At 39.3% G+C, this 144,179-nt stretch overlaps 3 long non-coding RNA genes across 5 annotated transcripts; 1 reads left to right on the forward strand and 2 right to left on the reverse strand.

Moving 5' to 3' along the window:
- Positions 1 to 318: 318 nt before the first annotated feature.
- On the reverse strand, positions 319 to 3,452 carry LOC139827394 (uncharacterized). The gene is made up of 2 exons (XR_011737924.1): positions 3,250 to 3,452; positions 319 to 507 (listed from the first exon to the last, which is right to left on the reverse strand). It is a non-coding gene; the product is annotated as an uncharacterized lncRNA (long non-coding RNA).
- A 623-nt stretch (positions 3,453 to 4,075) lies between these two features.
- Positions 4,076 to 55,371, forward strand: LOC139827396 (uncharacterized). 3 transcript variants are annotated; one of them, XR_011737928.1, is made up of 5 exons: positions 4,076 to 4,490; positions 23,357 to 23,552; positions 27,927 to 28,134; positions 32,156 to 32,216; positions 54,602 to 55,371. It is a non-coding gene; the product is annotated as an uncharacterized lncRNA (long non-coding RNA). The 3 variants fall into 3 exon arrangements; XR_011737927.1 differs by lacking the exon at positions 54,602 to 55,371 and adding an exon at positions 18,948 to 19,092 and having other exon boundaries at positions 32,156 to 32,616; XR_011737926.1 differs by lacking the exon at positions 54,602 to 55,371 and having other exon boundaries at positions 32,156 to 32,616.
- A 4,559-nt stretch (positions 55,372 to 59,930) lies between these two features.
- LOC139827395 (uncharacterized) lies at positions 59,931 to 76,599 on the reverse strand. Its single transcript, XR_011737925.1, has 4 exons — positions 76,338 to 76,599; positions 72,928 to 73,014; positions 68,085 to 68,201; positions 59,931 to 62,282 (listed from the first exon to the last, which is right to left on the reverse strand). It is a non-coding gene; the product is annotated as an uncharacterized lncRNA (long non-coding RNA).
- Positions 76,600 to 144,179: the final 67,580 nt, after the last annotated feature.

Consider the following 144,179-nt stretch of genomic DNA (forward strand, 5'->3'; position numbering starts at 1 on the left):
CTCTACCTTGACAGCAACATCTTGGCACAAGGCAGAAATCTGGATGGGTTTACACCTACACTGCCTGTTGATGTATTTTTATTGCTGTAGCTACCCCTATAACCATTTTCCACCATCCAAGAGTCAGTATAAACATAGAGAGTACTGGCCATTTTTTCTCATTCAGCAACATATGGAGACAACTGGGCGGCTTTCAATTCTGCAAACTGACTTGATTTGCCTTTTCCTTCAGCAGTTTGAGATGTGTCATCTGGGACTCTAAAGCAGCTTTCTGCTTCTGATGTTTTTCCAAAATATGACAGGACACATCAAAGCATGTTGATCCCAATTTCCTGGTAATTTATTATACAGTGAGGCCTTTTTGTCATTAGTCAACTCCTCAGGTTGTGCTCCAAAATCTCTGCCTTCTGATCAGTCCATTCTGTGATTTCTGGGTGGTTGAGGTTCCCCAGTCAAGCTCATTGCATGATCAGTGCTACCCACTTATTGTGTGTAGCATCAGTCACACTGTAAAAGTCAAAAGCAGGCATTAATGAGTCCTGAAATTTGGTGTACAGAAAGAAAAGGAGCTGGTAAGGGAACAAACAAACCAGTGTTGAGAACAAGAACATCAACATTGTGAACAGCAACAGCTAAACAGGTATAACAACTGTAAATTCAGCCTAGCACATTCTGATCAAATCTATAGTTATCTTCAGCCTCAGACTGGGTGCAAAAAAGGACTGTTTTGTGTTGACCCCAACTGACAGGTCCCTAACCAGTTGCTGGCCATCCCCCAGCTCAGCTTCCCTGCAGCAGGGTATGAATTGGAAAGGCACAAGTGAGGGTAAAAATCCCCCCATGGGTTCAAAATAAAAATACTTTAATATGTGGGGAGGGAGGGGAGAACGAAATAAACAAGTGATGTAAAAACAGTCACTCACCACCAGCAGACCAATACCTAGCTGGTCTTCAAGCAAGTGCAATTTAGGACCTACCCATTAGCTGAGCATGATGGAATATCTTGTTGGGGTCAGCTGTCCTGACTGCATCCCCTCCCAGCTGCTTGCCTACCCCCAACCTACTTGCCAAGGTGGGCAGAATGGGAAACAGATGAAGTCTTGATGCTGTGCAAGAGCTGTTGAGTAATAGCTAAGGCACTGTTATTTTATCTATGTTGAGCAATTGCTAAAGCACTGGTGTTTTATCAATTCCAAAACACAGGACCATAAAGGCTGATATGAGGAAGATAAATTACATCCCAGACAGACATATTGCAGACTAGTAATGTCTTGTACATATCTTGGAAAATAACTGCTCCTTATCCTAAAAACTTGTTCACATCCCTTCTCAAAATACCACCACCTCTTATGACCACCTGTCCTTTATTTTTCAAACCGTGGAAATGTCCATGGCAAAACTAAACTCCTGTAGAGATGATTTTTTTCCTGTTTTGCAATAAATGATTGGAAGCTGAGGTGCACTCATTACACCACAAGAAGTCAATCACATCCTTAGGAACAACTTCTTCCCTCTCCACAAGCATATTCAGGATCAAGGCAGCCATCTCTTGACCGTTGAGCAAAGCTGAGCTCTCCATCCATGCTCCAGCATACATGCAGAGAACAAAATCCCACTCTCTATAGTTAAATCCACCCTTTTGCAAGAAAGAGGCAGCACATTTGTGACACATGCATAAGAAATTTAAATTAAACATATGCACTTATTGTATGACATATGGCTAGAGGCTCCAGTTGCAGACCATGACTATTGTGTAAGGTGCTGTGAAAACATGGGATCAAAACATTTCCATACTAGAGTTGATCACACAGCTATCAGTTTGAATCCAAGCAAACAGTGAGACAATATCGGTTTGATAAGCAGCAGTTCCATCACACCAGAAGCTGAACTGCTATTAATACGCATTCCTCCAAAAATAGGGTGGATTTAACTACAGAGAGCAGGATTTTGTTCTCTGCATGTGTGCTGGAGCATGAATGGAGAACTCAGCTTTGCTTAGTGGTCAAGAGATGGCTGCCTTGATCCTGAATATGCTTGTGGAGAGGAGAGAAGCTGGTCCTAAGGACGTGACTGACTTCTTGTGGTGTAATGAGTGCACCTCAGCTTCCAGTCATTTCTCCATGCAAGTGAGAACAAAGACTCTTCGCATTTTTCAAAAAGTCCTTAGATGTGGCAGAATTTGGGTCCTTCCAAAAAGTTTAAAGTCTGTGATTGGTGTGGTAAAAGTCTGAATTTCCCCTGTAGCCAAATTCTATTCCTAGTTTAGCAAAATGAAAATCCTGATATACTGATAACATATGTGGTCTACTTTATCTTTAGACCAAATTTACAAATTGCTATATGGGGTTTTAAGTCCCTAATGATCACTTTAGAGGCAAATATCTTAATACAACACTGGAACAGAAATCACAGCCTTGTGGGAGGGGCTTGTCTTGTACTGCTAAGTGCCTATTTGTTTTTCTGCAGAATTATCTATTGCCTTTAAATTGAAACATTTGAAATCCGAGAATGACTTGAAGAAGCAAAAGACTAAAATGTTGGGAAACACCGTGTCAGCAGATCTAATACCTTCTAACCAAATAATTTCAAGGTGTTTTTCTGCCTTGAATTCCTCTGATATTTTGGCTGATTTTTAATATATTTTTAAACGAGATATAAATATTATCTCTCTGAACTTGACTGCAAAGTCTTATTCCCAGCTAAAAAAGATGAGAAAAACAAGTGGGTTTTGATGGACATTAAAAGCTTGGTTGTTCTTTCTCTTCTGAAGTATTATGACATTCTCATAAAACCCGTTTTCCCTTTAAAGCCAAAGCAATGCTCCAGTTAATAATGTAACACTCATGGCACCAGCCACCTCTAATCATGAGAGAAACAAGCTGGCCCAAGCAAAATCCTGCTTGAGGGATTTGTTCAAGCAAATGTGCCCCTCACCCCTCCACACTAGAAGCTGCTGAAGATAAGAAACGTGATGATACCTTAATATGATGCAGTGCTGTCACTTTTTTTTTTTTGTTTTAATTCTGTGGGTGAAACAAAGGAATTTTATGTGTGCTATTTTAACGTACACCTGGAATAGTGCTATGTAGATGTAGGAAAGGCTACTTTGGCAGAAGCAGGATATTTATTAGAAGGGTTTCCGACACTACTACCTCTTAAAAAAGGAGGAGGTGGTTAGAAGTATGTGCAGCAATAAATATGTGATAGACTCCTCTTGACTGGAAATTTTTGTAGGTTAAAGAAACTTACTGTCTAGATCTCTTCCTTGTGTGTCGGTCTTGGTGGGATGATGTTCTAAGATGCCTTTCCACTCTTTGTTTCTGTCCCCATGTATTAGCGTGAGTGTTCCCAGACACATTTTACCGTGACAAAAGTAGCTGTTCCTCTTCTATGCATCACATTGAAAATATGTGTAACTTGTCTTTAAATGCTACTGTAACCCCACAGTGAGCTATGGAGATGAGGCCACAATGCTGAGTTGGAAAGAATCTGGACTGTAAATGATCCGTTACTTCTCTTAGACAGTCTGCTTTTAACCTTACATTTGGGGTCAGGAATGAGGGTGCTGCTTAGCATTTGCAATTCACGAAATGCTAATAGAGGGTAAATAGGTGGAAGTGCCCTTCTGCGGCCCTAGTTGCTGGGACAAATTTCTGCTCCACTAGCTGACTTCAGCACTCATCACTGCAGTGTGTTCTACCAGGTGTGTGGAAACAGGATCCCTGTGCAACATGAGTTGAGGCCGGTTCTGTAGAAGATCCAAAACCAGTTACATAGGCTCGTTTTCTGGTAACTGAGGAGACCTGGATAGAGGGTGGGCACTATAGATACATAGTTTTTTTTTTAAAGCAAAGGCCTCACTTAAACATAATGATCCTTACGACACTGACTACTTAACCCCATTTCTGAAGCTTGAAACTGATTATTTTTGCTGTCATCTGCGTAAATGAGTTTCCTGCCTGTTATGGAATAACTTTAGCAAGTGAATGCTGAGCTAGCTTGTTCATGTTTTACTGACAGGGCACTTCCTTCCACTCCCCAGAAGAACTAGTAATGAATGATCCGACAGGTTTATTTCATGTGGCTATATGTTTATTTCCAGGTATTTCTAAATAACACTGCTTGTCAGTGTAAGAGCTGCATAGTGCTCTGTGCTTTTGGGGGTTGAAGAGGCAACAGAAGCCTTGTTCAGGGTAGCTGAATATGGCTTAGGCCTTATTTGCATGGCAGCAGTGAGAGCTGGAAGCTGAGTAAGTGTGGTGGGACAGGAAGATCAGTTGAGAGTTTCACTTGTGGGATGTATCCAGCCTTAAGCGAGAACTACCTGAGCTGCTGCCTGAGCTCATAGATTAAAGAATGTCTGAAGAGCTGGTGTGAGTAGGGAACAAGAGGGAATACACATGTCACTGGGAAACTTTCATAAGGGGAAGAAGTTCTGCTGCATGATCTTGCTCTTGGATACAAGGACAGCAAACAGAAAGCAGAGAAAGGTAGAGACTAATATGAGAAAGACTTGTGTGGAGTGTGCTGGATGGGAAATGAGATGTTCTGTGTGTTAGTTTGCTTGTGTAATGTTCAGCACAGGTGTCTTACAACTGTGTGTTGATGAGAGAAAGACTTCTCAACTGTGCCATTTCACAAGGAACCATTAACATTCAGTGGTGTGAAGTGTACAATGGTCTGTGGTTTTAATGACAAATTTATGATAATTGTACTTTACTGATCCTCCAGGGAAACAAATATAGACCTGTGGTGATTTCATATTTGTTAATGCAAATTTAGCTAACATACAGTAGTGCTGAAAATTGTTGGTCTATTGAATTCAATGGCAGAAATCCTTGGGCAGCTCCATGTCAGCACCTTATTCTCTGAGGGACCTTTGTAAAAAACCTCAACAGCAGGTACTCCGTCTGCTAGGTTTTCCTTTGTAGCATACAGGAGTGGACTGAAGCATCTTCATGGGAAAATCTGATTAAGAATATGGTCACATGTGGAGTGAATGATCTATTCTTTTTGTCACTGCCCTAACTGTGCTGGTTAATTTTCACTGCTAAGACTAACCTGCCAAGTGCAAGAGTACTGGGCAAATGGGGGCATTCTGAGAGAATGATTAAGACTCAGTCTTGAATCACTGAATTAGAAGAACATTTTACCATTTAACTTCAATCAGATCAGGATCAGAAGCCCTTTGTCAGAATGTGAGGGTCCGAACAAGGGCATCCTGAAAATGAAACTTTCATTCTGTGACTGAGGCTGTTGGTATGACAGTCAGGAGAAACAGTAAGAGTTCTTCTGCAGCATTACATATTGATATCAATAGCTTAATGAAAAAAAGATCAGAGATATTTGAAAGGAAGTTCAAAACCTTTTTCTTAGAAAATGAGAAAAAGGGCAACATATGTTTTTGTTTGCTGATATTGAATGGGAGCAGTTGCTGGTAGCTGTGATAAATTCAGAAGCAGAAGCCTGTTTTGCTAATAAATATTTGATTTTTTCAGCACCCAGAGAAACGCATTGGATGGGACACTGTACGAACATATCATGGAATATTCCCTTGCCCTGTACAATTCTCAGCTAAAAAAAAGCCCCAGCCAGTTTAGGAAATAGAAATCTAAACATACTCCGAGGCTTTCTGCCCTTGTTTCAAATGCCTGGATTATTAAAGAGATGCAGTTCCTTTATAGGCGTTGCGTGGTGTGATGAGGACTGCCCAGTACATCTGACCTTGTCCTACTCTTTAAGGAGGAAGGAATGAGGGAATAGGAGAGAGAAGGGACAAAGTCCTTATAAGCTTTGAAGAACAGAAATGTTTCTTCATTTAAATAAAGGCAAACCACACATTCTGTCTATGAACACTGTCTGCCCTGTTTGTGCTGCCCATGTTCTCCAGCTGGAAAGCTTGAAATCATTTCTCCCAAGTAACAAGTGATAGGACAAGAGGAAATGACCTCAAGTTGTGCCAGGAAAGTTTCAGATGGGATATTGTGAAAAACTTCATGGAAAGGGTTGTCAGGCATTGGAACAGGCTGCCCATGGAAGTGGTGGAGTCACTGTCCCTGAAGGGGTTTAAAAGATGTAGAGATGAGGTTCTTAGGGACATGGTTTGGTGCTAGAGTTAAGTTAATGGTTGGACTCAGTCTTGAGGGTCTTTTCCAACCTAAATGATTCTATGATTTCATATGTGGTCCTCTACGTTACTTTTTAGAGACATTACATTGTTTCGATGATTAGAGGCAAAGACTTTGGTGGAATTCAAAAATATGACATGAACGGCTCTGTGTTCATGGGTGTGGTTAAAGCACTATACTGAGGTATGAATATGTCCTCAAGAGTTTGCACTATTCACCTATATTGCATTCTTAAAATGGATGTTACACCACAGATTTTGGGGAAAGTAACATCAGAGGCAATGTAGGCCCACTGATGAAGGGTGTGGGTGCCGTGGTGACAGAAGATACAGAGAAGGCAGAGATACTGAATGCCACCTATGTATCTGTCTACTCTGCTGGAGGCTGTCCTGAGGAGCCCTGTACTCCTGAGGCCTCAGAGAAAGTCAGGACAACGGAGGAGTTTGACTTACTTGATGAGGACAGGGTTAGGGAGCAATTAAGAAATCTGGACATCCATAAATCCATGAGTTCAGAGGGGATGCACCCACGGGTGCTGAGGGAGCTGACTGAAGTCATTGCTAGGCTACTCTTCATCATCTTTGCCAAGTCTTGGGAAATGGGAGAGGTGCCTGAGGACTGGAGGAAAGCAAATGTCACTCCAGTCTTCAAAAAGGGCAAGAAGGAAGACCTGGGTAACCACAGACTGGTCAGCCTCACCTCCATCCCTGGGAAACTGGTGGAACAACTTATCTTTAGTGTCATCTCAAGGCATATCAAGGATAAGAGGGTCATTAGGGGCAGTCAACATGGCTTCACCAAGGGGAAGTCATGCTTGACTAACCTCGAAGCCTTTTATGAGGACATAAGGTGGACAGATGATGGCAAGGCGCTGGGTGTGATCTACCTTGACTTCATTAAAACATTTGGCACAGTCTCCCACAGCATCCTCACAGCTAAACTGAGGGAGTGCGGTCTGCATGATCGGGTAATGAGGTAGACTGCAAACCCTCTAAAGGAAAGAAGCCACAGAGTCGTGGTCAATGGGGCAGAGTCTAGTTTGAGGCCTGTATCTAGTGGAGTGCCTCAAGGGTCAGTACTGGGGTCAGTATTATTCAATATATTCATCAACGATTTGGATGAGGGAATAGAGTGTACTGTCAGCAAGTTTGCTGATGACACCAAGCTGGGAGGAGTGACTGACACGCCAGAAGGCTGTGCTGCCATCCAGCGAAACCTGGACAGGCTGGAGAGTTGAGCAGGGAAAAATTTAATAAAATATAACAAGGGCAAGTGTAGAGTATTGCATCTGGGTAGGAACAATCCCAGGTTTCAATATCAGTTGGGGAATGACCTATTAGAGAGTGGTGTAGGGAAGAGGGACCTGGGGGTCCTGGTGGAAAACAGTATGACCATGAGCCAGGGCTGTGCCCTTGTGGTCAGGAAGGCCAATGGCATCCCGGGGTGTATTAGAAAGGGGATGGTTAGTAGGTCGAGAGAGGTTCTCCCTCCCCTCTACTCTGCCCTGGTGAGACCATGTCTAGAGTATTGTGTGCAGTTCTGGGCCCCTCAGTTCAAGAAGGACAGAGAACTGCTGGAGAGAGTTCAATGCAGGGCAACAAAGATGATTAAGGAAGTGGAGCACCAGGAGGTGAGGTATGAGGAAAGGTTGAGGGAGCTGGGTCTCTTTAGCCTGGAGAAGAGGAGACTGAGGGGTGACCTTATAAATGTTTATAAAAAGGGTGAGTGTCACGAGGATGGAGCCAGGTTCTTCTCGTTGACAGTCAACGGTAGGACAAAGGGTAATGGGTTCAAACTGGAACACAAGAGGTTCCACTTAAATTTGAGAAGAAACTTCTTCTCAGTGAGGGTAACAAAGCACTGGAACAGGCTGCCCAGGGGAGTTGTGGAGTCTCCTGCTCTGGAGACATTCAATATCCTCCTGAACACATTCCTGTGTAGCCTCATCTACGTGTTCCTGCTCTGGCAGAGGGATTGGAGTAGATGATCTTTTGAGGTCCCTTCCAATCCCTATCATTCTGTGATCCTGTGATTCTGTGAAAGTAGGACTTCAGCCCAAGATTATTAACTGTAGGTAGAATCAGTTCAGAGATAACTGCTGTATTATTACTGAAATAACAGATGTAAAACTAAGCAAAGAAAATGAGTGGGAACTTAACACTGTATTTAGTGAAGAGTAGCAGGATCAGGTAGGGATTTGACAATATTGCTGGATGATATTAAATTTGTAACGAGAAGTCTTAGAAAAATGTATTAACTGACACAGCCAAGGACAGTCTCTACTGAACTTGAAAGCAGAGGAAGGATCTTGGTGATTCTTGGAGCAGTCAACATCAGTGTAGAGTTAGGGGACTGGGAAATGCTTTTTTTTTAAATTAGGAAGGCCTGTAGGAAGGCCATAAAATCATGCAGGTTTTTAATTATCGAGATATAGATTAAGATAATAACTATGCACAAATTAAGAAGGGTACATAGTGCAGGACTGCTTTAACTGGTTTTGAGCCTGCGCAGTCACAGGCACTCTTGGATCCAGCCCTGGGGAATGGAGCCAACTATGACAAATGAGGTGAAGAGAAACTATGGAGCACACTGGTGTCAGGCTGGGAGCAATGACAAGTGCCTAAGGAAGAAGCATAGAATGTTTTTTTTTTTCCTTTGAGGTTAGTAAAGGCTAATGTTGGGAAAATGCACCTGAGGAATTCCATTCGATTATGGCAATCTCCATCTGTACAACTGACAAATATCTGTGATTTCCTTAGAGGGACTGTGTGCTGGTTAAGTCTACACAGGTTAAAGGTTGATAGGGGTGAAGTCAGTAGGAAATTAGCATAAAGTATTAAGCAGGTATTTTCTGAAGCTACTGTGTAATCGGTGCAGTAAGGAGAAGGATAGGATGATATACAGAAATGAAAAAAGACTATGAAATTTAATGCTTTTTCAATAGATAAAAATTATTTTTGCATGCTATTTGTCACTCCTGTTTCTATATCACTCTTTTAGAGCTAGGACTGTTTTGTCTGCTCAACAGGGTAGGTGAAGCTGACTACACCAGGATATGTTGAGGATTTGTAACAGGATATTATAGGTTGTGCTGTGTAGTCTATAGATATATCTTTTATTATGAAAAACACTTTGCTCTCTTATCTGACTTTTGCAATGGTCCAGAGTGGTGTTGGAGGAGTGAGGTGAATTATAGAGAAATAAGACACAGCCTTGGTTTTACCACTAACAATAATGACTAGCCAGGCTTGAAGTGAGGAAGCAAGACACGGCCTTCTAGAAGATAAACTATCCTACTTCATACAGAGAATTCCTACTCACAACAGCTCCTGAAGGAAAGAAGCTGCATTCTCAGGCACAAGGGAATTGTCATCTTATTAGAGGCATTTATTTTTTGAGAGAGAAAAAAAAATGAAAACATTACCACATTTTTTTTTCCTGCTATATGCATAGTATAGAAAGGGCCAGAGAAAGTAGTTCCAAGAAAACTGAAGAAGATTAGAAAAAGGACTAGGACAAATCTGTTCAGTAATGGTTTTATTATCTATTTTCCATAATGTAAGAATGGAAATGAGCTTTATTTAGAAAATCTTAAGTTGCTGGAATAATCAGATAATTTGCAGGAAAGCATGAAATGGTCTGGCCTGATTCAAATAAGCAAACCACTGCTATTCGATATAACCACAATAAAAACCTATGTTTTGTAAGAAAGAAACTTTAAGTTATTGATGTCTTTGTTATAGTGGTTATTTTTGGTCTTTTTCTTTTTTTGTTTCTTTGTTTGTTTGTTTGTTTTGGTTTTTTATAAATGCATTAGGTCTTCTGATCAGTGAAATGTGATGGATGTGGAGATGTAAGACAGGAGCCATGTATTGAATTTTAAAAATACCATGTAGCTTAAAGTTTACTTTTGAGGAAAATGAAATGGAGCTTTTTATATAACAGTCATTTTTGTGGCCAAACTTCAATATAAATTTAATTTCTTTTTAAAGCATATACTTTGGTTGTATTTACCAAATAACTTGGTCAATGTAAAAATGATCTCCCAAATGATAGCTGTAGGGTGAGGTGGGGATCAGGGAGCAAGGTTTTCCTCAGAAGTGCTGTGAAAGATGATGTTTTAGTTCCGTCATCTGCTGAATGGGTTTGAACATGCTTTATCCATTCATTTGATTGCTTCCTGAATCCTGAGAATGTTAGCTCCTGTGAGGGTACCCAGGTGCTCTGGATATCCATATGTTTAAACTCTTTGTGCTTTTCTCCTGTGCACAGACATGTGGACAGAATACCTTGTCCTCATACTGCATGACACAAATTTCTGGGTTAATCCAGTCTCATGCACCCCCAGCACAGAAAAGGAGAGCAATGAATTGTGTTCTTGCAAATCCATCCAGTCTTTCCTTCCAAGACTGGACACATTAGGCTGGGTCACCTGCCTTGGAAAGACAGAGCTTTGAAGAAAGTTGCAGAGGAGCAGAAGAAGGTACTATACCCTAATGCCTTTCTCTGCCTTCTTTGGCTGGCAGTGACCTGCACCCTGTTTTCCTGAGGTCTTTGTCAGGTACTTGCTCCTGCAGCAACCTGATACCTCACACTGTGTGTGAGGTCGGAGTGCCAAATGGATCACCCTTGCCTTTTGTTGCCCAAGTGACACAACCACAAAACTTAATGGCAAGATATTATAATTTCTTAGTGATCCTGAAATGGTCCTTCTTCCTCCATACGTCTTCTGATTTCATAACATGCTGGAGTTTCCCCTCTATCTTTCTAGCTTCCTTTCCCCATAATTGCCAGTCTGTAATGTCATGCCTTGCCTTTCAGCTCCTGGTGAAGGACAGCTATGCTGGAACTACCTATCCATGATGTGGGGCTACCTTCACTTACAGCTCCAGTACTAACTCTTCATTTCCTAAATCTGTGTTGTTGCTGCTGAGGTCTACCTTGACTTCAGTAAAGCATTTGACACAGTCTCCCACAGCATCCTCACAGCTAAACTGAGGGAGTACGGTCTGCATGATCGGGTAATGAGGTAGACTGCAAACCCTCTAAAGGAAAGAAGCCACAGAGTCGTGGTCAACGGGGCAGAGTCTAGTTGGAGGAAGTGGAGCACCTCCTGTATGAGGAAAGGCTGAGGGAGCTGGGTCTCTTTAGCCTGGAGAAGAGGAGACTGAGGGGTGACCTTATAAATGTTTATAAAAAGGGTGAGTGTCACGAGAATGGAGCCAGGTTCTTCTCGTTGACAATCAACGGTAGGACAAGGGGACAAGAGTCTCCTACTCGTCCGCCTGGGCACATTCCTTTGTAGCCTCATCTAAGTGTTCCTGCCCCAGCAGAGGAATTGGACTAGATGATCTTTTGAGGTCTCTTCCAATCCCTAACATTCTGTGATTCTGTGATTCTGTGACTGGTTCTGTATTTCATCTCTCAGTCCTATGATGCCAGGGAAAGCTTTTGAGTCTTTCAGTCTAGGAAATTGTAAATAAACAGGGAAAATTGCTTTAAGGAAATGGACAGATATTCAGGGCAGGAATACTGAAATGAAATAGACAAAAAAAAAAAAATTCCTGTGGATATGGGTCATCTTTTTGCTATGTGAGCTTATTCCTTCCCATCAATTTTTTCTGTTGCACAGTGAGTATAAATCTGAATTAGTATTTTGAAGTTAGGGTAGGGCTGGCAGTTTAAACAAGTTGACGATCTGCTCTATATTTTCAACCAACAAAATGTTAATTTGGTGCAGATTTGCTAAACCCCTCAGCTTGCAATGTGAAGTTCTTGCTGTGGCAGATAATGGCTCAAAGGTTTTGCTGGCTGTTGTATGTGAACAGGAGCTCTTCTCCTGATCTTTTAAACTTAACAGAGATTCACAAAGGCAGCAGGATTCAAAGTTATGAAATTTTTCTAATATCCAGCAGCCATGTAATTTTTTCCTTATTAAAGACCTTTACCTAATTTTTATGTAAATAACTACAGACTGGTGGCCACTCTAATCCAACAGCATTACTGCTGGCAAACAAGGGATTGAGAAGAAAATGCTGTATTGAAATTAAAGCTGCAGGGCCCCATAGAGTCAGGTTACTATTAAATTCTATAGATACTGTATGCTTCTTTCCAGTTCCATTGCTCTTTAATCCATTGCTCAGGGTTTTCTATAACTAAAAAGTATTTATTTAATCCTCTTTTCACACACTGTAATGCAAACCTTGATGCTGAATAATCCACCGAGGTTTGCATATTTATTGTAATAGATCTCTGATTCATTAAATTACTAAATTTTACTGACAGCAGAGCAGGGTGGAAAAATGTCAACATGGTCTTGCAAATCCAGCAGTTGCTCATTTCTGAAGATCAATGTGATCGCTATTATTGCCTGTTTACTACTCTTTAGCATTAACCTTTATAAAGTGATGGAAGGATGGGAGGAACTCCAGGCCAGGCTTTCAAACTGCAGTAACATGTATTTTTTCTCAATCAACATTTGACTGAACTGAGAAACCAGGGGATAAGGGTTTACAAGGGTATTGGATCGGAACTCCATTGCTAGACATTTTGGGTTTTGTTTGGTTTGAACTGTGTTAGTGGTATCATATGGTCTTTGAACATTCATCAGTATTGTGGCATTTGATATTGCAAACACATGCCAAGAAAACCAGAAGCCCAACATGAAACAGTGGGATCAAAGATGCATATGTTCTCTAGCGGCTGATAAAATGTCTCCCCCCAGCCATCTGAGTGTCTGATCTGCAGACACTAATCTCTGGAATTTGTGGTGATGTTCCTGGTCCCTAATCAGTGTTATATTTCATGTGTGTTTTGCTGGGACTTTCTTGGGTTAAGGAGGAAGGGAAATATTACTTAGCGTAACATGATGTCAGTAGCAGTGTTGAGGATCCTGATATGTATTTAAGTTTAGCCCTGAGGGGCACTGGTGTAATTCTAACATTGGATGTAGATCATCTGAATTCTTGATTCAAAGCATTTGTATCTGTTTATATATATGTGTGTGTATATATATATATATATTTTTTTTTTTTTTTTTTTAACTGAAATTCCTCACAGTTCATGCCCACTCTTTCAGTGAGAGGCTCTTGGTCATGTGAACAAGACTTCTGATTGAGAAAGGAAAATAGACTTTTGTTTTTAGGTGAAACAGCCCCCACAGTGCATTCTACTAAATAAAACTGTGCTGGGAAGTACAAAAGAGAAGCATTATTAAGGTATTCATTAACTGTGCTTGAGAGGTACTGGAGACAAGAATTTAGTCACGCTTCATTTGGATTCCTCGGGAATGTCTTTGTTTAAATTAATACAACTGATTTCAGTTATGAAGAGGCAGAACCCATATCTGAATGGGACAAAAGAAGTCTCAACAGAAATTTGAAACAGGCTTTACATTTTATGATTTTTGACTTTCTGGTTCCTAGGAGGAATGAATCATGCTCCTGTGAGGAATGACCTAACCTGATCTCTTCTTTGGTTGGAACTGAAGAAGTGGAAGGGAATCTAGCAGATGCAAAACAGTCTTTGCAAGTATAGGGGTTTTTTTGTTGGTTTTGTTGGTTTTCTTTTGTTTTATCATATACATGTATAGTTTTCTTTAAGTTTGTTTCTTGAACAATTCATATCCTTTTACCAGCACACCAGTACTGTTGCTTGGTGAGAGCTACTAAACTGACCTAACATTCTCAACTGCCGGTCTGTAAGTAAAGAGCAACACATAGAGCTGGAGAAATACACAGAAAACTGCTTGGCAAATTTGGATCAGCTGTGCTGAGATATTTAAGATAAGTTCTGTAAACTCTGTGTTGGTGGGATAAACACCAGCAATGTGAACAACTATGTGGGGGTTAAGAAAGAGTTTCTGCTAGCAGGAAAACTGGGTGAACAGAAGCTCTCAATCTTAAGATTATTATTTTTCATAGTGTAAGAATGATAGACTATAGCTACTTAGTGACTTAGACTGTATAAAACATGACACAGAAGGCACTGAGCTGGCTGGATTTTTGGTGTGATATGACTCTGACCATTTTCAGTTATGTTCTTCATGTTGCAAACATACCAGGTTACAAAGAAAAACAGTGGTTGGTTCAGCAGTAGCATTTCCCAGCTGTAGTGATCTGCACTAGACAATTTTTTGTTAATGGATTTCTAAAATCTCAAAGACAATTTCACATTATGTTTGTGGCTGTAGGAGATGCTCCCCACTTTCAGGGGGAGAGGGAAATACATGGGGCCTTATCTTGGTTTCTCTTGTGCTGATGTGGACTGAGAAGAAAATTTTGTACACAAATCTTAAGTAAGGTTTTGACCACAGGAAGGAAATTATGCATGTTTACTGCTGTCCAGGTTTAAACTGATGGTTTCATTTGTGTATATAAGAATAAATACATACACTACTGCCAAAGTCTAAATTTACTCCACTTTATATGTATGTAGGAATAATATATATATATATATATACACATTTGTATGTGTATGGTCTTTCAAATAGAGAGATAGTATGTGTTATCTATACTGTATGTATGTTTATATGTGTGTGTATACATTTCTACAATCACATATACACACCCTCTGTATGCATGTATGTGCAAAGTAATAATTTGTCATTGCCAAGCATATGCACTACTTAAAAACATATCCATCAATACAGGTATTTGATGTTTTTATCAGACCTGCCACAAAACCTCTTTTCTGGGTGGGAGGAATAATGAGGGAGAAAAAGGTACTATTCATAGAAAATGGATCACTGAAATGAAATTTCATAAAACATTTTTCCCACCTTTCATTAAACTTCTACCATTTTTAAATATACATTTTTTTTTTTACTATAAAAAGGTGTATATTTCTAAAAGTCCTTTCCAAGCTTCTTAAATGCTACTCTTCCTTGTTCCACTCTTCAAAGAGCAGCAGCCACACTATCCCTCTTTTCAACTTCAAACTGTGCTCTTCTGTTGGTCCAGCACAGCAAGGGTGCTTTGAACCTGAGAGGAGAATCTAACTTCTTTTTTTCAGAACCTCAAGAACAACTTTTTGAATCTGCTGCAATTAGTATTTCACTTTCACCCATATGACCTTTCTTGACTTTTGCAGAACTAAACCAAATAAAAATAAACATATATTTACACATGTGTAGTTCCCTAGGGTCTGGCAGAGGTTCCCTTTGTTCATACTTTCCAGGATTTTTTGAGTTCTGTTTAGGCCTTTAGACATAAGTTGTGATATCTGTGAAACTTTGCACAGACCACTGATTTTGTGTGGGGCAAGCATGAATTGCCTTTGGTTTCCTCTCAGGGGTAACTTTTTCTCTGCACAGACTGAAAAGATTATGTGAACGTCTAAAGAAAGACTCACAAGCAATTGATCTTGTTTGCTAGACAACCAGCCCCTCAGCGGCTTTTATTCTTGGTGGCCCACCTTGGCTGCAACTATGTGAACTCTGAATGCCAACAATGCACCATGTGAATTCAAGTAAAGTCGAGCTCTGCAGCTGCTCTCTGCTCTGTATTTGCACTTTGCCCCAGGTGATTTGATGGCAAGGGATCAATCTGGATACATTCCTAAATGAGGCCTTAAAAGATACATGTGTTGGAGTGGAAAGCTGAGAAAGTGTGTTGCTCCTTTTTGTCCAACTATAAATAGCCAGGTCGCCAGTACAAACGTGGCTGTCTAACATCAGCATTTTTAACTGATTGGTGGAACACCACTGAAGGCTCTTAAGAGCACTCTTTATTGCTCTTTCGTGCCAGAAAGTCACCCATACCAGCTCCATGCGAAATGTGGGACACATTACAGGTAGCTTCAGCGACAGTGTATTAATTTGAAGTATTTGAAGTATTTGGTGGTCAGAGTGTTAGCCCACAGATAAACCCTTGCACTACCCCACTGAGAGGAGATCCCTGGGAGCTACAGTGAGTGTTTGGGGGGAGGGAAACCACTGCTGAGGTTGCATGTGTGTCCTGTAGGAGGCCTAAACTCTGAACCACTGGGACAGCAGAAGGAATGAAGTGCTGCTTTTTGTGAGGATACCTGAAACCAACCTGCCTAAATGGGATGAGAATGTGGCATGATATTGCAGTGCCCCTGTGACTTGAGAAAACACCTGTCAGAAAGAAAGGTACTTAAAATGACCCCATGCAGAAGATGTCTATAAATGGAAATACCTTCAAAAATAGAGAATTGAAAAGTAAACAGTACCTTCATTTTCCTTGAAACTGTATATTTTTATCTTTTTTTTTTTTTTTTTTTTTTTTCTTCCAGCAATTAAGTATTTCCTGGTCTCTAAACACCTACATGTTTACAACACACGTTTTAGGCAGAGTAACTTGTCGAAACACCCTGTTGTTAGAGAAAAGCCTTCAAGTGTAAAGGGTTTGTTCATGGAAATTGGTTCAATAAAGCTTCACTTTCCACCCTTGTCCCTCCGCCCCCCCGCACGTGTTCAGACTAAGTAGAGGCTTGCTGTTTCTCTGTAGTAATGTGGATTTTGAGTTGTTGATAAATACAAGCATGTTAACAACTAACATCTAAGGTTTACCAGATTCAAGTCAAAAGAAGATGAGATTTTCAAGGGCTTGGGTAAACAAAAAGGTCAAGATTCTCAATTATCTTTAAAAGCTCTTTAATACAAGCCTCAATAGGCTTAAATGAACAGAGGAACAACCATGTTCATTCTGTGTGCCAACCACAATGTTGCTGAAGTTGCTTACTGTAACTCAGTTAAAGGCTACATAAGGAATGAGAGATGAGGCAAATAAGTTTGACTGTAGAACGAGGTCATTAAGAAAAGGTGACTTGGGTGTTTGACGTAGTGGAGGGAAAACTAACTATATCTTAATGGGTGTAGCAGATTCTGAGACATATATGGCAATTATTAGTCATACTATTTGAATCCAAAAGGGCACCAGTTCAAAAGACTGCTTAGAAAAGATCAGGTTGCGAAGAGGAAGCTATTAAATCAGCTGTGCTCCACTGAATGTGTGTGGGTTTGGTTTTTTTCTTCCTTTCCTGAAAGTGTCAGAATACTTGAGGAAGATGATGGAATTTCACAAATGTTACAAGAAGGATAAGATTTGTATGTGCTATTGTTATAGAGATTTTTAGTCTTCTCTCAAAAACCAAAGGTACCTGATGTCAGTATGGTCAGATTGACAATAGGATAAATGTACCACCTGCTTCTATGAGATTAAAATTCAAACAAAACCACACAGAATGTGTCATAGATATTTATGAAGTGCAAGATTTCTAATCTTCTATCCACTGTTGAACTGTCTCTGAGTAATACAAAGAGTAGCCATAAGAGATTAAAGATGAAATTTTCTATAAAAAGTCCAAGCCCTGAACTTAACCCAACACCACATATTGCTCATACTTGAGTTGAAAACACAAAGAAGGAAAATTGTCATTTCTTTTGTAACTATCTGTGAGATGTAAAAAGTATACGTCTATAAAAATAATACAACAAATAATAAAAAAACCCCAACCTACTTCAGTTCAAGTTCTGAGTCCTTCATCTGGTTTCTATAACTGAAAAGGTAACTAGGAATTTATTTTTTTTTTTATGAATCCTTTATACTTCATGTGTTGAGAATAGCCAAGGACATATTTTATTTCTGTGTTTATAGAGTAAGTGCATGATAGGTGTTAGTTTAGTATGTTTATTCATACAAAATTTAAGAAGTGTTTGAAGTCACATACCATTCAAGGCATTATGTTCTATTCTTATAGAATACTTACAGGTAAATGGGTGTGAGCACCTAATGTTGACTGTGTTATCACAAACCATAATGAAGTTATTTTAGTAAGATAAAATGGCTTTCAGTGGTGCTGTCTTGACTGTATGTAAAGTTAGTGAAATTTGGTATAAATTGAATGTGGAATGATGCAAATTTCAGGTATAAAACAATTTCCATGAAGCAAAAATCTGAAGTTTTTCCATTTCCAAGTGTCTCACATGTTACTAAGATATTTCACTTACTTGCTTATAGTTGTATTTAGTTTGCTGTACAACATTGTATTTATTTTTGTAGTTTCATTCTCTTATTTCTTAGAGATTTGCTTTGGTCATCACATTGCTGCTTGTCTTCCTGGTTAGTTGAACATGATGAGGGATCTCATACCACTGTGATGAAACTTATTGGATAGGTTCAGTGACTTGACATTTTGTATTACTTTGTAATACAATCTTATCACTATTATTTGTGTTTAATGTTATCTTCTTTCAACAGTTTCAGTGGTTTTGAAATGTTACATTGAGGCATAAAATTTTACAAAAAAAATAGTATTTGGTTACAGAGGGGAAAAAAAAAAGTTTTGCAGGGCTGAGACAGAGAGGGTAAAATATTCTGACGACTAAATATTTAAGGCGACAGCCTAGTACCATTCAAGTGTATGGACTCACAAACTGGAATTTCTTCCAGATTTTATATTCACTTTGTTCAAGTGATGTAAACAGGGTTCCAGAATTATGTCCATGTAAGAATGCAAAACCTCAGAGACAGAAGTACACTGTGCAAAATAGAGCATGCAGGTGAATGTAACAAAGCATGCCATCTTCTGAGACTTTATAGAGGCTTAGCTGTTGACTAGCTTCTATTGTGTACTGCTGTCCTGCATATTACTATGAAATCAGCTTTTCCATAGCTTTGTTCTCATTCATATAGCAATTTTGTTTGTTTGCTTTTTTTTGTTGTTTATGATCTTCATAGTTTCTACCCTATAGTAACTGTTTACTATGAGCTCTGTTACATAGGTTTCTGGCTGCTTTTGGAGATAATAAGCATTTTTTTTTTCCCCCCTTGATTCACTATTTTACATCTTAAGAAAACACAGGTCTCTGCAGTTCATTGATCTTAGAACAGACCGCAGTACTATTACCAGTTGGGATGTTGAAATACTGAAGTTTTTGCATGGAGGGCAACTGTAGCACTCATGAAAGTTACAAGAACATGCTGTGTGCTTCTCATAGGTAGGTAGAGAACACTATTGCACACAACATCTTCTTGCCTTTTGTCTTGTCTTAATCTTGCACTGACCACTAGCAAAGCTCTGTGTGCAACAATTGTAGAATATAAGCTATTGTCTGCTTCATCTACTTTCCCAACACTCACTTTACCAGGCTGTTCTCACTCCTTTGTTATTATATTGTTGTTGCTATGGTGAATTAGGAAAATGCTGGTTGTTAATTTGATACTGAATGAGGCATACTCTTATCTCAATTGGTGGGGATTTACTCACAGTATTTCTAGTATTGTGGAGGTGTAGACTCTTTTTTTTTTTTTCATACAAAAACCTCTGTAGTTTCCAGCAGCCTTTGAAAGAGCTGTTGAGAGATCCTGTGTCACTGTCATGCCAAGCAAGTGGAAGGTTTTTTACTTAATGAGGAGATACAACTCGTAGACCTGCCCATCTGGAAGAAGAGTGAAAAATAACTCACACTGTATTTTCATGGTGATTAGGGTTCCATACAATTACCCATCAGAAATGAACTAAAATTACAAAATAAGCAGGTAAACTGGCTGCAATTTTGTTTCCATATGAGCTTATTCCCTTAGGATTTCTGTTGGCTAATCGGTAAAATAAGGGAAAAAACGAAACAAAACAAAACACTAGCATTTTTTCTACTTCTCAAGGACCAGTCTTGAAAGTACTGAGAATTTCATGTCAGTCATGTGTTAATGAGTGCAGCACACAAGCAGTGAGCAAATATGAAGACTCTTTCACAATTTATGCAGAAAAAGAATCCTTCCACATGTGCCCCTCTATTTTGTGGAAGAGCAGCTCAGTTATTTCTGCAGCTCTGTACTTTGTTTACTGTTGATCACAGGACTCTGGGCATGCAGAGGAGACAATCAGATAGATGGAGAAGGATGAGTGCTATGCCCTCCTGGAAGTAGGATATCATGAAGAGATGATGTAGCCCAAGATCATTGCCATCGAGGCACCCCAAAAGTCAATTCAGGCAGGCAACAAGATCCAAACAGACTTTATTCTAACCAGAACTGTTTAGCAAAGAAAACCAACTAGAAAAGGGGTTTATCCAAATTATTCAGCACTCCAACAACATTATAAAATGCAGTTGAGGATATTATTACTGTACAACCACACAAGAATAATGAAGCTCCACTCACAAAAACAGGAGGTCTCTTTCACTCAAGGGTATCCAGAAGAAATAACCACTTTCCAAGGTTGGGCGAGGGTTCGCTCAAGGATATCCAGAAGGAAATCACTAGCTGAAGAGAATGTGAGCACACTCAATCCAGGCAAGTCATCTTAGGTGGTGGCCCTGATCTAAGGGGAAGGCTGCTCAGAGATGCACTACTCCAAGAAGATCACAAAAAGGGGGTCTTCGATGGAAACCTCATTTTATAGCATGGTTAGATCTGTCTGTGATCATTATGAGCACAGTCCAGAAGTTTCTCAGCTTCTCTGGGCCTGAGCAACTCCTTGGCTGAGTGCCATGTCTATAGACTGAGGGGTCCGCTCTTCCTGCCCCTCTCATTTGTGGGGGATGTGAACCCGACGAGCCACCATTCCATGGAGTGGGGGGACGTGACTGTCGGCACCTTGGCACCAACCTGTGTGTATGTGAGGACAGGCACAGTGGGGCACAAAATGTGCTTCAGAGCCATCAGCTGCCCTGTTGAAGGCTGTGGATCTCATCGGGGGATGTGCAACTGTCACAATCATATAATATTTTCAGTGAAGTCCTGCTTACAAGGGGCAGAATATGACTGGGACCATGGAGCCCAGCTATGATGGAAATGGGTTTTGGGACACTCTTGGGAAACCAGGCTACACAGAAGGGGCAGCTTTTTGTCCATTTTCTTTCTTTTAAATTGGGTCAATGCAATGGCAGCATCTACCTTCAGCAGTTCTGTCCCAGCTGACATGATTGTCTACTAGACTTCTGAGTGCACATCTCCGTGGAGGGACAATCACAGCAATCCTCTCATTTTTCAAGAGAAAGAGATGAGCTGTCTTGAAATAAAACCAAACCAACTTTTCTCTGTTGCAGTCATTACAATGTTTGTTATGAACTACACACTTCAAATGAGATCTGTGATAAACTCTGTCTAACAATAATGACCAACAATATTTGGAAGGAAGCTACCAAGAAACAAAGTTAAACCAGAAAAGGAGATGGTGTCTGTTACTACACCAGTCCAGTGAGTAAACTGTGAATCTTAATTACCTCTTGCAACATGACTGTAGCGCAAGTTAACAGGAGGTGTGCAGAGCATCTACCTACCTTTTTCTAACTGACACAATGGATATCTTACATTGCAAAAAAGGCAGTGCAGATGCTTTCAGATACAGAGCAGAGTCTATCACTCAGACAGTTGTCACCCTTCAGGAAAAGAAAAACTCCAGACAGGCTTTTTCTTATAATTGAAAAGCATTGTCAGCTTGACAGGTTCTGGGACACTGCCTGTTTAAATGACAAATACTCATACTAGTTGAAAATGAACCCTGCACAGCAGACATTGGCAATGTTTGTTTTTTTTTTTTTTTTTTTTTTTTTTTCCTCTTTCTAATTTCTAAAAGGCTACTAGATCATTTCTGTTCATTAGACTTGATAGGAATTAGGCAAGGAAAATAAATTCCCTCAGCCTCTTTTGATCTCAGAGCTGTCCCAGGTATTCTGCCTTAATAATGCCGACTGCAGTATGTCAATGTAGTGTCGAAAGGCGAAAGCAAAAAAGACAAATTTTACCATAGGAATGCAAGCACCATATTTGCCCATTTCCCTCGCTGACATTTTATTCTTTTTTGTGTGTCTGTCCAGCACATGGGAGCATTCACAGTAATCCAGACAAAATGGAAGTAGAGCAGCCCTTAAAACTTAATCTATTCAAACTCTACTTCTTTCTAGTAGAGTGTGCACTACAGAGGAATGTGCACAGTTACAATCACCTGTCTTTCATGAGGCAATAACCTGTAAGTTTCTTTCTTTGTGGCATCACAAAGCAAAGAAATACCTTCTCTCACTCTGTTTCCACTTTTACCTATCTATCACATCATCAGGTAGATTTCTCTTACCATTATGCATGGCTTCACGGATAAAGCTTTAGTGCTACAGTCTCCTCAATGAGGAATCAGTGCAAAGTATTATCTTGCTAATATGTGTAGTTCAGGATATGCTTTCATACCAGCACGAAAGTTTGTTTCAGTTTTGAGTCCCTTGCTCTCTCAAGAGGCAGGATCCTGCATGATGGTTGTCTGATGAATTGTGCTGTGTGGAAATGTAAAATGAGAAAAAACATTTTTTGTCATATGAATTTGAATTTTTTTCCTGTTCTGGAATGTGTAGATCTGAAGTTCATGGAGATGAATTTGAATCTTTACAGCATTTGGAAAGCTATTTTTTTTTCACGTGTTGTCTGAACATTAAGGAGAAAATAATACAGATTTGCTGTCTGTGTTTTTACTTGACAGCAAACAATATAGCAAAGGGATGCAGCAGGTCTTTATTACTTCAGGATCATCATGTAAATTTAGTAAAAGCATTGGAAAGATAAGCTTCTCATTTTAGTTGTGTAATTTAATTACATCAATGATATTAAAGAACTCTAGAGCAAATCCCAAAGACTCTAAAGCCAGAACACTGTCTTCTTGCATGTCTATGTACATTCAGAAGAGATCAAATATGCACGTATTTATGGCATCAGAACAAAGCTGTTACTAGGGTGTCTTTTTTCAAGGCTGTCTTGGTTTTGGCTGAGATAGAGTTAATTTTCTTCCTTGTAGTTGATATAGTGCTGTGTTTTGGATTTACTATGACACTAATGTTGATAACACACTGATGTTTTAGTCATTGCGAAGCAATCAAGGACATTTCAGCTTCTCATACTGGCCTACCAGCAAGAAGGTAAGGAGTGCACAAGGGGCTATGGTGAAGCACAGCTGGGACAGTTGACCTCAGCTTACCCAAGAGATATTCCATGCCATAATGTTATGCTCTGTATATAAACCTTGGGGGTGGGGAGAAAAAGGAAGTGGGAGAACATTCAGAGTGATGGCGCTTGTCTTCCCAAGTAACGGTTGTGTGTGATAGAGCTCAGCTTTCCTGGAGTTGGCTGAATACCTGCCTGTCCATGGGCAGCAGTTAATGAATCCCTTGTTTTGCTTTGTTTGCATGACTGGCTTTTGCTTTATTTATTAAGCTGTCTTTATCTCCACCTGTGAGTTTTCTAACTTTTACTCTTCTGATTCTCTCCCACATTCCACAGGGTCGAGAAGGAGCAAGCAGCCACATGGTGCTTGGTTGCTGGCTGGGATTAGACCACAGCAAGGGCTTATCCTGCTCAGATTCCTGAGAATGATGTCTTTTTCATCTCACAGTTTAGCAAGTTTTGAACTAGTTTGCACAGGATGTTATACCGCATTCTATTCCACCAAATTGCATTAAATATGAAGAAATTGTAGGTAGGAGTCTTTTATTTTTGTCTTGAGAAAACAGGTGCAGAGAAAAATGTGTGCACTATGGAAAGGCCATTTTAACAGCTAAACAGTGTTTGTCTTTAGTACCCAACCACATAGAAGGGATCATGCTATTGTCTAAAGGTGTAGCTGCATCATTACTGATAAGTGGAAAATTGAAGCTGGTCACAGGTTAAGTGCAGCTAGAATCTGAGAACAGTGAGACCTGAAAGAAGACACCCTAAGAACCATCAGGTCTGAAGTTAAGGCATTTGGTTTGTGTTTTATGTGATTGTTTCTAGAAAATCATTTTCATAACAAAATTGGCATCAGGAAAGGTATTCTTCTAACTCTGAGAGTTTTGTTGAGAACAGGATGAGGACAACAATTTTGGTACAAGTTATGGCAGTGTGAATGTGTTCATTGCCAATCTTAAGCTTCAAAAAGTGTGAGCCAAGCATCATAAAATCCTGACACTACTTCAAATATTCTTAGCTTTTTAAAAAATTCACACATGTTCTGTTATTAACACTTAATTTCTACTGAAAGTTTTCACTTGACTCTGGGATATGACTTCAGAAAAGATACCAAGAAAGATTACTAATATTCATGTGGGAACTGGTTGAGTTGTCTGTAATAAAACAGCAGTGACTGTAGCTAAATAAATTAGGTGATTTTTCCTTTATTTTGGCTTTAGCTATTATATTAGGTCTGAAGCTATCATAAGGGAAGGTACCGTTGCAGAAGGCTTTTAATTCTGAAAAGTTCCTGTAAACTGTGTAGTATTACAAGATAAAAAGTAGAAACAGAAAGTGTTAGGACTAGAACTATTATTATTTCCAGCTTCTGAAAGAGAGAAGTTCATTTAGTCTGGAAATAAACTCTGAGAAAACACAGTTCTGATTTTTGTCATTTAGAATCACAGGCTCTGGTTGGCACCAGTCCTCAGTTTCCACCTGCAGAACTCAATCAAAGGATTCTGCAAATCACAGTAACTGTTGAATTTCTAGGTCTTCTTGAACAATTTTCTTTAAACTCCAACCTTTGGAAACAATTGTGATAGGGAGAATGATGAAAAAGTGCCAGTTCTTAATATATTAAAGTATCCTGCTGTTCACATTTAAATTTTCAGATTCACAAGAATTTTTTTTAAAGTCAAGGCAGATTATTTCGAAAGACATTGGCTAAATATATTGTTTTAGTATATGAAGGTCTCTGTTTTAGCTAGTTTGGTGTCATCATAGTTCCCTTGTACTAAATAATTGTTCTTAACAATAATCCCAGTTAGCTAAATGAGATATAGCAGGAAGCAAAACATTTCCTAGATGAACATCTTTGCAATTCAAAGACTGGAATTCAGACATTCCTAGGTGAAAGATGAACTTTCAACGGGGAACTTGAGTGTAACCTGTGTTTATCATAAACGCTATCTGTGTTTATAATTAATGTAAATGAATTCAAAGGGATTTTTCACTTTTAACAAAATTTAAACATGGGACAGGATGTAGCCTTTAGAATTTACACTACTTTTTGAACATTGTAATATTACTGGTGCAGGGAGTAAAAGATAAAATCCTGACTCTAGAAAGATTCATAAGAGTTTTACTTCTGGCTGTAGTGAAATCAAGATTTTTCTCAAAAATTTCTGAAAAATCTCAGTATCCCTTCTCCACTTTCCAGCCCTGCAAGTAGTTCATAATAATTTAAAATGTGTCATTTCATTTCTTTGATTTTTTTTTTTTGCAGACATATATTTTGTAGCTCAAAATACAGAGTGTGGGAAAGGTAGGTTGTCCACAGCCATATTGATTGTGAGACTTGTTACAAGTTTTCCTGCAGACCAAGCTTTAAACAGAGGCTCCTACTGAGCTTGTAGAAAGAAGGGCGAGGTTCACCTTATTCATTACATAGTAATGCTATTAAAGTTGCCTTACAAAGGTAGCCAGAGAAGGAATTTACATCCAGATCTATGGCCTGTAGATAGTTATTATTATCATGTAGGGCTGTATCCTGTTATTATCCTCTATGATCTGAAGATAAGTATAGTATCTATTACTACTGTTATTATTATGACTTTCAACAACAACCGGGGTTGCAGTGAACATACAATTGTAGAGTTTAACATCTTAAGAGTCAGAAGAAGGTAATTGGCAGAATAAAGACCTCTATGTGAGTAGATTTCAACATGACTCATGAAGCTGTTAGGAAGGATCCCAGAAGAGTCGGCTTTGGAGGTCAAAGGATTTGGAGGGTGTTAGAAGACTTTCAGAGACTGCCTTCAGCATACATCAAGAGAAAAAAGAGGGCTCCTATACATATGTTAGTAGCAACCAGAAGCATGAGGAAGATGCAGGCCTACTGCTGAATGGGGTTGACAAGCTGGGTCCCAAATGACACAGAAAAGGCTAGCAGGTTTAGCTAAAGTTAGCCCCAAGTCCCTATGTCAGGAAGCAACAGCAAAGCAAATGGCAAATCACTAATAACACAGCAGGATCAAATTAGGGACCTTCTGTAAAAACTGGACATATACAAGTCCAAGATGTGACAGAATACATGAAATGGTATCAAGTTTGTTGGCATCTTTGCAGAGCTTTCTGTCTTTTCAGAAAGGTCCTGGAGATTCTGGGAGTCACAGATGATGAGAAAAGAGCAAATATTACAGCCATCTACAAAACAGACAAAAAATATGATTTATGAAAAGACAGACCAGTCAGCCTCATTTCAGTTCCTGGGAAAAAATATGGGTGCTCATAGAAGCTCTTTCTGGGCTCATAAAGGACAAGAAGGTGACTAGGAAAAGCCAACAGAGTTTTATCAAGGGTAAACTGTGCCCTATTGTCTTGTATTATGAAACAGCTTGGTTGATGAAGGACAGTAGTATTCTGGACATCATCTACCTTAAATTTAGCAAGGCATTTGGCATGGTCTCCCACAACATCCTTGTTGACAGCTTGGTAAGACATGGATCAGACAAGGGCCGCAAGTTGCAAGAACTGGCTAGACTGCTGAGCTCCAAGTTGGTGGTTAATGGCTCAAATTAATTTTGCAACTGGCCATGTGTGGAGTTCTTCAGAGTCTGACACTGGGTTTGATACTATTCAATATTTTCATAAAAAATCTAGATGAAAGGCTAGAAGGCATCTGCGCCAAGCTTGCAGATGATGTAAGACTGGAAGGAAAGGTAAAATGTGAGAAGGAAAAGTCACTGTATGGATACCTTGACAGGCTAAAAGTCTAGACCAATAAGGTTTTATAAAAGATAAACGTGAAGTTCTGCAGCTGGTATGAAATAATCCCAAGCAACAATGCAGACTGGGCTCTGGCTAGTTGGAGTGTAGTGCAGCTGAGAAAGACCTGAGAGCCTCAGTTAGACAGTAAGCTGGACATGACCCAGCAGTATAGCTTTGCAACAATGAAAGCCAACTGTTTATTGGGCTAAGGCACAGCCAGGAAATCAAGGAGTGTGATTATTTCATGTTACTTGGCACTTGATAGGCTACAACTGGAATACTGTGTCCAGTTTTGATCCTCTAGTTCAGGAGAGATTGTAAAATTTAAGAGGGTTCAGTGGAGGTATCACCAAGATGATTAGAGCATTAGAGAACTTGATATATGAAGGGAAGATGAAGAAATTTGATTTGATCAACCTAGAGAAATGAAGGTTTTGTAGAGCACTACTCAGTTTTCCAGTCTCTAAAAGATAATTATAGATAAGATGGAAGTGCTCTCTTCATGAGTATGTGGTAGCAGTACAAAGGCAACAGGCACGAACAGCTTCAGGGAACCTCCATCTGAGTGTGAGGGGAGGGGGGAAATCCGAACCAGGAGAACCAAATGAGATGTGTTGCACGAAGAAGTAGTAAAATCCTGTTTACTGGAAATGTTAGAAACTCTGATCGAGAGATACCTGCATAACCTGATATAAGGTCCTGGTATCAACAGAAGTTTGGATCAGATGAACTGCAGATATCTCTCCCTACCTAGACTTTCCTGTGTTTCTGTAACTCTACCAAAAAAAACCCCAACAGTTTAACTAACTCCTGGAAAAATATCTGTGATCCAAATTTAAGCAGGCTCAGCATCACTCAAATCCTAGGAGTTGTGCATATACATACATACATACCCAAGCAAGAACTGAATTTAATCTTAAGACTTTGGAACTGTAATCAAAGTAAATGCATAATAAGGGTGTATCATAGTGGAAGCCATGCAATACTGATTCTAAAGCTTCTGAAAAGCTGGCTCAGGCCATTTATAAGCTGGGTTGGTAAAGTGCTTTATAACACCCAGCATAGCAGCCACTGTTTTTGTACTGCTTTTTATCTTTAATGATATTTGAGGCTGTAATAAAAAGTAATGAAAATAATCCCTCTTATCCAGCATTTTACAGGAAATTGAGGATTGTGGGATTTGAACTTGTTGGATTCCCTTGATGTCACTATCAGAAAGACCCACCTTGTCATTATTGGAAGAGAAGACACTGGTGAGAGATAAAATCCATGGTGTTGATATCCATTTATGAAACAGGTTTAGACATCCAGTGTAGAAAAGACTTCAAGGGATACAAAAGTTGTCCTGACCCCAAGAGGTGAGTGGATCAATGGTTGTCAGAGACGGCTATGACCTAAAAGGGTGGTCACCTATTTCTAACATTGTGACAGGCATTGTTTGTTGCAGTGGCTTTATCTTTTTCTTTGGACATTCAGAAACAGTGAAAATAAACTCTTTTTTTGCATAGCTGTTTTTATATACTATGGAAACATTTTCTTTGACTTGTTTGCAGCACTTCATAACCTGCGAAGAAAGTAAACTTTTGGGTGGAAATTGTTTCACCTAGTATAATAGTTCAGTAGGCGTGTCATGGGAGCAGTGTCATGGGTTTTTTAAAGCTTACAGTTGAAACATTTATCTCTGCACAAGGGTGCAGAGTGTATATCTTTAAGTATGGTATCAATATGTCCTGACCCAGATGGAAGCTTCTTAAGTAATTTTTTTCCTCAATCCTGTTACCACACATTAACTGTGAACAGGATTATTCTTTAGTCTGCCAGTCAAGCTGTTCAGAGAAAGCAAAAAAAAAAAAAAAAAAAAAGGAGAAGGGAGAGAAGAAAGGAAAAAAAAAAAAGAGAAGGGAGAGAACAGATTCTGAATTTGTCTGTCTGTCTGTCTGCCATGGGACCAGCAGGCCAATGACCCAAAATTCCCACATCATTAAGAACTACAACTGCTTCTGATATGTATCACGGAACAGCCAGTAGACATACTAGGAAACAGGAAAAACACATTTTGGATAATTTTTTCCCCTTTCAGGTGAATCAAAACGCCTGTAAGGACATAATGCAGCACAATATTGAAGGTGATTTCTAGAGAAACACTAGCACACAAGTCAATTACCCTAATCCTGCTTCCTGGGGAGGATGCCTGGTAGACTAGTGTGAAAGGGCTTTCCTAACTCTGCTTGTAAGTACCTGGGCTGTGAGAACAGTATCTCCCAATCATCCTGGAACTTGTACAGGATTTGCTACTCCAGCTCAATCCCTACAAGTCAATGGGACCTGATGGGTTTAAACCAAGGGTACTTAAAGTGCTGGATGACATCATAGCAAGACCTCTCTCTGTGATTTTTCAATGCTCCTGCAAATTTGGAGAGGTCCTGGATGACTGGAAGCTGGCAAACATCGTCCCAATCTACAAGAAGGACAACAGGGATGATCCTGGGAACTACAGACCTGTCAGTCTCACTTCTATTCCTGGCAAAATCATGGAGAAGGTTGTTGTGGGAGTTACTGAAAAATCTCTGAAGGACAATGCAGTCGTTGATCCCAGCCAGCACAGGTTCATGAGGGGAAAGTCTTGCCTGACAAACTTAACTTCGTTCTATGATGAGTTTACCCACCTAGTTGACCAAGGGAAGCCTGTCAATGTGTTATTTTGGGATTTCAGTAAAGCCTTTGATACTGTGTCTCACAGTATACTCCTGAACAAGATGTCTAGCACACAGCTGGATAAACACACAATACAGTGGGTGAGCAATTGGCTGTCAGGCTGGCCTCAAAGGGTTTTGGTAAATGAGGTTATGCTGGCCTGGCAACCAGTCACTAGTGGGGTTCTGCAGGGGTCCATCTTAGGGCTAGCACTCTTCAATGTCTTCAGAAATTACTTAGACACAGGACTAGAGGGATTACTTAGTAAGTTTGTTGATGGCACAAAATTGGGAGGAGCTGTTCACATTCTCTAGGGCAGAGAGGCCCTGCAGAGGGATCTGGACAAATTGGAGAACTGGGCAATCACCAACTGCATGAAGTTCAACAAGGGCAAGTGCTGGATTTTGCACTTGGGACATGGCAACCCTGGCAAGTACATCCAAACTGGGGGATGAGAGGCTGGAAAACAGCTCCATGGAGAGGGATCTGGGGGTTCTGGTTGAGAGCAAGTTGAACATGAGCTAACAGTGTGCTCTAGCAGCCAAAAGGGCCAACCGTGTCCTGGGTGCATCAAGGACAGCATTGCCTGCCAGGCGAGGGAGGTGATTGTCCTGGTCTACTCTGCACTGGTGTGGCCTCACCTGGAGCATTGTGTGCAGTTCTGGGTGCCATAGTATAAAAAAGATGTAAAGGTACTAGAGAGTGTCCAGAAGAGGGCTACGAAGTTGGTGAAGGGTTTGGAGAGGAAGCTGTATGAGGAATGACTAAAGTCACTTGGTTTGTTCAGCCTGGAGAAACGGAGACTAAGAAGACACCTCATCACAGTCTACATCTTCCTCACAACGGGAGGCGGAAGGGCAGGTGCTGAACTCTCCTCTTTAGTGGTCAATGACAGAACTTGAGGGAATGGCAGGAAGATGTGCCAGGGGAGGTTTAAACTAGACATTAGAAAAGGTTTTTCACCTAGAGGGTGGTGGAGCACTAGAACAGGCTCCCCAGGGAGGTAGTCATGGCCCCAAGACTGACAGTATTCAAGGAGAGACTGGACGATGCCCTCAGAGATAGTGTGGACTGCGGGACTGTCATATGCAGGGACAGGAGTTGTACTCAATGATTCTTGTGGGTCCCTCACAACTCATACATTCTATGACTCAAGGCTGTTCCAGTAAGGGAGAATTTACTGCTGTTGTGAAACCATGGATTAGTAACTTAGGAAAACAGAAACAAGCCTCTGTTTATCCCCAGGATGTATTTAGTGTTGGCCCTGGCAGGTCAGATTTCCACCTGATGTGTCAGTATGGACTTGTAGTGAGTGAGAATTAGAGCCAGTTGAGGCAATCACTTTTATGCTGGTAGTAGTAATTTCAGGCTCAACTCTGCTCTACAGCTGATGCACTGAAGATACAAGATGGACTTTTGGGAACATACTGTACCTGTCATAACATGATACAAACTGAGGTACATTCAGGAGGAAGGGGAAAGGCTATAGTTTGGCCTCTGTTTCATTGTTAGTGGTTGAATCTGGTTCACTCTGTGGAAAAACATAACACAGACATTTAATGGCAGGGCTTTACCTGAAGACCAATGTGAAGCCACAGAGATCAGACTATCCCAGCCTGGTACAAAACTACTTTCTCATGCCTTGCAATGATGTCAAATGCATTTTTACTCTGGAAATAGAGTTTATTGTTTTCTACTCAGGTCTTCAAAATCTGAAGAGCAGCAGAGCCTAGTCATAAATCTCAGTTGACCTCACTTATCATGTATTGGCCTCTTAGTACAGGCCTGCATAGTAGTTTGCTGGTTTCGTTTCCTACCCACAACCCTGCATTCAAGTTCTGTGATGAAAAATATCAAGATAGTTTGTTCTTCTAAATGATGTGGCCTGTTCTGGCTTAGAAATGATTAGCGGAGATCTCTGTGCCTGCTGAAATGAACCTGCCAGCAAGTAGCTCTGTCTTGAGCGTCTAGTGCAGCCAATGCCAAGCAGAGGAACTGTGTGACTCAGCACTGCGAGTGCTGGATGGAGGTTTATGTCCTTTGAGCACTGTGAAATCACATGCTGCCAGATCACTCCCCTCTCTGGGATGCACGGAGGTTCAAGTTATGAGTCCCTTGAAGGCTGCATTATAAATGCGTATTTTGTCTACTGGTTATCCAACAGGAGTCACTTAGGGCTGGTGGCAAGGAGGCAGAAACCCGTTGCTGTTTGATAAGTTGGGTCTCTGTAGAAAATCAAAAGTCTGCTGGTGGAGTTCAGGAATTTAAGTTATGAATGTTCAGAAATGAAATAAACATGACTAATGTCCCAGCAACATTAAAGCTCCAGTAAATATGGCTGAACACTGACATAAGTATATATAGTGTATATATATATATGTATATGTATATGTATATAAAAGCCCTTTTAAACACCCTCACTTCTTTTCTGCCATGAATTTCTTCAACTCCTTTATCTCTATTACCCATTTATTTTCAGTTGCTACAGTTTCCTGTTTAGCTGGATAATTTCTGCTTATCTGTTGTCTGCCTTTACGAGTAATATCATGTGCAACCTGTAATATCATTTTCATCTTATTTTTCTCCTTGCTGACATGTATGTTGCAATTAAATCTCTTGCTGTCATTTGCAATCAGAATTTTATTTGGAAATTAACTCAATGTAAATGTATTACTGTTTCAACAGTTAGAAGAATAACATGAAGAAGTGGAAAATGATATGGGAGAACACTGGCAAGTGGATACAGGTTTGAAGTTTTAAACAGCTTTAGTATTTGTCTAAAAATGAACATAACTCCACTTGCTGACATAAAGTGCCTCCAGCTGAGACCATGAGTGTCCCAAAGTATTTCGAAATCTACCCTCTTACTGCTAGACAGACCCTTTAAGTATCTATCAGCCATATGCACGTTGTCGTAGGAGGAACTTCTACCACTTAAGAATAATCAGGTCTATCTGCTAATCCATCCTACACAATATCCTTTCAAAGAGTATTTTTCCTTTTGCATTGAATTTAGTATCTCTGATATCAGCCGTTTATCAGTGCTGTATTTCACTTGCCCTGCAGTGTTTTGAGGGTGTTTGTCAGTGTTGACACATGTTACTGTGTTGGTTCTGCAAACACAACCTCCTGTGTGGTTTTTGTTTGTTTGTGGTTTTTTGTTTGCTTTGTTTTGTTTTATTTGTTTGTTTTTATCTTATCTTAAAAATAAAAATAATCAAGTATATCTGACTCTGGGAAAATTAATGTTCTGACAAAAAGAACAGAACACTGAATTGTCTTCAGCAGACTCTGGAGTTTCCCCATCTCATTTTTTCTCACTGCAGAGAGTTTATTTTATTCTTCTGCTGTCTCCAGCACTGATCTCTTTCATCCTGATACACAGGATAGAAGTATGCATCCTGATTTGTTCTGCTGAAATAGCAGGGGAATTCAGCATCCCCATTCTGAAACTTATTAAACCCACCTTTTTTTTGGATTTGCGGAAAAGAATGTTGCACAAGGGCCCTCTTCCCACCAGGATATTCCATAAGGGGCTTGGTGTAATTGCAGTTCTTACATTTCCCTGAGAACAAAGGCTTTCAGCTTCTTTCCCAAATATTGTGTGAAAAGATAAATTTAGGGCAAATTTTCTCACTGCAGCAACTGAAAGTATTGCTTAGCTGTGATAAGAGCTTTGCACAGCACTCCTGAAGATATATATATATTTTTATATATATTCCTATATATATATATATATACTTATATAGAGAGATATATATTGAAGACGTATTGTTATTGTAGCCCTGTTCTAGGTGGATTTCCTTTGAATATCTGGATGAACTGAAGCAATTCTTTGTTCTTTCAACTCAGATCAGAATTTCATGGACTGGATTAATATTAAGCATAGGAAATTCTGAATTATTCTGACATTACATGAAGTAATTAAGCATGGTCATTCAGGTTGGCGTATCTTCATAGCTTTAATTTCCCATACAGAAGTAACAGTAATATCAGTTTCTTTTCCCCTCATTTATCTTGCAGTATGGAAAACACATTTGTTCTAAAAGAATTCAAATTATTTACCTCAAAATGTAGAAACAAAACTTTGAATTTTGGAAGTTTTCAGAGATTTAAGTTGAAAAAACCTCACCCCCCAAAGAATTCTGTGACCTTATATTTTCAGTGAATCAACTTCTTCCCATTAAAACACTTACTGAAAGATTTATGGACTGTTCTAGAAATGATGTTTCCAAGTAACTGATTCTAGATTTCTACGTTATTGCGGTAAAAGCAGAATATTCTCTATTATTTCAGCAGAAGAAAAAATTAGTTTTGCATCAAGGTCTACGAACAACTTGAATACAATACAGAATAATTTATATATAGGATCTTGTAGGGAATTGAAATCCCACCACATCCTGGTATTTAGACTTTCTTTTGTTCATCTAACCACTGTCTAATTTTGGCAAAATTTCAAAGCATTGCATGAGCACTTAGTGACAACCTTTCAGTCAAATTCCCTTCCAGCAATTTGGAATCTTTTCATCATAGGTCAGAAGAATCTTGTCCAACAGCAACAGATCTAGTAAAAAAGGCAGAAAGAACATTAATGTCTTTTGCTTTCGCCAAGAAAGTTATATGATGGGGAATCAGGCTGCAGAGGTGAGCTGGAAAGTTACATAAAAGAAGACCAGACACCAAGATCCTAACTCAATATAAATAGTGTAATTTGAAGCTGATTTTGGGAAACTTTGAGCATCTGCAGAGCTGTTAGATTTCAGCTGGCATTTTGCTTGTTACTTTTCAAAAATGCAGAAAGTTTGCTAGGTCGCAGAAATATAAAGCTAGTTACTAAAGATCAGTCTGTAAGGTCATGATTTCAGGAGTGCTCACCGGTAAATCCCAGCATCCAAATCTTCTTTATTATGTCAATAATCAATAAGTAAGCCTATGTTTAGCATAATGTGACACAAATCCAGAACATTAGCTCTGTAGGTGGTAGAGGAATGCAAAATCCGTAAATGAGACTTACTTTAAAGTATAGAATCATAGAATGTCCTGAATTGGAAGAGACCTACAAGGTTCATCGAGTACAACTCCTGTCCCTGCATATGACAACTCCACAGTTCACACCATGTGTCTGAGGGTATTGTCTAGTCTCTTCTTGAATACTGTCAGGGTTGGGGCCATGACTACCTTCCTGGGGAGCTTGTTCCAGTGCTCCACCATCCTCTGGGTGAAGAAACTTTTCTTAATGTCCAACCTAAACCTCCCTTGGCACATCTTCTTGCCATACCCTTGGGTTCTCCTATTGATCACTAGGGAGAACAGTGCCTACCCCTCCTCCTTCCCTTGTGAGGAAGCTGTAGGCCACAATGCGGTCTCCCCTCAGTCTTCTCCAGGTTGAACAAAGCAAGTGACTTTGGCTGCTTCTTGTATGGCTTTGCCTCCAAACCCTCCACCAACTCCATAGACCTCTCCTGAGCATTCTCCAGTGGCTCTATATTCTTTTTTATACTATGGCACCCAGAACTGCACACAATGCTCCGGGTGAGGCCACACCAGTGCAGAGTAGAGTGGGACAATCACCCCCCTTGACCAGCTGGTATTGCTGTGCTTGATGCACCCCAGGACATGGTTGACCCTCTTGGCTGCCAGGGCACACTGTTGGTTCATGTTCAACTTGCCATTGACCAGAACCACCAAGGTCCCTTTCCACAGGGCTGCTCTCCAGCCTCTTGTTACTCAGTCTGTACATACCTGCCAGGGTTGCTGTGTTCTAGGTGTAAAATCTGGCATTACCCTTGATAAACTTCATACGATTGGTGTTTCTATAGCTGAAAAGAAACCAACCAACCAAACAGCAAAAAAGACAAAACAAGAAAACCAAGCAACCAACCAAAAAAACCACGCAACCCCCAAAACAAACAACCAAAAACCCACAGCTTTTTCATGGCATTTATGTCACAGGCATTGCAACTCAGTATTAAGTGGTGGTACATGGTCTGACATCCTTCTTTTATTAACTTGTTCTTCAATAGTGTAAACTGTCAACTAGATTTTTTTTTTTTTCCAAAATGTATCAAATTATTTCAGCCCTGACTCAGTACAAAATGGTACAGTTATCATTGAGATAAAGGGCAAAACTCCAACACAAATGTTCGGGAAATTGCAAAATGACAGAAAATATGTCAGTTCTGAGGAAATATGGGAACCTGTCAGAACACACACAATCTTCACTGTTTATATCCCTGTCATGCTTTTTTCTGTATTTGTGCCTGACGAAACTAGTACGTAGCTGTTTCATAAAGTTCCAATACAAGGAAGGATGAGGGGTGAAAAGCAAGTCTTGCCTTCAAAACTCCTTGCTTTTCTGCATCTATGTTGGGCTTTTAACTTTATTATACAGTCATTATAGTTTATCATGCCAACAGCTGTATAGGGAGAGTTAACCACAGAACGTTGACAGAATAAACCATGTGTTCACAGTAATAGACACAGTAAAAACACCTATGAAAAACTCAGCAAATATGTGAAGTATTTGCTTCTTTAAGCAACAATTCTTGCTTCTTCAGGTTTCTATACCCAAAGGCACACGTGCATGTACACACTAGGCTGAATACATTCAAATTACCTTATAACCATGCTGGAAAAGGAAAACTATAGAAAGCAGTTACAAACAAAGCTCCAAAGTGATTCTCTTAGTTTATTTTGACAGATGAGAGTGATCAAAGTAAGATTAAATTAGAGAAAGGATAAGTTCATGTTAGCAAGTGAATCTGCAGACCAAAACCCTGTGGCCACCCTCTAAGTGTTTGCGAGGAGGTTCCTTCACACCAGCTCTGCATTATGTCTCCTGGCTTAATTTCATCCAGAAGTGATACAGGTCACTTGCTCTGAGGCTGTCCTGCAAAGCAAACCCAAATAAACAAGGAAGGATTGAGAGGTTCACTTCTTAAGTGCATACTGATCCACACAGTATCGCTGATGCAGACTTGCTTAAACTGCACCTGATCCAAAGACCTGCATTCAAAACAGTAATCCAATGTAATAATTTATTAATTTCAAAAGTTAAGACTCCTTAGAATGATACCGACAGAAGTTAAGGTTAGTGTGAATATAACACAGCCTTGTGGGACTGATTTGCAAGACAGATGAGTTAGGTTAAAGCAGCTGATGTTGTATTTGCTAAATGCAATGTCCACAGTGGCATGGACATAGCTTTGCTGCAATTCCACGGTACATCCCCTGGTGTGATTAAAGTCTTGTCCAGTGAAAAGTGGTTTCCCAGGAAATTGCCATACATTTAGCACACAGTTATTGTGGTGTCTTCCAAGAGGCAATGAAAGAAATTGCCATGCATTGCATTTAGCACACGGTTAATATGGTGTCTTGCAAAATGCAATGGAAATGAAGCTAAATAACTGGTCTGTAGAACTACTTCTGAAACATTTAGCTTTTTATAGAGACTGAAATGTTTTCTACAGAAAGATGGGACCTGCTGTATTGTGTAGGGCAATTAGTATGTCTCCTATAATCTTTATAACATGTCCTTCAGAAGATTAGTTACTGTAATTGTAACTTTTTTTTTTTTTTTGATTGCTCTTGGAACTAGAGCCTTAGCTGCTGTAACATGATAGAGTACTATTGAAGTCTTTGGAGCATCTTCTATTTAAACATGCTGATTATCATAGAAACTGAGAATCATTTCAGCTGGAAGAAACACTCAAGATCATAGAGTCCAGCCATAACCTAACACTGTCACTAAACCAGGTCCCTAAGAATCTCATCTATACATCTTTTAAACACCTCCAGGGATGGTGACTCCACCACTTCCCTGGGAAGCCTGTTCCAATGCCTGACAACCCTTTCTGTGAAGAATTTTTTTCCTAATATCCAGTCTGGACCTCCCCTGCCACAACTTGAGGCCATCTTCTTTCATTCTATCACTTTCTACTTGGGAGAAGAGACCAACACCGTCCATGCTACAGACTCCTTTGAGTTATAATAGTTGTAGAGAATGATAAGGTCTGTCCTTAGACTCCTTTTCTCCATGCTAAACAGACCTAGTTCCCTCAGCCATTCCTCATAAGACTTGTGCTGCAAACACACTAATGTCTTATTAGTCAGCTAAGTGCATTCAGAATTTTTCACTCTCCACAAAGTCAGTGGTGCACTCTGAGTTTCAAACACATGACACAGCACAAATTTAGGACCAGAAAGTAGAATAGCGCTTTTTTTTGACCTTCATTCATATTTTTACTAGAGTTAGGATTTAAACCAAATTAAGGAATTGGAATATTTTCTATTAGCCCTCCAAACTATTTGCAATGTTTCTTTCTTTTCTCTCAGTCACTTAATCCCATGCTTACATGGAGTCACATAACTTTCCTCATGGTGTGCACTGCAAAGTGTGTGAATTCACAGTGTAAGCCACAGAGTAATCAACTGTAACACAGCAGCATGCACCAGGACATAAAAATGTTAGATGCATTCCAAAGTTCATGTGCTTTCACTGAATAACAGTATTTTTTTTCTTCCAGGGTACATGTTCATAATTAGAAAGACTCAACTTCTGTAAAATATTAATGCTGCATTGGTGTGAAAATATAACAAACTAAAGAAACTGTTAGAACAGAAATCAGATTTTATTGGTATTAAACCACATCTATCTTCTATAAATAAATAAATAAATAAATAAATAAATAAATAAATAAATAAATATGAAAGAAACCCCACCACACACACTTGTGTGCCATATAGACATAAAACTAGGATCCAAACCGCATGTCCTTTTCTTTGAGAAGAGTTATATCCAAAACCTATATTTACCTTCTTCACCCCTGTCCTTTAAGTAGCTTTTGTCCAGCCATGACCATGAAGAGCTCCTGGATATATCCTAGCAGTAGTGACACATCTTGATCATCACAGCACAATCTCTGTGGTGAGGCAGGGGTGAGCATGCAGCACATGGGTTTATTAGTAGTTGCTGGCTGGGGGTTGGAGCTGGAGCTAAACTACAAGTACAAAAGCAGCAATGTCAGCCCAGTCAACTCCTTACAGCACTTCAACTACCTCTAGTGATCCCAGACTTCTCACTGGTGTCCAGCAATAAGGAAAGCAGGTCATCTCAACACCTTTTGATCCCTGGAACTTCAGGCAAGGTTGCAGAAAGGCTCTGCCAGGCACAGCAATGTCCATTGTGACATTCTTGTGCACGAGGAGTGAGCAGATACATAATGCAGCAGATTTCGGTCTTGACAGTGACGTTCAGTTGTACCTTCTTCAGCTTTTGGGCTAGCATGCTGTTGGCAAGTGTGAGTGGAAGTACTGGAGTGTCCTTGAGAATTGTGGAGCACTTTCTGAGCTGTGTGGGCACACGTGCCCTGGCTGAACTGCTTCTGGGTGCATGAATGGATACCAAAGGCAATTGTACAAGTGTTGGACAAGACTCTTGGCCAGGCTGGCAAGAATCATGGGACCAGGAGCATGACAAGCAGTTGCCATGAAGTCCAGAGGCAAGCAGGAGCTTGCCATGTGTCTAGTTTCCAATTTTGTCTCTAGAGAAAAGAATGGCCACAGAGCGAGGCAGCACAAGTCAGCATGCTAGAAACCTGGTTAGAGCTGCTCTTGATGGGATGCTAAGGATCTCAATCCTATGGGCCTACAACTGAAAAAAAAAACAAAAAAATCCCCAAACAAACAAAAAAAAACCAAACAAAAAACCAACAAAACACAAAACCAAAACAAAAACCCACAAATAAGAAAGAAAAGCATGCAGGAAAAAGAAACAAACCACAAAACTAGGAAGCAAAACAACACAGGGAGCCTGCTGTCATTAGCAAGTCCCACAAATGCTCGTTATGATGCCAAACCAGGAGTACCCTGTGAACTAGATTCTAGGACCTCCCCCTGCCTCAACCCTCAATGCTGCCCTGCCAGAACCCTGTGCTAGGCTGGGAACTCACTCTAGAATCAACAAGCAAACTAGAACCCACTCTAGAACAAAAGTACCCACCAGTACCCCCCTAACCTCCAAACCACTAGCCACAGAATTCATACCTGCTCTAAACACAACTGCAGCAACAGCACCCTAGGTGTACAAACAAACAACTCCCAACACCCAACCTCTGGAACCCAACCACACTCTAGGGACAACCCTGGCTATAGGGCCCCACCTCTGTTGTCTGCAAGAAAGTCACCAGCACCATCTCAACATTACCACAGTCCACAACTCACTTTCTGCTTTGTTCACTGTCTTGAAGAATTGAGAAATTATAGGATCATAGGACAATTCAGTTTGGGAGAGTGCTTTGGAGGTTTAACCTCCTGCTATTTTAGGAGTAATTTTTATAGTGTGGTTTAAAAACAAAGATGGAAGTGACATGCTTTTTCTGTGAAACTCTACCTAGCTGTTTCATGATGTTTGAGAGTTCTATGAAGCAAAATCTTTTATCTTCTAAAGAAAACCATGATCTTCCAGTGTGGGATTTTAAGAAAATCAGTCTACCTAGCCTATCAAAGATAAGGTCATTGGATAGTGATCTGAAAATACCTATGTGAAGAAAACCATAATACTTTAATCCTAAAAGAAGAAGGTAAAATGAGGTCAAGTGTCCAGAGATGGAAACCAAATTAATTTAGATTTAAAAAAATTTAATTCTTGGCATATTTATTCACTAAAGCCACTTACCAAAGGATACTTCTAATACTATATCAATTGAAGTGTGTATATAAAAAATTAATGTCCTCCGAAAAATATATATTCTAATTCAGATGTTGTGGGTTGATGTACACATTTCTGTACTAAAAATCTATGGCTTGTGTTAAGAGGTTGGACTGGATAGTCGAAGTCATCTCTTCAGTGGTGTTGCACATGCTCTTATTTGTGACATTTCTGTTTAAAGTTCATATTGTTCCTTAGCTGCAAGCCTATTTTAATATCCTGACAATCATTGCAGAACAATTGCAAACACAGTTGAAGTGGTGGGTGTGATAAACAAGGCTAAATGAACCACCAGAGATGTAAAACATACTTTGCTACTTTTTGTGAACTTCAGCAGAGTAGAAGGTTCTGAGCAGAGTCTTGATGATCATCATAGTATTTTCAGTGTTGGACTGGATAGTTTCCTTGCATTTCTACCACTGGAGCTGACAATGTACACCTGGACTAGCCTCAACAAAACACGAGAGTGTGTTTTCACAAAGACTGTAGCAGTGCAGAACAACTGTTTTAAATAGCATGGGCTTAGCAAGACACAGACTTTGTTTTTTTCTTTTTGCATAAGTAGAGGGTGATAGAAGGCTGCTGAGGAGAGAACTAGGCTTACGATGCATAGTGGGGCATTTTGGAAATGGTGGGAGGACTCAGGGATCTACCCAGTCATGTTTTCTGCTTTGTGAAATAAAAGCAGTCAGAGCTGGAACGGTAACAACTTATTCAAGCCTCTCTGTCTGAGGAAGGATTCTCTGGTCAATTCTACGAATCCTAGGTCAGCTTTTGTGTATAACCCTAAGTATGTTCATCCAGCACTGTAATGGTGCAAGTGTTTATGTGTTCAGGTGATTCGTACACCAGACTGATTTTCACGTCCATAGCATGCAGGAAGGTGTGAGTAAGAATGAAGTCTGGTGGCTATAGCCAACTATGCCATGGTTGCTAGTAGAACAAATAAGAGATGCCTTTAAGTCATAATTCTTCAGAAGTTTCCGATATTCACTCAGACCATAGTATGGCCTTTGTCCTGCCAATATTTCTCTTGTGATGTGCTGCTGTCCAATCAATAGAGCTATACGGGAAAATAATGGATTCTTCAGTTTTGTGTCAGTACCCTTTCCCTGTCAAAACAGGAAAAGAACCTAACTTCTGGTTATCTGACAAAGTGAAAAAATCAGAAATTCTTATCTTAGGGTAATAGTATTAGATCAGAGAAAGGATATGTCTGCATACACAAGTGGCATGGCACACTAGAAATGAATCTGCAGAGTAAAACCCTGTGTCTACCTTGCTAGAGTTTGCAGGGAGGTTCATTCATATCAGCTTTGTTGGAGTGCATTGGTTCTCCTTTTGAAGTTATTTAACTGAAATAGATTTTATTGCTGATGTAATAAATTACTGCTTCATGTGAGCCTGAATGGGACCATGTGGCTGTGAAAGGTTGTTGTGCCAAGGGGTAGAGTTTTTTGTGGTGATGTCTGCCAAGCCCTTGAGCTAAATTCTGATCTGAGCAGGGGTCACTTCTATAATTCTAGGGGCTGGATTAGAAATGGGATTAGTGATATGTTGTGTGCTGCTCATGTTAGACCAAGCAGTCAAGATAGATTCCATGTTGTCATCAAGAGTTGTCATGAATGTTTCCTTAAATCTGTGTTTGGAAGGGGTTTCATGTAGCTGTAGAGACAGTTTAATGATTATGCTTAAAATTCGAGGTCAAGTCAACATTAGACCAGAACGAACGGTGGTGGAATGGGCCTTAGAACTAGGTTTGACTCCATTATTGTAAGAAATTCTATTTTATTTCTGTGCAGAAAAGCTATACTTCAGTGGTTTTAGTGTCTGTTTAATAAATCAAATCCAAACCAGAAGTTATGTATGTCTTTGGAGGGACCAAAGGAAGGGAGGAAATAAATGGTATTTTTCTCATGAGACTGATAATGACTCGTGCTTGTCATTGCTTTTCCCTGTTTATCTGACCTATTAATGGAGGGCAAAATTCCAAAGAAATGTTTAATTAACATTTGCAATTAGTATTACAAAAGACCCTGCTTTTACAGAACAGGCAGCCCAGAGAGGAGGGCCAGGAAAAGACAAGCTCTTCACCCTGTAATTATTGCAGCTCTCCGTAGGGCTCTCATTCATCTCATTAACATCACAGTGGGATGGTGCCACTGCAGGCTACTGGCAGGTGTCTAACTGCCTTCCTCCTGGGGAGACTTTTACAAAAGAGGTCCTGATCTGCAAATAAATTTGAAAGCTTGCCAATGGAGTACCTCATTCAAACTTTGCAGTCTCCTGCTTCCAAAATACTGAAAAAGCTTTCAGTTTCAATAGATAGTGATGCTCTGGGGATGTGGTTGCTTTTTAATTGTGAGAAGGAGAGGAAGAGAAAGGGGAGAAATCAAGATCTGGCTAACAAAATATGCTACTTCATTAATGTGTTGCATTAAAAAATAAAATAAGCTAACTAGAAGGGAATGGTGGATGGATAAACAAAAGCAAAACCTGAGTCATCACTTGAAAAACACCAAAATGCAATCAACCCATAAAAAAGGCATGTTAATTTTCTGTATGTAGGCAAAGCTTTTCTTTTGGATTGTCTTTCTTCTTCAAATTAAATTAAAACAACTAGTCTAATTCAGCAATTGGTAGTAGACCTTCTATGGAAGAAAAAAAAGTTGTGTGCTTTTTTTTTTCCTTATGAAATGTATAAAAGCATGACACTATACTTGTACAGTCCTGTGAGTGGATATATTTAGATTTTTCTTAAATCCCCAATTCATGTATTCACACGAGACCTTTCCCTTTAAATGAAATATAATTAGTGAGTTTCTAGCCATAAAAACATAAAATAAATACCAATATTATGTAAAGTAAGAGAAAAAGACCCATAAACATTTTTTTTTTTTATGTTAAGATAATAAATGAATTAAAGTCAATCTCAGGGGGATTGAATTTTTTTTAATTTTTTTTTAATATGGTGGAACTGAGCTTCTTTATTATAGCTCCAAGTAATGAGGCAATAAACATTTACAATACATGGCATGAATGGAGTCAGCAAGTACTCAGTGCTTGGAAAAGTTCTAAATCAGGTGCACATTCCACTGATTTTACTGGGATTGCTATTGTAACAGAGTTTGTCAACCTTGATGTACTGTTTAAAATAATGGAGGACCATTATAAATATGCGTAAGAGCTAAAGTAATCCTACCTCTAACAAAGCGATTGTATATAAAAAGACACTGAAGGTGACGTTCAGAAAAGCAGTGCAAGAGTCAGAAAATGTTCATTCGAATCTTGCTGACTAGATTACCTGTAGTGAATCAGCAAAATAAGATGACCTCTGATTTTAAGAACACATTGTTCAGTTTAGTGAAAGGAATCAATGCTGCATTTATTTATTGCTGATGGAGCATGTAGTGCTGTATTTTTAAGAGCTCTAATCACAGCCAAGTAGATTTTGCAGGAATCTGTTTAAATATTGAACAGAAAGGTGGTCTCTGCCTCAAAGCAGCTAAGAAAGGAGGCAGTGGACAGACCTGGATGGAAAAAAATGAGCGGGCGTAAGTTTGTAAAAAAATAAGAAAAATACATATGAACTGGTGTTATACCTTAGGAACATTTTAAAGACCTCTATGAAATAGAATAATTGGGATAGTTTTGCAGATATTTACTGATATTTCTTTTTAAAGCAAAACTGTTGGATGATGAAAATTAACATCATGGATTGACTGAAGGCACTTGTCAGCTTTCTGGTAGTGAATAAGAGATGATAATGGAAACGAACATAGTAGAGACTGTGATACTGTGATGTATATTTAAGAAGACAAAACATAGTACTTCGGCTAACAATGTGGACATTTAAGGGCTACTTGATTTACTATTCAGAGTTTGAATTTGAATCCCTTTAAGTGAAGGAGCTTGAGCTCAGCAGTGAATGCTGTAATAATAGGCATATCCATGAAATTCTGCTCTAGACTGTAAATAATTAAAAGGCCTGTTTTATAGTGAGATACACACTGAGCATACAGCTCCTAAACTAGCCATCTGACCTCTGTCCTTTTACAGATCTGCCTACAGAGAACTGCTCTCCCAGTGTGAAAAATATGTTACACAGATTATATAGTTGCAGTCCAATGTTTTCTTTTGGGCAAGAACAGGGAAAATGAGGGGAAATGTCTCATGTGTTTGTGTGAAATACATTTTACATTTGTCTAAAAGTCCTGAAAAGACCAGATGCATAATTCTAACCCTATTTCTCACTGAGTACAGGGCAACACACTTTACAAGTATGGATCAGAGCATTATATATTCTATAGAATTTCTATTAATTATGTTTTATTTTTAAAGAACTCATGACCTTTTCCTCAAATGACTCTTAGCTTTTATGTCCAGCTTGGCTTACAGCTTGGCTTACAGCTTGGTTTAATTTTCCTTACCTTCCAAGGCTTTTATCAGAAAAAGGAACCCTTTTGGATGTGCATGTTCTTAGATTTATTTTTCTACCTTTCCTTCAGGTGTTTTATATATATATATACACACATATATATGTGTGTATGTATACATATATATACACACACATATATATATTTACGCATAATATACATATATATGACTTGAATTCCGCCAGCCACAGGCAAAAGCAGAGGAGAAGAAAAAGGGAAAAAAAAGTTGTAATTCTCTACTTTAAAACTGTGGGCAAAGGAGGAAGAAACCCACATTCATGTATGACTATGTGAGAAGATTATTTTAACAAGGTGCTTTGAAAGGGTTTTGAATAGAGGAGGATTTTAAAGAAGGGATAGATGATTTTTCTTGATTTTTGTCTGTAAACCAACTACGCTTATTCCAGTACTCTTGATCATGGTAGGATTTATTGTTGTTTTCTGTGCACATGGATTAATTACTTCTCTTGAACAACAAACCTGAGTTATTTTTCTCATGTTCTCTTTTTTTTTTTTTTTTTCCTTTTCTCATCGGGTGTTTGATTTTTCTTTCTCTAAGTCACTAGGGATGCAGCGAAGTGCCCTGGTCACTAGACCCAGTGTTGTAACAGTAAACCTTGTAATCAATCCTGGCAGAATAGAAGGATGAGCCCAAAAGTTCAGAGCAAACATGCACGGTGCCTTGGCAATGCGCAGGAGCTGAAAGCTGACCTGGAAACAGTAAGATATGTGGTACAGCTGTAACAGCTTTTCTACAGCTGATCGGAGCCAGCGCAGCGAGAGCCAGAGCCGGCGAGGATCAGTCGACTACGAGGTTTAGCCGAGATTAGAAAGCCCAGAGGGAAACGTACAGGGACAGCGTGACTCCCGGCTGTCTCGATCCCCCCGAAGCCCCGGTAGCCGTTGCGAGAGAGCGGCTGACGTGGCGGGGGGCGTTCCCACGGTGACGGCGACCACACCTCCTCCCCTTGCCTTGAAAAAACCTTTGGGAGGGCAGCGACTATTTGCTGCCCACCAGGTGCAGAGAGGAGCAACTAGCTAGCGCAGCGGGTGTGGCAGCTAGCGCAGCGGGGTGCAGAGGGCACTTGTTGTTTGTCATTCCCACCGACTTATTGCCAGCGTCCCAGACTGCTGATGACCGTGGTCGCCTCCAGAAGGAGAGCATGTCTCAAAAAGACTGTGGCAACGTACACTGAGGTTCTGTCCCAAACGGTGGCTGTTCAGGTTTCTGGCTGCAAGGAGTGCCAGAGCCTGCTGCTGCCGGAGGAGGGAGGCCAGCACTCTACTTGTGTGAGGTGTGAGGAGGTGCAAGATCTGCTCGACATGGTTGTGAAGCTTAAGGAGGAGGTTGAGATGCTGAGGTCCATCAGGGAGTGCGAAAGGGAGATCGACTGGTGGAGTAACACCCTTACGTGCGGGTCGGAAAGGCCCCAGGGAGGTACCCTCGAAAAGGAGATGGACCTCCTGCCCTCCCGGACAGAGGCGGAGGTCCTGAGACAGCCCCACCCTTGTCGCTGTTGGGCAGAGGTAAATGACCTAAAAGAAGATGAGAGTTGGAGGTTTATTCCAGTTCGGCATCACAGGCAGCCCCCCTCCCTGCCTGATTTGCCTCCCCAGGTGCCCCTCCATAATAGGTTTGAGGCCCTGGATCTTGAAGAAGAGGTAGGTGAGGAGGTGGTGCCAAGCCTGCCTACCAGATCACATAGGAAGAGGCGGTTGACTACACAACTGAAGACTACCTCTGATAAGAAAGACAGAAGGGTGATTGTAATAGGAAATTCCCTTCTGAAAGGAACAGAGGGCCCAATATGCAGGGTTGACCCTCATCTTAGGGAAGTCTGTAGTCTACCTGGAGCCCGGATCAAGGATATTGCTAGAGAGCTCCCCAGACTGGTGCACCCGACAGACTACTACCCGCTGCTGGTCTTCCAGACAGATGGGGAGGAAGTTGCTTCCCATAGTCTGAGGGGAATGAAGAATGACTTCAAGGTCTTGGGAAGGATGGTGAAAGATTGAGGGGCTCAAGTGATCTTCTCTTCACTCCTTCCCTCTTCAAGTGACGATGTGGGGTGGAATGGGAAAATTCAATCTCTAAATGGTTGGCTCCAAGACTGGTGCTACAGGCAGGGCTTTGGTTTTTTTGATAATGGCTGGTTTTATAAGACTCCAGTCCGGACAGTGTTATGCAGGAAAGGCTTATCTCGCAGGGGCAGAAGGATGCTGGGGCAGGAATTAGCTGGGCTCATTTGGAGAGCTTTAAACTAGGCTCGAAGCGGGATGGGGTTGTAGTTGGGCTTGCCCCAGTGGGGCAGCATTCTAAAACAGATGAGGACCGGGTGGCCTCCTGTGTCCCTAGGGAGAAATTGGTGTGCTCTGCTCGCTCCCTGAAATGCCTGTACACCAATGCGCGCAGCATAGGGAATAAGCAGGAGGAGTTAGAATCCTATGTTCGGTCGGGAGACTATGATCTGGTGGCAATTACAGAAACGTGGTGGGACAGTTCACATGACTGGAATGTGGTCATGGATGGCTACGCCCTTTTCAGGAAAGACAGGCCAGCCAGGCGTGGTGGTGGAGTTGCTCTCTATGTGAGAGAGCAACTGCAATGTACTAAATTCTGCCCAGGAGCGGATGAGGAACGAGTTGAGAGTGTATGGGTCAGGATCAAGGGACAGGCTGGCAGGGGTGATACTGTTGTAGGTGTCTATTACAGGCCATCAGATCAGACTGAGGAAGTTGATGAGGCCTTCTATGCGCAGCTGAGAGTGGCCTCACAGTCACAGGCCCTGGTTGTTGTGGGTGATTTTAACTTCCCTGATGTTTGCTGGAAGGACCATTCAGCCAGCCAGCCACAGTCCAGGAGGTTCCTCCAGTGCATTGATGATAACTTCCTCATGCAGATGGTGGAGGAGCCCACCAGGAGAGGTACACTGCTGGATCTCATCCTCACTAACAAGAGGGTCTGGTTGAAGCAGTAAAGGTCGAGGGCTGCCTGGGTTGCAGTGACCACGAGATGGTGGAGTTCAGCATCTCATGTGGCAGGAACAGAATAGCAAGTAGAATTGCAACCCTGGACTTTGGCAGGGCTAATTTCGGCCTTTTCAAGCAATTGCTGGGGGACATCCCATGGGCAAGACTGCTTGAAGGAAAAGGGGCCCAAGAGAGCTGGATTGCATTCAGAGATTGCTTCTTCCATGCTCAGGATCAGAGCATCCCCACACGTAGGAAGTCGAGGAAGGGAGCCAGGAGGCCTGTGTGGTTGAACAGGGATCTGTTGGGTATGCTCAAGCAGAAGAGGCGAGTTTACAGGTCATGGAAGCAGGGACTGGCCACTTGGGAGGAATATAAGGCTGCTGTTAGAGGATGCAGGAAGGCAGCTAGGGTAGCCAAGTTCTCCTTAGAATTACAGCTGGCGAGAGGGGTCAAGGACAGCAAGAAGAACTTTTTCAAATACATAGCAGATAAAACTAATACCAGAGGCAATGTAGGCCCACTGATGAATGAGGTGGGTGCCCTGGTGGCAGAAGACACAGAGAAGGCAGAATTGCTGAATGCCTTCTTTGTCTCTGTCTACTCCTCTGGAGGCTGTCCTGGGGAACCCTGTACCCCTGAGACCCCGGATGAAGCCAGGTTAATGGAGGAGTTTGCTTTAGTCAATGAGGACTGAGTTAGGGAACAATTAAATAGTCTGGACGTCCATAAATCCATGGGTCCAGATGGGATGCATCCGCAGGTGCTGAGGGAGCTGGCTGAAGTCATTGCTAGACCGCTCTCCATCATTTTTGCCAAGTCTTGGGAAACGGGAGAGGTGCCTGAGGACTGGAGGAAAGCAAATGTCACTCCAGTCTTCAAAAAGTGCAAGAAGGAGGACCCGGGTAATTATAGACCGGTCAGCCTCACCTCTGTCCCTGGGAAAGTAATGGAACAGCTTATCCTTGGTGTCATCTCAAGGCACATCAGGGATAAGAGGGTCATTAGGGGCAGTCAGCATGGCTTTACCAAGGGTAAGTCATGCTTGACCAACCTCATGGCCTTTTATGAGAATGTAACAATGTGGATGGATGATGGCAGAGCGGTGGATGTGGTCTACCTTGACTTCAGTAAAGCCTTTGACACAGTCCCTCACAGCATCCTCACAGCTAAATTGAGGAGGTGTGGTCTAGACAATAGAGTAGTGAGGTGGGTTGCAAACTGGCTTAAAGAGAGAAGCCAGAGAGTGGTGGTCAATGGTGCGGAGTCCGGTTGGAGGCCAGTATCTAGTGGAGTGCCTCAGGGGTCAGTACTGGGGCCAATATTATTCAATATATTCATTAATGATTTAGACGAGGGAATTGAGTGTACTATCAGCAAGTTTGCTGATGACACTAAGCTGGGAGGAGTGGCTGACACGCCAGAAGGCTGTGCTGCCATCCAGCGGGACGTGGACAGGCTGGAGAGTTGGGCGGGGGATAACCTGATGGAATTTAACAAGGGAAAGTGTAGAGTCCTGCATCTGGGCAGGAACAACCCCAGGTTCCAGTATAGGTTGGGTAATGACCTATTAGAGAGCAGTGTAGGGGAAAGGGACCTGGGGGTCCTGGTGGACAACAGGATGACCATGAGCCAGCACTGTGCCCTTGTGGCCAGGAAGGCCAATGGCATCCTTGGGTGTATTACAAGGGGGGTGGTCAGTAGATCGAGAGAGGTCCTCCTTCCCCTCTACTCTGCCCTGGTGAGACCCCATCTGGAATATTGTGTCCAGTTCTGGGCCCCTCAGTTCAAGAAGGACAGGGAACTGCTGGAGAGGGTCCAGCGCAGGGCAACAAAGGTGATTAAGGGAGTGGAGCATCTCCCTTATGAAGAAAGGCTGAGGGAGCTAGGGCTCTTTAGTTTGGAGAAGAGGAGACTGAGGGGTGACCTTATTAATGTTTATAAATATATAAAGGGTGAGTGCCATGAGGATGGAGTCAGGCTCTTCTCAGTGGCTAACAATGATAGGACGAGGGGCAATGGGATCAAGCTGGAACACAAGAGGTTCCACTTAAATTTGAGAAAGAACTTCTTCTCAGTGAGGGTAACAGAGCACTGGAACAGGCTACCCAGGGAGGTTGTGGAGTCTCCTTCCCTGGAGACATTCAAAGCCCGCCTGGACACATTCCTGTGCGACCTCACCTAGGTGTTCCTGCTCCAGCAGGGGGATTGGACTAGATGATCTTTTGAGGTCCCTTCCAATCCCAAACATACTGTGATACTGTGTGATACTGTGTGATACAGTCTACACCTAGAAGCCATTCATACACATGGAAAGAGAGCAGAAGTACCAAGATGTTTAAACAGAAAAAAAAAAAAAATAATCATAAAAAACATTAATGATGATAGTAAAATATGGAATATAGGCTGGAATGAGCTTGCTATTTTGAACTTTTCAGAATGTCTTCATTGGGCTTATGTAAAAGTATACATGTTCCTATAATATGTGTTATTTTCAGATATGGTAACAATATAATTAGTTTTGAACTTAAGCCCAATACATAGCTGAGTGGAAAATCAAACATCCCTGTCTCAAGCCCTCCTAAACCACAATAGCAATCAGGTACCTCAAATGACAAATGCACATTAGTGCATTAGCTCCTTATCTCTGAAGGCTAGAGCTGAAATCCTTTGTTATGACCCTAGTAAAAATGAATTTGGTGATCTATTGCATGTTGTAAAAGTATAATATAATATTCAGTTTCTGCTAGCTGAAAGCTCCATCAGGGAAAGGCTTTTTTCTTTCTATTTTCTATCTGAGAGTTCTTGAACCAAATACATGTAGTGTATAAATAAATGTAACCAACTGACCCTCTGTCCCACACTGTGTCCTATATATTTGAGTTTTGCTGTGTTGAAAGGAAGGAAACATTCCCAGAGGGATGAGCGGGAAGATTGCTGCCTCTTTTTTTTTTTTCTAATTTCTTTTGTCCTTCATAAGATAACATGGCATTGGCTTTTGAAGGATCCTCCTTCATTGTGCCTTAGCGTAATCTCATGCATAGTCTAATTATTGACTATCCCCAGTGGTAATTTGACTATTAGCTGAGCTGATTGTACTGCAGTGCAGCTGGATATGCATCACAGGTAGGTGTACCTGAACAAGATTTCAAGTGGCTAACATGGGTTTCAGTAGGAACATAGTCATGAAAGCATAAGTTCTCCTTCAGTTTTTGTAAGCCATGAGTTACTGTTTCAGTAACCAAACCTTACATTGATAACACTGTGCTGCTGTTTAATTCCAATTTAATGCTAGCTTGAGTTTACTTAACAAGGTGCAAGCAGACTTCTGGCTCTCAAAGCGGTGACAATGCTAAGTGAGATGTATCACATTTTGGTAGTATCTGGTTATGAGGGACTGGAAAGGTAAAAACTTGCTTTGAGTGAGAGACACACTGTCCCCAGGCTCAAAGTGATCTCTTCTCCCAACCTTCCCTTAAGGGTTGAAAGTTTATAACTGCCAGCCTGGGCAAGCTGTGCTTTCGCTGAGCATATCTCCAGGATCTTAATTTGATGTACGAAATTTGCCAGTCGCAGGGTTTTAATGTCTGCATTTTTCACATACTTGAAAAATAGAGAGTGAAAAGCACTCAGCTGAACTTGTTGCCAAATGATAGTTGGTCTCAGTTTGGATCAGTGCCCCATCTTACAGCTGTCATGATCTTCAGGGGAAATATCATGGAAATAGACTGACCTTATAGCACACCTGGAAAGCCAAGAGACTGTCTTTGCCAAGCTGTACATAGTCAGGACGGTTAAGTTACACAGCCAGGTAAATGGTAATGCTAGCTGTTGTCACACTTTATTTGGCTGAATGTGGCTGTTAAGGTAGTCCTTTAGGGACATTGCTTAGAAGCTGGCAACCTTTGCATCTTAAAAATAATCAGTGCTGAACAAGAATCAGTGACCAAGAGAAACAGTAGTCTCCAGACTTTAAAGCCTCATATCTTCAAGATTTAACTCCTGTGGTTACAGCTAGACCTGTCAAAATCTATGAGAGATGTATGCCTGGTGGGTGATCTCTCCTAGAAAGGTAGGATTTCCATGTTTGTTGTGTGTTTTTTTTTTTTCCCTCCTCTATGCAATCACTCAAAATGTAGGGCTCTGCATTATAAAGCTGGTGATTCACTAGAAGCAATACAGAAAGTAGTTGCCAATCAGTCATTCCTTACAGACATCCCCTCCAGCAAACACATGCTGGCCCTTTCAGGAGGTAAACGTCATTAACCTTTCTTTTTTTAGTTTAGATTCCAATTTTTTTTTAATTGAAATTCAGTTCACACTTGCATAATGCTCTCCTTTTGGACTATAAATGCTTTGCAGTATGCAGATCACTCCATCTTCTTCTGCTCCCTGTTGCTCACTGCCGCAGAGCCAGAACTTCGCAGTCAGCAGCTACTGCAGTGGTTTGCCTCAGAGGGCTCTGATGGAAAAAGCCATCAGTGAGGATAGTTCTTGCTGGAGAGGGACATGAATGTATCGTTCAAGGAGAAATGCCTAGTGATACTCCCGAGTGCAATATCAGGCAAAATGCCTTTCTGCCTGCTGCACCTGAAGTAGGAAATGTGTGATGTGCTTTAGACTGAGGCCAGGCTTTAAATGTAATTAGAGTCCCTGTATTTTCTACTTAGTTTAATAGTACAGAGAGAGCTACTATTTGGCCCTTGATGTAGGTATGCTCTCTTCCTAGCAGTGAATTAGGTGACACTATGTTTCAGTTAAACACTGTGGGAAGGTTGGAGATCTGTTTAACCCCCTTTCTCATGGGTCATCACTTCCAGTTCACTGGTTAACGGACTGGGAGTACAAATTAAAAAAAAAAAAACATAGTGACCACAGATAAGTAGGGATTATGGGTAAAAAGTAAGGTTTAATAGAAATTTGAACCTTATTTCTCTCTGTAAGCAGTTTGCAAAAATTCTGCTGTGGAAGGGGAGAATTATTCCACAAAAAACTACCAAAATTGCTAATGTGTCTACAGACTCAAGGTGACTCTTCAACTTGAAATTTAATAGAAGTCAACCTCAGTTTGTTGATGATTGGGTATTCAGCATTTCTTTTACCAGATTAAGTCCTCAAGCTCCCATGACCATCAGCTTGGACAGGACTGAGCTTGAGGGTTAAAAATCACATTCCTAAATAATAAGGAAATTAGACTATGTATGAAGTATATGAAACTGAGATAGATCTGGTGGAATCCCAGTGAGGCTACTGCCAACTGTTGTACCAGGGACTATTCTCACTAATATTTCTGGTTGTTACTTTTTGGATTGCTGTTTCCTGGCACAGTAGTAAGATCCCCATAGAAAACACTAGCATCCATGACTTCATTAGGTTGCTAATTGGAATTTACCAGTCACAAGGGAAACCTTGAAGCTTTCCTTGGCTATATCTCCTGCAATGAGCAGAAACACTTCTGTGAGAGGCTCTTTTTGTGGTGTTTCACCCAAATTGCTTCTCTCTGAGAGCAGAGAGTGAAGTTCACTACCCTAGAGAGTTTTCTTCTAATCCCTTGCTCCATCAAGGGTCCCTTATGAACTGACATTAAGTGTAAGAGAGAAAGCAGTCCCTGAAGGGACTCTAAGCTGTCTCTTTGCCAAATAAAACCAGGTTTTCAAGCTCTTAGGATAATTTGACAACCCACCCTTCTTTAAAGTACAGTTTCTCTCGGATATTTATACCATAAATCAGAAACAAAGCCACATACTGTAGAGATGAATTATGATAACAGTTAGAACATCACTTCCCCCATGAAATCATATGACCTTTCCTTAGAAAACCTCATAGATGTGGACTGTGTGGGCGAGAAGAAAGTGTCTATAATTTTATTAAGATTCTCTACAAAATTCTTTGCCCTTGAGTTCTATTAGCCTCCCAAATCCTGTTCCCTAAAGGATTGTGAGGTTGTATTCGCTGTTTTGATTGTATCTATTTTTATGTCCCTTTTGAAATTTTTCTTTACCTCCTTCTCTGCCTACGACATTTAAGTACTTACATACATTAACATAAAAGCAACCACTTCTACATTTTCAGTTAGCTAGCTACGGGCAATTCTTCAGATAACAGGCTTGCTGCTTCCCCTCAAGATATTTTTTCCCAAGTGGGATTGAAGCATCACCGAAGTTTTGATATCATCTGAAAAAGACCTTGTGTATTAGTTGGATGACACCAGAGGAGTGTCTCAAATGCAGGAGGTCTGAGTACCCATTGGTGAGCTACTATGCTGGTGTTACTACAATTCAGGACCATGATGGCCTGAATCATTCACTGGCCTTTCTGTCCTGGAAGACAGCTGAAGCACATGATAACCTCTCATTTCTGCTGAAAAGGTCAGCTGCAAGAAAGAATGATAACTCTCTAAACAATGAACGGTCATTTGTTTTATAAGTTGTATGCTCCAGTTTCTTGTCAAGCTGCCAGAGATTTCTTTCTGCTCATTGATCCTTGAATTGTTCTACAATGTTGATGTGACTTGCAAGGTCTGGGTTCTGAGTAGATTCACTGAAATTGCTTGTAAATATATACTGATCACTGATTTTTTTCAATTATTAATAAATAATAATACAAAAATGATAATAATTGTGAGTGAACCTGACTTACCACTTGATTGCTTTCACTTTTCTTTTGGAACATTAAGAATGGGAGTTAATTTAAATTGTATGTATTATTCAGGGCATGTCTTTTAAGAATCTGATGGCATCATTAATATACATGTAGAGGGCAATTTTATAGACACATGTTTGATATATAATGATTTGGAACATGCAACAAGTAATGATTCCTTCTTTTGTGAAGTTGTAATTAAGTTATTAAAAATTCATCCTTCAAAATATGAAAATACATTTGCTCATGCATCAATTTCTTTTAAACATGATGCACATTTTAAAATTTGCATTAAAAATACTATGACTTGCCTTATGGTTCCTACTAGTCACTTTGTTGATATGGTGAACAAGAGAGCCATGTTTTGTTTTTCAGGAACTAGATACCATTGCCAAGGATTATTTGATGTTCTGCCTCTCTCTGACTCTGGCAATGCTGTGGCTGAGCTGACATATTTCATAAAATGGTAAGGGTATATCAGCCCCCAGCAAAGGTGTAGACTCTGATGTCTCTGGTACTTGTTCCTATCCTATTGAACTGCTAAACACTGAAGAGGATGCGGCTGATCTGGACAAAGGAGTAGCAATTAATTAATGGGAAGAGACTTTTCTTACACTGTTGTTCAGTGTACTGTGTGATGATGCAATATATGTTGTCTTTCCAGAAAGTTCAACCCCTGGAGGGCTTTTAGCATTATACTTAGAGTATATGGGAAAGATAAAATGAAGCTGATGGACCTGATGCAAACTGTGGCTTCTCTCATTGCCATCTGGGATTTTCCAGACAGGCAGATAGTCACTGGTGTTGAGCAAGGTCCCTGCATTAACAGAGATTTGTTTTCTAGTGACTCATGGGAACAGTTTTGGTTGACTTGTTTGATTTGCATGGCTTCACATTTGTTGAGTTTTGTTTTGAATTCTGGACTTAAGTTTATTTAAATTCTCCAAAGTGATGTTCATTGAAGTTGCCAAGTTTCACTTGGCTTTGTGTTGAAAGTGATGGTATTCTGGCAATTTTTCTGGATTAGTAAAAGGATTAAGGTCTGTTAATTCATCAGTATTAGAGACAAGCGCTTCATACTGTTAGAAAGCTGCATAGACAACTTTTTCCTCTGTCCCATAGGAGGGGGCTTCTGTTTCTAGACATTATAGGTCCTGTGACATAAAGCATTAATCCTGGAATATTATTCAATATAGAAAAGTTATTTCTGGAAGTCTTTAGATCTTTCCAAAATGCATAAGCTTTTATCTTTCCTTTTAAGAATTTTAAAATGGGACTTACTAAGAAAACCCTGTATCTTTGTGAGGGATATATGATATGCAACACCAATAAAATTTCACATATTTCAAATGCTGCTAAGAGACTATGTCTGTGATGTGTGGTCTTTCACTTTACAGAAATATACTCTGGCATGACATAAAGCTTTTACCTAGTCTGTATGAAATAATTTGCCTAATGTGATTGTGGTTTTGCTGTTCATGGGTAATACAGCTATCTTAAACTCATGTTTGAGAAAGACTTACTTATTTTCCATCATTGAAGTGGGGTGGCTGAACAGCGGAAATCTCTGTGGAAATTCTTCCTGGCTCATCTAACTCCAGAGGAGATTTCTGCTGGAGAAGATTCCCGCATGATCTTTGTTGAATAGGATGCAGCTGGGAAGGAAAATTTCTGGACTGTTAAAAACCAACTTCACAGTGAGTATTAATGTTTAGTAAATGCATCTGCTAGAATCCTATTGCTGAAAAAATGGTAAATAATAATAAGGTGACAGTTGGAACAAATTTGTTTAAAATTACAAGTGAATTTGCGTAGGGAGGGAAATATTTACCTCCTCTCTTTCTCACTTCTCCATTTCTACTAGGACTACTTCTGACGTCATTGGTCTTTGAGCATTGATGGTGAATGCCTTTAATAAAAATAAGTCAGCACCTACAAATGCTTTGCATTTACCCTTTTACGAGAACAGTTCCCTGACAAAATTGCCTGTCAGTCTGCTGTCTAGCACTGAACAAAAAGGTATGTCCAATAATCTGTGAAAGCATTGGAGTTATAGATACTTGTTTTGTAAGCAGAAATTTCCCACAGTTTCTGTTGGTCCCATTATTTTATGAGACCACAAGTTATAATAAAGTACCTTTTTTTTCTTTATAAAAATAAAAGTGTTTACTCAGTTTAATTTCCACTAAATTCAAGCACTTCCTATAAAATAATACACTATAGCATTTTAGACTTTTATAAAATGAGGCATTTATAATTTTCAACCTCAAAGAAATTGAAAATGTTTCTGTAAGGCCTTTACTTTTAAGACAGGAAGATGAATGGTTGCTGTGCTGGAAGCGACACAGACAACAGATAAAGCTGACGTGACAGAAGTCAATTGTTACATGACATAAGTGGTTTATCAATGCATTTCATTGCATTGATAATATCTGAAAGGGTTATTAATTTGATTGAGATCATCTCTACAACACACACACACAAATGATTTGTCACCAAAGAGTAGTCCAGACATTTGAAAACCATGTTTGCAACACATACCCCTTTCATATCATGTCAGAAAACATTCTTCCTACTTTTGAGATCTTCCTCCCCTAAGACACAGCATCATTAACTGCTCCAGGTTAGTTTCTGATGGCCTCTTTCAATTAAGCAGCACATGTGTGCTGCTTATATGTTCCCAGCTGTAGAACTCATGACATGGGAAATTTGCATTCAATATAACTAAAGCTACTAAAAGCTGTTTTCAAGTAGAGAATATATTTGAGATTTTACTTTTTTTAAAATACAAATTCGGAGGTGTTTTGTGTGTTCACAGCAAGGAGTCTTTGTTTAATAACAGTTTATACTGAATGTAATTTGTAACACAGAATTATGAATATTTCAGTGAGGTCTGCAGTCAAATATCCTAAAACATGTTCCATGACCCAATATGTAAATCAGCTCTGGGATGTGAGAGGGCTTTTGGGGCTTATTCTACATAGATTTAGACTCTTTTAGCAGAGTTTATTTATTAAACATTATGACATTGATTTTTTCACCACTTTTGAAATTCAGGAGGGTATTTTATTTTCTTTAGGGAAACAGTTAAGAAGTAGGTCAGAAACTATGACTGCAAAGAGGCCACTCCAGGGAAAGGAAAGGTTACATTTAGCTCTCATAAGTAAAATACAAAGGGTTGGGAGATTGATGTCATTTGTGAAAGAAGAACCTCTTCTGAGTTGATGTTTTACATTGAGCTATTCAATATGTCTCAGTTGTTGTTCTTTGACAATATTAAGGTTAAAGAATGGAATTCTGACTATTACATGATTAAGGCAGTTAAATTGGAGGCTATTGGAGGAATTATAATTTATATTGCATAGACAAGTCCAGAAGCATATTCTAGGGATAAAAAATGTCATGTAACAGGATCAATATTTCCAAAATTGTATGATGCAAATTTGGTGGCTCTGTGAAATCACAAAATCCACATAATACAACAAATAATTTTGGCAATTGCCACAATAAAAATTGATACAGATTACTGGGCTATATTCTGCTTTGCAGCTTGTGAAATTCTTGCTGGAAATAGGAAATAGATTAGATTAAAATTGAACCAAATCATATTGCAAACCTAAACAGGAATAAATCTGTTTAAAATTGCAAGTGAAGGCTTACGCTTCTCCAGGTAGCAGCTTGTATTCATGAAAAGTATATGTAAACATGTGCCAGTTTGTCAGGTGAGAACAGCTGAGTTTGGGGCATTTTTATTTTTATCTTTCTCCCTCAAATATCTTTGAACTCCAAAAGAAACAGGGAGATCCCCACTGACTTCAAATAGAGAAATGGACAAATTAAGCAACTGCAAACACACACATACAAAGTAGTGACATTGTTTATTTAAGTCTTTAGCCAGCGGGCTCTGTAAGAACCTGGGAGCTGCTGGTACTTGTGACTGAGGGCAGAGACCACAAGATACCATGGTTGCAGCATGTTGTCTTACACAGTCAGTGTGTGTGGGAAGATGATAGCTTGGAAAACCTTTTTTTTTCTTCACAAGAAAGAGGGACTAATGAAGCCAGAGTGCTCCCTCCATTTTTAGGGTTGTCTCTGCTCTGCAGGGCCATGAGCTGTGGCTGTGTGTGTGGAGGGAATGTGCTCTCAGGAAGGGCAGAAGTCAGCATGTTCCTTCTGCAAAAGCTGGAGAATTGCAGAGGAACGGTTTGGGCCAATAAAGCAGTGTCATTTTACATCAGTGGAAAATTGGCACCTCTCTTTCTTTCTCTGAAATGCAGCACTTCAGTGCTGACCTCTGCTCAAAATAAAGCATGGTGAACCTATAATTAGGAGAAGTTCAAGTGACTTGCACAACAGAAAAAGAAGAGTTGTGGGTTCACTTACACAGTATTCTCTTAGGCTGCCGTTGAAGCCTTCTGGCATTTCTGTCTTGTTCTGTCTTCCTGCCTGTCTCCACCTTTTGCCCTTAAAGTCCTGGAGCTCAAAGTCATAGTGTTTTTTATGACTTTCAGTTTTTACTAAGAAAAATAAAGTTATTTTCTTGTCCTAAAAGCTGCAGAGATGAGCTTGGAAATGTGCTTTTTGAAGTCTCAGGAATAAGGAGTCACACAATCTTAAAATATTTGGGAATACCAGTATTACTCCAAATAAGAAGTCACCAGATGCCTGTATCAGTATGCTTCTGAATTAGACAGTAAGCCTGGACTCAAAATATAACCGTTTCACAATAGTATTAAATGTGCTTCCTCTGTTGGTACCTTACTCTTTTCTGTATAAACAACTTCTAAGAGCTTCTTTTCCATCCTTATTAAAACAAACACTAGCTTTTGTAGTCAAAAAGAAAATGAGTAGCAAGTGAAGACTTATTTTTACTGATGCAGAGAACGAATGATTATTTAACTAAAGACCTCAGAAATTGTTTTCTACTAATCCCTATAATTCCTCACAAATATTAACAGTAGTTTATGAAAAATAGAATTTTGAAATTCTAAGTTTTCTGAAAAAATGACCTTTTGTCATCTTTCTTATTAATACCTTTGTACATGTACATGTGAGTCTGGGAAACATATGCATCAAAGTGCACATGCAAGTATACCTGCGTGTATTAATTACCAGATCATACCTGTTACCCATTTAAGACATGTTATGTGATACATAAAGCAGACAAATTCATGTTTGAATATACATTAAGATTATAAGGGACAGTCTGGTCACTCAGATGACACAGCATAACTAATTTAATTTTCTCAGAAATCTCTGCAGCTAAGCCTTGTAACATATATATGAAACGAAGCATCTCTTTCAAAAGAGACACAGGCAACTCTATAGCACTGAGTTTGGGTGTTTCAAGCTATACCCATTAACTTCCTCTAAGAATCACGGTGAGATGATGTGTTGTAAAAAAGGTGTTGGTACCTGTTCTGTCAGCAGTTCTTGGAATGAGGTCCCAGTTTGGGACAGATGTTAAATTTGCAACACCTTGTTCTGTAACTATTGTTGTTCAGATATTTATTTCTGCAGATGCCTTCTTGCTTCTTCAGTTCTGTGTTTTTTCTATATAATCTTTTAACTTTATTACCACAAAGCTTTCAAACACAAATCATTCAGTAGTGTGGCTTCATCCATTTCCTGGAAGCCATTGCAAACAATATGCTTTTCAAGCATTCAACATTTTCACAAATGTTTTGTTTTATTCTTGTCTGTTTTCACAATTAAATCAGACTGACAGGGTCAAGAATACCCATGATACAAACCACTCTCTGTAATAAGCAGGCCCTCCCAAAGGAAATCTGAAGTCTGGTGAATGCCAACAAGAGAGAATACCAATGGGTTTAACTCTGTTCAGCTAAATGGCCAAATCTGTGGTGAGATCAGAGCTGGTTGAGGTATGAGTGAAGTCATCTCCCTTCTCCTAGATTAAAGCACAGCAGTTACATATGTCACACCTCTTTGCCCTGACTGCTGTGCAACTTTGTAAAGCTTTGACTTTGTGGAGTACCCGAAGACAAACACCGACACTTGGCGGACTTGGAGCTGTGGAGGTTGCTGTGGTCATGGTCGGAGGCAGGATATGGGAACAGTAGGAGAAGGCACTTCAATAGGGAAGCCACATTTATTTTTCCTATGAGTTGAATCTAGGGCTTTTTTTTAATCTAACTTGAAAACAGATATTAGGTATTTCTGTATAAAACAAATTAATTTTCATTATTTTGCATCTACCACCATGTAATTTTGTATCTTAATTTTGGTATTAGAAGAAGCAGAGGGTTATCTTCAACTCATCTTCTCTGTATCTTTCCTCATTTCATAATTCTGTATTTTTTAACCTTTTCTTCAGTCTCTTATTTATGTTATTTGTTAGTTGTTTGGGTTTTTCTTCCTTTATCAGCTTGTCCTGAATTAAAGCCAAAACTGGATCCTCCTGAGATTTACATAACCAGATGGTACTACGTTTGGCATCTTCCATTCCTCTGATATCAAGGCTAATCACACGCTATGTTTAGTAGTTCATCAATTTCAGATCTGAACAGTGTTCTTTAGAAATCCTGAGTGAATATCACTCTGTCCTTGTAGTTTGTTATTGCTCATTTATCAATTTATTCTAAAAGCTTTCCTGTCAACATTTCTGTTAGAGGCACTTCTAGGATTTTCTTCTGTAAATAAGGAGTCTGGTATGAAAATATCCTTTCCTCCAGTGTTAGCTCTATGGAAAACATGTGTTTAGTTCTTCTGCTATTACCACTCCAAAGGAGATCCCGGTCTTTTTCATCTCTCGCTTGGGAGCATGTTATCTCTGCACTCTTCAAGTCTCTCTCAAGAAATTTCACATGCTCTGGTTCCAGAATGGACACAAATGTAACTCATCAGTGTATGAAAGATGGTTCAGGGAGTGTACAGACTGTTTTTACTGGGAAGTTGTCTATTTGGGAAATATCACATTCAGTACAGGATGTACAGGATATCACAAAACTCTGTGCTCTTTCCCTGAGTGCAAAACGTAGTACTTGTTAATGATACATTTGTGTGGCATGGTTAACTCTGCTTTGAGTGAGTCTTGTCTGAAAATACTTGCAGTACATGAGGCCTTGTTTATAATAATTACACATCAGCGAAAGACCATGTTTTATTTCAAACACAGAACTTGGAGTAGGACAGGCTACAAAAATCCCTTCTCAGTATTTGGTAAGAATATCCATGAGGAAGTTTGAGATACAGTAAATTGTGAGCTGTGAAGTTCTCTGCTAGTTTGAAGTGTATTGAATTTACTAGTTAAACAAGGTTGGAAGAGTCTGGAGCTGATAGAAAGTTAGACATTAGTAGCATTTAAAAAACTTGATATGAGTGAAAATGTTGGAAAATGCCTTGTAGGAGATAAGTAATACAAACATATGGGGGTGGGGGAAAAACTATTAACCTCAGGATGGTTTGTAAACATGCCATTTATATATCTCTCAGTAATGCTGATTCTGGGATGTTATTTCACAGTTTTTCTGCTGGCTGCATCAGCAAGGCATTGGGATGCTTACAATGAAAGTGTTTCAGCATATTTCTTCAGCTAGAATCTCCTTTTTATTCCAGTCAGGACAGAATAAAACTCATCTGAAAAATCCAAGAGGGGGACGGAAATGCTGACACTTTAAATGCCCAGTTAAAAAAAATTGATGCCCATGCTACTTTTCATTCCCACAGCTCCAGAATACATTAAGTATGTTCTCTTTAAGGACAGCTTGTGTCATTGTCAGCTACGTTCTTGATGTCTAGTTGCCTTGTGTCTGTTTCTGTGTAGGGTTTTAATCATTGAGAGTATACCTGAGCATTCGTTGCTTTCTTGTTATTTCTCATGGTTACTTCTTTTTCTATTGCTATTGTTCAATATGTTTTAAATGGTTTCTGCTGTGGCCATATTTGCTCTTGAATCAAAAGGGAATAGTTGATGAAAATATAATTGAGGGAAAGTTTTTTGAATTTTTTTCAGTTAAGCTCAACATGTTTTGCAGGATTTTTATCCAGTAGAGAAGAGCTACTGCTGAGTAGATTATCACATTCCATTGTCATCCTGGAAAGAGAAAACACAGTCTATGAATAAAGGAATGAATTAAAGTGCCACAAAATGCAATAAATTTTATTTTAATTCTAAATGAAATTGTTGTCATTTGACCCAGTATATGATTTGTATTCAGAGGTGGTACCATTGCTCCAGTAAGTCTATTAATACTGTAGCAGTATGGTTTTCACTCCTTTCATCTCTCTGAGTCTTTTACCAATTCTTTGTTTCTTTTCTCTATTTTTTCTTAATTTTTGCTTGGGATAGGAACAGCAACAGATCTCCTCTTCTAGTGACTTATCTTTTCCTTTTTCAAAAACTATCATCCTGCAATGTATGACTCTTTGAAATTACCAAGTTTCGAAGCAAATAATGCAATCCCTTGGAGAAATTTGAGTCTTCCTTTCCTAGTGCTATAAACCTCCCTGTTCTCCTGGCTAGAAAATGAGAAACCAGTCTGTGAAACCTGATCTGTTTATTTTCCTGAGCCCTCTGTTAATTTACTAGCAAGTTGCACATTCAGGAAAACTGTACAGAGACTGATGGTTATTCAAAGTTGCTCAAAATTTTAGAGCATTAGGAAATAACCTACCTGGCGTAGAGTTAGTGGGTAGGGGTTTAGAGAAGGCAACTTACCTTTTTACTATCCAGCTACACTAAATGTGTTAATATTTCAACGGTCCTGAAAGACAAGATGTACATCTGGCGGTCTATCAGAGTACACTAGAGAAATACTCATAATGTAAATATGAAGCATTTAAGAATGTCTTTCCTTCAAAATATACGCCTGTCTCATTCACATAATTAATTCAGATAGAGAGCTACTTGCAGAGGATTTAATAAAACATTAACTAGTCTTTTTGAAGGGTTAACTTTCAACCAATTTAATTTTTATTTTGATGAAAAAAATTCTCTTCAACCAGTAATTCTGAAAAAACACTGTGCAGATGGAAACCTTAGAACTGGGCTGGCTGACAGTGAAAAGACAGTCACTAGGAGTATTCAGCAAGAGTCAAGTGGAAAGTAGTCTTTATCTTGTCTAAAGTAGATGTTTGGCCCCTTCTCTGTTATTTCTTAATGTTAATCCTGAAGACTAAATAGTTGCTGCTCATGAAAAGAAATGAAGACCTACAAGCTCAGCTGGATGCAAAATGACAAAGAGCTGTTAGAGTCAGTACAGCAGTACTGATTTAGACCACTGGAGGAAATGTAACTGAACTAAATTACCTAAATGAAATCAGCTGCTTACAAAATCTTGCAACTACATGTCTCAATAATTTTCAGAGCTGATGGTAGTCATAAGTTCTTATGCTATCTCAAGCCTCGTTAAGTTTTCAGATTTGCGGATTCAAGACCTAATTGATTAAAGAAATGTCAGTGGCCGATGTGTAGAGGGAAAGATTGTGGAGGCATAGGGAACAGGTTAAGGAAGTCTCCAAAAGGAATTTTCAGTGTTGTTACTAAATATAATTTCTTTTCTTATATTTTTGTCATTAAAAATCATGTGTTAGAAGAGAAGAAAGAGGCAGAGAAACTGTTTAACTAAGCTGCTTTCACAAGTGAGACTTGTGAAAGGGCCAGACCTCTGCAGTTTGTCGTCTCACACAAATATCGCTGTCAGAGGCTGGAGCATCATTTTCCATTGAAGTGACTACAGCAGGCAGGATGGAGCATCTTCTGTGAAATGTTTTTATGGCCTCTTTCCCTTGTATTTGTTTTTTATGGAAATTCAGAACATCTCATGCACTTTTTCATATTAACAGAATATAACTTCAGGACAGCACGTAAACCCAAACTCATTTATTCTTGTTTCAAAATCTTTCTCACTCCCCTCCCCCTTGTTTGTTTGTTTGTTTGTTTGTTTGTTTTTCCTGAGCAAGATGCAAAACGGTCTCAGAAACACAACGCTAAAACAGCCTGTTAAATTCTGATGTATCCCGGCACGTGTAATTTCCTCCTCCTTCACTTTAAAGATAATTTTGGAGGTTAATGAACTTAAATGTAATACTTTAAAATAATCACTAGAGATAACAGGAAAAAATCAAGCAGCTCCCAAGACTGGAAGGAAATGTTTGATCCTAGACTCACAGGCTCATTTAAATTCACTACTGTAAGTCCATCACTTTCAACTATTGATCTATGATAAGACATTTTGATTAATTTTTCCTTAGAAAAATTCACTAGCATTGGAGAAGATTCAGCATGCAGCACAGAAGAGCTTCTTAATTTGACTGATTAGACCAATTTACTTAGGCTTTCCTAAAAAAATGAGAGGATGCACTGTAAATCTTTGACTTCATCTCTGAAATGTTTAGTCAGACCCTGGCAATTAATACATACACTGCTTTCTCAGAATGACATATATCGTGCAGTGCTCTTTACAAGAAACATTTGTATCTGTATATTTTTGTTTTCTCATCCAGCTGTGACAAATTCAGTTAGCTAATGTCTCCCTTACTTCCTTGCCACAGCTACGCATACTGTACTCATGGATTGGTAGAAGAAGCAATTCCTATCTATCTCTTACCCTCTGGGGTGTCAGTGAGATGAGACAAAGTCTGTGTGGAGTTTGACCTGAGGAGGTTTCCTGTCACTTGTTGTCCTCCTGTGCAGTCTATTAGGATGGCAGTATTTACATACTGCTTGACATCTAGAAATATGTCCTAGAAAAGTAAGGGCTGAGGAAACAAACTTTTGCTTCTTGAGGAAAGACCTGTATTCTTGTTTTTTTTTTTTTTTTTTTTTTTTTTTTAGCTGGACATACAGGGATCATATGGAAATGCCAAGATTTAGCAATTTCTATGTCATCTTTGTGATCACAGCTTTAAAAAAAAATACTTTTTGTATCCTTTCTCAATGACCTTAGATGGGAAAGAGAGTCTTGCTTGAAAAAATGTTTCAAGATCAGCCAGGATGAGCTTGATTATGACTCTCAAGATATTGGGACACAGGGATACGCCGGGTTTTCTCCCCTCAAGACAAAATTGAAAATAGTCTGCTGTTTTAATTAATCAATTAGTTCAGTTTTTGAAATGTTGGCTTGTTAGGGTTCAGATTTTTGAACTCTGGGTTTTCCTTAGGTCCCAGAACATCAAATAACTTTCCTGAAATTCTTGAAACTTGCTTGAGATCGGTTGGCCATGTCACATATGTATTCTCTTAACTTATTAACTATCAAAATTACTTTAAAATAATCGATGAAAGTACCACATGAGTGGTATGATTTGAAGTGATTGTGTCCCTCTGACTGTTCTTGAGCAACAGGATAAAACACCTGTTCTTGCAAGTAGACAAGTAAAATAATATGTTTCAATAGAGTTCCTACTTCTTCTCTCTGTTGCCACTGGTGACCCAAATGTGGAAGGTTTCAAGGCATAGTACATACTTATTACAGGAGGTTTCTTCACTGCTTCTGAATTTAGTTAGACAGAAAGAGGGGAAATAATTTGTTTAGATTTGCAGATTCAGTTGTTGTGCCCTGAATATTTCTTTAAAGCTTCGTATAACAGTGTTTTATTGCAATTTTGCTTATTGATGTTCATTGACTGCTGTAACTGAGATGCATTTGAAATGCAGGAGATTAATTTCAGTATATCTGAATTCTGCTTTTCTTGCTGTGACTTTTTTAGAAATCAAACTTTATGTGCCACCCTAGTCACTACTCCCAGCCCTGATATTGTCCTGGTGATTCAAACCTTAGGCTTTTACTCATATCAGAGATGTCTACAAATCTCACAGGTTTCCCACTATTGAAGCATAATATAGCCTCCAACAGTTAGTAAAGGTGGGAAAAAAAGAAGGAGTTAGGAAGATGCTAGTTGCACTTATATTTTATTTGTTCTTTTAATCTTTTCAGAATATACCTAGTAGGTTGTTGAATGGCTTTACAAATTGCTTGCCCAGCTGCATAAATTGTGGAGAAAATAATAAGAATTAAGAACATTGAATAATTTATCATAAAAAGTGAAATTTGTCAAATAAATTATTCAGTGATACTATCTGACAGCTGTGACTGTGGGGCTTAATTAATGAATGTATGCAAAACACTTTAATCTTCAGTTTATGATAGAGACTGGTTGACAAAGATGCACACAGGAACAGGGGCCTGAATCTATGGGGTCTAAGAAGTCTACGAGATCTCTTGCAGTAGAGTAAAAAAAAAAAAAAGAAAAGTATTGTCCACAACGTATTGTAGTAAGTGTCAGCTCTTGCCAGCTCATTGGATATGTTGATCTTCTATTATTCAAATTACAAATATAAACCTTAAAACTTTTAGATACCATTGACTGTACTGTTCTTGGTGGGCATGAGTTTTTCGTGGTATCTACCAAATAGACATAATCTGGTCAGAAAAGTTTTGCATTTTACTTGAGTGTCTAAGGAGGGGGTTCCTTTATCCCCCAGCCTTGATTTTGTGTACACTGATCACATCCTTGAAAAGACTGCAATTGACCACATTTGTTCACATCCAGCTTCCCTCTAGCTGGTGCAGATATCTCACAATTTGTGTATATCTTCTTCCAAACAAATCTTGTAGTGGCTATTCCCTTGAAAAAGCACAAGAGAAATCATCTCCATAATCTACTGAATTAAACTGACAATCTCTTGAAAGCTTTATAGTGCTTTTAGACCAAACTCTAAAGTAGTTTTCCCTTCATGAGGAATTCTGTTCCTTGTCCACTCTGGTATTAATGGTTCCTTTTGGTGGAAGCCCCAGGGGAGAGGCCAAAGCCTGAACTACTATAGATTGTAGTTTATTTTTCTGACTTGTATTCAGTACAAAATTCTTACCAGTTCAGAATCAGTGCACAATCCTAGACTTAGGCTGTTTACCATTGCATATTACTTAGATAAAACTTGGAAACTTCTATCTTAATCCTTGTGGCGTCCTCATAAGTGTTCTGTCCACCTAGAAACTCTAAAATAAGTTGTTTCTATGAATTTACTGGCAATATTTTGTTTTACGTTTTTTTTTTTTCTTGAAAAATGTGTCACTTGCTTCTGAAGCTGCATCCATATGCGATGCAAAAATTACTCTGGCAATCCCAGATTTTAATTAAAAGAAGAATAAGCAGGTGCATTAGAACTCTAAAACACCTTCATCCATTAGCAACTATTGTTCTGATCACATCAATAACTTTCATACTGTTTTGAAAGTCTAGAACACTTTTTGCTAAAGTTACCTTTTTTTTTTTTTTTTTTTACATTCATTATGCCAACATCATAGCAGTCCCAGAGAAATGATCAACTTTTTACCTGTTTATTTCCTCCAAGCTTCTTCCTTGAACTAAGTTCCTTGGAGAACAGAGAGGTTGTAGTAATATCAATTGCACAGAAGACTGCTTTATGCAGAAGCATTATTCTTGCTAAACAAGCTAACATTTACGTTGAAATGGTTCCCAGTTAATTATGAATATGTATGACCACCAAATGGTCATTTGGCTTAAATGCAAAAAAATATTCCTATGGTCCAGAAAAGAAGCCTGATATCTGTTTTTCTTATAAAGTATGGGCTTATAGCTTTTGGAAATTGCTAGAGCCCATATATGTGCTCAAAATAGTGTGAATGTACTTCCATGTGTGTTTTCAACTTGCAGCAATTAGATAGGCAGACAAAGTAGCACTTCTTCTCCTTATTGAGTTTATCTCAATTTTAAACTTTATTTGAAGAAAATAAAACCTCCTGGGACAGACCTCTTCCCTGCCCTCCTTCCCCTTCCCCTCCAAAGACAATAAAAGTGCAGCCTGAGGTCAGGAAAACCTTAATTCTCAGTGACCATGTCCAGTCAAAGTATACTGGCACCAATAACTTACTGCATAAAAAAGATGCTGGAGAAGTCTACAGCTTTTGGTATTCAGTAGTGTTCAGCCAGTCACACAACCTTAGGAGAGTCTATTCACTTTACTGGTGAAATAGCATGGTGATTTTTTCTGCAGTGCAATAGAAAAAGAGACAAACCCCACACAATCATTTAACAACAGAAAACAGAAAACATGGCAAGTTAGAAAAAAGTGTATTGATTAATCTCAATAAGGAGAAGTCGGCTGAAGCCCCTTTTCTTCCCTTTTCTTCTTCTTTCTTTTGCTTCCATTTTTTTTTTCTTGTCCTTTTCACTGATTTCCTTTAGATTTATTCTACTTCTGGAGTAATTTTTGAAGACTATTGGCAGCACAGAGACTGTACCATTTAGAAGTCATGTGCAGCTTTATCTGTAATAATATATGATTGATTAAGTGATAATGTACAATATGTCTTAAGCATGGCAAAATGAGACCTTTGAAAAATTTGAAAACTTAGCAAGATAGATAGCCTTTCTTGAATTACACAAAATAACTGGTTAATTCTTAATCAAAAATTTGATGACTGATGCATTAAAATTTGAAATGTTTTAAACCCATGAGTTTCTAACAGGAGAAAGACTTTGCTGTATCACTAAAGAATGATATTCAAGTCCTTCTTAGCTCTTGCTTACCTAGGATGAGGTTTATTCTAAGAAGAAATACTTTTTATTTTTATATTAAGTCCATTTATCATAACTGATAGTGTTTGGCTTGCTTTCTTTCTTTCATATGTAAAATGCTACATAAGACATTAAGACCAGACCTCACTGATTCCTTATTTGTTTGTGTGAGGCAGAGAGTAAAATTACATATTTAGAAGTAATTCCATAAATGTAAATTTTAACTGACACAAATCAACAGGAACTAGATTATCTAATCAGTTCTCAGCTCATAACCTCCCTCTAAATTTAACTGAAGTGGTAGGGACTATTTTTTTCTGGAGTCTGACCGAGGTGTCATTTTCAATCCACACTTCTTTTTGTTTATGTATTTTTGAGTGTCTGATATCATCTCCTCTTCTGTCGGTGCTGAACTGTAAGTTGGTGTTAAAGGTCTAGCAAACTGTTCTGGGTAATCTGATCATTGACCAATATGTTAACAGTGCCGTAGCTTGTCCATTTTGATGGTCATTTTCAGTTGCAGGTCCGCATAGGAAATAGAGTGAGACACATGATATATTTTATACCAGCTGTGAAAGAATGAAGACTACTTAGCTTCAGCTTAGGAGAGAATTTCAGCAACTGCATATTAATGAAGCCATACAACATAATCATGTGCTTAGTCTTACGCCAAACGTGGTGAATTGAGGCCTCAGTTTACTTGACCTCCACAGGAAATAATCCGGTCAGCCAGAGGTGAAAGTGTCCATAATCAAATCACAAAAACCTTAATAATTCCAACCCCCTTGTAGTCACTTCGCTAATTTCAATTAGCAATCCATCAACCCTGAAAAGTAAGGCAGGGAAAGAGATGTGTTTAGCTCCTTCCTGCTCCTGGGAAGCTAGTCGCTGAATATGTTACTTTAATAAAACCCATGGGAAACTTGGAAGGCTTGGATTTGTTCTATTGTTATTAAAAGAACATTTTAGTAGAGTGCATAATCTGATTTTGTTCTGCTTGTCATTTGATCAAGTAAACTTGATTTCCACATATGCAATTGCCTTTGCCTGCAAAGCTGCTTCACTCCTTTAAATAATAATTTCATTTTCGTTCAGTTTTTACAGAGAACATTGGATTCCTTTTTGTGTTTCAAAATCATGGACTAAGCAAAATGCAGGGCTTGTGTTGCTGGGCCTAATTTCCATTGACATTATGGCCTACTGGCATGAATCAAATTCTATAACAGGACCATGTAGTTGATGTGGATAGAGTTGAGGTCCAGTCTCAGACTTTTTTACTTTTCTACAGGACAGTAGTAGCAAACTAGCATCAGGTCCTTGTGATATATTTTGGTCTGCAGTAACAGTACTAGTAATAGCTGAATATCATCTGAAGGGAATGGTTTTACCTATTCTAACATCAGCACACAAGGGAGGTAACATCACACAGCTGGACAATCCAAAAAGTTTTCTAAATCAGACAGATTTTATAGTGAAGGGTCAGAGCAAAGTGACTATTTCCTATATATTAAAACACTAATTGTGTGGGCTATTTTGCTACTTTTTACTGAAGACAATGTAAACATGGAAACATTTGAAAGCAAATTGATCTAGGGGTCATCCATCACTGCATATTTTACAGATTTGGTTCTGGTGAACACAAAGAAATGAAGTGCATCCAATGTATTTATCCACTAGACTGGTAATAAAATGCAATATTGAACTTTCTGCTTTACTGCCTCTCTTAAAAGTAGAAGGCAGAGACTGCTAGTCAACACTCTTGAGTGTCAGTCCAGCTCTGCTCCTATTAGTGTGGCTTGGGGCATGGAGGTTGGGAAAATCCCATAAGAAGAGAATCTCTCTGCTCTTTTCCCATTGAGATATCAAAATTTACATCACACCTGCAAAAAATCCCAGGGTTAATGAATATCTCTAGTGAGTCTTGAGGTTGATAAGAACTTGCGATTTTTAAAAATGTGTTTTCTCTGCAACTTTTAGTTCTGCTACCGTCTTTTAGACTCTGTGACAATATACCTTGATTGCAGTTGTTCTCCCAGGATTCACCTCTCTTGGTTAGCTCTACTGTCAGTTCCTACACCGTTTTACACCGTTTTAGCTTTTTTTTTTTTTTGTTCTTTTTTTTTTTTTTGAAGACATATTGTTCTTTTCAGTTGGCTCTTAGTTTTACAACACTCATCCCAAACAGCTCCTGTCTGACTCCATTTCTCTTTCTCTGTGTTCCCTTCTGAACACGCTTTGTCCATTCTTGCAATCTCTGTTGCACTGTTGGTCTGGCATGAATGCTATCAATGGTACAAATGCTTGGATAAATTGAGCACACATATTTCTACCTTCATCCTCTAAGTCCATAGTAATGTGGTAAAATTAACAGACAAACTGTGGAAAGATCTAATGAAAATGCATGTCATAAAAACAATGCCTTTTCAAGGGCAGTTTAATTGAATGAAATATCCACATTTACAACTTGATCTTTAAACTTGTACACCAATTTTTGATATAAAAAAAAATAATGTGTGCAGTTTGTATTTTTTTTTTTTTTTAACTACAAGAGAATAAGGCATCTCAATTTGCTTGGAGAATATGAGCTCTGTTGTTTTGGAAGCAAATGCTCATATGTGGTAAACCACATGTACAAATTAAAAACATGTATTTTAAAAACTGGAATCCAGAGTGCTATGTTTTCACATGGGAAGCATAGAAAATAGTCTTGTGAAATGTCATTGAAAAGGCTAGTAATAAGAGAGAACGTTGATAGTGACACATAAAATAATGACTAATTTTAACACATGCTGTGTCACTGTATCAGAGAGGAACAAAGGAGATCCAATGAATTTGGAAGGAAACAAATTTAAAACTAATAAAATGAATTTCCCTTTAGTACAATGACTAACTGGCATACTTAAGTCATTACCACAAGATACAGTATCAGAAATAAACATTTCTGTGAATAAGGAGAACAGTTATATTAGGCTGGATAGAAAATTTATGTGGGATATAAACCCTCATGATTCAGGACATAAACCAGCTACTAAATAACAGGGGTTGGCAAGACATGTTCCTTACAGACACAGTAATCTTATATGGTGATTCTCATACTTTGCTGTGACACACTTCGAGGTACCAGTAAGTCTTGAAGAAAAGGCACCAAATTAGGTGGAACAGTGATATAATTAAACATGGCATTTCTTTTGCTCAAGCATGCTGTTTCTGAGCAGGAACTTTCACAAGAAGTACCAGATATCTCTAATGTTTAGATTATGCTGAACATAAAAGAAACTTTAAATCTTTTACCTGATTTTTTTTTTTTTAAAAAAGATAAAATATAGTTTCATACTCAGTCCTCTGTCCTAGTATTCCTAGTTTCCTATCTGATGAATTGACTCACTTCAGATAGCCCTGATAATTTCACACATTAAGTCATGTCTCTCTTTGCACTTCCTTTTCCTTACTTAACTTCACACCCTGAATTTAAAGTAGTGCTCACGGCAACTGCTTGTGGTTTGTCCTGTCAGTTCCTGAATGGGAAAACATGTGATATGGCAAACTTCTTGTCCTACTTATCTTCATTCAAAACATTTTACCCTTTTAATCCTACAGGGACATTTTGCAGAAACTTCACACCTTCATGTCACTTTCTGTTTAGTTTCAAGGTTGCCTGAATTGCAATTAATCGACATCTGGACTTTCATTTGAGACAATGTCACTTCCTAAGAACATTTCCGGATGACACAGTTATCTTTTAGGCTCTGCAGTTTAATTAGAGATTCCAATTAATTATTCTTCATGTCCCTTCATATTTCTTGTGCTTTGCAGTGGCAAGTCCTCCTTACCCTAAGGGTTCAGAGAAGAATTTTGTCAGGATTTGCTGTCTTCTTCCAACTAAGTGGAAAAATGGCCTACATTAAGTAAACTGCTATCATGATCATCTGTTTGTTTACTTTCTTACTGTGAGAGGATTTAATTACAGAAATTGCTGTAGAAGATTCGGATTGTCTTATTTTAAATGCAGAAGTGAACCAAGCTCTTAGAAAGATCTACATGTAGGAAAAGATGTAGTCTTGAAACCTGACCAAATATAAGATCAGGAGTTTCCCATGTTGTCTCGATTTCTACTGTTGCTTTCTACTTTATCCATACCTGAATCTCTTTAATTCAGTGTTCTTCTGCCTCATCTCAGAAAGCACGTTTAATCTTACCTTATTTCACAGGTTGCTAGTGTGAACATCGGATAAATAGAACTGCATATGCAGCAGCAGAAAACAATTTCTCATGTATTTTCTTGTCTGTAGGAAGAAGAGAAGAATAAAAGGCAGAGATTTGTATTACTAGCACTTGATGTTAAATGAAAGAATAACAAAAAATAGTAGGACTCAGAAGATCATTTGAATTCCATCCCTTCACTTTAGAATGAAATCAGCCATAAGTATGTCTTCTGTAGTAGGTGATTGTGCAAGATGCTTTTGAAGGCCTCTAGTGATGGAGGATCCTCAGCTTTCATGCACGTGGTATTCCAGGATTTTCTTCATCCTGCTGGTTCTCCTCGTGGCTCACCGACATCTTGCTTGTTGCTGTTGAACTTCCATAGTTCTTATGACAGCAAAGAATATAAAAAGCAATGGATACCTTTCTTCTTTGCTTTTGGCTTTTGCACAGCTGAAGTCTGTTTTGGCCTCCACTTTGTTTTCTTTAGCCTAACAGTGTCAATTCTTTAATCCTTTCGTGGGTAATGTTTTCTAAATCATTGCTGCTTCAGTCTTCTGTATTTTTTTTTTATGAATCAGCCTCTTTCTTGATTTGTTGTCCCCAAACAAGACGCTGTTTACGGGATGAACTGCATGAAAGGACTATTATCTAAACATCAGATACTAGAAAATAATCTCAACCACCAGTTTGGTTGCAAGAAAGGTTCTTGTTTAGCAAGGAATTTTGACTTTTGTGGTAATCTCCTGCAGTCCCTGAATTCTTATTGGAAGGAACATGTTTCAGCTGGATTTTCCCCACTTCGTCCTTCTGAGGTAGTTGCCCCATTTAGTTTCATCTTTTTCTTTTTCAGACCATTTCTCCAGTTTGGCAGAATCATTAAGAATTATAATCCTGGTCGCTGCTATGCTAACTGTTCTTGCTAGCTTTGTGTTACCCTCATTCCAGACCTTAATCAAAATGTTTCATAAAACCAGAACAAGATCAGACCCTTTCTGTACTCAGCCTGATATGTCCTTGCATTTTGATAATTTTCAAGCAATTAAGGTTCTCTTACAGCAGTTCAACTAGGCCTTATCTATTAAATCTCTCATATCTTCCTAGTTTGGTTCTGGGGATATTACGTAAGGCTATGTCAAAAGTCTAAATGACATCAAGGTATGACACCTACTGCTTTTCCTTTATTTGCGAAACTAATTGCTTATTGTATAACAAAATGACAATTGTTTGACATGGTATGTTCTTGACAAATCTGTGTTTGCTATCACCTGTTCCCTTGTGATCTTTCAGCAGTTTCAGGACTCATATCAAGTCTCTGTGTTGGGTGCAGGTGACCAAGTGTTGCCCCTGGGGGACTGATGGGTTGACCCCTGTGAGGAGCAGCCAGTTCTGGCCCATGCCAGACACAGCCGGTTCCAGCGGCTCCAGCGGCCCCAGCACAGGACACAGCTGAGCCCCTCAGCCATGGGCGGGGAAAGCCTGGGCAAGAAAGAGCAAAACGCTGCCTGGCAGCCAGGGCTGAGGAAACCATGTGAGAAACAGCCCTGCCAGCCTTGAAGGGAGAGCAGGAGGAGGGGAAGAGCTGTTCCCAGTGCCCCCGCAGAGATTCCCCTGTGGCCCCGGGGAAGACCCCAGTCAGGAAGAAAGAATTATAGAATGATAGACTCATAGAACAGTTCAGGTTGGAAAAGACCCTCAAGATCACTGAGTCAAACCATAACCTAACTCTGGCACTAAACCATGTCCTGAAGAACCTCATCTACATGTCTTTTAAACACTTCCAGCAGACGGTAACTCCACTGCTTCCCTGGGCAGCCTGTTCCACTGCTTCATAACCTTTTCCATGAAATAATTTTTCCTAACATCCAATATGAACCTTCCCTGGCACAAGTTCAGGCCATTTCTTACTGAAACTGAGAGGAGACCTTCTTGCTCTCTACAACTACCTGAAAGAAGGTTGTAGCATGGAGGGTGTTGGTCTCTTCTCCCAGTTAGCAAGTAAACTGACTTTTTTTTTTTTTTCATCAATACATCTATTGTCATTGACTACACAAAATCAAAGTCAAAGGGTGATGAAGAAGCCAATATGCTGTGTCAGTGCTCCTGAAGGATTTCCATGTGCATGGACAATGTTCATCACCTAAGCCTTTTTCTGTTCCACCTTTTTTTTTTTTTTTTCCCTGCAACACAAAGCAGCTGTAAATGAATGGCAGGATCTGGAAGTTTGTGTAAGTTAGCAAAGCATTATTTCTTCCTTTCTTAAGACACTTTGATCTATGAAAAGCAAGAAAGAGTATAGCTGCAGGCTGTAAGAATATCCTGATACCTCTAAACTGTGCAAAGTAAAATGCCTTTGATAGAGAAATTGTCATGTATTCCGTGTGTCTACAGTATAAGTTATTGTCTATGGCATAGTTGGACGTTGCAAAATAGCACCTCTTGATTGAAATTGTGCGGCCTGATAACTCCATTCTGTTTAGGATAAACAAGATAAAGCCCTCTGCTTTGTATAAGCCTCCAAATTTTTTTTTTTTTTTTTTCAAATCAGATCTTTGTGCCTCAAGCAAATGAATCTTCCGGACTCTTCTGACAGACAGTGAGGTGTAGAATCAATTTCATTTTAGCTATGGATCAAGCCCTGAACAGAAGGCTTAGACCTAAGCAAAGAAACTATTTGAGGAGAAGGAAAATATGTACATGGTAATTATCAATAGGAAATGCTTGTCACAAAAAAAAATACCTGACTCCATTATTCTTAGGAAAGACCTCTCACAAGACTGATTTTGGACCGCCTGATTTTGCCACAAAAGGTAACTGTGTGTAAGTCAGCACAGAATCTACGTAAATATATAAAATATACACATACAGTAAAAGCATTAGTCAGATAGAAACAGCAGATGAGCCGGAGTAAGCACAGTGTGAAACTATTTCAGCAAGGCAAATTCAAAGCAAACACTGAAACAAATGAGGTGGCAGACAACAGTATGAATGTTAATGAACCAAAAGCAATACAGCAGAAAACTATTAAGTGCAGTTGTGGTGCATACACAATATATTGCTTTAAAAGGTGCTTTCCTTTATTGGTGGAATGTAAAGATGTAAAATTTCATGAAATATTTATGAAAAGTTCAGTCCAAATACCTCATTGCTCATCAATGCCACATGACTGTGTTTGGAATAGCTACAAAAATCCATAAACCTTTTAACTAAAATTTCAGGAATCATTCAGATGAGTTTAGGAAAAAAAGTGTCCGGAAACATCAATAGTGATTGTGAATTCTCACTAGATTTTTAAGCCATCAGCAGGATTTTGGAGTCTGCAGAGCTCTATTTCAGCAGCTATTTTGTCTCAGTCAAATTATTCTGACTCAGCATTCAGCTGTTATCTATCTCAGTTTACACGTACCTTGCTGACCAGCCCCCAGTAGGCTGTTGTTGCCTTAGACAAGCTTTAGGCCACCAGTCTTCTGCACATGCAAGCCCAACTTGCAGAACCCTTTCACAATGCAAAGTACTTGTGCACTTGATCAGCTCCTTTGGGAAGGGAGAGGCGAATCTCACAACTTTGTCTCTTCTTTACTTCCTCCCTTCCAGCCTGGATTTAGCTTACAGGGGAAATGCCTGGAAATAAGGCACTTCACAGGGTAAAAACCTCATTATGAGCAGCCTGTGTTAAGTTAAGCAAAGTAAAAAAAGTGGACGGCTTTATTCCTGGTGACCCAGTATATTTTTGTGAATCATTTACAGCAGTCTAATTCTATGCCATCACTTGCATATTTTGCTCAATACTCAATTTGCTTTGAAAACAGCACCATTGTGCCATAAAAGTGATATATGCACCTCTTTTGGACATCTTCCTATTTTAATGGTCCTGAAACTTGAAAGAAGTTGAAACGTATGCACTTCTAGCTTTCAGTTATCCCTGTTAAATGTGTTAACCAGAAGCTAAATAAAATAAGCTGGCTCTCAGAGTGCTAAAACCAATTCAGACGTGTAGAACACAAATTATGGGTTGGCAATATATGTATCAGGTTTGCAGAACTTCTGCATTACATAATTGCTTTATCTCAGCAGATTTCAGTGGAATAGGTGCTACTCTCTTAATAAAATTAAACTAGTGACATCTGGAGAAGAAATACTGTCCAAAATGATACAATTCCAGCATAAAATCATGAAATAAAAGCAAATCAATTTATTATTACTTCTTGTAACCTAGCCAGCGCTATTGCTCAAGAAAACAGAAGCTACCATCCATCTGAGATGCTGTGAGGCCTTTGGCATATGCAAGGGCTACTGCACCTTCTCCTGTGTTGCTTCATTACGGGTGTGCAGTGCCCATCCATGCAAAGCAGTTCGTTATGGTGCTAAGCAATATTTCTAAGATGGCGATGGTCCCCCTTCAGGCTTGGGAGTGGGGATCCAGAGTTGCTAGCACTTTACATCACATTTGCACTTGCTGTGGACATTTTTTTAATAAAAGTGGAAGACATCAGGCAGTAGATAGTCAAGATTCATCCTCAGAACTCCTTCATGTGATCCAAGAAGGCTCTTCTGTCACAACAGCTAAGCATCTCTTAGTCTTACAGCAGCAGATTTTCTTGCTGTTTGCTTATGACAAGCTGTCTCTGATGGTTACTTCTTGTCTTGCTTTGGTAAAAATCCATCTGTCACCTACCTGGAAGATGAATCTAGGGAGGAAAGAGTCACAGAAATACAGGAAAACAGAGCTAAACCAGGAAATAACTATTATAAAGCTGATTATATCAATAGGCTGTGCAGACAACAATGGGTTATTTGATAAAAATAAAAATATATTGTAAACCCGTGGACCAGAAATAGTCCCTATTTGAAAAGGTGAAATGCTTAAAACAAATATATTTATTGCTGAAAATAAATAAGTAAATTAAAATAATTCTCATCACTTTAGTTGTCTTTTATTTTTTTTTTTTTTTATGGAGTGAAAACTGATAATTGCTTCAAGAAAGATTTGGGTTTAAAAACATGGCTCAGAATAAGTCGTTTTCGAAAACCTCTCTCAGCATGTATAATGATCTACAATCTGAAAAATAATCTGAGAATAGTTGGGCTCCACAAGCATTACGTAAAATCAAATGCTAGGTTTTTCTCATGCTCTAACTACAGGGAAAGCCATTTGTCATTATGCAAACAAATATACACAGTTGTAAGTATACTCCTTGGTTTAAAGCTGCTATAAATTCTGTTGCATTTCTTTTTCTGATATTAGTAATTGCTGGTGTAATCTTTAACACTTATTCAAACAAAACTCCCAGTAAATTTTACAGAATTATACTGAGGTTGTGCCCAACTATTTTCTCAAAAAGAGCTTCTTCAGGGCTATTTGTAGTCACAAAATTGTCACGACAAAAATACCTTGTCCAAGTGCCCCTCCTGGATGCTGGTATTTTTAAGGTTTTTGGCTTGTAATTCCTCTACTTATATTGACTTTACTCGCAATATTCTAACTGACTCAGACTTGCAGCAAGACAATAACGGGAGTGTATTTCCTGACAATTTAAAAGTAGGGCCAAAATGCACAGTAACTTCCCCAGGTTTTCAAAAGCGAAACAGTTCTGTTGATTTTGAGCATAAGGTACTTAAAAAATAAATAAATAAAAAAAAGGTATCTAAGAAAAAAGATCAAAAGGCTTTATCTCACTTTCTGTCATGCAGATTTAATGTCTATCCTTAGTTGGTAGCTGTGGGTTTTTTGTTTGTTTTTTTTTTTTTAAATTAAAACCACATAGCTTGAAATCACCTACATTAATCAGTGTCCAGAAAATGTAATTGTTTGAATAAAACAAAGATTGTTTCATGATACCTCTAGAAACCTACAGGATATTTTTTGCATGTTGCTGTTCTCTTAACATGATTTGTTACAGGTTTTAAATATGTGTTCAGTTCTCTGGTTTTTTTTAGACAGTTTGTCAACATCTCACATACAATAGGTATTCTCAAAGCTCAGTTCAAATGGGGAAACAGGTTAAACCCTAAAACTTGCATCAAAGACAGAATAAAATAATTTTGTCAAGAGAACGTTGCAGAAATGGTATTAACCTCAACTGAAGTTTATGGCCAGGCTCTAGGATGAGAGAAAAATAAATTGGTGGTTGATTAATCTTAGTCTCTCCTGGAATACAGGCAGTATTGAGGGCTGCAGCTGTATTGCCCTGTTTCGCATGGGACACTGTCATTGTTTTTATAGGGCTATAGACATGTGAGAATGGGGGTGACCAGTCTATTTCATCAGTCTTGCTGACATCTTACTCCACTGCTTTAGAGCAGATAACATGTTCTGGTTCTCCTCTGTGGGTACATAAACATTGCATTTCAACATAATTTGGCGGATACTTGTGGCAGGATGCAAACCCCCCCTCTCTCCCCCTCCCTCCTTCAGGATGGAAGGAGCAGGCACATCTCCCTCTCTCTCTGCTGTTTGAGGCTAACAGCTTCTTTTGTTTGGCCTCAGAGCACCCTGGCCAGGGCCGTTAGGAGAAGGGAGTGCGGAGGAGTACCGAGGAGGCAGTGAGCCGCTGGGCACCTGCGGCCGTGTGTGGGGGATATTTGGAGGCCTCAGGGGCACCCACAGCCAGTGGGGGGGGTGCAGAGAAGCTTCTGGAATGCCTACAGTCAGGTCTGATCAACGGGATTCTCGTTGAGACTCCGCCCATTGTGGTGGGTCTCTCGGATCATGAGCAAGATGCTGCTGCCGAGAGCCCCCCTCCCCGGGATGGAGACTCCGCTTGCCTTGCCTGTTTAGTCAGACAAGAAGGAATCTATGCAGTTTACAAGTATGAAGCACTAAGACAACGACAAAAGGTGTTGTACCTGATAATGTGTAGACTGTCCTGACAAATCACAGACTAGGAATAAGGTTGATGTGACAGCTGTAGCATAAGCTTTTTTGTATGCTGTCTTCAACAACAACTATAATAAAAGCTATGGGAAAAAAATACCGATCCACAACAGAGGGACATTCTTCCAAAACAGAGTTCTAACAAAAGGCTGCCACATTGTTTAAATCCCTGTAAGCCCAGATTTGAGGACCAACACTAGATATAAGTGATATGCAGATACAGTTGTAGGATCTCTGTGAAGGATCAAATTTTATCCAGAAAAAAAGTGAAACAATGACAAACTGCTCTTTCTTCCTGCAGGGGGATGTCACTGATACCTGGTAAGCAAAAATTCTGTGTTTATGCTTTGTATTAATGAACACCTTGTTGTTGTAGTTCCAGAACTGTATTTCCAGGGAGACCATCTTGGGTGGACTCATTGAACATTTGCCCTAAACTATCATTGTACAGGAAAAATAGCTCTCAAGTGGCAGCCTATCTGGTCATACCTATTTCACTCTGTATGTCTGAAAATCTCCAGGTCACCATAGGAGCATCACCTGGCTATTTTCTATTAAGAACATGTGTATGCAGAGTTGTATATATATTGATTTGTATGTGGAAAGCATATATCTGAGTAGTTTTCTGTCCATTCTATAGCATAACAAAAAGAGCTCCATAACATCAGCAATATAAAAATGTAAGAAAAACATATGCTTTTCAAGTAAAACAAAATAAGTTCCAGGTACTTGTAAAGACTTCCATAGCAATAGCTTGAGACATGCTTCAGTCACTATATTGTACATATCAGACATGATCGGTAACCATTGATGTCACAGCTGAGGAATTGCGAAGGATGAAAGCAGACAACAAAGGGATCAGAATGAAACAGTTACAGAAAACTGTCAAAAATATGTGCAAAAAATAGCATAAGAGCTACCACAGACATGTAGGACATAGTAAAATTACTGAAAAATCACCACAGTTACCTAAAAAGGATATATAATCCTACTTTATTAATCTAAATGGCTTTGTAAAACAATGCCAAAAATTTCAGCGTAAGCTGGTCACAAACATCATTGATTTCAAAATGTGAAAAATGAGATCATTAGTCCTCTGAAATCTGTGAAGGAAATGTATAACAGAGTTGGAGACCTTTATGCAAATATTTCTGAAAGCCTCTTCTATCCTATATTTGGGTGTGTGGGCTTTAATTATGAGTAGGATCAAAGACATCTCAAAAAGAACTATTCCTGTTTTATGTGTATGCAACTCCATCTACATTAATTATATCTCAAGATCACAGAACTTGCATATGAACAGTAATGACAGTGATGCAGATTATATTGTGGCATTGGTAGGGTGTTTCACCACCAGCAGAAGCAGAATGGATTACTTTTCTTTAATTATGGCATATAACCTTATGGAGATCCTATTCTGTGGCATAAATGTAGGACTTCCTCAAATTAAAAAAGTTTGTTGTCATAATATTGCTTTCGTACTCATAATGGAACTTCAGTGCAAGTGTATTTGAGGTTAAATTCTCTACGTTTGAACATAGGCATTGTTCTGTCAATTCCAATGAAGGATGTGTATCAGAGAATATGGTCTTCATAGCAGAGCCATTTTAAGTGTTGTCAAATTTGCAAAGGATTTCACTGCTTTTTTTTTTACATTCCATTCTACTTTGAGTTTTCTTTTATTCTGGATTGGTCAAAAGCAACATTTCCAAAAGTTCATGGGAAATATTTTCAGTCTTTTGGTCACTTTTTTTTTTTTCCCCCCAGGTATTTCCAATAGATTTCATGAGTTCTGTCCCATTTTTTTAATTCTCATTTTTTCCTAAAGTTACTGATGCTATTTTGGATTTTTTTTTTTTTTTTTAATGTTGCTACAATATTTTCTGTTTCCAAAGTTTAAAATGCTCCTTATCAGCTTCTCTAGTGCGTTTATTATAGTTTTGATATGAAGAGTGCATTTACCTTAGTTATAAAGAACAATATGTTTTCTTAAGGGAAGTTAAGTTTGGTAAGAAAAGTAAGTTTGTTGAGTGGAACTCTAGCTTTGTATTTTTCAAGCTTATCCCTTTCATGTATGTGTCGTGTTTGAGACGGACAAACGACATAGACCAAGTTCTTCCAGGATGAAAGTAGTAGATCCGTTTATTGCCACAAGTGCATTTTTATACAGTTCACGTGTCTCTCCACTATTGGTTACAAGTTACAGCAGTAACATTTCATTTGCTATTTTTGCTATCATCAATGTTGCTCTTTTATTCCCTTCTCTTTCACGGGTACATCCTTAACATCTCCGGATACTCTGTTACTCACATCTTTCTCACAGGTGGGCCTTAATGTCTTCAAGGCTAATTTCTGTTCCCATGACCTCTGTCAGGGGATTCACGGACCCACCCTAGTCCCACATGTATGTTTTTCAAATGTGGATAAAAAGATTTTGTGAAAAGGAAAAGTGCACAAATACTTACATGGAAGGAACTTTGAATGTGAGGGAAGGTAAAAATCTCAGTAAGTAGGAGACCTGCAGAGTGAAAGGACAACTGTGGGGAAAAAAAGCAAATGGTCATCTTTCCCTATGCCTTCTTCTAATCCTTGAGGCAGAAGGATCTACCTGCCATTGTCACACAGTAGGATTGATAATGCAAAGGACAAATATTATTTTCTAACATTATGTCTTTATAAGCCTTTTCCTGCTGTGTTTAAGCGGTACAAACTCTCACAGAGTTTTCTTTTGTAAGGATGAAATAGTCAGTCCCTGACAGGATAGAACTGAGAGACAGGGCAGGTAAGGTAGCATTTACCTCACACCTCCTGAAATACATGTGGGCCTTCTTCCAAAGAAGTAAAAGTACATTTCTGAAATCTTACATCTATAGTAATTTACTACTGGTTTATATAAAGATAGTCAAAGGGCTAGTAAATGGTGCCTGATGCAAATCTAATGAGAATAACTCCATTTAAAAGATATCTACTGTCTTGGAACAAACAAAAGTGAATCACAGGAAATGTAGATAGAGCTGGAAGGGTGATGGTTGTTTAGAGGTGGAAAAAGTCCCAAACATAGGCAGGAGTGTCAGACTCTCCGGAATACAGTTCGATTTGCCAAGAGAGAAAATAAAGAGATATATTACCTTGGTTGCAAAGCAAGAGAAATAAGAAACTCTCAATGAAAATAGAATAATATCAAATTAGAATACTAGGGTAATGGTGGTAAGAGTTGTGATAAAAGGATGTGATAAGCCAGAACAGCCATGGGCCGAATCAATAATTTTCCATCCAGGTACAGCTTGTTAAAATGTAGTAGGGTTGTGTATCTACATATCCAGGCTTAACTTAATCTCCTTCAGAGTTGATGATGAGTAGGAGGTAGAAGAAAGAAGCAAAAGCCCACCTGTAGTTATGTAATAACATATCAACATGATTTTACGTCTATCCAACGGTATACCGAGGAAATGTATTTGCATGCACTCAGATGACCTTTTGAAGAGGACCCAAATTCTGAATTGATGTGAAGGTACTCTGAACTGGATTGTCATTTGTCTCAAAAAAATTATCTGACAAAGTGATGAGGCATTGAACGAAGATTCCTTTGTTCATCAATGTTGGAAAATAATTCTGGAAGATAAACAAATAAATAATAGTAAATAAATAAATAATCCTGGAAACATTTGTTTTTCTTCCTAATTTGATGCCTGTTGTAAAAATAGTGCAAAAGTTTATAGTTTCAAATAAATGTGTACTGTGTATCCATACCAGCATCTTCAAACATGGTAAACTATGGAAAACTGCTAATTCAAGGGGCAAAACTTTGTCACTAAATATCTACAGGTTTTAATTATAAAATTCTGAAACCTGATTAGCAGATAAGAAAAGTTAAACATAACACCTGTCAGAACCCGGGTGAACTTGGAAACTGCAAGTGAAAATATTGCCTTTAAAAAGATCTAACTAGGACTGGCAATATTGCATTGAAAAGACTTCCTGTTGAGAGTCCAAGATTTAGAGTTTTGGGTTTACTTTGTTAAAACTTTCATTGATTGAGATTTGCATTACCTGCAACACTGGTTCCCTGCCTTTTTTATGAGAACTTCAAATTAGCTGGACCTCATATTACAGGTGAAATTCATTCATGCTCCTCACATTAGTCTATTTTGTAAAGGGCTCAGTATTTTATATTTTGATTGGTCTTTATTAAGACTAACATGAAAGTGAGGCTTCTGCTGACCTTTTCTGCAGATCTGAACTTCCACATAGAAACAGATGCAAGAAGGTGCTAGTTTCTGAAACACATTCCTTTCAGGTCTATGAGGACTGCCAATGTGCTGAACCTTTGGATGATCTGCTCCAGGCATTCCCTCACAAGAGTTTGGGAAGGATGTGCATTAGGAGAAAAGGACTCCACAGCACTATTTTTTTCTTTTATGGATGTTAATATGACTGAAGACATTTTTGTGAGGTAGTTACGTTTTAAGGTGCATTAGGTGCTCTGCTGCCTCTTTATACGCATCCTCTGCTCATTTCAATATTTTCTAAGAGTATCTGTAGAATGTGATAGATGTTAATGTCACTTATAAAATCAAATTAACTAGGATGTTCTGAAATTGTCTTTAAAGGTCAAATTATAATAATCTTACCCAGAGTAGTACTTTTACTCAGGGGTAGGTCTAGGTAAATCGATAGCACTATAGAAGAAATAAGGTTAGATACATTAAAGGACTTCGGCACCACCTACCCTCCAGAATGTACTTATGAGTGCCTAAAGTCACCAGTTTAGATTTGCAGTCTGAAAAACTTAGAGACATTAAAAATTTTACTCATAAACTGTCCTAGATTTTCAACTTTATGATTTCACAGTAATATAGAGATCTGCTTCTGAGTGGTCAGAAGACTAAATGGCATGGAACACAGAGGTACCTGCATCTTTCTTGTGTTTCCCCAGTTACGTAAACTACATTTTCCTCTATTTACATCACAAAACTGGATCCCAGAGATATTCTTAAAATATCTGGAGCAGAGACAAGTGCTTCAATCATCAGATCTGTGAGTACTCTGAACTATAGCTCACTCAGTCTTTCTTGTCACCTGTTGTGTTTGCCATATGCCTTTAAACTTGTTCAAAGCAAGGACTGAAACCTCAATACTGGTCTTCAGAGGTGATAACCATAATCTGTGGTGCTATATTTCACTGACCTAATATTTGTGTAACTCCTTTTTCGGCAAAATAGAAAGCTATCTCTACAGGGATTAAGAAAGACCCACACCAGCAAATCCAAGAGTTCAGATCACTCAGGTGAAGGATGTGTATATGTGAGGATCAGAAGGGAATTTGGGAACTTGGTGCTTATTTATTCCAAGCAGTTGCTATAAACATTGAACTGGGTAGTTTGGGTCTGCTGTATGAACAGAATGATCCACTGTACAAACCACATTGTGACTGAAAGTACCCAATATAGGGTTGGGCAGCTCCAAGGAATCTAACATTATATTTTTACTTTTGATAATAGCCTTAATGATGACTCCCTGATCGCTCCACTGATTTCTGTTTCTTTCTTTCTTCAGTGCTTAATTCCTCATAACAACTGTATTAGAAGAGATCTGTTCTATGGATGGGTAACATCTAGGCAGCAGTGACCCTTAGAGTTTGGCTGATTTTGCAGACAAGTTCTTGGAACAGCACAGATAACATCAGTAAAGAAATGTGCAAATTAGATGTGATTGTGATCGCACACCTACTGGGAGCCATAAAGATGTGCTGTTGACTGCAACATGCTCTATTAGAAAGCAAGACTTGTAGAGGCTTAGGCAGAAAACAGGGAAGGATACCAAGCTAAGAGGGCTACCCTGAGTTTATTTCAGGAGTTTAGCTGTCCACTTCACTTTTGAAAGTGAATCTGACATTTTTAAGTGACCTACTGCTTTTGAAAATGCTATTGAGAGTGCTTCTGTTTCTGTTTAGTGTACTCCTCAGCATGCCATGATTTTGATCCAAACAGCCTCCAGTACATCTTCTAACATACTCTGGTGAATTTTGTTGCACTGTCTTGTGCATTGTGCACACAGGGTGTCACAGAATTTCTACCTTGGCAGCCCATCCCAAGGGTAATATAGGAAACCTACAGACAGAGTGCAGATGATGACAGCTGGGAAAATCCTAGCAAATTTCTTTGTTCCTTTGTAGCACAGAAATAGCATTGTGAAAATGAGCTGGAAGCCTTTCCAGTAAAATATTCTCAAGCAGGTTTCTGATCCTGCATTTGAGCATGCATCGCCTCTCAGCCATTATTGAACATTTCAGGATATCTGTGGCTTCCATTCTTAGTTGTTTGTTTCAGTAGATTTTTAACTCTAAACAGAGACAAGTACCTGCTTGTGAGGACACAATGTACTGAGGCAGTCATTTTTCATTTTTAATGACTGTCATGACTACCCTTCAGCTGTCAGGTGCATCATTTAGCTCTTTGTTCTTGATGTCATTCATTGAACTGTCAGCATTTGTCACTTACTGTGCGTACAATCCTGTTGCAGATGTTAGTGTTTCTGTTGTTGCTCAGCTTTGATACTTGCAAAGAATGGCTTGTTTCCTGTCTTCATATAACTTTGCATGATCAGAAAGGCAAACCCTCAGGGCACCAAGTGTATGCAAGGTTCCTGCTTCAGCACGCATTTCTCAGACCATAGATGTAACTGAATAAAACCTCTACTACGAATACTTCCAAGATTTGGAAGAGTCTATCTTAAGCTTCCTTTTGCTAATGTCCAGGGACAATGCATTTTCTCTCAATGCACTGAAGCTTTAAACCATCTCTCTATGAGCCCAGTTGGCTGTCATGTTGCTATTTGAAGTCTTATACTGAGGTGAATGGGAAGGGAGGTATTTTACAGAGCACTTGTAGCTCTGTCTTGATATGACATTAAACAAGTTGCCTGTGGGAACCAGAAGTGTGTATGGCTACTATGCTTTCCAGGCACAGTTTTCTTATCCTTTCCATGTCAAAATACTAGTCTGATCTTGTGTGCTTGAAGTGACAGCAGTATTTGACTCTCACAAAGAAATTTAGACCAGCAGCAAGCCTTTTTTCCCACAATCTTACCTCTTTTTCTCAAAAGGAGAGAAAAGCAACCAGAACCCCAAACACGTATAGCACTGATATGTGCAGGGCATGTCTTCCTGTGTGCTCATTCTTGTTCCAGAGCCCTTATTGTGTTAGAACAGCAAATGGAATCTACTGTCCTTTGGTCTGCTAGCCACAATAAAGAGGACAACTAAGATGAGGTAAAAGTAATATTTTCTCATTCCTGAAAAAAAAAAAATGCACTCACACACAAAAAAACCCCTAAACAAACAAAAACACAAATCAAAACAAACAAGCAAACAAAAAAGGAAAAGCAATATAAAGGATAGTTAGTGCTATACACAATGTTCCTGGCTACACCATCAGGTCACTGTGAGTCCTCTGGCAAGGTACATACTTTCTTTTCCCAACATACAAAAGCTGGGAAAGCCAATGATGTCTGTGAAGCTCCTTGAGACCTGCGGGTGAAAAATGCTAACCATATGCTGACTATTCTTATTTTTTGCTATTGTAAAAGATAAAAAGTAACAGTGTGCCAAGAAAACTTTGGCAAACCATTTGTTCCCTGCTGTGTTCCCTATTTCTGCTTATCCCTGCTATATAATTACTTTCTAAGTCTTAAGTTTCTGGTTTTAGTTTGCTGTTCACTCTTGTGAATCATGAATCATATTCGTTGTACATCAAGCTCAGAGGAGCCCTCATCTTTACTAGATGTTTTAGTGGGCTGAATGAGACAGAGAAGAAGAAACCACCTTCTGGAGAAAAGGTTATGGGAAGAAAAGAGAAAAGGTTAATACACAGAGGCTTCTGGTTTGTACTTAATCTAAAATTTCTGGAACAGTTCATCTAGTCACTTTCTTCTGCTCAGTGACATTATAAACCCTTCTGCTGTCATCAGATTCACCTGTAAAGAACTCTCTCTCATTTATTGGAAAGGTTTTATGAAGAAAGAAAATGAGATTGTTTAGTTAGGTAATAGTTCAGTGTTGTCGAGATAGGCAAGGAAAATGACAACTGCTACCTACTGTCCAATACAATCTGTTCTGTCTGCATCTGCTGTTTCTCTTCCAACTGCTGTTCATTTCCCTGCAGTCTTTCTGGGTGGTTTAAATGGAGAAAAGTAATTCTAATCTTCACTTGAATTAGAGCACAGGGAAACTGTGTTTTGTAGATTCATATCTACATGGCAATGTGGGGTGTATTTGCTGATATTTAGAAACATTGCTGCAGATTATTACTGGCTGCAAAATAGGAAAAAAAATCCAGAACATTTCTGAATATGTGAGTACTTTTAATCAAACATTATCTTAACCACAAGGGTGGGTTTTTAAATGTTTAATTATTATTACTTTAAAGATGTTGATCAGAAAGCTACTGTAACAAACAGGTTTGTTTTTTTTTTTTTTTTGACATGTTCTGCTTTGGCCTGTAACTTACTGACTTCTTGTTGCCTTTCCCAAAGCTAGTATTGAAGTTAGAACTGAACTATTAAATTAGCTTCTGGTATCTTTGGAGTACGATATGATCAACAGCACTGATGTGAAGGAGGAAACTAACTAATTATTAATTTAATTAAAGAACAATATTGCAGATTCCCATGAAAGGAATAATTGCAATAATCCTCACTAGTGTAAAAAAGTGGCCTGTGTCAACAAAATGAGTGGGATTCTCTCCTGTCCTTCTGTTGCCTTTTGTCCTCAGAAGGGTTTCTTGTCATTTCAGCAGTGGGTGACAGGAGTCAGTTGTGTGCTGACATATATTGTGGCAGCTGTAAGTATTTTTGACATAATTTACATAGTCCTGCAGGGTTTTGACAAGTTTGTCAACCTAATGAATGGGTAACTGAGCTTTAAAACCTACACTAACGGTCATATAAGTTGTTCAATGGAAGATGAAAAATTTTAGTAACCAAATAGTAGTTTCTGACTTATTCTGCTAGCCTGAGAAACAGCACTTTACAACCTCCCCACTCCAATATTGCTTATGAAACCTAATGGGAAGCTCTGAAGAAGTTTTTCTGTTCTTTTTATAAGCAAAATTTGGGAAAATGACATTTCTAGTCATATATTTAACAGTAATGGCTCTGCTTATTTTACTGCAACTGCAGTTTTCTACTTATCACAACAGAGTTAAGCTAGTTTATGAAAGAAAATGATTCGCCATAGTAGTAAAGCATCTGTAGATTGCTATAGTCACATATATAACCTTGAGGTTATAAATGAGTAAAAATATTTACTTTAAAAAAATCATCTTCTTTTAACCAAAATAATTTTATTTTGCAGACAACGTGTAGACCAAACCAAACAGCTTGTACTATCCAGAAATCAGTGAAGATTTTCTACCTGTGTAAACAATTAAATTTAATCTCATATTTAGAGGAGACTGAAACCCTACCCACGGAGTGTCACCACTGTTCAGCTGACAAGCAATACTTCCTTAAATTGTTAAAACTTAACCATGGTTCACATCATAATGGAGCAAAAAGACGTATCTGAAGACTCCAGATTTTTCTGTAAAAGCCCTGTGTTTTCCTTACCCATAAGTAGATCTTACAATATTTGAAATAAATATCGTTTTGTCTTACAAAAGAACTTCATAACTGCATCTCTAACTGTGCCTTCCAAAGGTCAAAGATAAATTGGCCAAGGACAACATATATTAACCCTACTTTAAGGAATTACTGGCTTTTCTTCAATCACAGTTCCACACTCTTGTTTAAGTGGTCCAAAGCACACAGGACTGCATTTAACTGATATTTCTCCTCCTTGACAAGGCAATGAGTCTACAGACTGACCTCACTGAGGTTATTGACTGTGGTGGGGTTTTGTACTCAAATGGCAAAATAAATATCCAACCAATAATATGTTTTCAGAGCAAACCACAGAGTGTTACACTTATTTTAGCAGAGTCATCAGATCAGTTTCAATGACAACCTGAACAATTTTTACAATTAGAATTGCTTAATTGCAGTTAATGACTATTTGCAAGCACATGTTCTTATGGACTGTATTGAAAAGCTTTAGCAATCGAGAAGGAAGAGGGAGCAGAAGAGGAGGACCTGAAACTTTTGTGACTAGGTTCCTGTGTTTAATTAACTGCTTTTCCAGCTGCATAAAATGGATACATTTTCCTTTCAGGGAAAGGTAATACTTTTGATGTAGAAGGCAATTTTCAAGCTGTCTATGGGGAACTCCAGCCTCTTATTAAGAAACCTAAGTGAAACCTCTTGCTTTGTATACACTGGCCTTCACCACACTTCTCTCTGACTCTGTGGTCATCTGGGGGTCATCACACTGGTGGTTTCCTTGCCCACATTCCTGCAGCCTGGATTCTGCTTCAAACTAAGACAGATGTTAATGAGCTGTTACCGACTCTTCACCAGCAGGAGATAGCAGGAGGATTTTTTTCTCATTAGTAAGTAAGAGATTTTGGGAGATTCAGTTGCTGAAAGAAGAGGGAAGGGCTGAATGTAAAATGCCAATATTGACAGAAGGTAATCAGCTAGGCTTGATGATATTTGCAATTAGACAAGTAGTCAAACCTGTATGTTCATTCTCCAGAAAGACTGCACTTTTGTAATGTATCAAACCAGAAACATTTATCCACACAAGCCTGAACTCACTGGTATCTAAAAGCCAGATGAGATCAAAATTTTTGGGGATCTTAGCTTGTTTGTCTATTTGTAAAAAATGAGAAGAGCAAACAAAAACAAAAACAAAAAAACCAACAAAACATGTCAAAATGAAAGCCACACAAAAGCACAACTTCTATATTTATTTGTTGAAGTATTTATGTACTAGATTTTTAAATAACAGTTCTCTCAGATATTATGAATATTTTCTCTTGCTTGTTCATTTTGCAGTGGAAATATTATGCATATGTTTTTATAGCCAATATTGACTTTATGCTGTTTGAGGGCTTTGGAATCTCAGAGGCACAAACTAGACCTTCTGAAGTGCAGTAACTCTAGTAATTTTCATGCAATTTAATAGCTGTAAAGTAGAAACTACTTTTACTCTTCTCTTTCCCTTTTACTTTAATGTTTTTAATCGCATTTTCCACTCGTGTCACTCCAGGCTATATGACTCATGTTTCATCTGTTAGATTTGAACAAAATATTTGTTTTTTTATTGTTATGCACATCATTGATATCATTCTGCCATATCTCCACTGATAATCTGGAAGACGTTAGGGGAGTGAATGTATGGGTAAACTAAACATTTACTTTACATCAGCTCCCCATGAAGACAATCAATTGGATAGTGAATGAAAAACTGTTAGTCTGCAACAGTCTTAGAAATATAAATACTAATCCTTTTAAAAGGTTAAAAACATTGCATTTATAACCTCCTAGAGCAAAAACCTTTTAGCAATTGACAACCGCAATTATATTATTTTTTTCCACCTGTTGTAAATGTTCAGGTGCTCTGGAACATTAGGATATTATAACAGTAATGAATTTCACCTGAATATCACTGAACTTCAACTTGTCACCTTTAAAAATGAGTGCTGTGGAAACAAAATAAAAATTGTGAATACTTTCAGTTTTTTCAAATACTACAGTGCAGATATCTATGAAAGCTATAGCTGGAACTAGAATATCATGGTTCAGTCTCATGTCTGTAAAGTGTATTTGGAGCATGAATGGTTTTGGATAAAAACAGAGATTACATAGCTGTGTATTTAGTAACCTTACAAATTAAATGAGGGATGGATTTGCTTGGAAAATATATTGTGTTATCAAGTAATTAAAGGTATTTCTCATGGAATAACATAATGAAGGTTGAAAAGGTGAGCTTAATTCTGATGTTTCCTGACTCCTGAGTATTTGACTTTGCAATCCTAATATAGTTTTGTTTTTTGTGTGTGTGTGTGAAACATGAGAGTTTTCATGTCAACTGCTTTCCCAAATGTCTGTTTCAAAACTAAACAAAATTTCTAATTTTCTCCTCACAGGTATTATTTTAGCCAAGCCTTTTCTATCTTTCCAAAGCAGATATTATTTGAGAGACCAAAACTACCATCAGTATTGCAAGTGCAGTTGTAGTAACCAAGGGTACAGAAGAAATATAACCTGAGTTGCCCTGTTAGAGGTTCCTGTGTAGCATCTGTCACACAGTATCACAGTATCACAGTATGTTTGGGATTGGAAGGGACCTCAAAAGATCATCTAGTCCAATCCCCCTGCTGGAGCAGGAACACCTAGGTGAGGTCGCACAGGAATGTGTCCAGGCGGGCTTTGAATGTCTCCAGGGAAGGAGACTCCACAACCTCCCTGGGCAGCCTGTTCCAGTGCTCTGTTACCCTCACTGAGAAGAAGTTCTTTCTCAAATTTAAGTGGAACCTCTTGTGTTCCAGCTTGATCCCATTGCCCCTTGTCCTATCATTGTTTGCTACTGAGAAGAGCCTGACTCCATCCTCGTGGCACTCACCCTTTATATATTTATAAACATTAATAAGGTCACCCCTCAGTCTGCTCTTCTCCAAATTAAAGAGACCCAGCTCCCTCAGCCTTTCTTCATAAGGGAGGTGTTCCACTCCCTTAATCATCTTTGTTGCCCTACGCTAGACCCTCTCCAGCAGTTCCCTGTCAGTAACAACTGAATATTTTTCTTAAATCTCCTTCAGTATAAATGAGAAGGTAGCTGCTTTTACTGTTTATGGCTGATTTCACTGGAATAGATTGAAGAGACAGATGAATAAGGAAAAAAATGTGATCCCTCTCCAGCAGTTCCCTGTCCTTCTTGAACTGAGGGGCCCAGAACTGGACACAATATTCCAGATGGGGTCTCACCAGGGCGGAGTAGAGGGGAAGGAGGACCTCTCTCGATCTACTGACCACCCCCCTTGTAATACACCCAAGGATGCCATTAGCCTTCCTGGCCACAAGGGCACAGTGCTGGCTCATGGTCATCCTGTTGTCCACCAGGACCCCCAGGTCCCTTTCCCCTACACTGCTCTCTAATAGGTCATTCCCCAACCTATACTGGAACTTGGGATTGTTCCTGCCCAGATGCAGGACTCTACACTTTCCCTTGTTAAATTTCGCCAGGTTATTCCCCGCCCAACTCTCCAGCCTGTCCAGGTCCCGCTGGATGGCAGCACAGCCTTCTGGCGTGTCAGCCACTCCTCCCAGCTTAGTGTCATCAGCAAACTTGCTGATGGTACACTCAATTCCCTCGTCTAAATCATTAATGAATATATTGAATAATATTGGCCCCAATACTGACCCCTGAGGCACTCCACTAGATACTGGCCCCCAACTGGACTCCGCACCATTGACCACCACTCTCTGGCTTCTCTCTTTAAGCCAGTTTGCAACCCACCTCACTACTCTATTGTCTAGACCACAGCTCCTCAATTTAGCTGTGAGGATGCTGTGAGGGACTGTGTCAAAGGCTTTACTGAAGTCAAGGTAGACCATATCCACCGCTCTGCGATCATCCATCCACCTTGTTACATTCTCATAAAAGGCTATGAGGTTGGTCAACCATGACTTACCCTTGGTAAAGCCATGCTGACTGCCCCTAATGACCCTCTTATCCCTGATGTGCCTAGAGATGACACCAAGGATAAGCTGTTCCATTACTTTCCCAGGGACAGAGGTGAGGCTGACCGGTCTATAATTACCCGGGTCCTTCTTCTTGCCCTTTTTAAAGACTGGAGTGACATTTGCTTTCCTCCAATCCTCAGGCACCTCTCCCATTTCCCAAGACTTGGCAAAAATGATGGATAGCGGTCTAGCAATGACTTCAGCCAGCTCCCTCAGCACCCGCGGATGCATCCCATCTGGACCCATGGATTTATGGACGTCCAGACTACTTAATTGTCCCCTAACCCAGTCCTCATCGACTAAAGCAAACTCCTCCATTAACCTGGCTTCATCCCGGGTCTCAGGGGTACAGGGCTCCCTAGGACAGCCTCCACCAGAGTAGACAGAGACAAAGAAGGCATTCAGCAATTCTGCCTTCTCTGTGTCTTCTGCCACCAGGGCACCCACCTCATTCATCAGTGGGCCTACATTGCCTCTGGTATTAGTTTTATCTGCTATGTATTTGAAAAAGTTCTTCTTGCTGTCCTTGACCCCTCTCGCCAGCTGTAATTCTAAGGAGGCCTTGGCTACCCTAGCTGCCTTCCTGCATCCTCTAACAGCAGCCTTATATTCCTCCCAAGTGGCCAGTCCCTGCTTCCATGACCTGTAAACTCGCCTCTTCTGCTTGAGCATACCCAACAGATCCCTATTCAACCACGCAGGCCTTCTGGCTCCCTTCCTCGACTTCCTACGTGTGGGGATGCTCTGATCCTGAGCATGGAAGAAGCAATCTCTGAAGAGAAATGAATTTGAAATCCATGCTTAGTCTATAGCAAATAATTTTCAAATTTTACAGAATTTGTGAAGTTAGGCAGTGTGCATGGGTGTGGGAGACACACAGAGACAGTGCTTTACTCTCTGACTTAGTTAAAAACAAGCAAGCTAATGAATAATAATTAAAACTTTAAAATTATCCATGGGAAGATGCTGAATGACCTCTAAAACACAATTTATATTACAATCTCCGTGTTAAATGTTAACTACCCTTTTCAGGAGAGTGGTTGCTACCAGGTATTGAAAGGAAGGTATAGGAAACCTCATAGTAGACAGTTACACAACCGTTTTGCCGCAAGAGAATGTTTATGTTTAATTGCCAATGGTTAATATCTGGGTTAGGTCTAGAAACACTGAGGAGCTGCATTCTATATTGGTTTTATGCTAACATAGCGATCAGTGATCTTTACAGCTCCATTATTGTAGGTATTCAAGATCTGGGAATCACATACTTCAGAAAAAATCACGGTATCTAAGCAATAGGAAAGATAGTGTGGGACATTTTAGGGGCTTTTCATGAGGCCAGACTGGAGCAAATAAGCATTTTCAGACCAAACTTCTTCTTACATTACTTCTCTTACGTCCATTTGCTTGGGCTGAGTGGTCCTGTGTAATGAGCTTTCTCAGATCTCAGAGGAGGGTGAAGCATGAGATGAAGATAGTGGAGTTGCCAGTCCAAGAGTTTGGTGTTATGAGCCCAGCTTTTTTTTTCTAGCCACAGCTGGCAGTAAGCAGAGTTGGTTGCTTTCTGTAGATCCCATCTCCTCTGGTCTGGGATAGAGAAGGTTAGTGCTGAGGCATCCAAGCCAGCTCTGAATGCCTTTTTTCTCATACTTCTCTCTGCTTCAGCTAGTTCTCATAGGTATTAATAATGCCTGGATATGGCTGGTGTAATTGGCTGGGAACATGTGGCACATCTGAACACAGGCTATATATGTCATCCACAGATAACTGTCACGTGTCTCCAGTTTTCCAGCTTGTACCTGAATGCCTAAATTGCTGCTATGAGTGAACAGCAATGCAGCTGGAAAGCAATTAGGACCCTGTCATGGTAAAATATGTTAAAGAACACCACCCTACTTTGCAAAAGTGTGTCCAGTGAATTTTGTGTACACCTCTTCCTGGACTGTTGATATTTGAATGCACGTGGGAAGGAAAACAAGCATGTATAGGGAAATCACTAACTCTGGATATGGAGCTAAACAGATCCAAGCCTAGCTTCATGGACTGGCTGCCCTTTTATGCTGTTGATTGATGCACTCTCTCTTCCCCCGTTCCTCCTCACACACAGGATGGAGCCTAGGATAACTTCTACATGTGCAGATAAAACGCAACACTAAGAAATAGTGATCCACCAACTTCAGTGGCATCGTTTAACCTAGTTACGCTCTTCTCTGTCCTACTCTCTTTCCCATGGTGGGAGGAGCCTACCCTTATTCCTGGTTATGCTTAGAACAATAAAATCCAATATCACTTATCTGCCACGGCCTGAGCTCATTTGACTTGGTGTAGCTACCATAAGATATCCATAAGCTCCATATTGTGTGGCAAAGGGCAAAAGACAACACAGGGCAAATATGCATCCTTCCAAAACCTGCTATCACAAGAAGAGGGTTTGTTGTTCAGTCAAAATCTAGGAAGTAACATGCTACTTCAGTCTCCCATTTCTGCTTCTGCATTTTGGAAAACTTTTCTACTCAAGATCTTTTCCAATGCGAATACCTTCCTCTAAAGCCATGACAACTAAAAGAAAAGCTATGTTTAAAACAAACAAACAATTAATATTAATTAAATATTGATGAACATGCATGATTAATATTTATGAAAGCTATTGGTGTCTGCTGAATATGTAAGATAAGAATCAGTTGTAGACTGTGTGAAAACAAAATTATACAGTAACTGGTAAGTATATGGTTACTATTATTAGGTACCATTATAGCTGAGTGAACCTTTAAAATGACTTATTCACTTGCAGATTGGCTGACTGAAATGATTCATAAGTTTGGTAAAATATTTTGATCAAAAGCAAACTCAATATTTTATTCCAAATTTTTCAGAATATTTTATTTAATTTTCAAATTAATTCTTTACATCAGATGTGCCAAAGTATAATTAAATATATATATATATATATTTGACCCAGGTTCTTTTTAGAGGCACACCAAAACAAAATGCATATTCGCACTTTTGTTGTTCTTCTATTTGTGCTTATAAAACTAAAAAAAAAATTACTGGACCTGAACATAGTTCACAAAATTAGAGTGTTTCATATAAAGCTCTATTGGTGGTATAGGATCACAGTATCACAGTATCACAGTATCACAGTATCACAGTATCACAGTATCACAGTATGTTTGGGATTGGAAGGGACCTCGAAAGATCATCTAGTCCAATTCCCCTGCTGGAGCAGGAACAACTAGGTGAGGTCACACAGGAATGTGTCCATGCGAGCTTTGAATGTCTCCAGAGTAGGAGACTCCACAACCCCCCTGGGCAGCCTGTTCCAGTGCTCTGTCACCCTCACTGAGAAGAAGTTTTTTCTCAAATTTAAGTGGAACCTCTTGTGTTCCAGCTTGATCCCATTACTCCTTGTCCTATCATTGTTTGCCACTGGGAAGAGCCTGGCTCCATCCTCATGGCACTCACCCTTTATATATTTATAAACATTAATAAGGTCACCTCTCAGTCTCCTCTTCTCCAAACTAAAGAGGCCCAGCTCCCTCAGCCTTTCTTCATAAGGGAGGTGCTCCACTCCCTTAATCATCTTTGTTGCCCTACGCTGGACCTTCTCCAGCAGTTCCTTGTCCTTCCTGAACTGAGGGGCCCAGAACTGGACACAATATTCCAGATGGGGTCTCACCAGGGCGGAGTAGAGGGGAAGGAGGACCTCTCTCGATCTACTGACCACCCCCCTTGTAATACACCCAAGGATGCAATTAGCCTTCCTGGCCACAAGGGCACAGTGCTGGCTCATGGTCATCCTGTTGTCCACCAGGACTCCCAGGTCCCTTTCCCCTACACTGCTCTCTAATATGTAATTTCCCAACCTATACTGGAACCTGGGGTTGTTCCTGCCCAGATGCAGGACTCTACACTTTCCCTTGTTAAATTTCGTCAGGTTATTCCCCGCCCAACTCTCCAGCCTGTCCAGGTCCCGCTGGATGGCAGCACAGCCTTCTGGCGTGTCAGCCACTCCTCCCAGCTTAGTGTCATCAGCAAACTTGATGATAGTACACGCAATTCCCTCGTCCAAATTATTAATGAATATATTGAATAATATTGGTCCCAGTACTGACCCCTGAGGCACTCCGCATCATTGACCACCACTCTCTGGCTTCTCTCTTTAAGCCAGTTTGCAACCCACCTCACTACTCTATTGTCTAGACCACACCTCCTCAATTTAACTGTGAGGATGCTGTGAGAGACTGTGTCAAAGGCTTTACTGAAGTCAAGGTAGACCACATCCACCACCCTGCCATCATCCATCCACCTTGTTACATTCTCATAAAAGGTTATGAGGTTGGTCAAGCATGACTTACCCTTGGTAAAGCCATGCTGACTGCCCCTAATGACCCTCTTATCCCTGATATGCCTTGAGATGACACCAAGGATGAGTTGTTCCATTACTTTCCCAGGGACAGAGGTGAGGCTGACCGATCTATAATTACCCGGGTCCTCCTTCTTGCACTTTTTGAAGACTGGAATGACATTTGGTTTCCTCCAGTCCTCGGGCACCTCTTGCGTTTCCCAAGACTTGGCAAAAATGATGGATAGCAGTCTAGCAATGACTTCAGCCAGCTCCCTCAGCACCCGCAGATGCATCCCATCTGGACCCATGGATTTATGGACGTCCAGGCTATTTAATTGCTCCCTAACCCAGTCCTCATCGACTAAAGCAAACTCCTCCATTAACCTGGCTTCATCCGGGGTCTCAGGGGTACAGGGCTCCCCAGGACAGCCTCCACCAGAGTAGACAGAGACAAAGAAGGCATTCAGCAATTCTGCCTTCTCTGTGTCTTCCGCCACCAGGGCACCCACCTCATTCATCAGTGGGCCTACATTGCCTCTGGTATTAGTTTTATCTGCTATGTATTTGAAAAAGTTCTTCTTGCTGTCCTTGACCCCTCTCGTCAGCTGTAATTCTAAGGAGAACTTGGCTATCCTAGCTGCCTTCCTACATCCTCTAACAGCAGCCTTATATTCCTCCCAAGTGGCCAGTCCCTGCTTCCATGACCTGTAAACTCGCCTCTTCTGCTTGAGCATACCCAACAGATCCCTATCCAACCACACAGGCCTCCTGGCTCCCTTCCTCGACTTCCTACGTGTGGGGATGCTCTGATCCTGAGCATGGAAGAAGCAATCTCTGAATGCAATCCAGCTCTCTTGGGCCCCTTTCCCTTCAAGCAGTCTTGCCCATGGGATTTCCCCCACCAATTACTTGAAAAGGCCGAAGTTAGCCCTGGTAAAGTCCAGGGTTGCAATTCTACTTGCTATTCTGTTCCTGCCACACGAGATGCTGAACTCCACCATCTCGTGGTCACTGCAATCCAGGCAGCCCTCAACCTTTACTGCTTCGACCAGACCCTCTTTGTTAGTGAGGATGAGATCCACCAGTGCACCTCTCCTAGTCGGCTCCTCCACCATCTGCATGAGGAAGTTATTATCAGTGCACTGGAGGAACCTCCTGGACTATGGCTGGCTGGCTGAATGGTCCTTCCAGCAAACATCAGGGAAGTTAAAACCACCCACAACAACCAGGGCTTGTGACTGTGAGGCCACTCTCAGCTGCGCATAGAAGGCCTCATCAACTTCCTCAGCCTGATCTGGTGGCCTATAATAGACAGCTACAACCGTATCACCCCTGCCAACCTGTCCCTTGATCCTGACCCATACACTCTCAACTCGTTCCTCATCCGCTCCTGGGCAGAATTTAGTACATTGCAGTTGCTCTCTCACATAGAGAGCAACTCCACCACCACGCCTGGCTGGCCTGTCTTTCCTGAAAAGTGTGTAGCCATCCATGACCATGTTCCAGTCATGTGAACTGTCCCACCATGTTTCTGTAATTGCCACCAGATCATAATCTCCCGACCGAACATAGGATTCTAACTCCTCCTGCTTATTCCCCATGCTGTGTGCATTGGTGTACAGGCATTTCAGGAAGCAAACAGAGTACATCAATTTCTCCCTAGGGGCACAGGAGGCCACCCGGTCCTCATCCGTTTTAGAATGCTGCCCCACTGGGACAAGCCCAGCTACAACCCCATCCCGCTTCGAGCCTAGTTTAAAGCTCTCCAAATGAGCCCAGCTAATTCCTGCCCCAGCATCCTTCTGCCCCTGCGAGATAAGCCTTTCCCGCGTAACACTGTCCGGACTGGAGTCTTATAAAACCAGCCATTATCAAAAAAAGGAAAGCCCTGCCTGCAGCACCAGTCTTGGAGCCAACCATTTAGAGATTGAATTTTCCCATTCTACCCCACATCGTCACTTGAAGAGGGAAGGAGCGAAGAGAAGATCACTTAAGCCCCTGAGTCTTTCACCATCCTTCCCAAGACCTTGAAATCTTTCTTCATTCCCCTCAGACTACGGGAAGCAGCTTCCTCCCCATCTGTCTGGAAGTTCAGCAGTGGGTAGTAGTCTGTCGGGTGCACCAGTCTGGGGAGCTCCCTAGCAATATCCTTGATCCGGGCTCCAGGTAGACTAGAGACTTCCCTAAGATGAGGGTCAACCCTGCATATTGGGCCCTCTGTTCCTTTCAGAAGGGAATTTCCTATTACAATCACCCTTCTTTCTTTCGTATCAGAGGCAGTCTTAAGGTGTGTAGTCAACTGCCTCTTCCTATGTGATCTTGTAGGCAGGCTTGGCACCACCTCCTCACTTACCTCTTCTTCGAGATCCAGGACCTCAAACCTGTTACGGAGGGGCACCTGGGGAGACAAAGCAGGATGATTATTTTTCTCTGTGTTCCTTTGCACTTCAAGGTGCCTCAGGAGCTCTTGAGTACAACAGATTAACTTTTAATGACAGTAGGCTAGCCTAGTTAAATCCAGGCTTGAATTCAAGAGCATGTTCTTAATAATCAAGGTAATTAACTTTAAAACAATTTACCTAAACAATGCAACAGATTCTTCATATCTTGAATGATGCTAATTGAGATGGGATGTCTTTATAAAAATATGTTTATGGTTACCCAGAAGCTTTGAGTGGAATACAAACTTTTTTGCCCATGATATGTGGGAGGTCGTGCTCGATGAATGTCTGTGGTTTCTTTTTTTTTTTTTTTTTCCTCCTGAGACTGATATCTAGGAATCTACAAATAGGAACAATCTATTCTTTGACCTAAACTCTCATATTTCCTTTTTTTTTTTTTTTCCCTAGCTAGATAGTAAATCTGTCAATCAAGGACAGTCTATTTTATAATTTATCTCTATCAAACTGTCAATCAACTTGAAGATGATCCCCACATACATTTATGCCAGTGTTTGGTCACAGGCTTAAGTGATTGATTATGGAAAATTTTCTGAGGTAGATATTGCAATTGCCAAGTTACTTCAATATGATCAATGGTGCCATTTTTGAACCTGAAGCAAAAATCCTTGACATCTATAGAAAGACAACTGCTGAATTTATGGAGTTTCAGGTCATACCACAAATGCATTATGGCTAGACTTCTAAGAAATCTAGACTCAGGTGGGTTACTTCAGTCCATTTTATCTCTCCTAATAATGTGAGCGTACACCAGCACTGCTGGTGTGGTCAGTGCAGCACATACAGTCTGAACCTGGAAGCAGAAAAAACCTACTGGACTCCTGAGATCTGCTTGTGGGTTGCCTGTCCCAGCAGGAGCTTGCACTGGGACATGCCACAGTGTTCAGGAGCTCTTTTCCCAGAGATAGGGACATGTCCTGGACTGGACATAGAAACCAGGCACAGTCAGAGCAGAGCTAGGTGTTCTGCATGGAAATACTTTGTTTCTGTGGTGCTGGGAGTGAACAGTGGGACTTCATCTCCAGCCTTCCCTTGAGGAGCCACCTGAAATGCCAATGGACTTCTGTTTCCTCTGAGTTCCCATGGACCTCAGAGAGGAGGTGACTTGCCAACTGCTCTGAGCAGTTAATGCATAGACAAAGACAGTAAAGTCGAGGCTGCGTTCACCTCCCACCCTTCCTCACCTCTGCAGCCTGGGGGAACTTCTACTCAGCCATGTAATGTTGTGGTCTGCTTGAAAAGTCAGGCACTTGTAACCAAAAATGCACTACTTGGATAAGCAATGCAACAATAGTTAATTGATTTGGAGCTGAGCAACATTAACAACCGATTAATTTTGTTACTATTTTTTATATTGGATTTTTTTTCTTCATTAATTGCTAGGGAGCTAGCATTCATCATCTGTCTCATAGACAGCACTGTTTACCACTTAATTGTGAAGTCAATTCACTCGTATGGCCCATACTGAGATAAAGAAAAGTATCTTGGAAGATGTATACTCATTATATAGCGTATGAACACTACTTGTATATGTCAAAAAAACCTCTTTGGTGTCTTTAGGAAATGGTCTCAAACACTAATAAAAAGTTTTCATGTTACCTTTCAACATTAGTTCAAAGAAGTTGTTGGTGTCTGCATAAAAATAAGTTTTGTTGCAGAGTGATTGAATTTTAATAATCTCTTAGATTTTTAGGACTTCAGTTCCAGTTTATTCCTGTCTTATTTTCTTTCTTTTCCTCCCTATTTCAGAACTTTCCCCCTTAATCTCTTTCTCAGTAGAAGAAAACTTGCCGCTAGGGTAGAAGTAGGAGGAGCAGAGAGCATGAAGGATCAAGTTAAATTAGGATGTCTTGAAACACAGGGGTTCACAACCCCACATTTTTCTGAGAGCAAATTTCCTTCTATTGACTCTGTAACACTAAGGAGGATTCCAATTGATTTAATTTTCAGACTCCCCTTGTCTGCTCCCCACCCCCCCAGTTTTCCTTTTCCCTCTAGCAACAGATGTCAATGTCTTTTTAAGCTGTTGATGATTAACTGTGAACACTGTACCGTTAAAAACTCCCAGTCACATTTTTCAAAACCTTCAGATGTGTAACTGATAAACTGTACACACCACAGCAATGAGCATGATCTTATTGCAGGTTTTTTCAAGTGAGAAACTTATCTTTCCCCCTTTCCTTCCTGCTTCATTTTGAATATATTTAAATTCCTCCTAAAATGTATGCATCCTTTTATTAGAGTGGCATATGTAAAGATTTATCGAATGACTGGTTTTTTTGTTTTCTTTCTTTGTTTTCTGTGAGGGAGAGGATATTTGCAGCACAACAGTCTTTGAAGCAATAGCTTTTGTTGTAAGGCTGATACCTAGCACTGTTACTAACTTAACTTATTCAGACCAAAGGCATAAATTCTTCAAAATAAATATACACAAGCCATACCAAAGTGAATATCCTCATATAGCTGGAAAGGCTAATAGAGATGTGAAAGTATAGTTGACCCTACTTTATTCTCGTTCTGAGGTTTTCTGAATATTTCTCTGTATTGAATCTTATTCTGTTGTTGGGGCTTTATTTATTTATATAAGGGGGAAAAAAATGAAGACCTCAAGGGAAAGATAATAATTTATTTCCTTGCCATGCACTTGCATTATGAAATACTGGAATTATACATGGAGGTGTTCCTATCTAAAATCATGAGATCTTACTTTTGTAACTTCTTGGTGACAAACAATGGTAGGACAAGGGGTAATGGGTTCAAACTGGAACACAAGAGGTTCCACTTAAATTTGAGAAGAAACTTCTTTTCAGTGAGGGTAACAGAGCACTGGAACAGGCTGCCCTGGGGGGTTGTGGAGTCTCCTACTCTGGAGACATTCAAAATCCTCCTGGACACATTCCTGCATGACTTCATCTAGGTGTTCCTGCTCTGGCAGAGGGATAGGTCTAGATGATCTTTTGAGGTCCCTTCCAATCCCTAACATTCTGTGATTCTGCGTGTATGTGACTATGAAAAATGCAATATTTTGGCAGATGAGAGTGATTTTTTTTCTGATTCTGGTGCTTTAACAATCTCCTCTCCTTTGCTTTTCTTGGGTTTTTTTTTGTTTGTTTGTTTTGGTTGGTTGGTTGGTTGGCTGGTTTTGCATTTTCAGTGTTTGTTTTTTCAATTGCTCTCGTGTTTTTTTTACCTTCCTCCACAGCACACAAAGAAGGATTGCTGTTACCTGCTAAGGTAACAGCAATCATATTTCCTTCTCTGTTTGATTCAGAAATAGTCTAGATATTGGAGCTGTCAGGAATCTCCTGACAAGGCTGTCGTTGGGTCTGTGGCAGATCAGTTAGAGCTAATGAAAAGAATTACAGGTGTGATAATCTGCCACAAGAGCTGAGGGACTATGGTTAATGCTATTCTAAAATGACGAGAAAACCAGCTGGAGTGTGGTCTGTCTAAACCGAAATCTTAATCTGGCAGATTCTTAAAGCCTAAACTGAACTATGCATCTGCGCAAGTCAGTAGCCATGCTTGCATGTGCTTGCGTGTGGAGATAAGTATTTGCATAAAGCTTTGCAGGTTGGTATTTTTATGATGTAAAGTCCTCAAAGCTGTTTGTTTATGATTTTTTTTTTCCTCTCCTGTCTGAGTGTTGGTAAGCTTCGACTGGCATACGCTCCTTACAGAGGTGTTAGAAATACTCATTGTCTAAAGCAGAGGTGTCAAACCCCTTTTCACCGGGGGCCACATCAACCTTGCAGTTGCCTTCAAAGGACCCTATAAATGTAACTACTCCTACATTTATACGGTCCTGAAATTACATTCAGCCCTTTGAAGGCAACCATGAGGTTGATGTGGCCCCCAGTGAAAATGAGTTTTGCAGCCCTATTCTAAAGAATATTGGTGTTTCAAAGCTATGGTTGGAGTGACCGGCTGGACCTTCTCTGTAGGCAGGTGAACTTCATTTCCACTCCTAGTACTGTACACTGAAATCTTGCTGCTCACTAATGGTCTGAGAAATTCCCATGCCCATTGCCAAGTAGTTTTGAGGAGAATACAGGAAATGACAGGACCATGTGTGCCAGTTGATCTCTTCTTCTGCAGCCAGAGGCATTTCCTCTAAAAGGATCCACCAGAATACTTGCAGGGCTGCTGCTGCTCCTGCCCATCCTCACTCCCCAGCATTGCCTTAGCAGCTCAAGAAATTAAAAAGGTACCAGTGGAGTGATGACATTAATGTGATAGAAGACTAAATAGGTGCTTAAGAGAAGGCAGAGATTTGAGTAGGACAGGGAAAATGACAACCCTTTAGAGTTCTCTGTTGTTATTTCAGCAGCGTGTTCTGAGTTTTCAGTTACTTCTAGAGTTTTTGTGGGTTTTTTGGTTGTTTGGAGTTTTTAAAAAAGAGTTGTTCTTAAAAGGAGCTTAATAAAGAACAAAATTAATAGGTTTCTTGGTGTTTTCTTAAAAAAAATATATATATATATATCCCACTGTATGAGTAATTCACCTCCTCAGGATGTGTGTTATTAAGATGGCTGCACGCTTCTTAGGTGGCCAAAAGAGAAGGCACAGTGCTTTCATCCTCTTACCTAATGCAACAAATCCAAGGTAAGCACCAGTCAGTTATTAATGCACACCATGTTGAGACTTAATGCTATTGTATTTGTTCTTTTTTGAGCTGCAGGCTGGTTGTACAAGAAAATGCTGCAGAGCAGCCTTGAGAGCAAAAGTCACAGTTAGGGATTACATTCAAGCACTGAAGAAATTGTAAAACCTCTTTTGTTGTTTTCTTGTTTTTTGTTAATAAAGGAGTGTTTTATTGGTTATACACTTTAAAGAAAATTTCTCAGTCATCTTTAGAAAAACTGGTTTCAACCACCTACATGTTTCAGAAGGAAAAATAAATCAGGCTGAATTTTACCTGCTTTTCATATATCGCTGTGATGTCAAAGCAGTTGTTTATTCCTTAATGTGCCCTTCATTTTCCTATTGAAACAGCTTAAAGCAATCTATTTCTTTTTTTCCTAGAACTTGGAAGCTTGCTAACAGAGAACATAGTCCTCTACTGAATAAAGCATAGAAAGGCATCTTTGATGTTTTCATGATCTTGTACACCAAGAATGGCTATTAAACACAGTCAGTGCTTTCAAAATGGAGGGAGAAGGGGAGGAAAATCTCTTTGTAAAGATTAGAGAGGGATAGAAAGTATATTTTTCCACGATGTCAGTGGACAGAAATGAAATTATAAAGAGTGAGAAGTAAGAGCTCACCAAAAACTGGAAAATTTCAGAACAAGATTTTCTCAATTACAAAATATTTCTGGTTTTGGGAAAAACAAAAACAACAACAAAAAAAACCAAACAAACTGCTTTTGTTAAAGACCATTTTGCCCTACATTTTCAACCAGCTCTGGAAAAGATACACTTCTCCAATCTGGTGCATGTGTGAAAATGTGAAGAGTTCTGGTTTGAACATTTAGTATTCATTTGGGCAGAGAAGCTGGATAAGAAACAGGGTGTTTGTTGTTCCTGACATGGTAGTTGGTCTGTCTCCTGTTTGGCACAGAAATAGTCCTCGTCTGAGAGAAGTCACAAATGCACATTACTGGGGGCTGGCCAGAAGCCCATTCACAATCCCTATGCAAGGACTGATACTGAATAGAAATGGGGAAGAGGGGAGGTTTCTCTCTGGGCAGAGAGCTCTGCAGTGCTGACCCTTCCTCTTCCTCAGCTTGCACCAGGTATAGCAGTTCTGTCATGCCTGGCAGATTCTCTTTGTTGTTTTTTAATCAGCTGTCTTTGTCCTGTCAAAAACTGGAGGTAGAGCAACTAGGCGAATCAAAATGGATGGTTTGTAACATAAAGAGCTTGGGCTATTGTTCTATCTATACAGTCTTGGGTAATACTGCCTGTCTCTCTGGAGGGCAGTGCAATAAACAAACCTGATGCGTATTAGGAACATTTTTATGCCTATCCTTATGACTCTTCTTATTATTATCATAATGCTACTGTTATATCATACATCAGTAAATTTAATCAGCTCCAAAATACCCGTTACCTTAACTAAAATCATGCTGCAAACATGATTTAATGGTGTACCCCTGCAAATGCTTTTGTCTGATCATTACCTTACAAGACCCCATGGGAAAAATTTGCAGGATTATGCTCTAAGAGATTATAAATAAAGAAAACAATGGCTCCACTGCTGTATTTATATTCTGCATGATACAATTCTAATGTATTAAACATTAAATGAAATAGATTAGGAGCCTATGTTGATAGGTTCACCTGGATGATTGTGAAGAAATGTGTATTAGCTCGTCTTCTGAAACTCAGGCTTTAGGATGGTAGCTAGATATTTGCCTTTCCTCCCCCTTCTTTCAATCCTATGGAAGCACAGTTTTCCAATTACAGGAAGGCCTTAGGATGGGTGTATATGTGTGGCCACTTTTTGTGGACATGTAAAATTGATGAATGAAAGCAGAGTCAAGGAGCAAATATCTGCTACACATCTCTTCCATGGGATAAATAACTTAGGTCAGCATTCCTATATAAATGTTAATAAAGTGTCTGATGTGATGGCTATCAAGCAGTTTTTGTGCTCTGCCACAGACCTCAACCACAAGAGTCTGCTAAATGAAGTTTTATCTGCACTTTTTTTTTTTCTAGGTTGCAGTTATTATTTGTATTTTTGGCTATGAAATGACAAAAAAAGTTGAGACTTTTGAACTGTGGTGAACATCTCTATTTCATAGGATTATAATTCATGTATTCCTTGTCTGATTTACTGCAAATTTGGCAGAAAAACTCTACCTCAGCTTGAGACCTAGACTACAAATCTTGAAGCAAATATTATTTGTGACTTCAGAATTTAGAACTGGGAATAGGAGCCAAATTTTGTGTTATAATGTGTTATAATTAGAGGAGCCTTGGTGTTCCTTAATATATCTTTCTCAGCCCTTAATGCTTCAAAATAAAGACATATGAGTAATGAACGTTCATTTTTGTCTGGTACCTATTCAAAGATCCTCCAGTGCAGTAAAGTGACAGAACTCCACAGAGATCAGCACACCTGGTTTACACCATCTTCAGTGTTCACTCAGAAGTCTGAGGAATTCTGTATAGTCATGATGTGCTACCACTCTGTGTTTTGCATCAGTCCCATCTTTACTGCAAAGAGAATACCTTTAAAACCGGAAAACTATCAATATACTCCAAATTGTTGCTTGCATAAAGCCATGTGAAAGACCTCAGCATGACTTCTTTTCTTGTACTTCCTGTTGAAACAGAGCGGTAGGGAAGAAGCTGAAGTGGAGAAATGCAACATGAATATTTTCACTATTTTGTAGGAAATGGTTTCTGCCTCACTGGGTTACAGCCATTTTGTTCAAATCTTGCAGTTTGTATTTCATCATTTTATCAGCTTTTCTTGAGTATGTTAGCTTCCACTTTAACACAGGGTCTTTCATAAGTGAGATGAATAGTTCACTGCTTGGTTGCTGTGTCCTGGGGCATCTTCCAAATGTAATTATCAAATGTGAATGTAATGGCTTTCCATTTGTTTCTGCACCAGGTCCATAGAATGATTATTTCAGCACAGGGTACTGTATCAGTTTATTACAATGTCAGATGCCAGTCTTTTGTCTGAGACCTGGAACTACTTATTTTTCTAACAAATATTGTACACTATTTGCAACTCCAATATTCTCAAGTTTAGTAATGAATGAAAAGCACAATCAAAGCAAGAGTGTTTCAATATAGCAAACTCATTCCAGTCATTATCAGAATATAGTGAGATGAGGAAGGACAATTTCACCCTGGAGAAATCACTGTAACCTATACACAGTATAGAATTAAGTAATGAAGACCAAGTGGATGTATATGATATTTGATTTCTAGAGAGAAGCTGGATGTGTTCAGCTCTCCCATCTGTCCAGAAATGAAATGTTTTAGAAGTGAATGGTGTTTTACTGCTGTTCCAGTACAGTTTTTCTACATTTTTTTTTCTTCACATACAGAATTAAACTTTTCCCCTAGATTTGTCTTTATATCTTTGTGTGTGTGTGTGAGAGCTTCCCGCTTATTTACCATAGAGGACTTCTTTCAGAAGTGTCAGAGTAGTCCAAGGGAGCTAGGCACCTCAACCCTACTGATTTTCTGTAAGAATGAGGTATTGTTCCTTATAATCTGCTTCGAAATTAGGAGTTTCTCTCATTATTTAATTTAAAATGAGAAACATAATACTGAGAATATGCAATCATTGTTCACACAATAATATTTTGACAAGGCAATTCATATTAAGAGAGCTAGTAATGGTAGGAATGATGTTTCATCCAGTCCAGTTTGATGTTCAGACTCACATATGGTTAACCAGCAAATCCACCTAGTGCAAAATCAGAGTCCTGAAATTAAATCAACCACTAAAGGAGGTATGAAGGAGAAAACACTAATATAGATTGCTTCATCTTTCCTCCCACTTATAAAATACCTGCTTAGTTTGTTTTCCCTTTTCAAGAGATGGCAAGAACTGTTTCATTTCTACACTTCAAAGAACCACTTTCGCAGGAACTACCTATGTCTAAAATGTTTTATTTTCAATGATTTATTTAAGTTTCTCTATTGTTCATTTTTCAGGAATGTGCCTGTTCTTTAAATGGCACAGTAAAAGCCTCTGTGTTGACAGGAAGCCTTTTCCAAAGGTTAATTATTTTATGAGAAAAGAAATGGCTCCTATATTGCTTGTTAACCTTTGTTTTTTCTCTCTCTCTCTTTTTTTTTTTTTTTCTTCTTCTTTTTCCTTCAGTTATGTGATTGCTTGGGAGTCCCAACAGCTTTTTTCACTTTGTCATTTAGCTTATCTGTTAAATATTTTTTCTCAAATCTGAATCTTATCTTGTTAATCTTGTTTGTTCTAGAGAGAATAGATTAAATTCCTTTATCTGTTCACTTTATTAAATTCCTGGTATAATTTATTAGTCTAACAAAATCAGACAAGTAGGAAATTTAATTGCCTAAAAGTGCATAACCTATTGCTACCACAGACTTTCTCATAAATGTGTGCTACAGTTATGAAAGACAATTAAAATGAAAATTGTTTTCTTTTAATTAGACTTTCATAATGAGCATTTTTCACTAGCAAAATAATTAAATTTTCAAATGATACACTTTCATTTAAAGATACTAACTGTATAAGGACCTTATCTTCTCCCCCAAAAAAAGGAATATCTGATTTTATTTCCATTTAATGTGTCTTCATTTTCACCAGCCTTGGTAAGGCAGAAAAACACACTGATTCCCATTCTACAGGTGGAGGAAGGTGACGTCAAAAATGGTGTTCACTCTACCTCCTTGGTGCTATTACAGGTGTTTTACTAGGATTTGAACTACCTGAAATTTGTCGGTAGACTCTCTCAGTAGCTACTGAAATAGGCTCTTGGGGCTCCTGTAAACTCCAAAATGGGCATCCCAGCTACCCTGACTTAGATGCCTAAGCAGAATGAATATTTTCATTGTTCAAAATATCACACAAAGTCTTTAGCTGATCCAAAAAACTACTTCCATAACTTGGGTCAACAGGCTCTTTGTGGCATTCCAGTCTGGTGCAACACTGGCAGTTCTGAGTGATTTGTCTAGAAGGCTACAACCATGGGCTTTTAAGAGCATTAGTCACACCCTGTTATAAAGAGCTGGAAAAGACCTCCAGGTACCTGACTTGCATTTTGAAGGCAGCCATTGTACCAATTTCAAAGGCATGTTCCACCCCTTATTTTACACAGAGCCATGTACACGCCGGGATCTGGCTTTAGGGAGTTGTGTTGGCAGATATGATTAAGAAAAACAACAGTATATATGTCAGGGCTGAATCTCAGTATTTGACTCAAGGAGATCCCAATACTTGGAAATATCTTGACATCAGTTTTATTAATTCAAGTGTTTGTTGTTCCACGGTCCACCATATTCTCCAGAACTATCAGGCACAGGTTGTTTTTACAGTTATTGTCCGTGGCAATAAGACAGCAGCAGAATTCCAGGTGAACACACCATTTAATCAAAGGCCAATTTTCTGATATTTACAAAAACTGGAGGTCCAATGAAAAACAGACCTTGTTGCAAATGATGTAGGTTAGAGGGGATTTTATATACCTTGAATTTTCTGTTCTTTATGCCATACTGTGGTGATGGTGTTTCATTGGCTTTTATTCTATTATTCCATGCCCAAGTGCATTTTCAATGGTATTTTTTTGTTTGTTTGTTTTTTGTTTTAGCATTTTTGTACTCTTCCTCTTCCCTGAATATTAAAAAGTGTATTTTGACTTTAATGACTTACCTCATGTTACTAGTGATGAGAGAAACTTTCTGAATAAATGCACTGAGTTTTCTTAAGCCAACATAGCTCAGGAAAGCTAAGAGATATAGAAGAACATTGACCAAAAGAAACAAAAAAAATGAAACAGAGCACAGAAGCATAGTGTTGAGACTGTTTATTTCATGTTCTGGTTATGAGTTAAATGTCATTATCATTGGCTTGCTATTATTAATAACTAAGTAGAAACTATTATAGTTCTTGGTTTTGCAAAGGATGAGGTTGAAGGATAAATTACTTTAAACACCAAAGAAGCATGTTAACTGAATTTTCTGAAAGGAAAAATTGCATGATTATAAGGTAAAATTCACTATGAAATATATGGCTTACACTGCGTAAACCTAAAATTAAGACATTAAGTACAATTCATTCAGTAATGAATGGATTCAGTAAAATGAATATAGAGTGTGCCCTAGCTTTCAGTATTTAGCTTTTGAATCTAATAAAAAAGGGTGTACAGGGCTTTCAATTGGCTTTTGACATCAGAGTTGATTTTTAGTAGTGATAGGATGTAAAACCTGTAGACAGGATGATCATAGATGTCTTCAGATGCTCAAGGTGAAATTTACCTGGGTTTTCATGAACTCGTACAAGAACAGATAATGCTTTGACAGTTTTCTCTCTTATTTCTGGTACATCCAAGTTACAGTGGGGTTGTGATAGTGTTACATGTTCTTAAAAGAAAAAGAATAATGATCTAAGGAGATGAAGTCTGACAGCTTTCTCCAGTCTTAAATTTTGAAAAACCTTCTCAACCTGAACCCCAAAATAGGGATTCTTCCTCCTAGGTGCTTCATTTTTCTGCATGTAACTTTCCTTGCAAATCATCTGTGTTCACCCCAAGTTCGGGTACAACTGTTATTATTTTCTTTCATTCCTATAGAAAAATGTTCTTGAGTTCTGTACTGCCACACACATTTTCAACAACAGAGTATTTGTGTGACTACACTTGCCAAAAAACTTGTGATTTGGATCCCCACTTCCAGTGTTGTGTCGTTGTCTTTTTTTTTGCCCTCCAGCTGATACAGTTATTGTTCTTGTTTGCTATTCCAATCTTTAAACACAATACAAAAGCACTTTGCAGAACTCACCACCATCAAGAAAGGACAGAGCAGATCTTTATTCTGCAGGACCATATGCCTCTTGGTGTTGGGAGTGGTTTTTGTAAGACCTGGTACTTTTGGAAGCCTGCTAGAGAAGAAAATCCCAAATGCCTGACTCATTCCTCTTTTTCAGATTTTGTTCTCAGAGAAAAGGTTTCAATGTAACTGTCTGAGACAGCACAGTATCTTCTAAAGGATCGAGGTCTTATAAAAGTACAGTAACAGCTGTCAGAAAACTGAGTTTGCTACTAAGGAGAATACTGTGCAGTCCAGTACATAATTAACAACATATTCCTCATCTGAGAAAGATGAATAAAACAGTTTACCACATTTTCAAGAGCTTCAGCCCAGCTTGTGATATTCTGCTTACAGTTTTGCACATGCAGTCATTTTCACCAGGATTCTTCTCCTTCCCAGAATTTTTGCCTAGGAATTGCAGCTATCAGAGCTGCTTCTGATGAATCCTCCTTGTATGACCCAATTTGGGCTTTCCACGAATGAAATCAGCCTTGTGTGACCAAGAGCATATTTTTCTTTCTAACCCTCAGGCTCATTTGTTGTACTTGAGAGACGTGTAGAATGGCTCAGAAACTCTTAACTCTGTTTAGACAGTTGATGAACACCTAGGATTTACTCTGGCTGTAGATGTTGGCTGCAGGTGCTCAGAACATTTTCGAAACCCAACTTAAAATCTGTGAAACTCCTTGGTTAGGGGTGTTCTCACAATAATGCTGCTTAGTAGGAAGTCAGAGGGAAACAGTTGGTTTTGATATTCCTGCAAGGGAAAGTAGCTTTCAAGGCACTGTGCCTATCAGTTATTTCATTCATTGTGAACATGTCCTGGTAAAAATATCTTTGATTTTGCCTGCCTAGTTCACTCCAATTTAAGCAAGTTCTTGGGTTACAGGTTTCAATGAATGGATTACATGGAGTGGGTGGAGGGTATTTTGAACCACAAATTCCATGAACACTTCCTATATTGCAGCAATATGAGAGTTTGTTGCCTCATGGGCAAGGTCTCTGAAAGGTACTCGTTTTCCATAAATTCCACCAGAACTGGCTGTTCTTCATTAACTATTTCACAGTGTGGGAACAAAGAAAAGCCAATAATTTGTAAAGAAGAGAGTGTGTTGGCCAAAGAATTAGTAACTGGCCTAACAGACTTCCTCAGAAAGTCAGAATTACAGTGATTTTCCCTCTTGTTTTAACCATGTCTAACAAATGGATTATCTGTAACATACAATATTTTATTTTTCGCATTTTTGTACTTGGATTTTTAAAATTTAACATTTTTATTTTTGGGGTAATAGCTTTTATTTTCCAGTTCTACAGACACAGCCAGGTAGAAGTCCAAAAGGCCAGGAAAAAAAATGTTCAAGAGAGGCACTGGGGGCCAAATTCTCCTCTGACATGAGCTATGCCTGACTCCATTGAACTCGGTCAAATGGCATGAGGAATCGAGCAGGTTAGAAGATGGCTCTTAGTAGAGCTATTGAGTCCTACTAACTCTTGTCTTTGCTAAATCTTCATGGCGCTGTAGGAAAGCTCATTTTAACCTCTTTTTAACTGAGCCTCTGATGTAACCATTTTTCAATGTCGCTTACACACGTGTGTGTGGAGGGGTGGGTCTGCAAGGCTTTTTTGCTATTGAAAAGGAATTGCTACAGAGTTAGAGAGTTGCCTCGGGAAGATCAGTGGTCTTTCCTCATTGCCAATGCTAGACCGAAGTTGTCCAGGGAATTTTGGAAAGTGCTTTCTGGACTTTCCTGCTTTAAAAGAACTTTGTGTCTGTCTGCAGCTTTCTTTGATTTCTAGGAAATGACCCATTTTATTTGGTGAATGGAGGCTCCCCACTGTTCCTCTCCTTCCCAGTTAGAGAGACTCTATGCCTTCCATTGTCCATGGTTTGCTCTGAGCTTTTGCCATTTCTGCCTGCATGTTTGATCTCTTACGTAACACCAAAACTACTGGAGCTCTAGATAATACACATATAACTGCATCAATAGGCTTTTTGAAGAGAGTGAGTCCATTGGTGCACACACAACTGTAACACCTGGAAAAGTGCTCTTGCTGTCATTCTTCTGCATTGTCTCATTTTACGTCTGTCTGGCCTTGTGACAATGAATATTGTTCTGTTACCGTATATGTCCCTTAACATGGGCCCCTGTCGCTTCAGCTTTACTTAGAAACTTGACTGAGTTTGATAAGGGAATCAGAATATGTGGTTTTAACATTTCCTTTTGCTCAGGTCTGCTACACTGATGTAAGATTACATCATTGACCAACTTGTTGTGCTCTCTCTACAGTTAAGGAGTGGAAAGTTAGCTAAAGCTTGGTGAGGTAGGAGGGACACAGGGAATTTATACCGATGATGTAGTCACCTATGCAATATCAGAATATTGCCATATCAGAGAACGGACCTCAGACCAAGATATAGTGTCCAGTTTTAGATACTGTACCTGAAGAAAAAGCTCATCCAATGTGAGAGACTCCAGAGACAGAAGGGCAGGTTGTGTGATCAAGGACAGAACATGTGGGAGTAGTTCAGTCAATAGAAAGAAGGGCTGGGATGGAAAGCACCTGCTTATGTGACACAAAACATGAAAAAAAAAAAAAATTGATACAAATGGAAAGATATTAAACTGTTCTTTGTGCCCAGTGTGTCAGAAATAAAATGTTTCTTTTCAGCAAGGGAGAATAAGGTTATGTATCAATCAAAGCTTGTAGATGGTCAGGTGAGTTAAACATTGGCATTTTTTTTTTTGGGCAGAGAGGCAAATGTTCTTCAGTGATGGTCTTTAAGAGCAAATTAGACCAACATTTGATGGTAAAGAAATAGTTTATAACTGATTTTGTCTTTGGGTAAAAGCGTGGAGTAAAGGATGCCTTTAGATGTGTTTCAGACTATTTTATATCATTTTTCATCTTCAGAGCAGAAGGTGGTGGTGAGACAACGTGTATATATCCAGGGAGAAGTTTTTCTCTACAAAACCTATGGAATGTTGGCTGTCCCTCAGCCTCTCCACATGCAAATAATGGACTTTAGTTTACAGGTACCACACATACAGTGCGTTTTGTAGTGGACAATGTTTAAGAATAATGCAATGAAAGATTAACACTTTTCTATACCAATAAGCTTCAGATGCTCCTTGTTGTGCTGCTTGCAGCACATTCCAACTTTGAACTGCTGAGGTCTACATAAATTCAGGTTATCCATACAGCCGTGCGGAAAATCTCCAAGATGAGTTCTGTGTTAATAGTAAGAAAGGGTGAGTCAGTCAGCTAACTTAATGACCTGGCTCATAATTTGAATCCATTGAAAGTTGTCTGTAAGCACCTCTGGGAACAGAGATCAAGCATGACCTTGACTTATAGTTGTATCAATTAAATAATCTTGTAATATTTCTGACATCGTTGTCACAAAAACAGTTCAGATTAGCAGAACAGCACAGTTGACGTCTTGTAGCACATTCTATTTCCTTTCAGTGTAGTCTTTCTTTTCTTTCAAAGGATGCTTTTACCACTGTTTTTGATTTCCTGCATTAAAGAACTGAAAGAATCCCCCTAACAATGTTAAAGCTCACACAAGGACAATGCATTTCATATGTATTATCGTACTTGCATGAGGACTTTCCTTTTTATTCTATTACATAAAAACGATTTCTGGTTAAAATGGATAACATATAGCCTTGACAATAAGGGGGTAGGCAGGACCCAGTCTAGTATTGAAATACAGTCAGTTCTTCAGTCCTGTATTCAAATACAAAGAAAAAAAACCAACTTGTCTCTTTTTTCATACCATAGCATTTGTTATCCATCCCCTGGACGCTGGCTCCTATTGACTTTTATCTATGTGATACATTGTTCCTGTGGCTAGTTAGGTTAAATCCAACCTCTCTGCTTTCCATTACCAATTCTTTGATGTAGCTTATTTTTTTTTCTCTCTATTTTTTCTATCAGGTTGGAAGGTAGATTTCAATACTCTTTGCTCTTGTTTATTGACAATCTTTTATCCATTCACTTGCAGAGAAAAGAAGTGAAAGCAAATATAAATAAGAAATAGAGCCTACTCATCCTTTTAGAAGCTAGAGCTATTTCCTCTTTTTGAAACAAAGGAGCAGAGAATTAGGAAGGATAAACTTTATGGACACTGAATGCATCCCATTTTTTGAGACTCATGTTCCTTTTTTTCTTTTTTTGAGTTGTTTCTTTGCCGTCTTGCTTGAACTGGTATATCTCAACAAAAGGGGATGAATTACTATTTTTTAGAGTTACAACATCAGCATATTGTATTGTATAAGAAGTCAGCATAACCTATTGAGTCACAAATGAAAAACCAAAGCAAAGACACACACACATACTCCCCAACTCAACGAACAAACCAGTTGAAAAATCTCCTTCATAAGCTGATTGTGGTAGTCATGAGAGCAGCATATATGGTGTAAGCAGGTAATTTCAGTCAATGCAAGATTGTAATATAAATTAATTATTATTTCCTTGTGTCTTCAAACACCTCACAACCTACACATTTCAACCTACACATTTTAACCGTTTCAACCATTTCACATTTCAACCTGATTTCATCCTGCTCCACACAGCACACAGTGATTTAATTTTATTGTAGTGCCTCTCTTTTTAAAGACGTTTAAGAATGGAAGTGATATGAGTTTTGAAGGTTGTGTATTACAGAATTATATTAAAATATTTGACTGTTTATTAATTGTAGGAAATTTTCAGTCTTCAAAACTGAAATTACTGTGCTTCTCTTAGGAATAGCAGAGACTTACTAATTTTTAACAATTTCTTCAAGTCAAAACTTCAGGACCATGATTCGATGTATGATATGTTCCCTCTCCGCATTTTCATTTATTAGTAAATAATGTTCCAAATTGCTGAGGAGTAATATGGTACAATGTTGTCACCTGTGGTACACAGTCATTTGCAAATAATACGTCTTCTGTGTGCTGTTTGCAAAGAGAACAGGGAAAGAGTAAAGCCACAGTGCCTATATTTCAACAGACTTCAGGGAACATCAAACCAATTCTCACTGTAAGTTGACATCGCCTCAATAAAGAAATGGAGCTTCATGTTACTGTCAATAGATATTGTAGTATATTTGGTGTCAGCTTCTTAATGGAACAGAGAATTTTACTTGCCTCTTTCTCCCCATTGTAGCATTTGTTATTTATTCCCTGCACCTTGGCTGCTATGGACATTTATCTACATGATATGCTGTTTCTGTGACATGTTAGGTTAAACCCAACCTGTTGTATTTAAACATACTTTCTGTCAGCCTCCTAGCACAAGAGGAGATTTTTCTTTTATGAGTTTTTATGTGCATGCACGCACAAACAAGCACAAGTGAGTATTACAGCACAGGTTATGCATAGTGCACCTGTCAAATCTATAAACACAGAATGGATACAGCTATCTGAAAGAGAAAGTGTCAATCAGATCCATGGAGGCTGGGGGTGGAGCATTGTAGTAGATGGCATATCTGCTGAAAGCAGGTAATTTTAATTATCTAAGAGAGTTTGAAGCTATGAATAATTTATTACCCATAGAGGTCTTTTTTAGGGCTTCTAATCCTGGCGAGCCTCTGATATTCAGATCACAGTCCCTGATGCTTCCCTGTTTGAACTGTTACTCTGGAGGCACTGGATGGAAACTATATGTTTCTCTGTAGCTAGTCAGCATAGATTGAGTTGTTTTGACAGCCCAGCATGAGACTGTAATAGTCCAGCTAAAGATCTGAAAAATACAACACACAGTGGAAAATAAAACATTTCCTTGGACACTGATAACCACACTGCACAACACACTCCAGCACAAATAATGGAGATTTTGGAGGCTGGCTTTGGCTGATTGGGACAGCCTTTCTCACAGCTATGAACGCAGCAATATTTTCCTATAAGTTAACAACAATTAAGAGGAAAAATACCATTAGAGTACACTATTTCGGTTCATTCACAACATTGGTCTGTTTGAATTCCTTTGAAACCTGCAGTTTGTGTATTTCCTACATATTTGCTACAATATAGCAGCTAATTTTCCCCCCAAAAAAGCCTGTTTCTCTGTAGGCCACCTGTGCTGAATGGGACAGGATCACAGCATTGGCACATGGGCAGACCGGAAGCTTGAAAGCAGAGACACCCACTTTCCCACTCAATACCTTTTTTTTTTTTTCCCTTCTACAAGTGCCTAAGCAGCAAAGAAGGTGGGGAGACTAAATAAGAATGAGGAGAAGGTTCTTGGAAGAAGAAGTGAGAAGTGAAAGACAGGAAAGCAGAGGTGGGAAAGAGGTGGAAAACCTATGTGGTGTGTGCAGCACATGTGTGTCGTGAGGTAGGCAGGATGGATGGGGAAAGAGAGCAGCTGAGGGAACACAGAACAGGCTGACTTCATCGGGGTGATTAAAAATAGGGTAGGCCTCCCTAGAGCTTCTGAGAAGTCTGTAACACTCAAGTCTTAAGTTCACAATGAAGGGCTAGGGGCTCCATTAAGCAAGGTACTCAAACAAAAGCCTAAAGCTGGTGACATACCTAAGGATCTTAGTGAATGGTGGCTAAAGGTAAACTATGGCTTAATATCATCTGTAAGCCTTTGCTCCATTTTGAGAGTCTGATGTATATGACAGAACACGGTTTTCTGTCTGTGTGTGTCCTTTTGAGGTGATGAATCTGGAGGCCTGGATGAAGGTGTTCAGACACAGGGTTCAAGAGCTTAGAGGCAACCAATGTGGCATGGAAGGGGACTGAGGAAACCCTGAAGTCTTTGCCAGATTCCCTTCTCTACCCTGAACGCCCAGCCCAAACATGAACAGAATCAGAAAGTGGGAATTTCTTACATTCAATGAAGAGTAATTACATCAAAAGGAAGTGCAGGATCAAGCTAGCCCATGAAAGGGAGGGGACAATAATACATAGCGCATGGAAGCTAGGTGGAGAAGCTGAAGGAAATCTGTCCTATGTAATATTAGCAACACAATCTATTACCACTTTACTTCTTAGTTACATTCTGTTCCTTGTTAACTGTACTACTTTATTGTCTAATGCATATTATAAAATGTGTGGAATTCATGAAGTGACTGAGGTGATTTTGTTGTAGGAACTCTTAATTGATGAATTGTTTGACTTTTACATGATTTATTTCTCTAAGGCAGTAATGCAGTGTTGCTGAATTGTATAGGCAACATGCATGTAAAGAAGACACAGAACTATATATATATACAAACACCCCTTCTTGCATAACCCTGGTGAGGATTTTACTGAATTTCCATTTTATAATCTGACTTCAGTGTCAGCTTTGCCACCAATTTATTTTAAAATGAGTTGTAGAGAAAAGCCTCTTGAGACAGCAAAACAGCAGGTGGCCTGCTTAGTTTGTTGTGGTGGCACCTTATGAATAACTCAATTGATCTCCATATGCTTCCATTCACTCTTGCTCACAGAAATACTACCTTAAACACTGAGCATTCCACATCTGATAGCAAAGGTTTTATTCACATGAAAAATGGCATACTGGAAGGAAAACATGTTTCACTGCAGACATTGTTTTGTCATCCAAACCCATTTTTAATGCCAAAAACTAATGCAAAGCTCAGGTATTGTTGCAGTGAAAAACGAAAATTACATGACTTGTTTTGCAATTATATATTAAAACCCACTCTAAGATCACATCAGATTTTTTTGGTAGAAAAATTTGAAATTCATCTACACAGAATGTTTTGCTCCAGTTTGAGATGTTTCTGAGGCCAATATTTCAGCTTTGGAAAATAAGCCTGGAAGTTTGTATCTGGTGGATGCCTGAGTAGTGTCCCTGTCCACCCACTTGCAGCACACTGTCAGGTATTAAGAGAGTAGAATCCTGTATTACCTGTGCACTGGAGTGTGATCTAGGTTTCTAAGCTAATGCTGATAGGAACAAGTGTGTTCACGTCATGGTGATACTAATGTTGTTCTGGTCTCAGTGTCTGATACCAGCACAGAAGCAGACTCTTCTCCTGAGTGATATACCTTCCTTTTAACAGTGTGTGTGCATTGCCTGCAATGTAGTGCCACACTAGTGCACCTCTAGCTCTTCCAGTTCAGAGCTGATAGAAACATAACTCATTTAAGCATAACATAGACCTGGTGCACTAAGGTGGCCATGTGTCAAGGAAAAAAGATACAAATGGAAAGATCAACAAAGCAAGGTATACATCCTGCTCTGAGAGACAAGTCCCAAAGAACAGCATATAATGCTATATGGCTTACCAAGTTTTAGTCACCTGCCTATGGAATAGGATCATAATAACACTCGATGTACAAAAAGGGGAGGGAAGCCTTGTATTTCCTAGGTTTGAGATACTTAGATATTCAGTTTAGATGGTTAGTTATCTTAAAATATCTAGTTAGTTAGATGAAAAAGAAACTTCACCAAGAACTGCAGCTTGATTTTCTGTCATAAATAGTTCTGTGGAGGAGCCTTTCCCTCTCACTGCTGGAAAGTTGTCTGAATATTTTCCACTCTCATGGGGTGATCCCTCCAGACTGTACCCAGTAGTTGCTGTAAACAGCATGGTAGTCCAGAAAGTGGCAAAAGACTCTCAAGTGACATGCATGGGAAAGGAGGTAAAGACATAGCATGGTGGACTGTGGATCATTCTTTTTTAGTTCTTAGCATTGTATACATATGGTTATTCCCAACCCTTGGGTGATAGTTCACACCCAAAAAAGAGAAAAATGTGTGTATAATGGTTTTTTTTACCAAACAGATAAACCTGACCAAAGCCACATGGTGCTGTAACTGGGATGTTTCTGCTATTAAGGATGATTCTGGGCTGTCAATGCACGATAGTGGCAGGTGTTTGTTGATCACACAGAATAGGGCATTGAGCCTTGGAAACAGGTGCTGTTAAAGATCTGATCTTGTTCCTGGTATTTCCTTGTTGATTAGTTTATCCAAGAATCTTGTCTAACACCTAATTTACATATCATCTTTTTCATCTCAGAAGGTCAGCATTAACAATGTAGGATATGAGTGTGCTGGTATAATAGATATAAAATTAAATGGTTGTCTGTCAAGCCTAGTAATGAAATTTCTTGAATAACTCAGTTTAGATCACTGGATGTCTACACTTCGGTTTTTATGCTATAGCTTGTTATTGAGAAACCCTCTTCAACACATCCTCCTTTAGTAAATGTTATCACAGGATTATTGCATTCCTGTCTTTCATATGCTACCCTGTTCGCTCAAATTATTTCCAGATATACTTAGAACACACATTTAAGTATGGAAATGTGGTTTTAAGATAAAAAGTCATCACTGGCTCACTTGAATGATCAGTTTATCCTTTAAAATAATCTGCTTAGGTTATTTTTGTCTAGTTATGAAGTGGCTGAGCGAAGCGCTGAGTCAAGACTGGCCAGGTATTGCTACATATTGCATCTCAGTCTGATTTGTTGATGGATATGAAAGATCTGTCTATACCTATATCTTTACTAAAGCACAATTCCTATTCCTTCAATGTCCCTTACAGAATAATCACTATGATAATAGTGAAAATAACAAATGCTATTACAAACAAAGCCTTTTGAAGGATAGAATATTAACAAGTAAATTCACTCCGAATAACTGAGTGCTTGGCTCTGAGGTTCAGAAAAAGCATTTCAAGGCCAGCTACTCTGTCCTGATGTAGTCATCTTTTACATGACCAATGTACATTAGCAGCAGTAATTTCACTTTCACACTTAATCTGGGTGATGAGATCCAGTTGTGAGGATCAAGTGATGTTACTGCTGTTTCCCTTCAGGTTCTGCAATAAAAGACATTTTAAACTTGTCCAAGACATCTTTGCAGCCCATATTACAGATGTCACTCACAGTTGTACTGAATTGCAGTGACGGTTCAGAGCACCTACTTTCCTGGCCTGCCTCAGCAGTTTACTTTCTTATCCACTTTTGCTACCTAATATTTTACACATGATTCAGTTAACAAAAATAAGTTGTCTCAATGAGTGAGTTTGCATGTGTTTTTTTTTGTTTGTTTTTGTTAGGTGATTTTTTTGTTTTGTTAGGTGATTTTTTGTTTTGTTTTTGTTTTCTTGTTTTTGTTTTTGTTTTTTTCCTTGTCACCTGAATAAGTAGGTTATAGGACTATTCATGCAGTATATTGCATGAATCACTGATTGTGTCTGTATGTCAGAAAGGAGAAATTTCTGAGTCCAAACACTGCTGGAGGTACATTAATAAGAAGTCTACATTATCTATGTCACCTTGATTCCACAGTACACTCAGTCACAGCTTCAATCAGTTATTGTAGTTAACAGTAAAGTTCAGGAGAAATCCCACAATAAAAATAAATTAACAATTTTAGGAATAAAGAAGAACTTTATATTCTAAGTATTTTGACTTTTCTATATATTTTAGGTTGGGGAGTGAGAGGAGGAGGACAAAATAAATCTCAGAATTACCAGATCTTCTAATAGCTGTTGATTCTTTATTTCACCAAAACTCAGATATGTTCTGAATATTCCCATGGGAATATCTTACTCCATATTATTCGAGGTATTTCAAAGTTCCAATGAAACAGAAAACTACAGTGTTGACCTCTTTCCAGCCATTTCTGTCTCCTGCTTGCCCCACTGCCACAACCCCATATCTATTTCAAATGTAGTCAGAACAACAGCAGCCATGGGTAGCCTGAGGCTACTTGCCCCCATATAATGCCTATCTTGTCCTTGGTTTGTGCCAAATCCAAATAAATGTCTGTTGTTATTTCCTTTCTTGCTTTAACATCAGATTCAGTAAAGGTGGCTGTAAGTCCAATATTAGATCTCCTTTCACCTTCTCAGTCAGCTAAAAGACTCAGCTGTTGTAATTTCTGTGGGCTGGGATGAAAGTTCGGAGGCTTGTTGTCCCTCTCCCTCTCAGTGTCCAACTAATGAGCTGTGCACCTTTATGTTTGCATATAATTTTGCAGAGGTTGATTGTCTAAATGCACTTAGCCTGACAAGCAGCTTCCATTCTAACACACTATTTTATCTCTACCTATAGCTTTGTCTTGGAAAATTAGACAGTGAAAGCACTGAAGCACAAACTTAAATCTATCTCTATGGAGGAAAGCACTCAGATATGTGCTTAAATGTAAATATGTGCTTAGATCCTATCATAAAGTCAAAGAGACTCAAGTGCATGCTTCAAGTTAAGCATATGTTTGCATCCTTTTTGAATAGTGATGGTTTCCTGAATTAGCACCTTAACTTGGCCAGAAAATTGCCACATTTCCTATGAAAGAAAGGAAATATTTCTGCAAAGTCTAAAGGCATGTTGCCAGCTTTCTGAGTTATAGGTCATTTAAAAATATGTTGATTTGAAATTTGGATTTCTGTCCTAGCTTTTTTTTTCATCTATCTAACAACAACAACAGAAATATTTGTTAGCACTCAAGCTTTTGAGGCTGGCTACAGTTAATACCTTGAACTGTTATAATAAATGATAAGTAAATTTCTGGAGAAGCTCTAAAATCTGATATTCATGTTTCATACCAATTGCTGATGCTTAAAGATTATGTACGAACTCAATGTGGAGGCACAGTTTACCTGATAATTTGTTGCCAGGAGGTACTCATGCACTTAACTGGTGCTGCTCTTTGGTGGAGACGTAGGACTGGACTAGACAGAACATTTAGCAGATTGGGCACATCACCTCCTCAGTTACCACTTGGTTATAACTCCTTCAAAATAATTTGTTTATATTTGAAGGAAGTAGATGGTGATAAGATTATAATCAAGTTAGTACAGATATCTCGGAGCAAATCCAAACCATATGGCTCTATGCTGTTCATATGCTGTTTAATTACTCCTACTCACTTGTAACTGAGGCAAAAGAGTGTTTTTTTCTTTAGCACATAGCTTGATAAGGATCAAAATCATATGCCATAGATGTAAATATGTCAACTTCTGCATTAGAAATACTAGAAGGATACTTTAATACTTAAGAGCAAAGAAAACTTACTTTGGGTTGAGTAGGCTAGAGCTAAGTAAGTATGACACATACCTAAGAAACTGTTTTTGTTTGGAGATATTTCTGTGCAAGTCAATGATATATGTAACCCTCATCACTGTGTCTTCCCTAGTGATTTTAATGATTCTGGGAAATTTCTGGACTAATGAGCTCAACTGGTACAGAGAGCTTTGCTTTCACGTAAGAAAACTCTCCTAGCCTCCAAAATCAAGTAGCTACATGTAAACTGCATGTTGTGAAGGGTCCTTACCTGTTTAATGCCTGAACTATAGCATATGCCAGGTGTTTGTCAGGTATTACTCTAACAGTTTGGCAGCACAGATCCTTGGAACAGAACCATGGAGACAAAATATATTTTAAGTTCTATAGACTGCATAATGCTCAGGGTTCTTCTTCTGTGGAGGAAGAGAAGTCATGACAGTTGGTAACATATACCTTTTCTAGAGTGACTTTTTCTTCCTTTGCCAAAGGGGAAAAAATGGAAAAGTTTTGGGTGTTATAGATTGCGATCTTCTATAGTTTGTTCAGGCATCGCTGTCTTCCTTCAAACTATGTCATGGTCTGGTGCAATAGATGAAAAACAAGGGCAAAAGAAAGTGATAGACAGCGGCCCTTTTTTTTTTTTTTTTTAAGGTTGCATAGTATCTTACCTGGTTATCTTTGAAATACTCTGTGCTTCAACTGCGACAACGGACTTTCAGTCCTCTCACCTTCAAATGACTGAACTTCAGAGAACTCTCATATGCCCTTGATTCCCATTCCTCTGCATCCCCAGCATTTTCCCTGCAGTTGGAGCTCCAATAGGGAAGTAGGGTACAGTAGTTTCCCTTTATATTCAGCACTGAGGATTGCATTCCTGACACTGGAGGAGCCACAAAAGGACAGCAGTTTGGAACATAGGTGGTGGAATAAGACAGTAATTCAGTTGCTGAGCTGAGCTGAAGAGCTAGAAATTGCTCCCGAGCTCTCTCAGTGAATCACAAATACTGCTGCTCTGCTAATTCAAAGACTTTATGAGATGAAGTTCATTAATGCATAAGAGGTGTTTAGACAACACTGTGCTGAGTGGCAATGTGAAGTCAATGCCTCTATCATTAGTAGCTTGTGAACTGTTTTATAGTCTCTCCTATAGTGTTTTCTCTGTCTCAAATTATGTCTTTTTTTTTTCTTTTAGAGAGATACTATCAGCAGGAGGCTCAGAAATGTCAACTGTAATTAAAAATGTAATTTTCAAAGGCATTTTGCAGTTTATTCACATGGTAAATGGTTTCCTACCCTCTGAACTTTCAGCCTGCTGAGCTGAGCTGAAGAGTTAGACATTTTCTTAAAATCCTTACATTCTCTCACAAGTGTAACAAGGCACTTGTCAGCTGAACAAGTTGGCAATGAAGAGTTCAGCTGATGTTGTAGAGCTTAAAAATATAAAAAAGGGCTTTGTTTGTTCACCAGAGTTTTCATCCCTGTCAAATTAGTTGCTGAAACTTCCATTCTGCTCTGTTTTAATATTTTAGTCCCTTGTTTCTTCTCTCACTCCCTTTCTGCTTCAGATGTGACTTTCTTGTTTCTCTATCCAAATGGAAATACAATCCTATTAACCTCTAGTCTGATCTAAATCTGTCTCTTTTTTGGTCTCTGATGCCACAGGTCTGTTAGATAGCTGATTATTCTTTAGACGGTTTCTTTCGTCTGGTATCTGAGCACCTACCAATCGAAAATGTTTTTTCTTTGTGACGTCTCTGTGAGGAAAGGAAGTGATATTATTAAATACTTCATTAAACAAGAGAGAGGCTGATTCCAAAGCCCAGTGATTAGGGCAGTCATCAGGTTCATTATAACCTTAAGTCCCTTGTCTATCATTCCTGTGCAAAGTAATTGAGCCTTACTCAAAGAAAATAGCTTGTTTTGAGCTATTTTGTGGGATGTGGAAGGTCTCAGGTGCAGTTTCTGTCCCACACTGGGATTTGAATCCTTATTTAGGACCTCTCATTTAGGGCTAACTCCATTCCTACCTATTTTCCCTGTAGTCCCAGCTGCCTGCTTGTAGGATCAGTGAAACTCTACTCCCCATTACTAGCCTATCATAGCTCTGCTGCCTAGACTGACAGGTGACAAGTTTTAGGATATCCTCCTGACCATTGTGGGAATTCCTTTATGAAGGTTCAGGGTGAGCCAAAACCCTGAGCGGCTTAGGGGTTGTTAAGTGGTGTTAGTGGTCTGGCCGATTTGGCAATGTGGACTAGCAGAAATGTGGAGGTTTATGAGATTAGGTATGGGTTAAGCAAGGTTCTGAGACCTGCCAGGGTTTTATGTGATAAATGGAGGTCTCTGTCATCTTGAAAGGGCAAGGTAAGTCTATCGGTCTAAGTCTCTTAACTATCCTGGGGATTTATCTCACAGATCTATTGTACAGAGAGAGGGAGTTAAACTTTGGTGGAAGAGAGTCATAAATGCAGTGTATTGTAACTCCGAGTAACTGTTAAACACAGTGAATTTAGTGCATTAACTGAATTTACACATTTTTTAAAAAGGAGGATGAGGGGAGATAGTCTGTAATTAACAAGAGCTACTGGCTACTCCCATTATTTGTTTATTGTTTTTTCCAGACATAATTTATCTTTGTCTTTTTAGACTTTAGACTCTGAACCAAAGATTGTCTTCCTGTGCTTAGAAAATATGCCATTTTAATGTAAATGAGCTTCTGTAAAACACAGAACTTGTGACTCTTGCCTATCCTTGTCTTTTAATGTGAAAGGTTAATTAATAATCAAACTTCAGACATATAGTTGAGCATTCTCTTTTTTGTAGAATTTTTACCAAAACATGTCAGGCTATTTTCACATCTAGTAGAAAGTTTAATCCTTTTTAGGTGTGAAGCTCAGACTTTACATGGGAAGACAAACCTAAGACTCTGACCCTGCAGTGTGCTGCAGGTATGCAGAGCTTCGCACCTGAAGTCATTGGCACTGCCCGTATGTACTGAAATGTGCACTGAAAGGCTACAACATAACCAGAGTCTAAAAGAGAAGTTCCTTCAGAAATTTGGTATCCTGAATTTTTCATATGTGATTGCTCAATTGTCCTTCGGAAGCATGCAGTGCTCCGTGTTCACTTCAATCACAGACTTTGCAGAATGATTCAGACTTTCTCTGAGGAGGTACCACTGACCGTTGGTCGATAAACAACCTCAGTTCATTAACATCCTGTGTTAGTTCGCTATGATTAAATACCAACTCCCATATTATCTATTACCTCAAAAAGTCTGAAATGTAGGAGGTCAGGTAATTGTACTCATCGTTTTCTCTGGTAGACTTCCTTCTACCCTCCAGAGTAGTTCTGCGGGAGAATGCACTCTTTAGTACTGCACTCAGGAAAAAACAATGTATCAGCCAGATTTCATGACAGTGCATGAGATATAGGTGTTCCACTTGCAGTACCAATAAACTAGATTAAAGAGAATGTTGGCAGTCCATTTTGCCTTGGAAAATACATTTTCTTCAAATTAATGTATCTAATTATGTTTGTTTTCCCAAAGATTAGATAAAACAATAAATAATAAAGGAGGAGAGTGACCATCTTCATAATACTGCAGTGTTTTCTTTGAAGTAAAACATTTTTTTAAGTTTTCTTTTTGAAATTACTTCTGATTTTGAATGACAATATAGAGCATGAATGAAACAAATTCCTGAGATAATTTTCTTTGGGAGAGAGTTCTGTAATGTTTGGAGCTTTTTTTTTTGTTGGTATGAATCTAACTTTTAAGATCTTGAAATCCTCCTCAAATTGAATTTAAATTCTCAGTGTAGTTCTCATCAGCAATATATAATTGCCTAAAAACACAAAAGGCACAAAAGGAATCACAGTATTTACTAATTGCATCTCAGACACTTCTCCCCACTTTGTTGGCAATGCCAGATCTCCACTTCCCCTTCATCTGTAATTTTTCTTCCTCTTCTGTCCAACTCTTCTACCTGTTGCCTGTATTCATACCATACAAGATGTTCTTGTACATTGCTGAGACTATGACAACAAAACTAAAAAAAAAAATAATGCAGTAAATATAAGAAGTGACTACAAGAAGAGAACATAGAGGGAAAAGTTGCCATATATTTAACAATTGTCAATACAGCTTTAAAGAGCACTTAGACTGATTTAGATTTTTCTTTCTTTTTGCACTCTAGTGTTTTATTCTTTATCTACATCAATGTACCAGTGAGAAGAATCCATTCCAGTCTTTCTCCTAATGTATCTCCTAATAATGACTAGCTAAGACAGCCTTTAAGGGCTTATCTTACCTCCTGCAATACCTTATATTTGATGCTTCAGAGATCATGTAATTATTAAAAATTCAGCCAAGTCTGTTGATTCATTGACACCCGCTAGCAAGCTGACTAAAGTGCTAGGGAAATATTTTATTAATTTTAAGTGAAACAGAAATTAATTTAATGTGTAGAACCTATTTAGTGCTGTGTGATAACCCAGAGACTGGACCAGGTAGTTTTCCTATAGACCTTCATTAATTTGAGATAATTTAGTTGAGTCTCTGTAATACCCCTTTTGCAGAAGAAACGGTTCTCTGTCTCACAGTAACCTTGACTCTAGGCATCCGTATCTGTCCACTTTCGGTCACACCAGAAAAGAGTTTGGAGGTTTCTCATCAAGCACAGGAATCATTCATGATGACTGGGCTCACTAGCTGGGTTGAACTACTTGATCTCTTTCATGATATTTAGTCCCAATGCATTTACTGCTCAGCAGGAGTCCTCTAATTCCAGTTTAGATAGACTGTAATAAACTTCCAGAGGAGAAAGTAATATACCGACTTTTAAAAACAGTATTGATATTTAAAATCTCATAACTGCAAGGCATTTAGCAGTGTTTGAACAATGAGATTGCTTAATCGACTTACTGTACTGAAATGTGTATTCTATAGATTTCTCATTCACATTTCAGCTTTGACAACTGTAGTCAGTTGACTTTCAGTCATGCAAAGCTCATTTAAGAGTCTAATCTAATGACCACTGCATTCCTCTAGGAAGTTTTTTTTTTCCAGGTAATGTTTTGTTTTGTTTTGTTTTATTTTTTATTTTTTTAGTAAATAAAAATAAACAGGCAAACAATCTGTACTAGAGGATGAAAGTTTGATTGGATTCACAAATTGTGTACTACTTAATTTTTCAAATCCTGTGTCAAGAGGCATTTTCTCTGTAGATTTGAAGAGTCTGCCCCAACACACAGCACATAAGTGACAGAATCAGTCCTGTATTTCACATTTGTGAACTCTCTGAATTGCTCAAAATTTTTCTAAGAGGGCAAAAAAATCAAAATTAAGCTAAACATAATTGCATAATTTACGTTAGTTTGTCAACTGTGCAATTAGGAACACATTTGCACCATGCTCCAAGGGAACTTTGTTTTGTAACTGGTGTCTTTCATCATAGTCTGTGTTGATTTCATTTATTCATTCATTTATGTATGTATGTATGTATGTATGTATGTATGTATTTATTTATTTATTATTTATTTATTTATTTATTTATTTATTCATTTATTTATTTTTAATGTGATTCTCCTGTCCAAACAGCTTTTGAGTCCTGGTTTAATTAAGAGACACCCTTAGGACATCACACAAATTTGTCAGCAATGTATTGTCGCTAAAATACTTTAGTATTAATCATGAAGCCTTTGTCTAGGGTTTATTTGAATCTAAAAATAATGACAAGAAAGGTGAGAGTTGTGCTTTTAGTGGCTCTTCAGTGCTGTAACAAATTGCAGTCTGGCATGTTTCCTCTCACAGGTCACATCCCTCCTTTAAAATGTCCTCATCACTGCCATTTTGGGAAATCTTTGAATGTCTCAGCACAGCGTGCCTGTCACTGCAGTGCTTTGCTGGAAGCATTAATTCCCTGAAGAACAGTCAACGAAAATTTGTGCATTTGATGTGGGAAAGGATGAATGAGAAAGAAAGAGCTAAGGAAAGGGAGGAGGTTGTTTTCTCTGAGAAAACATAGAGATTATTCCTGGGTATTTGTTCATATCCTTTACATCTTGAGGATGTCATCCTATATCAACATGAAGCTGAATTTACAGCAATTTTCAGTGAAGCATGGCTGTCTGAAAACAGATTGCTGAAGCGGGGAAATAGTTTGGATACTGGAATAGCAACAATGCAAAGAAAGGACTGGTTAGGGGTTCCTGCATCATCATTATGACAAAATAGCTTGGTGTCCCACAAGTCACCACAGTTTGGCAGTTTGCCACAGGTGGAACTGAAGGGGCAGTCCTTGTCACAAGACTGAGTTAATGTCACTGGCACAACAGTTTCTTCTCCTCAAGACACCTTGGGCTACTACAACAAAACCCTGAGGCCCAGGCTGTCCTGAGAAGAACAATACAGCCCCTCCAACAAGGTTAAACTTGTACAGTTAGTGCTGAGGTAACAGTCTAAGCCTTGAACAGAAACGTCTTAGTCAGAAGCAGTGACTAGTGGCCCTGTGTAAATGTATACCTGTGAATGCTCTAGCTCATTAGTCTTTCTTTACAACAATGAGTAATGTTTTTGGATCTCAGCCTCCCTTGAAAAAAAGTGATAGTTTTGCATGTCTTTTCAAACTCATCAGCAGCTGAAAACTGCTTCTGCCATGGCCTTCCCTTTAGCCTTTGCTTCACCCACCACCCTTTGGATATCTCACTGTTTCATTCTGCAGCACACCAAGCTCCTGGTACATGGTGCAGGAAGCCATGAGTTGGGTGGATGCAGAGCAAGCCCAGGTACAAAAGAGCTGATTCATGTGGGTCCTGTGTGGTCCTTTGGTCACATAGTGAGACTCACTTATCTTCCATGAGTGACTGATGTCGTGTAATGGCTTTCACATGCAATACTTGTGGGTAGCACTCTCGTCTATGTGTTTCAATGGTCTCTATTTCTGTCTAGGTGTCCTCACAAATCTGGAAGTGGGAATTAACTGCTGTAGCTTCTCATAGTGCACTTTTCCCAGGACAGCAGTTGAATGCACAAGGGCTCTTCCCTGAAATGTTGCTTCTCCTTTTTTGCTGAAGAAATGTTAAAACTGTGAACAGCAGATTTTTGTATCTCTGTTAATTGTGAGTACAGAGAGTTGGTCAAGTATGAGGTACTGGGTCTGCTAAAACACAACTAAAAATATGCTTTCCCATGAGAGGAATATCTGGAGGGTAACTGACATTATCTGACTTGGAGCTGAAGGGCAAGTGATCCTTGGGGATAAACACAGAGACATTTCTGAGATGGCTGTCCTGACAAGACATGGCTCATTCTAAGAATAAAAGTTTATGTCCAGTTTTATATGGATATGTGTTATTTTATTTTAGTATCCTGGCTATGAATCCAGACTGTATACTTCCTTGACTGCATTTCATTTTCTGCATTTTTTTTACATTAGAAATATTCTTGTAGTTGAAACTTGAATCTCTGACTTAGCCACTAAATCATGTTACCTTCACTTTAAAATACTCCTTCAAAAAATAAGAGGCATCTTTCTATACAGCTTGCTGTTGTAATCTGGACATCAAAACCTGTCTGAAATTGTTGTCTAAGATTTTCCAGAAAACTGTAATTCTAAATAGAGCTTAGGATTTCTGTCACTCACCTTGTCCAAGATGCAGTACATATCTATCTCACTATATATGGTGAAGTGTGTTTATACTAGACAGAGAAAGACAAAGAAAGTGCAAGGGAGTTGTAGATCTTCAGCAGTAAAAGTTTTAATACATATCTATATTTTTTTCACATACCATATTTGGTACTTTAAACTGCTCCACTGCATATCAGCACTAAGTTTTACACCGGAATTTCAAACATGGACAGATATTCAGCCAGTAAACTATGTAGCTTGTTGATTTCAAATGAACTGTTCTGATAAATACAAGCAGAGGGCTGTCTGCATTGTGTAATATAAAGCCTCTTGTCTTGATTCTTGTATGAACAATAAAATGCAATGTGTACCATTTTTCACAGAAAGTGTGCTGAGTCATTTGGAGAGGTGAAGTCAGGGATGCTGAACAGCTTATGCCAAGCAAAAGTGTGAAATGCAACTCCAGAGCATCCTGGAAGAAACATGGGAGAGAAAACCTGTGTGGGTGACTTTCTGCACTCTCAGCTGGTCTTCTTTCAAAGAAAAATAATACAGTGGGCTCTTTTATGCACGGCTGGAACACCCAGCATGTCACCGACCCCTGGTGTGGGGAGGGCAAAACTTCCCTGAATCAGTGTCCATATGTGTGTGAGGGACATTTTTGTCTTCTGCTACTGGCACAGACCTTTTTGTTCTGTCCCTGAACAGGTGATAAAATGATGGACATTGAAAACTGCATCCTTCTCATAGTAAAGTTGTCTACTTGCCCAAACAGCAGGATAGAATAAAATGTTCTTTTAGGGTGGATTTCTTGATGTTAACCAGTAGAAATCAGGAGGAAGAAAGTGGGTAGGGAGGGTTGTGGGGTACCCAAGTAATCATCCTCTATTTGTGTAACTGTGTGTGTACATGTGTATGTATGCATGTATGTATTTGTTCTTTCTCCATTATTTTGTCCTCTTAGGAGAAAGAGGCGTACCTCCCTTATTAGGCAACACTACTTCTACCATGTCAGTCCGAGGGCTGGGACTTGGTGCAAATACAGGGGACTAAAAGAAAACTACTGTACATTTTAGGGATGAGATATAATATTATGTTGTAACTTCCCCTTCTAGAGGGACTAACATCTGTAATTACTCCAGTGTTGAGTGTCTTGGCTTTTTACATAGCTGGATCTCTTTCTACAAACATGGATTTTGCTATGTTTTCTGGGTCAGTTTTAGGTGTTAAGCCACCGGTACTTTCCCAGGAGTTTTCCCATAAAAGCCAGGAAATTACATGGCCCCTGGGCCAGCTCTTCTGAGCCTCAAATTCATTTACTCAGTGGAGGAAGGGAGGAGAAATAATAGGGTAGAAGAGAGTGATATGGGCACTGCCTGTAGCAGAAGCATCTAGAGTTTGACGTGCATTTTCTTCAGCAGGACTGATTTTTCTCTTGCTGAATTTATTCTATTGTTGTAGTTCTTTCAAATTAAAAGAAAAGAGAAAAAACGAAGCCTTTGATTAATATCTGATTTGATTTGAGCTTTGTCAGTGATGGTTATATTTAAATATTCCTGTCAGGGTGAGCAAGAGAGGTATTTCTATTAGGAACACAGCGTGCAGCCTTCTAAGAAAACACAAACCCTGCATCTTGAGTTTCAGAGCTGCTGAATCAACAGTAAGACTGGACCTGAAAGTTTCCATCAACTGGGAACTGTAAAATGAAGTAAAAAGCAGAAAGAAAATGTTCAACCCCTGATCAACCAAGATTGTATACATTGGGGATATTATAATAACCCTCCTCCCTTACTTAATATTGTTACATTTTTTCTTTCATGATAGAAAAAAAAGGAAAGACAAAATCTAAACTACAAGCAGAACATTTCAGAGATAGATTCTTGGATATGGCTCTTTAAAACTTACATGCTGTAAACAGGACACCAGTTCTACGAGTAGGGAAAGTTGAAACACTTCTTCTGAAGGGAAAACCTCTGATAAAAATTGAAGTCAGCTGAATAACACCAGTGAACTCAACCTGACGACCTAACCTAAGGCCTCATCAGACATTTTAAAATCTTTCTTACTAAAGTAGGTTTTCTTTCTCTCTCTCTCTTTTTTTTTTTTTTTTTTTTTCCTACTTATAATACTTTTTATAGGCTTCACAGGAGTTGCTCACCATAAATACAAATCAACTGTTTGCCTATTCCCAACTTACTCATCCACACACCAGGACAGCAAGTTAATTGTAAGAGTTCCCTATGGGGAATGGTGAACTTAAATATGCCTTGTATGTATTGTTTAGGCAGCAGAGTAAAGAAAGGCAGAAGTCTTGAAGAAAGACACAAGAGTGGAGCTGGGCATTAAAAAGGATATAAAATAAATCCTCCCTGTTACGGGTCAATTGACTTTGTAAATAATTGCCTTGTTCCCCTGGGAGGCTCAGGGGTAGAAAGGAATTTGAAGACTCTTTATTGCTTTAGGGCAGGATCCACAGAAGGACTCTGGTGTTTTAGTGCTTTTTAGCAGAATCCACAGTCACTTAGGGGTGTCTCATAAATGGTCTTTATCTGCTAAAGTGCCATTTACACTCCCAGGTCCAAAATGTATATTTTCATAAATGATTGCAGCTGCTCCATCCTTGGAGATATCTACAGAATTTAGAAACAAAAATTCATGGAAGTAAAGCTCTTTGGTCTGGACAACACTAAGTGGCCTGATACTTTTCTCAGACCTGTTTCCCTGGTTAGTGTTTTGTCATCTCCAAAGCAAAAGGCTTTGCTTTCACAGATGCTCTCAAAAAACAGGTTGCGTGTAAAGCATGGCTAACAGAACAGGAGCGGCACGTGCTTTTTAGCCAGCAGCATGCCAAGTAGCATAGTCTCCTTCAGTGCCAAAGACCAACATTCAGTTTCTCCCACTGTCTGAAGGGATGTGATTCTAGCAGAATAATCCTGCTGATGTTGTGATGCTACAGAAGCAAAATTCTCAATCTGTCCTACCAACAGACTTCAGCGTGGTATGGAGTAATAACTTTGGCTGTTGATGTAGACAGTACTAGCCCTAGTGACAGGGCAATAACCACAAGGGGGCAGCTTTTTTCGAGTTTCAGCTCTGGGGACTTGCACATTAAGTACTCAATTCAGCATGCCCTGGTGAGTCACGTCTTCTTTAATTTATGCCATTTGTTTCCGTTAAATACCCAGTTATCCCATGCAAGAAAAGATTCCCTTACATTCACATACACATTGAAAGGTCGATGTTCCAGCAGCTAGGGCACTGTGGAGGAGATGGATGGACAAATCTCTTTAGCTGGAGAGTGGATGAGATGGATGGTCAAATCTCTTTATCTAGAGAGTGGACGTCAGCTCCATCCTTCACCTGCTGGATACCAGCTGTGGAGCAGTCAGGATGCACTAATCATATTTGGATCCAAAATTGAGCTCAGCATGTGAGACAGGTGAATCTTTAGATATATGTGAACAGCATAGACTGGATATTGGGATGGTCTTGATGCATTTGAGGTGTGTCTTGCTGAAGAAACCTATGGATCTGCATTAATAATACATTAGATAGTTTTGAACTGTATTTAGTTCTAGGGATAGCTGGAAACCAAGTGTTTTCAAGATTTCTGTTCTGACTTTGAAAGCTTAGAGTGATGCTTGGCAGCAGGTGTAATTTCTTGCATATCTTCTTTATTATGTCTCAGCTCTTGAGCTCTATCCATATTGTTGACCTGAACAGGAGATATATCTTCTTCATACAATGCTGAGATATGAAGTAATCATCATTTACTGTTTTATTGGTATCAAAGTAGTGGGAGCTGGATCCTCATTTTGCTAGACAACAGTCAGTAAGGGAACATCCACCTATACTGATTTTAGGTAGAGGAGAGTTTGTTAGCTGTTATCAAAGCCCTAAGGGCATACACAAAATCTGTCAATAGAAAGGATACAAGAAAATAGTGATGCAAGTAACTAGTCAGTTTCTAAACAAATCACAGGTTTGCTTTAACAGTCAGGTATGTAAAGGTCTGTATCTTTAAAACAAACAAACAAACAAATAGAAAAACTTCGGGATCTGTGTTTGCTTGATTAACTCAACCCTGGAAAGTGCAACACCTAAGATGTTACATAAGGCTTTGTTGTGTACCCAGCAGTCTGCAACATAAAACATCAAGAGGCTTTCAATAAAACTCCTGAAGCTGATAATCAAATCTCCTTCTCCTTCTTGTGCACTTATTGGTTTCCTATCTGCTGCCCTTTGCATCAGAATCAGGGCAACATGACATTTACTTCCTGCGTTGGGCTGCTGAGATCCTGAGTCACAGAACCATCAGAGAATCATTTTTACATCCTCCATGCAGGGTAGCTCGCAATGAAGGGATGGTCTGCTGCTTTTGGCCCTGTGCCACAGCTGAGCTGCCCTGGGTCTCACAGCTGTCTGTGCTTAGAGCAGACACTCAGGCAATCACAGTGCCCAGGGACCCTCCTCCATGAACGGGAACAACAGTGGCATGAGAACTTTTATGATAAGGTGGAAATCAAATGGGCACTATGGGGTGGTGGAGAGATTTAGCTGCTGAAATTATTAATGGATATCATTGTGTATGTCTTTGTTTCTTGTCTATGAATCATGGAAAGTGACACTTCTGTGGCTCATCAGGAATCTGTAAGGATAGACAGACTGTGCTCAGTGAAACTGGTAATAAGACAGGTGCACCTAAGATATAGAGAGCTTTGTGTCACTGAGTATATTTGGCCTCTTCTATTGATCGTGATCTAATCTGACATTTTTAACATATCTTCATAAGTTATGCAAGCAGTACTTTTTTAAAAGGAAATGTTATTGGCCAGCTATAGATTTTCTTGGTGTTTTCCTCTGTTCAGGATTTGAGTAGATTCTGAAATTATCAAGGAGACTCAAGGCTGTTCTACAACAACTAGGAGTGCCCATACACACTACCCTTTTATTTCCTCTACATTTTTATTCCATGTCTACATATGGCTTTACATGGCAAATTGTAATGGTGCACTGCAAGCTGTTATAGCCTGTTTAGGTAAATTATTAACATTTCAAATATATTTATAATTTAATTTCTAAATACTTACTCAAAGGACTATAGTGGCTCTACTGTAATTTATCTTATCTCCAATTCAATTTTTGCAACATTTATTAATTCCTTTTATTCCTGATTCAGAAGTATAACATACCAATTAGAAACAGATTAAAAAACCTATTTACTCCAAACCGATGCATGCCATTAAGTAAATAAAACATTGTAAAAAGTCCCTGATTATGCATAGTGTAATAACCATGCTTACAATTACATATTTCTGTAGTAGACCCTAATATTTAGCACATTCTCAGCTGGATTCATCGCTCACTGGATTCAGCTGTGTGTTTACACTCTTTCATGGAACTGAACAACTTTCTCAGGTGTTTCTACCTTAGCTTTCCACAGTCTTTCTAGCAACACAGAGCAGCTATAATTTGTGCTACCAGACTCCTGGTAAAGAAATGTGTTGAACAGCAGCTTCTGGCTGTTCTCACAAGACACTTGGCTGCTGTAGCTACATGGAGTTTTTCACATATTCAGTTGAGATCAAGAGGTCTCAGCATATTAAATGACATAGGTTTCTTATTTTGGTAACATCCATATCCATAAACCCTGCTGCCAGTCAGATTTCCATATCTTTTTTTTTTTTTTTTTCCCATACAGTACAAGAAAGGGATAAATAGTTTCTTGGTTTCACCAAAGAACAGTACCAAAAATGGAGGGCTTTACATTTCCTTTCTATTCTGCTAAGCCAACAGCTGGAAAAGGATGACTCTTGTTCTATTGGTTAATTTACAGCAGCTGCACAGATACTCCATTAAAGTCACACAAGGCTGGGAACAGTCTTATTCTAACTTCCAGCAATCAAATTCCAACAATAAATTCCAGGCACCTCTATTTAAGCACCCAGAGTGCATGCTCTGCTAGGGTCTAGGGAGCCTGGGGTAACTTTGCTTATCATGACAGCAAGATTATGACTCCATTTTTATTAAAGTCAGGAGAAGAAATAGCTGCAGCTTTTCCTTTCCACGTAACTCAGCGTTTGTTAGGAAATGCAGACATTTTCATGTGAGCTCAGGCATGGAAACTAAGGCCTATGTTCTCTATCACAGGATTATATTGCATACCAAGGCTTATATTTGAGAAAGTAAGAACCTGCAAACTTGTAGAATAGGCAAAATCCCCTCCAGAGATAGGAAGGAGAATGGGCAGGTAAATATATCTGACTACTAGCTGTAGTAACCAAGAAGGTGAAAATAACCTCTGTGTTTTTGACCAGGGGTATCAGAGGCTTCTCTCACGACTCCACACAATCATTGAGCCAGCCTACAACTTCTGCCATGACATGCCAGAGGATAGCAACCAGATGTAAACGTGTATTGTTATGACAATATATGAAATAATATTGGCTGCCAGAAATGTTGGACAAGTCTGTGGCTTAAATCAACTCAACCAGAATCCATTAAATGATTTAATTTTTGTCCACCCAGCTATTGATTGTACTTACAGTGCAAGAACAGCAGTGACAGCAGCAGTCCTGAGAATCTGAACAGAATTATTAAAAGACACTGCTTGGCAAAGCGAATGGATGTCTGATAGGAAAGACTTAAAACAATAAATCTTTGACAGCACTGATTCAGTCTTTGTGAAATGACTAACTGATTGCCAGAGACTTTTAATGTTGAAACATCAGATTGTGCATGTGCCTGAAAATAAGCATGCATTGTAATATTGGTGTCTTTTATTTTTTCCCGGCAGTAAGGAAACTTTTTCAGGTTTTACAAAAGAGTATGTGTGATATGAAAAATGAGGATAACACAGACTACTGCTCAAAGGGGAATGCTAATGTGTTATTATGGGAATGACAATACACTCACTGTGCATTTGTGGTGCAGTGGCTTTCTATATCCGGGTGGATGGCTAATTCATCTCTCTAACACATGACCTATATCGATGGCACAACAGCCTCCTAGCCATTAAGGCTGACGCGTAAAGGTACACAAATATATTTTCAAGAGTCTGGGGCCTGGAATGTGCATCTATTTAGCCATAGATGCCTTTACTTTTGCCTTGCAGATTTTCTGGAGCATGAGAACATGAGAGCGTGAGTTTGCCCTCTCCTGGTTTGCCAGTGGCATCATAAGGTTGCAGATGTGGTTCAACTACCTGTGAGTAAAGTCTTTCTGGCAAGTAGAAGCAATTAGGTGAATAAAGCACATACTTACACTTAATTTCAGTCTAGACATGCAGATAAGTAAGTTCATGTGGCTGTCTTCATGGTTCAGAGTGTAGGTGAAGAGGGAAGAAGAATGGATAGAAAATTTGAAGCTATCAGAGCCTCTCTGTATGGTCAGTGTAGCGCAACTGGCACAAAGCAAAGCTGAAATCCACTGGTGGATTTCTGACAAGTGAGAAGGGGTTGGCAGAACTGATCCACAGAGAACTAGAGAACTTTGTCATGGCTCTGATTGCACTGCCAACCTGGCTTCTGGTCCTTACCTGCCTGCTCTGGTGCCTCCTCCAGTCCTACCTACGGCTCCAGTTCTGCCCAGCCTGGGGCCACCCATCCCGGTCGCTATCCTCAGGTGCTCAGGCAGTGCAGGAGGGTGCCCTGGCAGGAACAGCACTGCCTGTGCTGTGGTTGTCCTCATCTCCTGGCTTGTCCTTCCTTATGGAGCTGCATTGCTCCTGCTGCTCTCTGGCACATTTGTAGGATCAGCCTCATCCCCGGGCAAAGCAGCACCTGCACATGGGCAATACCCCAAATCTGTCTGGTGCAGACTGTCAGCTGTACACACCTGACTTTCTAAGCATGCAGTAAACTGTGTGCCAAAATTTACTGCAGCACTATCTGATCACAAGAGCTCAGGTGCTTGTAAGGTTTTCAAGAGTGCTCTAGAAATATTGCAAAGCAGGCTTGCAAAAGGCAGAAGTAAAATGAGCTGAAAGCTAATTTCCAGCTTTTGTTAGGATATAAACAAGGGAATAAAACCAATCACATTACTGTACAATGTGCCTTTGTACTTAATGTTCTGTACCAATGCATAAGAAACATGTACTACAGTGTCTTTGAGATGGATTCTTTGTGCTAGATATTAATGACTTTCATTGCAGGCTTCCATTAAGGGCAGCTCTAGAGGTGGACTGAGTTAGAAGTGGGAGTGGGAAAGCTCAAGAAGACGTGGGACAAGAGAGAGAAGTAATTTGAGAAATGGTGAGAAGGTAGCCAGTTTTCCAAAGAGTCTCCATCAAGTTGAGAAAGACAGAACAGTAAGGGTAAAGTATAGAGAGTATGAGTAGTAAAACTAGTAGGATTCTTTATGAGCATACTTGGACTGTCCTCCCTGCCAGCTTCCTCTGCTCCTTGGCAGAGAGACTGAAGAACACAAGCCTGTCTGTCTTTGTGGGCCCACAGAGGGTCTGCTTACATCCTGATTTACTACAAGTATTTAGGGAAAAATTGCCAGCTGCATTCCCCAGAGGCAGAGAGGAACAGAGCAAAGAGACAAAGGCAAGTTCACAGTTGACAGAATATCCCTCCGGACATCAGTTAGTGACAATGCCGATGCAGTCTTGATTGGGTTTTAATTGTCAGTCTTTAAAGGACTCTTTTGTGGTAGCAAGAAAACCACAAGACAGATCTCTGTCTCTTCCCTTACATGCTGCAGTAGCAGAGGTTGAGGAAGGAGCAGATTCTTCCTTTTTTGGGTCCCTTTACCAGATTCCAGAAAACATTAACAGAAGTGATGTAGAGTGTTTGCTTCTCAATAACAGCCCTGTTGCATCAGACCCTACTGCAGTAAGGATCATCTGTCTTGAGCCTTGCTAGGTTCAAAGACTGTAAACAAAGGTTGTTATTCCTTTTCTATCAAAAGGAAGTCCCATGAGGTTAGAGTTTTAGTATACAAACCATAGTTACAACACTAATGACTGTTTGTTTGCAACAATGTTATTTTTGCAAGAGGCTTGAAAGGTTTTGCACTGTTTTTAGCTTGCACAGTTGCCATGTAAGATGTTGCTAGTACTATTCTTATTTTTGCCTTTGTAAGTGTGGCTTTACAATTTTGAATGTAGAAAAAAAATAGATGCTTCTCCACAAGCTGTGGTTTACATTTTGCCTAACATCTTATTGAAAAATTTCATAAGACATGTTTGTAATAAAAAGTAAAATCCATTGTCATGATCACTCCAATGGAAATGCATAGTACTTATGCATTACCTTAATACCAGTTTATTTAAGGAAACATACAGGAAACAAATTTCTACCACTTGAAGTCAGTTCTTTAGTCACATGTTTCATTACCCACTTCCTACATTGTACATAAACAAGCCTTGCTAGAATACCCACATCTGGTTATAGCAGTGCGTAAGGCTGGACTCAGATTTTTCTTCCCCTGTAGTTAGACTACGGGGACAAAAGCTTATTTTTTAATGTTAAAAACAAAAAAACAAACAAACAAAAAAAATCTTCATTAGAGCAGAAAACAAATATGAAAATGAGAATTAAGACTAGGTATAAAATGAAGGATTTAGTGTGTTTGAGTTATTATTGAAACTGATGCTGAAATCAGTACCACAATTTAGCCCTCACTATCTGCAGCATTTATGTTGGATCAGATGCTGAAGTGGAGGTCTGCCTATAGTGAATTGTTCTTTTTATGCTCTGAAATACAAGAAGATAAACTCTGTGACACAGAATAATATACGCATATATGTTTTCTTCCATTGTTGGGGGGTTTCAAAACAGCACAATACTGCACTGTTTAGTCTTGAAATCCTTGTTTTAATAAAAGCTGTTCTGGCCTCTCAAAGATGTGCTCTTGTTAAAAGCATGGAAAAGAATCACAGTCACGAGCTTATACACATATATACACACACGTATATATATATATATATATATATATATATATGGATGTATGTAGTCAACTACATGGAGGGCATTTGCTATGGTGGTGGCAAATAAACAATTTTAATTCCTTTCAAACTAGTTTTCATTATATAAAAATTTCAATAGCATGATAATGGCTGCCATCTCTGTTTTTACAAGATAAAATCTCACTATTTTACAGTGCTGGGTTCCTTGATGACAATTGCCTGTAATTTAGAGGAAATGAGCAGTTCTACCAAACTTACTCTTTAAAGTGTTGTAGGTAGTGTGTAGTCTCTGTCTCAGATGTGTGGCAACCATGACTAATAGACTATCACACATTCTGCAGAAAGACTGATGGAGGAAAGGTGAAGTCATCTTGGTTCCTGTCTGCAAAAACTGAACACTTACATCTTGATAGAGTGTCAAGTACACTGTCAACCCATGGACAAAAGCATGCCATGCTCTTGTACCACATTCATACCTAGAACTTAGAAGGTCATTGGATGACAAAGGTAATAAACTGAATTATTTATCTGAGGAAGTATAGCATGTTGTCCTGTTAAGTGTCACTTTAACATTTAGAAACACAAGGATAGCAATTCCAGGTCAGATAGATGGTCCATCTGGTCTGGTTACCCAGAGAAATCTCAAAAAGTCAGTGAAGTAAAAATACCTGCTTCTGGAGAAGTTCCTTCTTGATTCCTTACCACCTTTTGCCCTTACATATATTTGCTTTTATTCCTTTCAAAATCTTCTGTGTGTGTTTGTTCCAGTTGCTTCGTGAAGATAGACAGGTGACAGCACGAGCTGGCACGCTACCTGTGGGCAAGGGTGCTGGGGGTGTCCTTCAGTGTGACATGTTCTAGGACCCCAAGTATGGTCAGCAGATACCAATCAACATTTTCAAGGTGATGGAAGGTAATGCTGTCATCTGCAAAGAAGGCATGTGCGTGGGCCATGGCTGGAGGGGAGGATGTGATGGGCTCATGGATGTTCTGGGGTCTGCTATTTCACCTTAATGGAATTGCAAGCATTGTCATTATCTGTGGGAAAGTAAAATACATTCCTGAATCTCAGTTTATTCTTGGTCTCCTGTGATATCTTTTAGCAATAAGTTCCACAGGTTATTGATGTACTTTGATACGTATTATTTATTCATGGTATGTTTCTGAACATGTTAATGAATGTAACTTGATTTCTCTTTTAAGGAGGATAAATAAGAACTCTTCTTTCTTCACTCCTACTGTCATTTTCTATGTGCTTTTCTACTGTCTTCTGTAAGACTACTCCAATCTGTTGAATTCGGTGCCAGACTCCCAACAGCACAGATGATGTGAACTTTAAGGAAAGATATAATAAAGTAGGGGATATTGTGAATAAAAGCTGCACATTCAACCTAAGACACCCACGAAATTTTTTTTTTTTTTTAAGCTGAACAGGAACACTAAGGATGTGTAATATGTTCCTCCTCTTTTTTTCTTTTCCACCCCCACTAAGAACAACTTTGGAAGGAACAAGACTCCTTGAACAGCCAAAACAACCAAACACTACTGCAGCTCAGGAAATAACTTCTGAAAGAAGTTTAATTTCTGAATCACCAGTTAGGAAGAAGACAAACTTAGTTAAACATTTAACATTACAGTTTGACTGGAAGATCTCTGCCTGTTCAAACACTTAGAAGTGGAAGTGTTGATGTCCTTAATTTATGAGTATGAAATGAATGTACTAACTGAACATAAAAGTGGTATTTTGTCAAAAAAAAAAAAAACACATGTTCTTAGTATGGACTTTGGTTTCAGAATCAGAATTCAGCTTTGTACCTTACTTTGCCCCTGGTCTGGTTGGCATTTTACACTCAGACATTTCACACCACAAGGTTTTCTGTTTTCTGTGGACTAAAATATTTTGAGGCTCATTTTTTTTTCTTTTTTTCTGGGTTTTTAGACATTAGGGTGTGTTTTTTTCCTTTTTCTTTTGTCCTCTCCCATGTGATGAAGATTGAAAAATACTTAAGCAAATATAGGATACACACAGATTTAGTTGTTAAGGATGTAAAATAGCATATCCATGTTCACCTCTGTGCCTGGGAAGATCATGGAACAGATCCTCCTAGAAGCTATACTCAGGCACATGGAAGACAGGGAGGTGATTTGAGACAGGCAGCATGGCTTCACCAAGGGAAGTCCCGCCTGACCAACCTAATGGCCTTCTATGATGGAATAATTACATCAGTGGAAAAGGGAAGGGCAATGGATCTCGTCTATCTGGACTTCTGTAAAACCTTTGACATGGTCCATCCACAACATCCTTCTCTCTAAATTGCAGAGATGTGGATTTGATGGATGGACTGTTTGTTGGATAAGAAAATGGTTGGATGATCACATCCAGAGGGTAGTGATCAATGGCTCAATGGCTAGATAGACACCGGTGACAAGTGGTGTCTCTCAGGGGTCCGTATTGGGAGCAGTACTATTTAACATCTTCATCAGTGCCGTAGACAATGGGACTGAGTGCACCCTCAGCAAGTTTGTGGCTGACACCAAGCTGAGTGGTGCAGTTGGCAGACCTGAGGGATGCCATCCAGAGGGACCTGAAGAAGGTCAAGAAGTGGGCCCATGTGGACATCACGAGGTTCAACAAGACCAAATGTAAGGTCCTGCACCTGGTTTGGGGCAACTTTCGGTATCGGTGCAGGCTGGGGCATGATGAGGTTGAGAACAGCCTTGATGAGAAGGCCTTGGGGATACTTCTGGATGAAAGGCTGAACATGAGCCAGCAATGTGCATTTGTAGCCCAGAAAGCCAATCATATCCTGGGCTGCATCAGAAGGAGCATGGCCAGCAGGTTGAGGTAGGTGATTCTACCCCTCTACTCTGCTCTGGTGAGACCCCACCTGGACTCCTGTGTCCAGCTCTGGAGCCCTCAGTACAGGAAAGACATGGACCTGTTGGAGAGGGGCCAGAGG

This window comes from Patagioenas fasciata, chromosome 2 (assembly GCF_037038585.1).
Source record: "Patagioenas fasciata isolate bPatFas1 chromosome 2, bPatFas1.hap1, whole genome shotgun sequence".
Taxonomy (NCBI): Eukaryota; Metazoa; Chordata; class Aves; order Columbiformes; family Columbidae; genus Patagioenas; species Patagioenas fasciata.